The 144,179-nt window shown below is 37.7% G+C and overlaps 7 protein-coding genes and 1 long non-coding RNA gene across 14 annotated transcripts; 4 read left to right on the top strand and 4 right to left on the bottom strand.

Moving 5' to 3' along the window:
* Positions 1–52,266: 52,266 nt before the first annotated feature.
* On the top strand, positions 52,267–56,203 carry LOC126409813 (uncharacterized). Of its 2 annotated transcripts, XR_007572594.1 has the most exons (4): positions 52,267–52,959; positions 54,494–54,661; positions 55,836–55,909; positions 55,986–56,203. It is a non-coding gene; the product is annotated as an uncharacterized LOC126409813 (long non-coding RNA). The 2 variants fall into 2 exon arrangements; XR_007572593.1 differs by lacking the exons at positions 52,267–52,959; positions 54,494–54,661 and having other exon boundaries at positions 54,685–55,909.
* Positions 56,204–66,499: 10,296 nt separating this feature from the next.
* On the top strand, positions 66,500–69,679 carry LOC116248703 (very-long-chain 3-oxoacyl-CoA reductase 1-like). 5 transcript variants are annotated; one of them, XM_031621639.2, is made up of 4 exons: positions 66,500–66,659; positions 67,611–68,489; positions 68,572–68,641; positions 69,122–69,679. In XM_031621639.2, exons 2-4 carry the CDS (start codon positions 67,867–67,869, stop codon positions 69,386–69,388), a joined length of 960 nt encoding a protein of 319 aa, XP_031477499.1. In that variant the 5' UTR covers positions 66,500–66,659; positions 67,611–67,866; the 3' UTR covers positions 69,389–69,679. The 5 variants fall into 5 exon arrangements, with proteins under 5 accessions (XP_031477499.1, XP_049932305.1, XP_031477501.1 ...); XM_050076348.1 differs by having other exon boundaries at positions 66,511–66,659; positions 67,528–68,489; XM_031621641.2 differs by having other exon boundaries at positions 66,511–66,659; positions 67,452–68,489.
* A 10,125-nt stretch (positions 69,680–79,804) lies between these two features.
* Positions 79,805–82,908, top strand: LOC116248411 (glyceraldehyde-3-phosphate dehydrogenase, cytosolic). Of its 2 annotated transcripts, XM_031621184.2 has the most exons (11): positions 79,805–79,940; positions 80,100–80,123; positions 80,229–80,329; positions 80,426–80,541; positions 80,669–80,768; positions 81,136–81,282; positions 81,375–81,533; positions 81,803–81,945; positions 82,037–82,120; positions 82,337–82,426; positions 82,560–82,908. In XM_031621184.2, the coding sequence occupies exons 1-11, from the start codon at positions 79,937–79,939 to the stop codon at positions 82,606–82,608; spliced, it is 1,017 nt and encodes a 338-aa protein (XP_031477044.1). In that variant the 5' UTR covers positions 79,805–79,936; the 3' UTR covers positions 82,609–82,908. The 2 variants fall into 2 exon arrangements, with proteins under 2 accessions (XP_031477044.1, XP_031477043.1); XM_031621183.2 differs by lacking the exon at positions 79,805–79,940 and having other exon boundaries at positions 80,072–80,123.
* A 2,831-nt stretch (positions 82,909–85,739) lies between these two features.
* On the top strand, positions 85,740–87,593 carry LOC116248604 (mitotic spindle checkpoint protein MAD2). The gene is made up of 7 exons (XM_031621486.2): positions 85,740–85,975; positions 86,101–86,116; positions 86,213–86,343; positions 86,512–86,632; positions 86,770–86,873; positions 86,957–87,078; positions 87,253–87,593. The coding sequence occupies exons 1-7, from the start codon at positions 85,900–85,902 to the stop codon at positions 87,310–87,312; spliced, it is 630 nt and encodes a 209-aa protein (XP_031477346.1). The 5' UTR covers positions 85,740–85,899; the 3' UTR covers positions 87,313–87,593.
* Positions 87,594–92,507: 4,914 nt separating this feature from the next.
* LOC116247126 (very-long-chain 3-oxoacyl-CoA reductase 1-like) lies at positions 92,508–98,015 on the bottom strand. Its single transcript, XM_031619101.2, has 3 exons — positions 97,381–98,015; positions 93,558–93,627; positions 92,508–92,985 (listed from the first exon to the last, which is right to left on the bottom strand). Exons 1-3 carry the CDS (start codon positions 97,989–97,991, stop codon positions 92,740–92,742), a joined length of 927 nt encoding a protein of 308 aa, XP_031474961.1. The 5' UTR covers positions 97,992–98,015; the 3' UTR covers positions 92,508–92,739.
* An 11,921-nt stretch (positions 98,016–109,936) lies between these two features.
* LOC116247031 (very-long-chain 3-oxoacyl-CoA reductase 1-like) lies at positions 109,937–114,676 on the bottom strand. Its single transcript, XM_031618976.2, has 3 exons — positions 113,990–114,676; positions 111,539–111,608; positions 109,937–110,332 (listed from the first exon to the last, which is right to left on the bottom strand). The coding sequence occupies exons 1-3, from the start codon at positions 114,601–114,603 to the stop codon at positions 110,081–110,083; spliced, it is 936 nt and encodes a 311-aa protein (XP_031474836.1). The 5' UTR covers positions 114,604–114,676; the 3' UTR covers positions 109,937–110,080.
* A 6,457-nt stretch (positions 114,677–121,133) lies between these two features.
* Positions 121,134–121,598, bottom strand: LOC116247398 (very-long-chain 3-oxoacyl-CoA reductase 1-like). Its single transcript, XM_050075796.1, has one exon. The coding sequence runs from the start codon at positions 121,596–121,598 to the stop codon at positions 121,134–121,136; it is 465 nt and encodes a 154-aa protein (XP_049931753.1).
* A 16,167-nt stretch (positions 121,599–137,765) lies between these two features.
* Positions 137,766–143,908, bottom strand: LOC116248417 (very-long-chain 3-oxoacyl-CoA reductase 1-like). The gene is made up of 3 exons (XM_031621190.2): positions 143,194–143,908; positions 138,728–138,797; positions 137,766–138,316 (listed from the first exon to the last, which is right to left on the bottom strand). The coding sequence occupies exons 1-3, from the start codon at positions 143,829–143,831 to the stop codon at positions 138,254–138,256; spliced, it is 771 nt and encodes a 256-aa protein (XP_031477050.1). The 5' UTR covers positions 143,832–143,908; the 3' UTR covers positions 137,766–138,253.
* Positions 143,909–144,179: the final 271 nt, after the last annotated feature.

The raw sequence follows: 144,179 nt of genomic DNA, 5'->3' as shown, positions 1-144,179 counted from the left end.
CTGGCCTACGCCAACCTAATAATGTATCATTATCGGGCCGACTGGGGTCGACTCGATGGGGGCTATATTCGGCCCGATAACAAATAACTTTTTATTAAATATATAATTTTATTGTTAATAATATATTTTGTATTTAAAAAAATTATTTTATATTTAAAATATTTTTTTTATTGTCACTAGGCCGAGGGGGGGGCCAAGCTCGGGTTTAGAGCATAGAGAGAGAGAGAGAGAGAGACTCAAACTTTCTATAATTCAAGTTTCAACAGTAACATCAAAATACAAAATTGTGAACAAAAAAAAAACCTAAACCTCAAACATCTGAGCTTTTTTTCTACTTCAATACTTGCAGGCCTCGACTTTAGGCCATGTTGAACAAAGAGGCCGAAGCCTTTCACTTTCTCTGCAGTCCACACAAATAATTGATCAGAGCTCCTTCCTGATCCTTTGGTTTTGTAAGATGTAACTTGGAACGATAGTCGTGATAGCCCAAATAACTATCGACATAGTAACCACTAATGCAGCCTTTTTACTTCTGAAGAAGCATATCATCCAGGCAGTTGTCACTTACTCCATTAGGATTAGGCCTAGTCGTCCAGTCGGGTACCTGATGAGTACTTTGTACCCAACCCGATCTGGCCCGGATTTGAAAAAACTTGCCTAGGCGAACTTGATAATGTATCATTATCGGGCCGACTGGGGTCGACTCGATGGGGGCTATATTCTGCCCGATAACAAATAACTTTTTATTAAATATATAAATTTTATTGTTAAAAATATATTTTGTATTTAAATAAATTATTTTATATTTTAAATATTTTTTTTATTGTCACTAGGCCGAGGGGGGCCCAAGCTCGGGTTTCAAGCATAGAGAGAGAGAGAGACTCAAACTTTCTATAATTTAAGTTTCAACAGTAACATCAAAATACAAAATTGTGAACAAAAAAAAAAACCTAAACCTCAAAGATGTCAGCCTTTTTTCTACTTCAATACTTGCAGTTCTCGACTTTAGGCCATGTTGACCATAGAGGCCGAAGCCTTTCACTTTCTCTGCAGTCCACACAAATAATTGATTAGAGCTCCCTCCTGATCCTTTGGTTTTGTAAGATGTAACTTGGAACGATAGCCGTGATGGCCTCAATAACTATCGACGGGGGCCCAAGCTCGGGTTTCGAGAATCAAGCCCGAGCCCAAACTCTGATTTCAAATATCCGGCTGGCCCGAACTTCACTCTTATTGAGCCGGCCTGGCCCGATGCCGAGGTTTAATTAGGATGCATGTAGTGGACAAAGTTAATAGTGTTCTCAAGACATCCCACTAATGCATGAGCCTGTCTCTGGTGAAGACCATCGATTTGGACCGAATGGAAACGATTACAAGTGAGGTGAGCAATGCAACGACGTTAAAGGTCAAGAAGGCTGGAAAGAAAGGGTGGGCCGTCAGAATAGCCTTCCACCCGAGGACCATGTTTGTGCACACCGCCTGGCCGTTTCAACAACGTAGTGAAGGCTAGAGTTGCTACGTTGTGGGCCCTCAGAATAGCCTTCCACCCGAGGACCATGTTTGTGCACACCGCCTGGCCGTTTCAACAACCTAGTGAAGGCTAGAGTTGCTACGCTTTTCTAGGACCCCATGAAGTTGCTCGTTTGAAAAGCCTTATGACAACTACTCCACGACCTGTATTCTCATCCTGTGATGTAGTGGGCCTCACGAAGGCTGACAATGTACTTCAATGGCCATATTCGAAGCCGTCTTCCCCACATTGTCCCGAACGTTTTCACCCACTGCCTTCTTCTTGAGTGTTTGCAACGTCCTTAAAAATTAGTGCAACTACTTATTGAAAAAGGTAATGGAGCAATGTTAACAAAATCAGCTTTTAAATAATGCAGCATGTCATCTTATTTCACATGTTTCCCGTCTCGTGCTATCAAGTAATCAAACTAAGAAACTCCATCACACATTCAGCAAAATTGAAAGGGGTACCAGATTTCCCAATCCATTTTTCCTGGAAACATATTTCCAAAAGCTTATTTTCATTCCAACATTTCCAAAATATCATAGTATACATTAGAGAGACTGATATTACCTTAATTGATCTGCTCATTACATTGTGATGCAGGATTAATTGATCTGCTCATTACATTGTGATGCAGGATTGTTCTTCCTGCATGATCCGATTCTTTCCAAGTCTCTGCAGGTCATACACCAGGAAAATACAAATAAATGCTTCTGCTTGACCGGCAGCACATGCGTTGACTACTACCTCCATCTCCATCACTGGAAAGACCTTACGTCAATGCAGTTAGCAGATGAAGGAGTTGGTCTGCGACTTCACAATCTTAGTACGAGCATGTGCCAATATATATGCACAACAAGCATAGACAGCTATGACATCCAAAAAGCAAGTTAACAAGCCTAAGATTGTGTTAGTTAGGCATTTGCTTATATGGTAACCGAAATTTTCCATGAACGGCAAGCGACTGCATGCACACCCCACTACCAATCTTCTATAACTAATGTCATTATCATTACAAGGGCCATGCCCCCTCTCAAGGTTTAAAAAAAAAAATTTTTTTACATATAAGTTTAAAAAAAAAATTGTTTTTGCTTATGTTATGACCTGACCTACTCACATATCCCAACTTGCTCCTTAGCAGCTTATGCTTTGGGTTGTTACGGCCCATATATAAAAATTTTAAAAATTTATGTTTTTTTTCAGTTAAGATTTTGAAGCTGAAACTCCACCCTCGGTCAAGTGGAAGCCATTATTTGTATGTTCTTGACATATGACCTACAACAACTTGGTAAAAAAATGGATCAGGTAGGAAGAACAATTCTACACCATAATGAAATATCAAAGAAGGCAGTGTTGGTCTCTAAAAGACCACATTCGTGATGTTAGAAACATTATGCCCATTCTAGCCAATTCCTTAAAAGGCCGATTCTGCATATTCATTTATTCCCATACGATGAAAGACATGATATTGAAAATATGTAGACCCTATTTTTTTAGTTCCTAAAATATGCATTGAATTCCTTTATTCATCACTGATATGACAATGTTTTCTGTATTCATTATTATATAACAATTTTTTGGTAATACATCTGAAGCAAAATATTCCATCTGAAATACATTCCCATGAAAGATACGAGATTGAACATGAAATGCCTTCATCGTCTGCATACTATTATACTATTAAAGTTCCTACACAAAAACTTTGTGGTTTCCAAATGGAGAAATTAATATATTGACAATAATAATGTTTTATTAGACATGATTCCAAATAGTCGTTATATTCTTAAATAGTTAATTTTTCAAAACCTTGTTCCATTACAGAGTTAGAGAGCATTGGTTTCCAACAATGGGCTGCCTCCAGTGACCACAACATGTTCATAGTAGCTGTTGCATGTAGTGGCAAACTAGAGCTGGGGTTTGTATTTTCTAAATATTTTGTTTTTTCTTTTCTTTTCTTTTGCTGATATAACAACAGTCAAATCTTTCTTTGTGATCGCTCTCATCCATTTTATATAGTTCTACTGAAGAGAGTCGTTTCCAACAATCAGCTCTCATCCTCGAACCGGATGACTCGTTTATGATAGTTTGGATGGCCATCTTATTTTGGGTTATTTCGATTTATTTTATCTCATTATCATATTTCACCGGCTCTGTATAAGAGCTAGAGGCCAACCGAGTAAGAGTTCCTGCTGCCAACCTAGTCGCCAAGAATCTTTGATTTCTGAATTAAAGCAAATTACAAGTAAGATAATTCATACTTCTAAAGTGAAAATATTGGTAGAATCCAAAAAATAACATCGTTATACTATGGATTATAGTGTTGAGTATACCTTTGGTTGTCTCCACGAAGATGGTAAAGATGGAGAGGTCGTTCTTTTTTGCCCCCTCACCGGAAGAATACGCGAAGTCGAGCATCCGATGGATGGAGTATGAAGGGTGTCGCAGCCCGTTCTGGGCTGACGCGGTGCAGTGTTGGATGGCAAGCCTTCTTCCTCAGCGTCTGCTAGATTGGATCCTTGTTCTTTCCGTCTTTTCCCATAAAGGGGAAGAACAGCTCCTCCTTGCAGAGGAATCCTCTGCTTCAAGCAGCACTTGATCAGTTTGTTACTCATGATGGAGTTACAGACTTCCTTCTCTCCGACTCACTTTTGGTTGATGAGTATGGTTGTTTTATCTGATATCAAGAATATCAATGGAATCTGTTTCTAACTAGTTCAAGATCTCTTTTGCTTTCTTAACTATAATAAAACAACTCGGACTCTTTTTGGACCCAAAAAAACTATAATCATTTAAAATGAAGGATTTCAATCAGGAATTCTGAAAGCCCTTGCCCATAGTAGTTGAAGACATTCATGGAAGAAGGCTGACTTGATCAGCCAGATCTCCCTGAGTAGGCCGAAATAAGAACTTTCCACAAGTTGAACTTTTTTGAGGTCTTGTTAATAAGGCTAACATAGTGCTCCTTCTTTATGGGCTCATGCACAAGGCGAGACCAAGATGTTTTTGAGGACACAAGTTTGTTGCTCGAATAGTCCATTTCCATCTCTAATTCCAAGCATAAGTGGTCTGCCCATGTCTTCATTAGTGTTTCCCTTGTCATTGACTTCAGTTTATAGAATGGCATGTGGGTTTCCAACCTCTGGGATGATAGAGTCATGACCAGCTAGGAACCGATGCCTAAGCACTTTTGTCACTCAAACATGGAGACTGCAGAGAAATATTAGCAGAGCGGGTTCTCTTCATCTACAAAAAAAAAAAAGTGAAGGTCTTCAAATCAACAAAAATTGAGAAGTTAACTTGATGTGACTACAAGGAAGGCATTTGTGGATTGAAGGAAATTTTAAAACAAAAACTGTGGGATGTGTGTATATGTAGATTGAACGAAATTAAAAAAAAAACTATGGGATTTGTGTGTGCATGTGTGTGTGTGTATATATATATATATATATATATATATATATATATATATATATATATATATATATATATATATATATATATATATATATATATATATATATATAGAGAGAGAGAGAGAGAGAGAGAGAGAGAGAGAGAGAGAGAATTTATAGATTTCTTCGTCTATGTTTAAATGGAAAAATCCTCCTAAATGGTGTGTTTAATCACATCCGCTGATGAACTGCATCGGGCAGCAGTCTTAAGATGGCCGTCGGATTTCAACTCCCATTTGTTACGTGTGACGTGTGTGTGCATATACATAAGAGTATTGTTTGGCCTTTCTCTTGGTCAGCTTCCCATATTTAATTGATTGAAATTCTTGTACATTGGACCAAAAGATTCTTTCTCGTGTTGAAGCCATAACAACGAATCGAAATTACTGATTAGAGGGTGGGCGCATCGCAAATCAGGTGGCGGAAGTAAGCATGTATTGATTAGCGTCATTTGTTTTCAAATGAAAGGCCGCGCAGCCTTTCCTTTTGCGTTTGGTCGTTTCCAATTGGTAAAGCTATGGGGTAAGAAGATGCTTGAAAATCCGTATGTCGATTTAGTAAGGATTTGACAAGAATATAATTTCATCAACGAAATTATTGTTAGCTACGTCATGCTGGCCGGTTTATGCATAACTCACATGTCACTTTAGAAAATTAGCACAATATTTAAAAAATAAAGAATATAAATATGATTTGTACGTCAACAAACTGGATGTATGTAAATCTTAGGGTTTTTAAACCACACAATTGGAAATTGGCCTATTCCAAATCATTCGACTCATTGACCGATAAAGGGTGTTTTGATATTTTAAAAAATATGTTTAATCTTTTCCTATTTAATTTTTTTATAAGTTTTCTTTTACTTTTAAAAGAAAATAGTGTGTAATAATATTGCTTCCTGATCCATTCATTTGAATCGGTACCCAGGCCTATTTACCAGTAGGTCTGGCACTGGAACCTCTTTACTCAAATCAAATCTGACTGTTTCCGAATTAAGTTCCGGTGTAAAGCTGCCGAGAGTCGGCCTCCCCACCTTTCTTGATCAAATAATGGAAAGAACAGGAAGAAAAAAGTTCAAAACAAGCTTCCATTGGAAGAGTTCAAAACAATCATCGTGCTTCTGAATTAATTAGCTTCATGGGGCGTACACCCACGTAAATTTTAGGCAAATAAAGGTCAGCTACTCAGGTCCTCGCTCAAATTCTCTGGTTTCCTTTCTGATCGTTATCACCCTTATGCCTCCAAGAGTGGATCCGTTGTAAAAGAATGGAGGCTGAAGGCATTAACAGAGTCCTTTCAACGCTAGGGTTTGCTTGACTCTTTAAGTCCACTGTTATTTTCTTGGTTTGGGTTTGGAATACCTTCTTAAGGCCTGGAAGAGACCTGGAGCATTACGGCTCATGGGCACTGATCACAGGCCCTACTGATGGCATAGGAAAGGCTCTTGCTTTTTCCTTGGGAAAAAGGAGCCTAAACTTGGTGCTGGTGGGGAGGAACCCTGAGAAACTGGCCTCTGTTTCCCATGAAATACGTGAGTAATGCCACTGTCAAGGGCATGGTGGGATAGAGGTGACGAGCGTTGTGGTTGACTTCTCTAGACTCTAAGAGATAAAATTGATGAAGGGATCAAGGCGATTGAGGAGGAGATTAGAGGTCTGGACCTTGGGGTCGTGGTGAACAACGTCTGGGTCTCCTACTCGATGTACATGCATGAGGTTGGGGATGAGCAGTTGCAGGAGTTGATTAGGGTGCACGTGGAGGCAGCCACCAGGGTCACTCACATGGTCCTTCCCCACATGATGAGAGGAAGAAGAAGAAGAAAGGAGCCATTGTGTTAACATTGTTTCAGGCCGCTAATCTGCCCTTCCGGGGCTTCCCACTTATCACAGTCTATTGTGCAACAAAGAGGTATCTCTCTGTTTCTACCTCCCTCTGTCTCTCTTTCCCTCTGTCTGAGATGTGGCTTCATAAATGGACCTTTTCAGGTACTAAGATCAATTTTCTACAAGTTTGCACATGGAGTAGAGGAGGCATGGAATCGACACACAATGCCAGGCTTGGTGTTCCTATCCTCCTTTCCAACATAGTTAGACTGTTGGAACACGGTTTTCTTTGATACGGCGTAATGCAAAAATCTGTCTTGACCTGCTCCTGTCTCACAAATTTCGTTGTTTTCATGTGTAGGTGGCTTACTTATTTATACGTTAAGATGCTTCTTAGGGTCTGTTTGCTAACTATGTCGTGAATCTGCCCTAGGGTTGCTTATCCTCCTTTTATTTTGTAGCCAAACCTTACTTGTGGAACGATCATGAGGTTAAGTTAAATGTACTTTAGAATCAAAACATCAAATGGTGGGCTAGGTACACGCAGCTGGCTACTAACGGGTTGAAACCCCCCAAAAACACACTTCCAATGAGTCAAAACCACACAATAACATATTTGTTGCCTACTACTCAGGCAGTGTAAGTTTTGATAGCCAATAGGCCTTCAGTTCAAGGTTTCACACTGTTGAGAAAGCAACTATGGTTAAGTAGAACACATTAAACAAATGCGATCAGGCCTTCCAGCTCCAATAATAATAGTTTTTCTGCTCATGACAAAGAAAAAGACACTAATTTTCTCGAACAAAAACTACAAAAGTGACACAATGTTTGATGACTCGTAACAAGCTTCCCCTTTATTTCCTTTTTACACTCTCAGTGAATGATCATGTGTCCTAAAGCCATCCCAACAAAATCCATCGTGACAGCTTTCAGCGTTATGAGAATGGCTTGCCTTTCGCTGATGAGACTTTTTTAATAGCCAGTGTGTGCAGAAATGGCCATCTACTGTCTAACGATGGCTGAATCCCCTACCAAAATTGCCCCTTGTTGCGGTGCAAGGCCTCTTGTGATGCCTTCGGCTTGATTAACAAGGGAAAGGCCGCAGCCAAATATGTGACAAAGACCTTCTACTTGTAAATAATGGCTAAATCCGCTGCCAAATTTATCCATTGTTGTAATGCAAGCCCTTTCAACTCTGCCTGTATGACAGAAGGTGTAATGCAAGCTATCTAATGTTATCAACTAGGATATTCCCAAAAAGAAAGGTAATTATCATTAAAGATAATGTTCTAACCCATAAGAAAATGATATATATGGAGGCAAACATGTCATTAAAAATAATGATGACATTGATATCAATAAGTAGGGTTCAACTTGTCATTACAAAAAAAAAAGGAAAATATCTAAAGTTTCTTGCAAAGGGAGAAAGTATATCAATTCTCACATTATCAATCCTTAAGGTGGATGGCAGCCTTCTGTGGCAAAAAATCATGTTAAATTATGTTAAACCTCATACTTATGGTAGTTGTTATGTTTTCTAGCATGGTATTGAAGCAAGATGATCCCTACATGGTCCATGCAAATTGAATTAATCATAATCTTAAAGTGATTATCAATTTAGGGTGAAAAATGAAAGGATGGATAATGATAAACATTTGCTGAAGAAGATTTAGGGTTCAATGATTGCCTCCAAATGGGCAAGAGAAGGCTTGTTCAGCAATGTAATAGCTTGTTCAATCTTCCCTAACTTTTCCAGGACGACTTGGACTTTCAAATATGTTGTCTAGTTTGAGGGAGGATGAGAATATAAGACATTATGCAAAGTAATTAAAGTTACAAAACAAGATTTTCACTACAAAAGTGAGGTTGTTATTAATAATAATAATATTGTGGTCTATAAGGTAATGACATCTATGCAAGTAAAGAAGTCAAGAAAAATAATAATGGCATTGTTATCAGCAAGGAAGGCCATCAATCTCGCATTGCAAAAAAAAAAAAAATCAGTTGAAGTATCTCTTGGACTTTTCAAATATGTTTTAAGTTTGAGGGAGGATGAAATTGGAAAGCGGTACTCAAAATATCTAACATTATCAAATAGGGCCTTCACAACAAAAAGAAAGTCATCGTTGTAACGATCATATTATGATCCATAAGGAAATTATATCTATGGAGGTAAAGACACCAAACAAAATCATAATATTGTTGTTATCAACAAGGAGGGCCGTTGACTTGGAGTTGCAAAAAGAGAGAGAGAGAGAAATCTCTAGAGATTATGAAAAACAGTATAAATATCAAATCTCATCCTATCGGTCCTTAAGGACGATGGTGAAAACTACATTAAATCTCGGGCTTTGTCATTTTTTAAACAGCATTCATGCGTGCAGTAGTTGGGATTTTTTGTTTATGTTTTTGAAGTAGAAAAGAAAACACAAGTCACTAATGAAGATGAAACGCCAACAAAACCGTGCAGATGACCTAGAACATTCTGCTCTCAGAATGATAATTGTTCCAGCTGCCCTCGGCACTAGTCAGTTTATCTAGGTTGACCGGGCTTTGGTTTAGTTGTTGTTGTTTTGGGGTTTACACTAGCCTTTTTTTATGGGTGTGTAGAAAGAAGATCTAATGGAGGCTGATAGGGGGGTGTATTGAAGTTTTCTTTATTATTTTCAATTAAATAAATATATTATTTAGGATATCCTGCTTAGTTGATGCTTTACCTATAATAGTTTGCTTGATTACATAAAAACTTTCAATTAAACACAATATTTATTTATTAATTAAATAAAATAATATTGTATGATATAATTGTAAATATTTTTAGTCAAATAATGTATAGGCAAACTTAGGGATGGGCATCGGGCTGAGCTGGGCCGGGCGGGCCCTGTAAAACCAGGTCCGGATCGGCCTGTCAGGCCCAAAAAAATGGGCCCGGGCCCAGCTCGGTAATATGATACAATAATATTTTTTGGCGGCATTTTCCGCGGCGTTTCTGTTTTGGAGGAGGAAGCGACTGCCCATGGCCAAGAGGGCTTGGCGGAAGCGGGAGATGATGTGGTTTGCGTTGATTCGGGGATATGAGTTGGAGAGTCGGATCTAAGCGTATGTTGTTACAGAGGGCTAGCCTTTTTTCTCTTCCATTTTTCCTTTGTTGGCCTTTGTGTCTGTGCACGGCGGCCTTCTCGTGTTTTTCTTCCATTGATCTGGAGGTCATCTGAGCGAGAAAGATGGACTTTCGATGGGCTTCTTCCCTCGACGAATATGACAAGCTCATGATTCGGATGAACACACCCAGGTTTGTTGCTTTGTATCTATCTTCAATTTGTTTTCTCCTGCTCAAGCTTCAATCTGAAGGAGAGCCCTGTGTTTCGACTCTGCAAATTCGTGGATTCGTTGATTTTTTTTTCTGGCGGGCTGTGCCCGGGCTGACCCAGGCCAGTCCATCAGACCCGGCCTGGGTTTTTTTTTGGCCCGGGGCCAGCCCTGGGCCCAGCCCTAGGCAACTATAGGGGAAACTGAATTTCAAGTGGTAATCCCTGGAGATGTTTGCTGGGCACCTCTAGATGAGGGTAGAGCTTGTTTGAGTGGTGAACTGGCTAAGAAAACATGGTCAGAGTCATAATCATCTCGGCAAATTAATTTGAAATGGGAATATTTTGAATGGCACAACGAAAAAGTAGTTACCCTGAAAAATAGGGGGCCATTGTTTTCATCGACACATTAGTGTGTGTAGCTTTCGTTTAAGAAACTTGTTGGCTTCTTTCTTGAGAGGAAAAAGTAGAGAAAGTTGCTTCCATTATTATTTGTCATTTACTATTGGACAAGACCTTCTGATTTAGGAGACGGACTGAACGATGGGTAGCTTCAAATAAAAATATGGGCAGATTTTTCATTAGAAAACTAAAGCTGACCTTTAAGTGTGGACCTGGGTCCGATGAGTCCAGTCTTACTGTGGAGCGCATCAACCTGCACTCCATTCTTGGTTGTTAAAAATTTACCTTCAGGTCCCCCGTTTACTTGTTTCGGGGGCCTTTTGTACTATAGTCCTTTGCCTAACTCCTGTTCGACCCATAATATTAAAAGCGAAACAAAGGAAAGAAAGCCAGTAAGTAGTTCACTGCGGAGCCATGATGATTTGACTCATATAAGTGTGGGTTCTCTACAATTTCTGGTCAAATTATTTCTAACTTATTTAAGTAAGAAGAAGAGTCCGAAAGCGTTACCCTGAAATACCACATAATCCTTTTCAGTTGCACTCTCCTAAATCAGAAGGTCTTGTCCAGTACTAAATGACAAATAATAATGGAAGCAACTTTCTCTACTTTTTCCTCTCAAAAAAGAAGCCAACAAGTTTCTTCAAACGAAAGCTACACTGATGTGTTGAGATGAAAACAATGGCCCCCTCTTTTTCAGGGTAACTACTTTCTCATCGTGTCATTCAAATGATTCTCATATTAATTTGCCGAGATAATTATGACTCTGACCATGTTTTCTTAGATAATTCACCACTCAAACAAGCTCCACTCCCATCTAGAGGTGCCCAACTATCAAGTTTGCAATATGCTTACAAGTGGATAGCTTGACTGCTTCTTTCACCAATGTCAATGTGGACAGCAAACATCTCATGGGATTACCACTTGAAATTCAATTGTCCCTATAGTTGCCTAGGGCTGGGCCACCAGTGGGGGCCAGGGTCCAATGGACTGGCCAGGGTTAGTCCGGGCCTGGCCCGATCTGGCCCGTCAGAAAAAAATCAACGAATCCATGGATTTGCATAGCCGAAACATAGGGCTCTCCTTTGCATTGAAGCTTGAGCGGGAGAAAACAAATTGAAGAAAGAAACAAAGCAACAAACCTGGGCATGTTCATCCGAATCACGAACTTGTCATATTCGTCGAGGGAAGAAGCCCGTCGAAAGTCCATCCTTCTCGCTCCAGATCAACAGAAGAAAAACACGAGAAGGCCGCCGCGCACAGATGCAAAAGCCAAGAAAGGAAAAACGGAAGAGAAAAAAGGCTAAACCTCTGTAACCACAGACGCTTAGATCCGACTCTCCAACTCATATCCTCGAATCAAGGCAAACCACATCGTCTCCCGTTTCTGCCAAGGCCTCCCGACCAAGGGCAGCTGCTTCCTCCTCCTCCAAAACAGAAACACGGCCGGAAAATGCCAGCAAAAAATATTATTTTATTATATTACTGGGCTGGGCTCGGGTTTCGAGTAACTGCCACATTTTTTGGGCCCGACGGGCCAATCCAGACCCAGTTTAACCCGGCCGGCCCAGCCCGATGCCTAAGTTGCCTATACACTATTTGACTATACACTATTTGACTAAGAATATTTACAATTATATCATATATTGTGTTTAATTGAATGTTTTTATGTAATCAAGTAGAAAGTTCTAGGTCATCTGCACGGTTTTGTTGGCATCTCACCTTCATTAATGATTTATGTTTCCTTTTCTAATTTAAAAACATAAAAAAAAAAAATCCCAACTTCTGCACGCATGAATGCTTTTTAAAAAATGACAAAATCGACAGGATGAGATTTGATATTTATACCCTTTGTTTTTCATAATCTCTAGATACTCCTCTTTCTTTAACGGCCCTCCCTGTTGATAACAACACTATTATTATTTTGTTTGGTGTCTTTACCTCCATAGATATAATTTCCTTATGGATCATAATACGATTGTTCACAATAATGACTTTCCTTTTGTTGGGAAGGTTCTATTTGATAATGTTAGATATTTTGCATACCGCTTTCCATTTTCATCCTCCCTCAAACTTAAAGACATGTTTGAAAAGTTCAAGAGATACTTGAACTGAATTTTTTATTTGTGCTATGCCAGATTGATGATCCTCCTTGTTGATAAAAATGTCATTACTATTTTTCATGACTTCTTTACCTACATTGATGTCATTCCCTTATAGAACTCAATATTATTTTTAATAATAACAACCTTTGCAATGAAATCTTGTTTTGTAACTTTAATTACTTTGCATGATGCCTTATATTCTCATCCTCCCTCAAACTAGACAACATATTTGAAAGTCCAAGTTGTCCTGGAAAAGTTTGGGGAAGATTGGTCAAGCTATTACATTGCTGAACAAGCCATCTCTTGCCCATTTGGAGGCCATCATTGAACACTAAATCTTCTTCAGCAAATGTTTATCATTGTCCATCCTTTCATTTTTTATCCTAACTTGATAATCACTTTAAGATTAAGATTAATTCATTTTTCATGCACCATGTAGGGATCATCCTGCTTCGATACCATGCTAGAAAACATAACAAATATCACAAGTGTGAGGTTTAACATAATTTAACATAATTTTTTGCTACAGAAGGCTACCATTGACCTTAAGGATCGAGAATGTGAGAATTGATACACTTTCTCCCTTTACAAGAAACTTTAGATATTTTTGTTTTTTTTTTTTTTTGTAATGATAAGTTGATGGCCCTACTTATTGATATCAATGTCATCATTATTCTTAATGATGCCTCCATGTATATCATTTCCTTATGGGTTACAACATTATCTTTAATGATAATTACCTTCCTTTTGTGTGAATATCCTAGTTGATAACATTAGATAGCTTGCATAACACCTTCTGTCTTACAGGCAGATTTATAAGTCTTTGGTTAGAGCATCATGAAAGGGATTACAACAAGGGATAATTTTGGCAGCCGATTTAACCATTGGTTACAAGTAGAAGGTCTTTGTCACATATTTTGGCTGCGGCCTTTCCCTTGTTAATCAAGCCGAAGGCATCACAATATGCCTTGCACTACAACAAGGGACAATTTTAGGAGGAGATCTAGCCATCGTTAGACAGTAGATGGCCATTTCTGCACACTCTGGCTATTGAACAAGTCTCATCAGCGAAAGGCAAGCCATTCTCATAACGATGAAAGCTGTCATGATGGATTTTGTCACGACGGCTTTAGGACACATCATCATTCACTGATAGTGTAGAAAAGAAATAAAGGGGAAGCTTGTTACGAGTCATCAAACATACAGTCACTTTTGTAGTTTTTGGTCGAGAAATTTAGTGTCTTTTTCTTTGTCATGAGCAGAGAAACTATTGTTATTGGAGCTGAAAGGCCTGTTGGCATTTGTTTAATGTGTTCTACTTTACCATAGTTGCTTTGTCGACAGTATGAAAGCTTGAACTGGAGGCCTATTGGCTATCAAAACTTACACTGCCTGAGTACTATGCAACAAATATGTTATTGTGTGGTTTTTACTCATTAGAAGTGTGTTTTTGGGAGGTTTCAACTCATTAGTAGCCAGCTGCGTTTACCTAGCCTACCATTGGATGTTTTCATTCTAAAGTACATTTAACTTAACCTCTTGATCTTTTCCACAAGTGGTCACAAAAAAGGTTTGGCTATAAAATAAAAGGAGGATAAGCAACCCTAGGGCTCATCTGCCTAGGCCGTTTGGACACATGTTGAAACTGCATTGCCGCTGTTGGCAAGGAATAACTTCATTGAAATAAAAAAGAGTATGAATGTCACATTATAAACTATCTTAGCTATTGAAAGTATCTTAGCTATTGAAAGTATCTATATTGATATGGAGATTAGAAAGAAAAGAAAAACCATGCTAATTTATTGCCAAAATGTCATGCCTTCCTTTTACTTTATATTTTTCTCAGTACTGATACTCCCAATAGTAGTTGTCACTTTTTTCCTACAAAAAACAACATGGGGTCTCACACCTCCCCATTTCTCTCTTTTCCACCAATTTTAATGTAAATAAAATGTGAGAGAGAAGACCATATGAATGGAAGCCCTTCCTACCTGATCCAACTCATTTCGACCCCGAAGGGCTCTTCCCTTTGACGAAATAACAAGTTATACTTACTTGGCATGATATTATTAGTGGGTATTTAAGGGACTACTCTCAGTAACAACATTATATAGTGTATTTTTCTCATTTAGAAACATCTTTTGCATTACATGGCAATTTGTTGCTAATATCTTTTCAGTAGACTTCAAACATTTTATTTTTTTCAAAAGTACTCCATGTTAAGATTAATAATAATGTCGCTGATGAGCCTGGTGATTATTCTGCTCTCAACAAGTGGTAGAAGAAATTCAAGATTATATGTTACCTAACTTACATACAAGTAGAGATGTGCAATCGTTCTTGCCAACCTCCCTTATCTAAGAATGGTTTGTGCTAATAAACGAGTTGATCTCGAGGTTGCGATTAAAACTTGATTTACAAATGAGTCGAATCCGAGTTACACGAGCTTGATTAGTTTAAACTAAACTCAACTTGACTTGTGTTTTTTATGTTTATTATTTTTCAGGAGATATGTCAGTAATTTTAATGAATTTTAACACCCTTTTCATGGTTAAAAAGGTGACATCGATTTCATCCTCAATTTAACGGGTCCAGATCAAGGTCGGACTCAGTATACCTTGTTGAGCTTAAGTTTGCCTCAACTGGACTCAAGCTTGAGCTAAGCATTATGTGACTCAAGCTGAGCTCGAGCTTACCTTGCTCATTGTATATTCCTATATACAAATTCAAAAGGATGTGCCTAACCTTGCTTTTTAAAAAAAGTAGAATGGAGCTCAAACTCATTGGTAGAATCCCAAACATTAAAGCAGCTAACTGTAGACGGATGAGATGTTGACAGAACAGCCAGAACCTCTTCAAGTGAAAAAAAAATAACAGACCACTTGAAACGAGAAGCAAGCTGATGGTCCTCCCAGTTTAGTCATCCGATCAATGGGGTCACCAGGTTCATGTTTACTGAATAAAGCTCCAAAATGGCCATTTATTTCTTCAACCACAAATCTAAACTAAAATATTGATGCCTATGGTATTGGAGAACCATGCTTCAATTATCTGCCAAGGGAAGCATTAGCCAACAGAACAACTGAATACAGAAAGGATCATGCAATGCTCTCCATTTCTTTTGCTTCAGCCAATACTAGTTGTTGACGATCCCTTTTTATCTCCATCTCCCTCTCCAGTCTCTCTTGCTGCACATTGAGTAACCAAGAAATGCCTCTAGTTTCCAAAAGCTAAGAAGAATGTAATAACTTGAATCAGAAGGATCGAACTGGAAGTGTCTCTTTTCTTTTGTGGTTGGCATACCTTGGTTTCAATCGATCAACATCCAGTCAAAGGAAAAAAATACATATGTTTCAAGTTCAAGCCAGTCATATGTCTTTGTCAAAAATTGAAGAAAGATGACAATCACACATAAACATGAGTTAACGTGGTTCGGCTATTGCTGCCTACATCCATGGACGAACAAAACCAGACTTTTTCTTTTTCATTCTTTCTTGTTTTTTTTGGTGGTTCACCTTACAGACATATAATAGAGGGAACCAATGGGAACAACAAATGAAATAAACAACGAAAGGGAAAAACTTTTGCACAACGAAATAAACAACGAAAGTTAAATAAACTTTCCTCTTGCTGCAGACTAGTCGTTGCCTCAACAGTCTCCCCCTCAAGTTGGAGAGTTGATGTCGATCTGCCCCAAGTTGCTAGTAATTCATTGATGGCGCTCCTTTCATAGGGTTTTAGTAAATATATCTACCAATTGATACTAAGTACCAACATGAGGAGTACATATGGTTTTGTTTTGAATTTTTTCATGAATGAAATGACAAAAAAATACACCTTATATCCCATCTCCCCTAAAAGGGGAGATGGGATATAAGGTGTATTTTTTCAACCTCGATATGCTTTGTGCGTTCATGGAACACTGGATATGCACCAATATAAATGGCTGCCATGTTGTTACACATGAGACTCATGGGTTTTTCAATTTTGATTCCCATATCAAGAAGAAGCGCTTTGACCCATACAAGTTCACTGGCACATGTGGCCATAGCTCTGTATTCGGCTTCTGCACTGGACCTAGCCACCACATTCTGTTTTTTGTTTTTCCATGTGACAAGGTTACCTCCCACCATAGTACAAAAACCAGTGGTAGACTTTCTATCACTCCGATCTCCAGCCCAGCCTGCATCTATGTATCCAATCACTTCAAGGTTGTTGTTCTGTTTCATTAAAATTCCTTTTCCTGGATTCTCCTTTAAATATTTGAGAATACGATGAACAGTTTCCAAATGTATAGACCGAGGACTTTGCATGACTTGGCTTATCATGTTCACTACAAACGTGTTATCTGGCCGAGTTACGATTAAATAAATTAGCTTTCCAATAAGTCGTTGAAAGCCTTGAACATCTTGAATTGTTTCCCATCGTCTTTTCTGATTCTGTAGTTGAGGCCAAGAGGAGTTGAACTCGGCTTAGTTCCCAGGAATCCAGTTTCTTTAAGAAGATCCAATGTATATTTCCTTTGACATAAGAAAATGCCTTCTTCCGAATGAGCGACTTCAATACCCAAAAAATATCTCAATTTTTCTAAATCCTTAATTTCAAACTTATTGTACAGTATGGCTTTGACTTTCTTCATTTTTTCTACATTGTCTCCTATAACAATAATGTCGTCGACATACACCAGTAAGATAACAACACCTTGCCAGGAGTGAGAGACAAACATAGTGTAGTCTACAGTGTTGTGCTTAAATTCGATCTCAATGAGTACACTACTGAGTTTTGAGAACCATGCTCGTGGAAACTGCATTAGCCCATAGATAGATTTTTTGAGTCTGCATACATAACCAGGTTGATGTTTGATGTCCTGCGGTGGATCCATATAAACTTCTTCTTTTAGATTCCCATACAAAAAAGCGTTCTTGACATCAAGTTGAAATGTATCCCAGTTCTTATTTGTTGCGACTGACATAAGGATACGAATAGAGTTCATCTTAGCAACAGAGGCGAAGGACTCTGTGAAGTCAATACCTTCTTGTTGGGTGTAACCTTTTGCGACTAATCTGGCTTTGTATCTGTCCACACTGTCATCACTGTTGTATTTTATTTTGTATATCTACCGACATCCCACTGGTTTCTTTCCTTCTGGCAAAGGAACTGTAGTCCAAGTTAGATTTTTCTCTAAGGTTGTTAACTCTTCATTCATGGTTTGCTGCAGAGTCAAGACTGGCTTCCTGAAAGATTGAAGGTTCAGTGAGAGAATACAAATTGAAGAAATAGTGTTGGCACTTGGTTGACAGTTTGCTAAAGTCTTATGTATTTTTCAATGGGATATTTGGAGCTGGAGTAAGCAGGATTGGAAGAGAACGGATAGAAATCACTAAACCTAGAGGGTGGTCGTGTCACTCTAGATGGTCTTCTTCCTTCAGGTGTGCTATTGTCAATAGTTTGGTTTTGTGGGCTCAAGGAAGTTGACTAACAATTTTGAGGTTCAGAACTACTCATTTCAAGGTAAGTTGACTCACGGTTTTGAGGTTCAAAACTACTCACTTCAGGGTAAGAAACCGGTGGAAAGGTGCTGGAATTGAAGCAATCAAAAACTGGAAAAAAGGTCTTGGGAGTAGACTGTTGGCTAGACTATACATTGTGGTTGTGGTTACTATGACTCTGCTTCTCCCCCTCACAATGAACTGGTGTAGAAAAAAAGACTCATCTTCAAAGAATTTGACGTCCCTGGATATGTACAACTTCTTAGTGGTAGGATCAAAACACTTAAAACCTTTCTTGAAAGTGGAATAACCAATAAAGACACACTTGATGGCACATTTTTGTAACTTATTTCGAAACTGCTGTTGAAGATGAACAAAACACTTGCACTGAAACACTTTCAAATGATTGACAGAGACATATCATTGGGTCAAAATGGCCATTGGGGCCATATTGTCAAGTCTCTCACTAGGAAGACGATTAATTATGTAGCATGATGTAGCTATGGATTCTGCCCAATATTCATCTGGCATGTTCATGTGAAACATCAAAGCACGCGTGACATTCAGAAGATGATGATTCTTCCTTTCAGCGATACCATTTTGTTGTGGTGTGCCCGTACAAGTCGTTTGAGACAATATTCCTTTTTATGATAAAAAATCCTGCAACACTTCATTAATATACTCGCCACCATTGTCAGAACAAATAAGTTTGATCTTTATCCCAAATTGAGTCAAAATCATTTGATAAAAATTTTGAAAAATTTTTGAAACCTCATGCTTGTGTTTCAAAAAATATATCCATGTTACCCTTGACTTATCATCAATAAATGTCACATAGTATCGAAATTCAGATATAGAATCAAGTGGAGCGGGACCCCACACGTCTAAATGAACAAAATCAAATAATATGGAGCTACGTTCGAAAACATTGTTAAAAGGCAAGCGAGTAGACTTTGCAAATTCACTCGCATCATAAGATTTTGCATAAATAGATAATTGAGGGAATAATGTGCGAACAATTTTATGAGAAACATGACCTAATCTAAAATGCCACAAACCAAATTGTTCAGTAAAGGAAGCATGATTAAATAAAGCAAAGGTCTTAGAATCTAAAAAGTATAAGCCACCCTATTGGACGCCTCTACCAATCACCTTCTTCGATTCCTTGTCCTGAAAAACAACATCCTTAGCCGAAAAAATTGCAATGCAGTTATGTGTAAGAGTAAGCTTGCTTCCAGATAAAAGACTAGTAGAAATATGAGGGACATGAAAAACTTCAGAGTCTTTACCATCACAAAGTAAGTTCATGCGACTTGAGCCAGCAACCCACATTGCCGAGCCATCAGCAGGAAAAACAGGCTTGAAATTTTTAAAATTTTTTGAGATGGCCGGTTGGTTGGTCATGTGTGTGCTAGCGCCAGAGTCGACTACCCAATTTATGATAGGAGAAAACAAAGAAAAAGCAAAGGATGTACTTGAATCGTCAGCATTGACTGCATCAGAGATGGGTTGAGATGATACCAAATTTGTCTTTGTCATTTGAGAAAAAAAATTCATCATCTCTTCTTTAGTGACAAAGTGGGTTGTCGTGTCCCCTTTGTTTGGCTTTTGACAGACTTCTTTGTCACATGGTGGCTTTCCAACAAGGTCCCAGCATTTGCCTCGAGTGTGACCAAGTTTTTGACAATACGTACATTTGAAGCGATATCTATTTTTAAGCTGATTATGAGATGTAGACCGAGACAACCGATCATGAGAAGAAGACCTAGACATCGATTTGTTTCTTGATGGATTTTTCCCTTGAGAAAGAAATGCAAACTTGTCTAGATGCTCAGTAGGTTGGGCATTGGATATAATAGGACTGGAAATCATCAATTTTCTGCGAGTTTCTTCATGTTGAATCATAGCACAAACAGAATTGAAAGATGGAAGGGGGGTCGTCATATGAACTTGGCTGCGAAGATGCTTGTAATCTTGACTAAGCCCACCAAGAAGTTTAAAAATTTTGTCTTCTTCAAGACGTTGTCGTTGGATCTTGAGATCAATAGTGGGTGGTCAATACATAAGCATTTCATCAAACATCCCATGAAGAGTACCCACATACACGTTAAATGGTTTATCTTGATGCATAAACCTTGTAATTTCATTTTGCAATTCATAGATACAGGTAGTGTTGATTTGCTCACCGTAGACTTCTTTAATGGCATCCCACATTTCTTTGGTTGTTTCCATGAACATAAGCCCCTTACTGATTTGAGGCTCCATGGAATTGTATAACCAAGACATAACCATGTCATTTTCAGACTCTCATTGTGCATACTTAGGATCAGTAGGTTCAAGTTTAGGAGTCGCACGTGTAATGTAGTCGACTTTTCCTTTACCACTTAGAAAGAGCTTTGCTGCCTTGGACCAGCTGATGTAGTCGGTGCCAGAAAAAGGAGTCGTTGTGATCTTGAGAGGGTGACTTTCTTGAGTCACTACTCTGGAACTACTGGATCCACCATCATAATAATTTGGTAGGAATAAAGACGGTTGTGCTCCTCCTGTGTTGAAATCCATGGCAATACAAAGAAGGAATGCCCGTTGTTGTAGCTTCTTCGTGTGAATTTCAAATAAGCTGAACTGAGGGACCCCAAGCAACTTAGGATCCCTTTCCAAATCTACTCGATGTGAGAGAACACAGGGAACGAAAGACCTGCCGCCTGTACTTCAAACTTCGCATGAAACAGTCTAGCGACAATAGTCACTCAAAAATGCATAACTCTTCAACCACTGCTCCAAAAAGTCTGCAATTTGGCTGGTAGAATCCCCGGAAGCAGATGATTCCAACAAGCATATACTCGATGAATTCCAATGCCGGAACTGACAGTGCTGGCCACTGGAATCCGGCGCAGTTTTTGGTTTCAAAGAAAAACACAGAAACAGAACACCTGATGCCTTCTATGTTTGATTTCTCCCTCACTTCAGCACGAAAACTCCTCAAACATGGTAGGAATCCTCCTGAGATGCAGGCAAATCAAACGAGCCCTCGCTCATCAAATTCCGTCACCGGAGCTGGCTACGCCGGTCGCCGGAAGTCTGATACAAATTCAGCTTTGCAGGAGCAGTTTACGCAGGAACAGAAAATAGTGAATTCCGAATCTATAATGATTCTGCGCCGGCAGCAGTGAGGAGGTTGAAGAATCCAACGACTAAAAAAAAACGATGATTCAAGGCGGAAGCAAAAGAAAAACGGATTCCAGAAGTTCTTTCCTCCTTTCACCGCTCTGGTCTTCTTGCCTGAGCCGTTGAACAGGAATGGAGGAATTCACCAATGCCGCTGCTCTGATACCATGTCAAAAATTGAAGAAAGATGACAATCATAGATAAACAAGAGTTAACGTGGTTCGGCTATTGCTGCCTACATCCACGGACGAACAAAACCAAACTTTTTCTTTTTCATTCTTTCTTGTTTTTTTTGGTGGTTCACCTTACAGACATATAATAGAGGGAACCGATGGGAACAACAAAGGAAATAAACAATGAAAGGGAAAAACTTCTGCACAAGAGGAAAGTTTATTAACTTTCCTCTTGCTGCAGACTAGCCATTGCCTCAACAGTCTTGAACTCAAAGTGAAGCCCATTTTAAACTTGAGCAAACATGATTGCCAGCAGAGCTCAAGTTGTGATCATAGTTACTGGAATAACTTAGAAGAAGATAGCCATTCCAATTCCTAGATACCAAAGCAATATTGTTTCGGAATCTCAATCCTGAGACTGCCATTTGGAAGTTGCCCATGTCCATGGGTTCCTTTTTCAGAAAAAAGGCCTTGAAAATCATTTTCTACATTATGGTCTTCACTTCTAAAGGCTATTGTTTGTTATTACCTATTTATTAGTGTTTTAATTGATCTATTAAGTTCTTGCTGTTTTATTTTGACAGCAGATGGGTTCTGATATGAAAGTCCTCAATTTTGTTCACTGTCTGTTCTGCCGTCAAACTCTGCTTTTCCTTGAATGGGTGAAAAAGAGAGAAAGACCACAGGCTGCATGTGACCGGTAAACTTTCTTTCACAGACCTCGCAAATGGGGGTTTGTTTGATTGGGCTTGGACTGTGATCTATTTCAAACTCTTTATAATGATTAACGTCATAATTATTACAAATAAATCAATCTTGCCATCTGGTGCATTGATACCAACAACCAAGCGATAAGTGCTCTCCCTTCGCAGTAAAGTGTTATTTTTTGGAATTTTCAGAAGAAAGTTTAAAAATGTTGTGATCCGATTGGTAAGAAAATGTGACTTCAAAACATGTGGTTTTTCATCAATGTAGCCTTGTTTCATGCAAATGAAGCAGATTTAAAATGATATATGTGATTTATCCTTCTTTATCTCATATGCTATTGGGAAAACTTAACATGGTGAGTCCAATACTTGCGATCTTGGAGAACCTATTATTCAGGGAAGATTTGAGAGCAAAATGCATCCTCTGGTATGTCATAGTCCTTAAAGTTTTTTTATTGCTCCTACCTTTTTTTCCCTCACAAGATCTCTCCAAAACATTGAGCATATCTTGCTTTAGTTTGCTTCTGTATTGAATCATGAATCTTACGAAGAATAGTATCCAAAGAAGAGTGACAATGTGCAATGGCTGAAAGAGTTCAATTCTTTAAAAAGAATAAGGACATGCCGTTTAGTGAAATTTCTCGCTGGGGAAAATGTTGTTGGTTGAAAATAGGTCTACAAGTTTAAGACAAAGCCATATGGAACAATTGAACAACACAATCTAATCAACAATTTGGGGTTGATTTGAAACTTGCTCTTCTAGCCCGTTCGAATGTTATAAAGACAATGGTAGCTGTGGCAACCTCAAAAGGTTGGAACTCATGGCAGCATAATTAAAGAATGACATTTTAAGTGGAGATCTTTATAATGAGGTGTGCCTAGAGCTTCCACGCATAATCTTTGACCCTAAGGGCATAGTATGCAGATTAAAATGGCCCTATGTTGCCTGAAACCTCTTTGATCATGGTGGTTCCAAAAGTTATGCTGTAAAATAATTAGGTTTAGGCAGAGGTATTATGATCTAACTTTGTTTCTCATCAACTAAACAAGGATTCTATGCTCCTACATGTGCATGACGCGATCATTACTAGAGATGATTTAGAAAAAATTGGTTATACAAAAAGAAGATTGACACAAATTTTCTAGGTGACAGATGTTTCTTTTCAAAGTATTTCCTTGGTCTTGAAGTTTCCGACTCAAGAAGAGGACTATATGTCACAACATAAGTATGAGACATATCAAGTGGGCAAGGCCATATTATCTAGTGACATGCTGAAGCTGAAATGTCCAACGGAGCCAAATGCGGAACTAAGATCCCCTGATAGGGAGGAGCTTAGGAACCTATGTCACAATGGTAAGTGGGGGAGACCCGCGTACCCATACCTGTACAGAGGTATGACTGGGTATGTTTGGTTCGGTTCTGGGTCAGATCCGATCATAAAAAAAAAAACTTACCTGCGGCACCCAACGCTTCTCCCTGCCTATGACGCCTTTCCGCTTCACCCTCTGGTCACAGGATCTTCGGCAGCGATGACTTACAACGAACGCCGGCAGCTTTTGGCATAGTAATATTTCGTTTTTTTTTTCATTTGGCTGTTTTTACTTTTTTTTTTCATTTATTTAGCATTGCCAACAACTTCATCATATGGGGTTTTCTGTTTTTTAGCATATAATTTACTGCCGCTGCTGCCATTCTCTATCTTTTCTATTTTCACTTTCTTAGCTGCTTATGCTGGTTGCTAATGCTGTTATATGCAGCTTGTTGCTAATTTTGTTATATGCTGCTAATAACTAATAATGTGATATGAATTTTGGTTTTTTAACTTTAATTTATTTTTTGAAATTAAATATATATAATTATCACTGTACCACCATACCAAACTTGGTGAAAATTGTCGTACTCGTGCCCACTTACTCGTACCCATACCTATATGACATAGTTAGGAACCTTACTGTCTTTAGACAACTAGTATTGAGCTTGAAATATTTAACTATAGCTAACATATGCTGTCTATGTAATAAGTCAGTACTGAGCTCACCTTTTTACTATAGTATTTGATGAGTGAGAAATATTATGCACTTAGATTGTTCTTTTCTTCAACAAATTGACAAGAACTTAGGGGTTATTATGATGCAGTTCATATTACCAAGAATCCACAATTCCATGCTGATAAAATTAGGCCTGGCCATCGGGCGGACCGACACCCAAAAATCGAGTCCGGGCTCGGCATGATACCCGACAGTCGAGCCGAAGCCAGGGCCCGACCCGCCTCAGACTGGTTAAAATAAAAATATATAAAATAAAAAATTTTAATATAAAATATATTTTTAATAATAATAAATATATTATAAAATAATATTGAAAAATAAAATCAAGCCCCATCAGGCTGATCCGATTTTTTTTTTTTGGGCCGAACCCGTGTCCAATCTGGTCGGGTAACGGGGCCCAATGCCTAGGCTTAAATAAAATACATTAGAAATTGGAATAGATGGTCAATACTGAGGTCTAATTGGACTTGAACATGTGAGCTGAGAGGGGCAAATATGTTCACCAAGAGTCCAGCAGCCTCAAAGTCTAAAATATTTCTCCCCCAAACTTCCTCTCACCATGCAACATTTGAGGGGAGTACTACCAAATGCAATTTAGTGTACATAGTACAAAATCCAAACATTCTATCAACCAGATAGCTAACAATTTTGTGTATCTTATATTGTCTAAAAAAATGCAAGTAATAAAAAGAATAGCAAAAGCAATAAAAAAAAAAAACAATCTATTATGCTATCAACCTCACAAATTATCTTGGCCACATGTCTTAGACAGTCATACATCACTCTCCGTCGAGGTTGAGCGTGAGATATTTAGTCGACTGACTTTTTTTACTATTCTATCAAACTGATAGCTAACATGTAATGATGGAAAGGATCAGCCTTCCCATATTTTTTGGTACCATGAGTGACCATCTTTCCTCACCGACAAGCTGCTTTAAGACATCTACCCTGCAACATCCTACTGTCACCTGCAAAGATAGATAAAACTTTTATGAAGATGAAATAAAGAAAACTTGGATGAAATAATCAAATATGCACTATAAATGGTAAGACAAAATGTAAAACAAACATGCACAATGTTACGAAGAACAATGCATTTCTATAGATTCAAGTAAAACAGTCATTCTTAGTTTGTAAGTATATTAGAAGGTGCATGCGAAAGTTGCTTACAAGACTAAAACATAAAAGAGTTGTAAAGAATACACACATAGAATTCGTATGACCATTCAGCAAGATTTTTATGTCCAAATCCTTGTCAAATAAGCCATCAATAGATTCAAGCCCCGACCAAGATGTAAATTCACTAAAAAACTTTTTTTTTTTGTTTCCACAATCTTGCACTTGGCATTAAATGGGCAGAAGCATTACAAACTTCAATGGGTAGGCCTTTAAATAGTTTTTTAAATAAGAACAAATCATTCATTCAACAATCTGTCAATGATTTGCATTGTGTGTAAATGGAACAATAATAACACGAGCAAAAGAACCCTTATCCTCATGTTTGCAGCTGCCATTAGATGGGTAATGAGAGAGAGAGAGGAGCAGGGATAAAGCTAGAAATTTTTCATGACAGGGGCTGAATTAAAGTTTCTATTTTTTTTTCATGCGCCGAAATATCAATTTTCAAAAATTTTATATATGACAAGTAATTTTTTTTAAATTTATATGTAAATTAAAAAAAATTGAGGTGTAGTCAGGGCCATGCGTCCCCCCTTTGCCTCTGCCCCTGAAGAGGAAGAGTTTTCAATAGTGAGAGAATGAAAGCCCATGATTATGAGAGAGGTCGGGGTTAAGTCCCAATGGCACAGGTCGTTTGATTATATGTTAAGGACGGCTTTGGGAAAGTGCTAGGTTTTGTTGTAGTGATATGGAGAGAGAGAGAGAAGCAAACTTTCAATCGTTTAAGTTTCACCAGCAATATGAAAATACAAAATTGTGACCCAAAAAAAAAACCTAAACGTCTACCAAGTCAACCTTTTTTCTGCTTTAATACTTGCAGGCCTCCACTTTACGCCATGTCCATCATAGAAGCCGGAGCCTTTCACTTGCTCTACAATCCACACAAATAATTGATCATGTTGAGCTCCCTCCTGATCCTCTTTTGTAAAAGGAACTTGGAACGATCGCTGTGATGACCCCAATAACCATCGACAGAGTAACCACTAATGCAGCCTTTTTACTTTCAGAGAAGCATATCATACAAGTAGCTGTCACATAGTTCATTAAGATTAGACCTGGGCATCGGGCATAGGCCCAGCCTGAAAAAGTTGGTGGGTTGGAGGTTGTGTGGGCCCGATGGGGCCATATTTGACCCGATAATAAGTAAAAAATTTATTTTATTAAAAATATGTATATTAATATTAAAAATATATTTTATATTAATTTTTTTATTGTAACTGGGCTGAGTTGAGTCTGGGCCTTAGCTCGGGTTTCGAACATCAAGCTGGCCCAGACGAACCGGGCCAACCCGATGCCCAGGTCTAATTAGTATGGTGTTCTGCCAGATAGCTGAGTGAAGACCACCGATGTGGACCATATGAAAACAATTACAAGTGAGGTGGGCAATGCAACTATTAAAGGTCAAAAAGGCTGGAAAGAAAGGGTGGGTCCTGAGGATAACCTTCCTTGCCAGAGGACCATCTTCTTGCACACCACCTGGTGGGTTCAACAACATCGAGAACGCCAGAGTTGCTATGAGGACTCTAGTCACTACGGCTGTGTTTAGGACCCTGTGAAGTTGCTCGTCTGAAGCCTCATGACCACTACTCCACAACGATGATGCAGTGGGCCTCAGGAAGGCAGACAACCATTTAATCAAATTTAGGATGACGATGTTCTTTGCAATCTTCCCTGCATTGTCCCAAATGTTTACATGCTATGCCTTTTCCCTGAGTATGAAGTTTATCAGTTGTAACGTCCTTAAAAGTTAGTGCAACTACGTATTGAAAGAGATAATGGGGCAATGTTTTCAAAATCAGCTTTTAAATGATGCAGTATGTTAAAGGAAACAAAAGGACAAGGTTAGGTTCATCGCCACCTTTCCATCTACTGCCAATTGCCACCTGCCCATACCCATTTCCTCGTACCTGTACCAAAACTTATACTCATACCTATGTGACATAGTTGAGAACCTTACTATTTTTAGACAACTAGTATTGAGCTTGAAATATTTAACTATGGCTAGAACTAACATAACATATGCAGTCTATGTAATAAGTCAGTACTAAGCTCACCTGGCCTGTTGTTTTACTACAGTATTTGATGTGCGAGAAATATTATGCACAAAGATTGTTCTTTTCTTTAACAAATTTCCAAGGATTAGAGCTTATTATGATGCAGTTCATATTACATTTAGTAAGATTTTTATGTTCAAATCCTTGTCAATAAACCATCAATAGATTCACATAAAAAACTTTTTTTTTTGTTCCCACAATCTTGCAGTTGGCATTAGATGGGCAGAAGCATTACAAACATGAATGGCCACCCCGTATGAAAACATTTACAAGTGAGGTGAGCAATGCAACTATGTTAAAGGTCAAGAAGGCTGAAAAATAAGGGTGGGTCCTCGGGAGAGCCTTCCTTGCGAGAGTACCATCTTCGTGCACACCACTTGGCGGGTTCAACAACGTCGAGAACGCCAGAGTTGCTATGAGGACTCTAATCACGACGGTCATGTTTAGGACCCCATGAAGTTGCTCGTCTGAAGCCTCATGACGACTACTCCTCGACCTGTATTCTTGTCCAGCGATGCAGTGGGCCACACGAAGGCAGACATCCATTTAATTAGATGCAGAATGACAATGTTCTTCAATGGAGATATCCAAAGCCGTCTTCCCTGCTTGTCCCGAACGTTTACACACAGAGTATGAAGTTTCTCAGTTGTGACGACCTTAAAAATTAGTGCAAGTACTTATTGAAAGAGATAATGGGGCAATGTTATCAAAATCAGCTTTTAAATGATGCAGCATATCGTCTTATTTCACATGTTTCGCATTTCATGTTATCAAGTAATCAAAATAAGAAACCCCATCACACGTTCAGCAAAAATGAAATTGGCACCAGCATTTCCAAAAGCTTATTTCCATTCCAACATTTCCAAAATATCAAAGTATACCTTAGAGAGACCGATATTACCTTAACTGATCTGCTCATTACATTGTGATGCAAGATTGTTCTTCCTGCATGATTCGATTTTTTACCAAGTCTCCAAAGGTCATACACCAGGCAATACAAATAAATGCTTCCGCTTGACCGCTCTTGGCCATCAAATGAAGGATCGTCTCTCCTAGATTGGTATGTTGCCCCATGGCTTCAGGTGCCTAATCAATCTCATCATGTTAACCGTGCCACTTGTTGCCGCCAAATGCAATGGGGTCAGTCGTTGCGCCCCACAAGCTCTATGAACAGGCACCGGGTTCTTGGCTAGAAGAAAGCCAACGATGTCCACCTGCTGTGATTTGGTGGCCCCGTGCATCAAACTGCTGCCAGTTGTGGGCTCCACCTCTGTTGAGGAGAGCCATATGCCAAAGTTGCCGGTAGGACATGCGTTCACTACTACCTCCATCTCGACTACTGGACTGACCTTACCTCGATGCAATTGGCAGATAGAGTCAGTTTGCAACTTCACAATCGTAAGCACAAGAGGCATACACCGCTATGATTAAGCCTGAGCATTGAATCAGTTCGACCTTGCCCAGGTCAATAATAGCCGGGTTTGGTCAGGTCTGATGTCCAAAACCTGGGCCTGGGATCAAGTTCGGCCCAGCCTAGCCCAGTTACAGTAAAAAAAATATTTTTATATAAAATAGTTTTTATTACAATATATAAAAAAAATATTTTTATATAAAGTAGTTTTTTAAAATCTATCAAGCTGAACCGAGTACTTGTCGGGCCGACTCCAGCCAGCCAGATACATTATCAGGCCGATTCTCATTAGTTTTTTCGGTTTCAGGCCATTTTTTTTGGGTCTTAGATCTGATCAGGTCGGATACCGGGTGTCTGTTGAGTACCTGTTCCAATGCCCACCTCCAGATGTCCTAAAGTAAGTTAACATGCTTAAGATTGCCTTAGTTAGGCATTTGCTTATATGGTAACCGAAATTTGCCAAGAACGGCAAGCGATTACATGCGCAGCCCACTACTTCTAACAATTAATGTTATCATTACTCAGTTCATCACCAGGCTCTGCATCAGAGGCCCATTGCGCAAGAGACAAATATAGGTGAGACTATCTTGCATTTGATGGTGAAGAACAGTCAACCACAGGGGCGGAGTTGGAGGACTAAGAAGGGCCATGAACCCTCTCAAGGTTTTAAAAAAAAAAAATACATGTAAATTTAAAAAAAAAATTATTTTGCTTATGTTTCGACCCGACTCACTCTTAAGCTTGGGCCCCTAGTTTGGCATATCCTAACCTATCTGTTAGCAGTTTTGATTCTATATGATACTAAACTTTTGAAGTGTTATGGCTAAACTTTTGTCAACAAATTTGATATCCGTCTGAATTGTCTTTAAAAGATCGGATATGGTAAGCAATTTAACATCCGAATAAAAAAATCAGATTGGATTTAGATTTAAGAAATAACATCCGATCAGATACGGATTTGGTTTTAAACAATTATCCGATCGGATACTTAACCACCTTAACAAGTATATCTGAATCCTGAGTTGATATCTGAATCTGAACCATGACATCTGAATCCGAACCTGAAAGTTTGAATCGGTGTCCCTAGGTTTTGAAGTTACAACCTATGAATGGTTGGGCAAAAGGTATGCAAACACACTAACTTAAAGTTACGACATAAAGAGAATATACATTGCATATGAAGGTATAATCTGATTAAGAGCTAATAGCTTTTACAAAGTAGCATAGAATTACCATGTACACCAATTAACTTAAAGTATTTAAACTATATCATATAAAACTAATTAATCAATAATTAATATTGTATTTAATTAAACATTTTTGTGCAAAAAAAAACAAACTATTATAGTTAAGGCATCAACTAAAAAGGATATCTTAAATAATGCATTTAGTTAATTAAAAATAATAAAGAAAACTTCAATCAAGAAATTTCGAAAAATGGGCATTTTTAAAAATAGAAAAATTAATCACAAATATACATATTTAATATGATAAAAAAACTACTGAACTCATAAAAAGGATTTATTCATCAAATTATCAACTATTTATTTAATTAATCAAGTAAATTATTTTGTATAATCGTATAAAATGTCCACATGTTTCATGTATTTGATATATAACAGATAATTCACAAATTGTAAACAAAATCTTTAACTAGTAGAAAAACAACAAATTTTTTGATTTAATAAATTGTACGATTTGATTAAAAAATACATATTTATATAAAAAAACACTTATTGCAATAAAGCTAAAAGGATTAACTCCTAGAGTTAGTGAGAATATGGAACGAATGAAGATTTGACATCATTAAACAATCTTTTTACGGATGTAAAGTAAATTCTTTTAATTAACTCAATGAAATTAGAAAAAAATATTAAATAATGTCTTTCTTAAATGTGAAATAATATAGGTCACCTGATTTAATAATTTTCAACAAGTGATCATTATGAAATAATAGATTATTCCATCAAAGTATGTTATTATTTAAAAATAGACAAATTAATGTCCAATATGTACAGTTAATATGAAAAAAATATCAAAGTTATATGAATAACTTGTGGAAAAAATGTACAAACTATATGAATAACTTATGAAAAAAGTATGAAAACTAGATGATAAACTTGTTTATTGAGAACACTATTTGTGTAACAACTCAAACATATCATTTCCTGGAACATACAACCTTATAAAAATTTTATTTAGTTGATAAACTAGTTGTTTTAGATAAGTACTTAAAAAAGGAAAATTGGTCAGGGAATGTACGCGAAAATAATACAACACATCCTTAAATTATTTAAGACATGGAAATAAAATATGACAAATTATGACCATAAAGAATTTATTGAAAAAAATGATAAGCTAATAGTTAAAACATCTTAACCAACTACGTCAAAATTAGGTAAAAAATGATAACCCCACTTGCCCGCCTCCCAAGCACATCGTCGTTGTGCAGAGACTTGCCCAAAATGCAGGTACGGTGAGAGCCCGGAAAGCCCTTTTGGTTTCATGGGATTATTCTGGTCGGTCGATTAGGTCAAGAACCCGTTCTTGCTACCCATCAGCATTTCCAATGCCGCTTGTTCCCCTGGTTCTCACCACTGCATTTCAGGAACCTCTGCACCTCTTCTGAGCGAAAAGTGCATTAGCAGCATGTACAAGAGACGAGATAAGCAGGCCACCAGAAGAGAATGTTGAACTACCGGCGTCCTACCTGAGAACGTCCGCCATTAAGCGGTCCCAGTTTATATCAGCAGGAGGTTCCATCTCCCATTTACAGGTGGGCGGATTCAACGATGCGAACTCGACGAGATACTCGGGTAGCAGCTTGTGTTACCATACCATAATCAAAAGGTACAACGGCCCAAGCGACCAGACTTAACATAAATGTATCTTCCTTCTGAGAGTTTTGGCGTCCACCTCATGCACCGCGGTGCCGTCGGCCAGCCTTTGGCAGATGGCATCCTTCCATTTCCGAACATCACGCAAGGGCGAGAAGTCCGTGAGGGAGGCATCCTCCTCATAGGTTTGCCCGTCTCGCTTTTTACTCTCACGCTAATAGTGCATTTTGCTGTTGTGCGACACCATACACTTATTATTTAGATTTTTTTTTTATTCGAACCCAAAAATATGTATGTCCAAAAATTCAGATAAGATAAATAGTACATTTGATCCAAATTAGATCCGTTGACATTCCTAGTTCCTGCCTATATATAAAAATTTAAAAAAAAATCGTACTTTTTTCCCACTTAAGATTTTGAAGCTGAAAAAATTTTAGCTCCACCGTCGGTCTGGGGAAGCCTTTATTATTTGTATGTCAGCAACTTGGGAAAAAAAATGGATCAGGTATGAAAACAATTCTATACCACATCGTAATGAGCATATCAATGAAGGTACTCTTGGTCTCTCTAAAATACCGCATTTGTGATGTTAGAAACGTTATGCCCATTCCAGCCGATTCAAAATATTCATTCTCATATGTTAAAAGACATGATATTAAAAATATGTAGACCCTATTTTATAGTTCCTAGAACATGCATTGAACTCCCTTGTTCATTACCGATATGACAACGGTTTTTGTGTTCATTATTATATGATAATTTTTTGGTGCTACATCTGGAGCAAAATATTCCATCTAAAATACATCCCCATGAAAGATACGAGATTGAAGATGAAATGTCTTCATCGTCTGCATACTACTATACTATAGAAGCTCCTACACTAAAACTTTGTGCTTTTCCAATGGAGAAATTAATAGATTGACAATAATCATGTTTTATTAGCCATGATTCCAAATAGTCGTTATATTCTTAAGTAGTTAATTTTTCAAAACCATGTTCCATTGCAGAGTTAGAGAACGTTGGTTTCCAACAATGGGCTGCCTCCAGTGACCATAACATTCTCATAGTAGCTGGCTTGCATGCAGTGGCAAACCAGTGTGCATATTTTGTTTTTCTTTTCTTTTCTTTTGCTGATCTAACAAAAGTCAAATCTTTCTTTGTGATCGCTCTCATCCTTTTTATACAGCTCTACAGAAGAGAGTCGTTTCCAACAATCGGCTCTCATCCTCGAACCGAATGACTTGTTTATGATAGTTTGGATGGCCATCTTATTTTGGGTTATTTTAATTTATTTTATCTCATAATCATATTACACCGGCTTTGTATAAGAGCTAGAGGCCAACCGAGTAAGAGTTCCTGCTACAAACCTAGCCGCTGAGAACCTTTTATTTCTGAATTAAAGCAAATTACAAGTAACATAATTCATACTTCTAAAGTGAAAATATTGGTAGAGTCCAAAAAATAATAAGGTTATACTATGGATTATAATGTTGAGTATAATACTAGTTACTGTTGCATTGAGACACCTTTGGTCGTCTCCACGAAGATGGTAAAGATAGAGAAGTCGTTCTTCTTTGCCACCTCACCGGAAGAATTTGTGAAATCGAGCATCCGATGGATGGAGTGTAAAGGGTGTTGCAACCCGTTCCGGGCTCACGCGGTGCAGGGTTGGATGGCAACACTTCTTTCTCAGCGTCTGCTATATTCTTTCCGTCCTTGCGCATAGAGAGAAAGAACAGCTCCTCCTTGCAGAGGAATCCTCGGCTTCAAGCAGCACTTGATCAATTTATTACTCATGATGGAACTGCAGATTTCCTCCTCGCAGACTCACTTTTGGTTGATGAGTATGGTTGCTTTATCTTATATCAAGAATATCAATGAACTCTGTGTCTAACTAGATCAAGGTCTCTTTTGCTTTCTTAACTATAATAAAACATCTTAGACTCTTTTTGGACCCAAAAAACTATAATCATTTAGAATGAAGGATTTCAACTAGGAATTCTGAAAGCCCTTGCATATATTAGTTGAAGACATTCATGGAAGAAGACTGACTTGATCAGGCAGATCTCCCTGAGTATGCCAACAGAAGAACTTTCCGCAAGTTGAACTCTTTTGAGGTCTTGTTAATAAGACTAACATAGTGCTCCTTCTTTATGGGCTCATGCACAGGGCGAGACCAAGATGTTTTTGGGGGCACAAGTTTGTTGCTCGAATTGTCCATTTCCACCTCTAATTCCAAGCACAAGTGGTCGGCCCATGCCTTCATTAGTGTTGGTGGCTTCCCTGGAAGCCCTTATCATTGACTTCAGTTTATAGAAGGCGATGCCTAAGCACTTTTGTCATTCAAACAAGGAGACTGGAGAGAAATCATAGCAGAGCGGTTCTCTTCATCTACAAAAAAAAAAAAGTTAGGTTTTGGAAGTCTGCCGACTATACAACGAGTCAAGTCAACTCGAGCTCGGCTCAAACTCGATCACTCAGCTTGGCTCTTTTGTTAAATGAGTTGAGCTCAAGTTTAACTGAAAATTTTACTCTACAAATGAGTTAAGTTTGATTTAAGCTTAAATGGTTCAAGTTGAACCGAGAGTTGTAACTCAGTCTATCAACTCCAGCTCGAGCTGAGCTTATCCAGCTGAAACCGAACTTGAGCTGAACCAGATATGAATCGAGTGGGGCTCATTTCTGTAGAATCACAGTACCCTGCATTATTTAATTAGTTAATTTTTGTCTGCTACACGATCAACATTCATACTTTGGATCTAAATGGTCCGGATATATGGTTTTTTTTCTCTCTCTTTGAATCAATTTGGAACTAATCCAATGCTTGTTTGAGTCTGTGCCCTTTAAAGCCTCTTGGCCTCCGCGGTATGCTCCCCATCAATGTTGTAAGATGCGAGCGGATGCACATAATCCCCATGAGCGCATCGCATCATGTGGATGATGCGTTAGTTAACCAGACCAGTGCGCCTCACAATGGTGATGAGCATGCGTCATAGCTTGTGATTGATGCGTGCGCATCAGCACGATACAAATAATTTTTTATAAAGTTTTGATATTGTTTAATGCTTTTAACGTTATTTTTAACATTTGGATAGTTTATGTCTTTGATATTGCTACCAAATGATCAGGTTGCTTAATGATATGGCATATCAGTTGAGATATATGCATGACCTCTCGCATAGGTTTTTATTTTTTTTATTTTTTAGATTTTTAACTGAAAAGCAACATAAATATTTTAAATTAATTCTGAAAATAGAAGTAATAAATTCATATCACCAGTGCCTCGTATTGACAAAGGGGCGACAAAATGTTAAATAAACCTTAAAAAAAGTTAAAGTGAAAAAACAAGACAAAAATGTTTAAGTATTCATAAAAAAATTAAAAAAAAAAGTTTTAAAAAATTGAGTTGAGCTCAACATAAACATAGACATGAATACAAACATGGTTGAGCTGAGCCCCTACATGCACTAACTTATTAAAAAGGGTTTTGTGAAGAAAATGTTAATAACCGCTGTTAAACTTTTTTGAAATTAATTTCTAAATAATAATTTTATATGTCAATTATACATCTTAAAAAATCATATGCACAAGGCAAAAGCCTTTTAAATGTTCTTTTCGTAATGAAAGGAGTATACCCTATGAGTAGGAGCCAAAGCCTGCATCCTCCTCCTTTATTTGAGAAGGGCCTAAGGCTGCATCATTACCTACTTTAGAATCTTAAATCTTTAACGCATTGCACTTAATATATTGATTCCATCCCGTTAGTACATGGGGGTGACAACTATATTCTTGATATTTTTATTTTCTGATGTTTTTTTTACTTTTTGACATTATTTTTGTAGACATTATATACTTAACATTTTTTTCTTCTGACGTTTATGCATTATTACGCATCGTTGCATTACCTGTCGCTTCATGAGTTTAACCCATCAATGAACTTAACAACATTGCTCTCCATTACAGACATAATAGACTGACAGAAAAGAGGAATGCTCAAATCGTTGGTCAAGTACTGGATGTAGCTTTTCTCCGGGGGAAAATGTTTAAAGTAATCTCGAGGTGAGGAGACTCTGAGAGGCAATGGCCCCAATAAGTGAAGGTCTTCAAGTCAACAAAATTTGGGAAGTTAACTTGATGTGACTACAAGGAAGACATTTCTAGATTGAAGGAAATTTCTGGTGTGCATAACTGCATCCTTTCATTTTAAATGGCTGGAAGCATGTCATGCCCGTTAAGTTGTATGTACGTTGAGCTTACTCTACTTTTTCTGCAGCTTGGATGCCTTCATTCATTTTGCCGGATTGAAGTTGTCCAGTTGATAGATTTTTTTTTATTTTCAGATTAAAGGTTACATTAATATCAATCTAGTTTTGTTCTTGTATTAGAATGTCCAATATATCAACTGAACGTGCAAGTTGTCGAGTAATTCTGAGTCAGTTATCCATAGTCTAGCAACTTTCTTTGTTTAGAACAGGCTATCATACCATACCATTTGGATATTTGAGGCAACTCTTTGCGCCATAATTAGCTTGATAATATTTTATTGCCAAGGCTGATATCAGCAATTGTTTTATTTCCTGAATCTGTTTTTAGTTAGCTCTCTGCTCTATTTTATCTGAAAGATGGGACTCCTGTCACTTTTAGTGAATATGCAATTCCTTTATTAGAAGAGTATTCGGGCTGCTACATAATATGAATTCACCAGAAAGGCAAAGGAATCGATCTCTATAAAAGTGAAGAACTCATCTATCTAATCATTGTTTCCGTGCAATAAACTTATTTGGAGCTTTGGATTTCGTAAATGAAGTCCCTAGATTGTTGAAATGTTGAACAAGTAACTATCTAAAGAAAAAGTAATTGAATTTTTTTAGATTATATTGGCGTACAAAGTCTTATACTTTGACACAGAATTAGTTCATTTTCTGTTTAGGTTAGTGGGATGAGCTTGAATGTTGGTTCCTGCAAGAAAAAGAAAACTGTGGTGCTGCTATGGTGCTATCTTTCTCTCTCTTTCTAGCAGATCTGGTAGTCATAATCTTAGAACGTTTTCTTTGCTTTTCATCCAATTAATAATGACCCTACTTTTGGTACAGGGAGAATTCTTCAATCAACAGTTCCCCTTTGCAATCAGAGGGCAGAGACAAAATGCTGCAGCTTCCAAAAATATTTGCAAGGGCTACTCTCGTTGTCAAAAATATAGTCAGCTATGTCCAAAAACAGACTCAGCTCTTGCCCAATGGTTTTTGGGCACAAGATCTATGGCAAGGGTGGCCCTTAGCAATCCGCTGGGGTCAGGCCGTTGCCACAAATATTCAACGGTAAACTAATTTATTGGCCACCGCAAGAGCCCCAGCCAATAGCCATATTTGTTGTTATTGTGTAAGAGAGGCCATTCTCCAATAAGTGAAGGTCTTCAAGTCAACAAAATTTGAGAAGTTAACCTGATGTCACTACAAGGAAGTCATTTCTAGATTGAAGGAAATTTTAAAACCTGTGGGATCTGTGTGTATGTGTAGATTGAACGAAATTTAAAAAAAAAAAAACTGTGGGATTTGTGCGTACATGTATGTCTATGTGTGTCTATATATATATATATATATATAATGAGAGGATCTATAGATTTCTCCGTTTATGTTCAAATGGAAAAATCCTCCTGGATAGTGTAATCACATCCGCTGATAGATTGCATCGCAGTCTGTGTGTGTATATACATAAAGAGTATTGTTTGGCCTTTCTCTTAGTCAGCTTCCCGTATTTAATTGATTGGAATTCTTGAACATTGGACCAAAAGATTCTTTCTTGTGTTGAAGCCATATTAATTAAATGAAATTACTGATTAGAGGGTGGGCGTATCACAAGTCTGTTGGCGGAAGTAAGCTTGGATTGATTAGCGTCATTTGTTTTCAAATCAAAGGCCGCCCTGCCTTCCTTTTTGCTTTTTGTCGTTCCCAATTGGTAAAGCTAGCCGCTAAGAAATGCTTGAGTATGTCGCTTTAATCAGGATTTGACATGAATATAATTTCATCTACAAAATTATTGTTAGCTACGTCATGCTGGCCGGTTTATGCACATGTCACTTTAGAAAATTAGCACAATGTTTAAAAAATAAAAAAATATAATATGATTTGAAACCACCCAATGTTGAAATTGGCCTATTCTAAATCCGTTCGGCTCATTGACCGGTAAAAGGGTGTTTTTATATTTTTAAAAATATGTTTAATCTTTTCCTATTTAATTTTTTTTTATAGGTTTTTTTGTACTTTTAAAAGGAAAAAGCGTGTAATAACATTTCTTCGTGATTCATTCATTTGAATCGGAACCCAGGCCTATTTACCAGTATGTCTGGCATTGCAACCTCTTTACTCAAATCAAATCTGACTGTTTCCGAATTCCGGTGTCGAGGTGCGGGGAGTCGGCCTTCCCACCTTTATTGATCAAATAATTTAGAGAACTAGAAGAAAAGAGTTCAAAACAAGCTTCCATTGGAAGAGTTCAAAACAGTCATCGTGTTTTTTAATTATTAGCATCATGGGGCCTACACCCACTTAAAAATTTTAGGCAAATAAAGGTCTGTTGTTTTGTTTTGACTTGGTCATATACAAGTCAAACAGTGGCCATTTGTGTCATTATACAAACTGTTCTTTTTACTTTATGAAAGGGCTCAAGTTGGTTCCCTTTCTTTTTTTGGTTTTGCCTTTTTTTTGTTGTGGGCTGCGTTTTTGGTGGAGCGACCTCAAGTCATGGCTGAAAAAATGGAGCCTCCATCTACTACAGTTTTCTCCATACAATCAAATGGTTGAGAGAGAAAAAGATGTGATCTTCATCTTTTTAGAAGAACGATAGGTTGGTAACAAGTTTGGGCAGTCATCATTTTTGCTGATTTTCAGTATCTTTGTGAAGAGAGAAGACAGAGACAGATTTGGGGCAAAAAGTCACGACGTAACAGCATTGTTTGTAAGGGGATTTGTTAGTTTCAGTTCATTTGATCTCACTGTACTTGATGTTCCCTATAATAGAGAATCCTGCTGAGTTCTCCCCGTTGATGTAGGAAGGCAAACAGCCTATCCAGACCACCTAAATTAGTATGCTTTCTTTGTGACTGATTTCTCTGTTTTTCTATCTGCCGGCTTATTTCTTTGTTCACTGTCTTGATATCACATACACATATCTGTTTACAGAGTGGTTGTTTTTCGCCTTACCCTGTATTTTGCTTGCAATCTGGTCCTCTCTTTTTCAACATCAGGTATCAGAGCCAGGTTACAATATTTGTGTTTGTGGTAGTTGGTTTTTAATGGTTGTGACGTCAAATATGTCAATGACTAAGTTTGAGGTGGAAAAGTTTGATGGCAAGATTGATTTTGGTCTATGGCAAAAGTGTGTAAAAGCCATTTTGGTTCATAATAACCTGCATAAAGTCTTGCTTGGAAAAGAGAAATCAGGGATGAAAGATGATGATTGGGATGAGTTAGACCTGAAGGCGATAATGTTGCAGATATAGATACTACGATTGATTTGTGGGTTAAATTAGAAAAATTGTATATGTCGAAGTCTCTCACAAATAAGTTGTATTTGAAAAAGCAGTTCTATAGTTTACGTATGACTGATGGGACAAATCTGCTTGAGCATCTGAATGTCTTCAATAGGTTAATTACTCAACTTCGCAGTATTGGTGTTAAGGTAGATGAAGAAGACCAAGCCCTTCTTCTTCTTTCATCTATGCCTAAAGTGTATGACCATCTTGTGACTACTATTCTCTATGAAAAAGACACTTTAAAACTCGAAGAAGTCAAAACTATTTTGCTTTCAAATGAAGCCAGACATAAGCCAAATCATGGAGAAATGTGATGGTGAAAGAACATGGTCACGAGAGAGGTCGTCAAAAGCATAAATTCAACAAGAAATTCAGATCTCGATCCAAGTCAAAAGGTAGAGACAACAGATGCAGGTATTGCAAAGAAGAGGGTCATTGAAAATTTGATTGTCCAAAGCTTAAGGAAAAATATAAACAGAAAAAAAAAAGCAGCTGAAGATACAAGTGTAGTATTAGACGTCTATGGAGATGTGCTGGTCATTTCTTCAAGTAATAATATCCAACCTGATGTATGCATTTTAGATTCTGGATGTTCATACCATATGTGTCCTCATAAGCCATTGTTTGATTCTTATACATCATGTGATACTGGAAAAGTGTTTATGGGAAATAATACAAAATGTAAATCAGTTGGAATTGGAACCATAAAAATAAAAATGTTTGATGGTGTCATTAGAACTTTAATAGAAGTTAGACACGTTCCAGATTTAAGAAGCTAATGACATATTGAAAGTGAAGTGAGGAGCTTTAGTTGTCTTGAAAGGAAAGAAAGTTGGATCACTATACAGGTTGATTGGAGAAACTATAACAAGGACAGTTGTCATCTCATCTTTTTCATCTCCTTCTGATGATGATACTGCATATTTATGGCACTCTAGATTAGGCCACATGAGTGAAAGAAGGATTCAAGAGTTGCATAATAGAAAGCTTCTCAAGGGCATCAAATCATGTAAACTTGAATTCTGTGAATGTTGTGTTTTTGGTAAACAGTGCAGAGTTAAATTCTCAACCTCTACAAAAAGGAGTAAAGACATTCTTGAATATATCCATTCAGATGTATGGGGGCCTGCACCAGCTACATCTAAATGTGGAGCTAAATTTTTTGTTATGTTCATTGATGGCTACTCTCAAAAAGTTTGGGCATATTTTCTCAAGTATAAATCTGAAGTATTTGAGACATTTAAAAATGAAAAACGAGAGTAGAAAATCAAATAGGTAAAAAGTTAAAGGTGTTAAGAAGTGACAATAGTGGTGAGTATATGTCATCTCAATTAAAAATTTTTTGCAAAGCTGAAGGGATTACTCGACATTTCACTATTTCAGGTACACCACAGCAGAATGGCATGGCAGAGAAAATGAACAGAACTTTGATTGAGATGGCTCATTGCATGAGGTTGTTTGCAGGTTTACCAAAACAATTTTGGGCAGAAGCTATTAATACAACATGCTTTTTAGTAAATAGATCTCCTTCTACAACATTAAATCTAAAAGTGCCAGAAGAAGTATGGTATGGTAAGTCAGTTGATTACTCTGACATACATATTTTTGGTTGTCCTATTTATGTATTATTGCAGGAAGGAGAAAGAAACAAACTTAATGCTAAATCAAAGAAATGTATCTTTCTTAGATACAAAGCAGACGTGAAAGGATATAAAGTATGGAACCCTGACACACAGAAAGTGGAGATCAGCAAAAACGTAGTCTTTAACGAAGCTTCATTGTTAAAGAAAATTCAAGATTGTGATAAAGACATTGAAAAGACAAGCAATCCAATTCAGCTAGAGTGGAGTAATGACAAGATCAATCAAAGTTTAGAAGAACCATCACAAGTTAATGAGGAAGGTGAACAACCACTTGAACCATCAAAATAGTGTTTTAATCTATATTTTAATAAGAAAATATATATTATTAATTAAAAATAATATTTAAAATCTATCAGGCTGAACCGAGTACTTGTCGGGCCAACTCCGGCCAGCCCAATACATTAGCAGGCCGATTCGCGTTAGTTTCTTTGGTCTCAGGCCGGTTTTTTGGGGCTTAGGCCTGATTAGGTCAGATACCAGGTACCTGTTGAGTACCCATTCCAATGCCCACCTCCAGATGTCCTAAAGCAAGTTAACATGCTTAAGTTTGCCTTAGTTAGGCATTTGCTTATATGGTAATCGAAATTTGCCACGAACGGCAAGCGATTACATGTGCAGCCCACTAACAGATGTAGGTGAGACTATCTTGCATTTTATGTAGGCCTGGTTTATGTAGGCCTGGGCGTCGGGCCCAATACGGCGGCCTAGGTCAGCCCGGCCCGACCCGTTTAGATTTGAAAAATAATTTTTTTATTTTTTTGTTTTAATAATATATATTTATTATTATTAAATATATTTTATATTTAAAAAATTATGTTATAATTAAAAAATATTTTTTAATTTTAAATGGGCCGGCCCAGACCCGGGCTGAGACCCGGGCTATTGGGCGAGGCCCTCCGGCCCAACCGATGGCCACCCATAATTTGATGGTGAAGAACAGTCAACCATGGAGACGGAGTTAAAGGACTAAGAAGGGCCATGAACCCTCTCAAGGTTTCAAAAAAAAAAATTTACATGTAAATTTTAAAAAAAATTATTTTGCTCATGTTTCGGCCCGACTCACTCTTAAGCTTAGGCCCCTAGTCTGGCATATCCTAACCTATCTGTCAGCACTTTCAATTCTATATAATACTAAACTTTTGAAGTGTTCCATTTAGTGTTGTCAACAGATCGGAAAACCGTCTGAATTGTCTTTAGAAGATTGGATATGGTAAGCAATTTAACATCCAAATAAGAAAATCGGATCGGATTCAGATTTAACAAATAACATCCGACCATATACGAATTCGGTTTTAAACAATTATGCGATCGGATACTTCACCATTTTAACAAGTATATCTGAATCTTGAGTTGATATCTGAATCCGAACTTGAAAGTTTGAATTGGAGCTAGTTGGGCAAAAAGTTTAGGTAAAAACACTAACTTAAAGTTATGGCATAAAGAGAATATAAATTGCATATCAAGGTATAATCTGATTAAAAGCTAATAGCTTTATAAAGTAGCATATAATTACCATGTACGCCATTTAACTTAAAGTATTTAAAACTATATCATATAAAACTAATTAATTAATAATTAATATTGTATTTAATTAAACGTTTTTGTGAAAAAAAACAAACTATTATAGTTAAGGCATCAACTACACCCGATATCTTAAATAATGTATTTAGGTAATTAAAAATAATAAAAAAACTTCAATCAAGAAATTTCAACAAAATGTGCATTTTTAAAAATATAAAAATTAATCACAAATAAATATATTCAATATGAAAAAAATACTATTGAACTCATAAAAAAAAAATTATGTATCGAATTATCAACTATTTATTTAATCAATCAAGTAAATTATTTTGTATAATCATATAATATGTCCAAAATTCTTATGTATTTGATATATAACAGATAATTCACAAATTGTAAAAAAAAAATCTTTAACTAGTAGGAAAACGACAAATTTTTTGATTTAATAAATTATATGATTTGATTAAAAGATACAAAGTTATATAAAAAAAACACCTATTGCAATATAGCTATGAGGATTAACTAATAGAGTTAGTGAGGATATAGAACGAATGAAGATTTGACATCATTAAACACTTTTTTTACGGATGTAAAGTAAAACTCTTTTAATTAACTCAATGAAATTAGAAAAAAAAATTGAATAATGTCTTTCTTAAATGAAATATAATATGGGTCACTTGATTTAATAATTCTCAACAAGTGATCATTATGAAATAATAGTTTATTCTATCAAAATATGTTATTATTTAAAAATAGACAAATCAATGTTCAATATGTATAGTTGATATAAAAATAATATTAAAGTCATATGAATAATTTGTGGAAAAAATGTATAAACCATACAAAAAACTTATGAAAAAGTATGAAAACCAAATGATAAACTTGTTTATTGAAAAAACTATTTGTGTAACTACTCAAACATATCATTTCCTCAAACATGCAACCTTATAAAAATTTTATTTAGTTGATAAACTAATTGGTTTTTATAAGTATTTAAAAAAAAAATTGGTCAACGAATGTACGCGAAAATAATACAACACACCCTTAAATTATTTAAGACAAAGAAATGAAATATGACAAATTATGGGCATGAAGAATTTATTAAAGAAAATGATAAGCTAATAGTTAAAACTTCTTAACCAACTACATCAAGATTAGGTAATAAATAAAGCAAGTTAACACGCTTAAGATTGCCTTAGTTAGGCATTTGCTTATATGATAACCCAAATTTTCAGTGAACGGCGTCCAACTACATGCACAGCCCACTACCTATCTTCTAACAACTATTGTCATTACCATTACATGTAAATTTTAAAAAAAAAATTGTTTTGCCTATGCTATGACCCAACCCACTCTTGCCATGGGCCCCTAATCTGGCAAATCCCAACCTATCTCGTAGCAATGTTTATTCTAACCCAAAAAGAAATAAAAGCCACGACAACAAACCACCCCTTTATAAACCCTTGAAGATTTCTCAACATCTTCAATATGATAATTGAGTTATTGCAGCACATATATTAAAATTTTAAAAATTTATATTTAAAAAAATATTTTATATTTAAAAAAAATTATTATAATGGAGCCAGGCCCGGGCTCGGGTTTCATGCTTCGAGCCCGAGCCTGGGCTCGGGTTTCGAACATCGGGTCAGCTCAAACTCGACTCCTATCGGGTTGGGCCAGGCTAGGTAGGCCCAATGCTCAGGTCCAATTAAGATGGGACGAAGTTAATAGTATTGTAAAAGACATCCCACCGATGGATGAGTCTGTCGTTGGTGAAAACCACCCTGTATGAAAACAATTACAAGCGAGGTGAGCAATGCAACTACGTTAAAGGTCAAGAAGGCTGAAAAAAAAGGGTTGGTCCTCAGGAGAGCCTTCCCTGCCAGAGTACCATCTTCGTGCACACCACCTGATGGGTTCAACAACATCGAGAACGCCAGAGTTGCTATGAGGACTACAGTCACGACGGTCGTGTTTAGGACCTCATGAAGTTGCCCGTCTGAAGCCTCATGACGACTACTCCACGACCTGTACTCTTGGTCCTGTGATGCAGTGGGCCTCACGAAGGCAGACAACCCTTTAATCAGATGCAGGATGACATTGTTCTTCAATGGTGATATCCAAAGCCGTCTTCCCCGCTTGTCCCGAATCTTTACACCCAGAGTATGAAGTTTATCAGTTGTGACAACCTTAGAAATTAGTGCAAGTGTGTATTGAAAGAGATAATGGGGCAATGTTATCAAAATCACCTTTTAAATGATGCAGCATATCGTCTTATTTCACATGTTTCCCATCCCATGTTATCAAGTAATCGAAATAAGAAACCCCATCACACGTTTAGCAAAAATGAAATGGCCACTAGATTTCGCAATCCATTTTTCCTGGAAACATATTTCCAAAAGCTTATTTCCATTCCAACATTTCCAAAATATCAAAGTATATATTAGAGAGACCGATATTACCTTAATTGATCTGCTCATTACACTGTGATGCAAGAGTGTTCTTCCTGCATGAACCGATTTTTTACCAAGTCTTCGTAGGTTATACACCTGGAAAATACAAATAAATGCTTCTGCTTGACCGCTCTTGGCGGTCAAATGAAGGATCGTCTCGCCCAGATTGGTATCTTGCCCCATGGCTTTAGGTGCCCGATCAATCTTATCATGTTAACCATGCCACTTGTTGCTGCCAAATGCAATGGGGTCAGTCGTTGCACCCCACAAGCTCTGTGAACATGCTCCGGTTTCTTGGCTAGAAGAAAGCCAATGATGTCCAACTGCTGTGATTTGGTGGCCACGTGCATCAAACTGCTACCTCCATCTCGACGACTGGACTGACCTTACCTCAATGCACTTGGCAGATGGAGTCGGTTTGCAGTTTTCACAATCCTAAGTACAACAGGCATAGGCAGTTATGGTTAGGCCTGAGCATCTAGTCAGTTTGACCTTTCCCAGCTCAATAATAGCCGGGTTTGGTCAGGTCTGATGTCCAAAACCTGGGCTTGGGCTCAAATTCGGGCTGGCTTAGCTCAGTTAGAGTAAAAAAATATTTTTTATATAAAATAGTTTTTTATTATAATATATTTTTTAATAATAACATATATGTTATTAATTAAAATTAATATTTAAAATTTATCAGGCTGAACGGAGTACTTGTCGGGTCAACTCCGGCCAGCCCGATACATTATCAGGCTGATTCTCGTTAGTTTTTTTGTCTCAGACCGGTTTTTTGGGTCTTAGGCCTGCTTAGGTAGGATACCGGGTACCTCTTGGGTACCCTTTCCAATGCCCACCTCCAAATGTTTTGAAGCAAGTTAACATGCTTAAGTTTGCCTTAGTTAAGCATTTGCTTATATGGTAATTGAAATTTGCCATGAATGGCAAGCGATTACATGCGCAGCCCACTAACAGATATAGGTGAGACTATCTTGCATTTGATGTAGGCCTCGGCGTCGGGCCCGATAGGCCGGGCAATTTAAAAAATATTTTTTTAAATTTTTTTGTTTATATAAATATGTTTTATATTTAAAAAATTATCTTATAATTAAAAATTATTTTTTAATTTTAAATGGGCGGGCCGAGACGAACCCGGGCTATCGGGCCAGGCTCACCGGCCTGGACCAGATGCCCACCCATAATTTTATGGTGAAGAACAGTCAACCATGGGGACGGAGTTAGAGGACTAAGAAGAGCCATGAACCCTATCAAGGTTTCAAAAATATATATATACATGTAAATTTTAAAAAAAAATTATTTTGCTTATGTTTCGACCCGACTCACTTTTAAACTTGGGCCCCTAGTCTGGCATATCCTAACCTATCTATTAGCACTTTCGATTTGTATATGATACTAAACTTTTAAAATGTTCCGACTAGTGTTGTCAACAGATCAGATATCCGTCCGAATTGTCTTTAAAAGATCGGATATGGTAATAAATTTAACATCCAAATAAGAAAATCGGATTGGATTCGGATACATCTGATCAAATACAAATTCGGTTTTAAACAATTATGCGGTCGGATACTTCACCGTCTTAACAAGTATATCTGAATCTTGAGTTGATATCTGAATCCGAACCTGAAAGTTTGAATTGGTGCCAACATCGAAGTTGCAAAAAGTGAATGGTTGGGCAAAAAGTCTAGGCAAAAACACTAACTTAAAGTTATGACAATAAATAGAATATAAATTATATATGAATGTATAATCTGTTTAAGAGATAATAGCTTTTATAAAGTAGCATATAATTACCATGTACACCATTTAACTTAAAGTATTTAAAACTATATCATATAAAACTAATTAATAAAAATTAATAGTGTATTTAATTAAACATTTTTGTACAAAAAAACAAACTATTATAGTTAAGGCATCAATTATATGCAATATTATCAAGCCGGCCTGGCCCGATGCCCAAGTCTAATTAGGATGCATGTAGTGGACAAAGTTAGCAGTGTTCTGAAGACATCCCAGCGATAGATGAGCATGTCTTGGACAGTATGAAAACAATTACCAGTGAGGTGAAAAATGCCAGAGTTGCTATGCTTTTCTAGGACCTCATGAAGCTGCTCGTCTAAAGCCTTATGACGACCACTTCACGGCCTGCAGTGGGCGTCACGAAGGCAAACAACCATTGGTGGGATGTCAAAGTATACATTAGAGAGACCGATGTTACCTTAATTGATCTGCTTGTTACAGTGTGATGCGGTTCTTCCTGCATGATTCGATTTTTTATGAAGTCTCCGCAGGTCATACACCAAGAAAATATAAATAAATTCCTCCTGACCAGCACATGAATTGACAGACCTTATGTCAATGCTGTTAGTAGTTGAAGGAGTCGGTTGGCAACTTCACAGTCTTACACGAGCCAGTGCCAATATATATGCAAAACATGTGTGGACAGCTATGACGTCCCTAAAACAAGTTAACACACTTAAGATTGGCTTAGTTAAGCATTTGCTTATATGGTAGCCCAAATTTTCCACGAATGGCAACCAACTACATGCACAACCCACTACATGTAAATTTAAAAAAAAAAAATTTTGCCTATGTTACGACCCAATCCGCTCTTGCCTTGGGCCCCTAACCTGGCAGATCCTAACCTACCTCGTAGCAATTTTGATTCTAATCCAAAAACAACTGAAAACCAGGACAACAAACCACCCCCTTGATAAACCCTTGAAGATTTATCAAGATCTTCAATATGATACTTGGGTTATTACAGCACATATATAAAAATTTAAAAATTTCATATTAAAAAAATTATTTTATATTAAAAAATATATTTTATATTGAAAAAATATTTTTTATTATAATGGGGCCAGTCGGGCCAGGCCCAGGCTCCGGTTTCATGCTTCGAGACCGAGCCTGGGCTCGGGTTTCGGACATCGGGTCAGCTCAAACTAAACTCTTATCAGGCTGGGCCAGGCTGGGTTGGCCCGATGCTCAGGTCTAATTAAGATGAGACAAAGTTAATAGTGTTCTAAAAGACATCCCACCGATGGATGAGCCTATCATTGGTGAAGACCACCCCTATGAAAACAACTACAAGCGATGTTAGCAATGCAACTACATTAAAGGTCAAGAAGGCTGGAAAGAAAGGGTGGGTCCTCGGGAGAGCCTTCCCTGCCAGAGTACCTTCTTCGTGCACACCACTTGTGGGTTCAACAACGTCGAGAACACCAGAGTTGCTATGAGGACTCCAGTCATGACGGTCATGTTTAGGATCCCATGAAGTTGATCATCTAAAGCCTCATGACGACTACTCCACGACCTGTATTCTTCTCCTGTGATGCAGTGGGCCTCACGAAGGCAGACAACCATTTAATCATATGCAGGATGACAATGTTCTTCAATGGCAATATCCAAAGTCATCTTCCCTGCTTGTCCCCAACGTTTACACCCAGAGTATGAAGTTTATCAGTTGTGACGACCTTAAAAATTAGTGCAAGTGCGTATTGAAAGAGATAATGGGGCAATGTTATCAAAACCAGCTTTTAAATGATGCAACATACCCTCTTATTTCACATGTATCCCGTCCCATGTTATCAAGTAATCAAAATAAGAAACCCCATCACACGTTCAGCAAAAATGATATGGGCACCAGATTTTGCAATCCATTTTTCGTGGAAACATATTTCCAAAAGCTTATTTCCATTCCAACATTTCCAAAATATCAAAGTATACATTAGAGAGACCGATATTACCTTAATTGATCTGCTCATTACACTGTGATGCGAGATTGTTCTTCTGCATGCTCTGATTTTTTACCGAGTCTCCGCAGGTCATACACTAGGAAAATACAAATAAATGCTTCCGCTTGACCGCTCTTGGCCATCAAATGAAGGATCGTCTCGCCAAGATTGGTATCTGGCCCTATGGCTTGAAGTGCCTCATCAATCTCGTCATGTTAACCGCCCCACTTGTTGCCGCCAAATGCAATGGGGTCAGTCATTGCGCCCCACAAGCTCTGTGAACAGGCTCCGGTTTCTTGGCTAGAAGAAAGCCAACGATGTCCACCTACTGTGATTTGGTGGCCACGTGCATCAAACTGCTGCCAGTTGTGGGCTCCACCTCTGTTGAGGAGAGTCATCTGCCAAAGTTGCTGGCAGCACATGCATTGACTACTACCTCCATCTCGACGACTAGACTGACCTTACCTCAATGCAGTTGGCAGATGGAGTCAGTTTGCAACTTCACAATCCCAAGCACAATAGGCGTAGGCAATTATGATTAGGCCTGAGCATCGAGTCAGTTGGACCTTGCACAGCAAAATAATAGCTGGGTTTGGTCAGGTTTGATGTCCAAAACCTGGGCTTGAGCTCAAGTTCGGCCCAGCCAAGCCGAGGTACAGTAAAAAATACTTTTTATATAAAATAGCTTTTATTATAGTATATATTTTAATAATAAAATATATATTATTAATTATGAATAATATTTAAAATCTTTCAGGCTGAACCGAGTACTTGTCGGAACGACTCCGGCAAGCCTGATAAGTTATCAGGCCGATTCTCGTTAGTTTTTTTGGTATGAGGCCGGGTTTTTTGGGGCTTAGGCCTAATCAGGTCGGATACCGGGTACCTGTTTAGAACCCATTCCGACGCCCACCTCCAGATGTCCTAAGGCAAGTTAACATGCTTAAGTTTGCCTTAGGTAGGCGTTTGCTTCTATGGTAACCAAAATTTGCCATGAACGGCAAGCGATTACATGCGCAGCCCACTACTTCAAACAACTAATGTCATTGTCATTACTCAGTTCATCGCCAGGCTCTGCATCAGAGGCTCATTGCACAAGAGACAAATATAGGTGATTGCAACCACGGGGGCGGAGTTACAGGACTAAGAAGGGCAATGAACCCTCTCAAGGTTTCAAAAAAAATAAATTTACATGTAAAAAAAAATTATTTTGCTTATGTTTCGATCAGACTCACTCTTAAGCTTGGACCCCCAGTCTGGCATAACCTAACCTATCTGTTAGCACTTTCGATTTTATACGATACTAAACTTTTGAAGTGTTTCGGCTAGTGTTGTCAACAAAACGGATATCCGTCTGAATTGTCTTTAAAAGATCGGATATGGTAAGCAATTTAACATCCGAATAAGAAAATCAAATTGGATTCGGATTTAGGAAATAACATCCGATCATATACGGATTCGGTTTTAAACAACTATCTGATCGGATACTTAACCATCTTAACAAGTATATCTGATTCTTAAGTTGATATCTGAATCCGAACTTGAAAGTTTGAGTTGGTGTCCCCAAGTTTTGAAGTTGCAACTAATGAATGGTTGAGCAAAAGGTTTAGGGAAACACACTAACTTAAAGTAATGACATAAATAGAATATAAATTATATATGAATGTATAATCTGATTATAACTAATAGCTTTTATCTACTAGCATATAATTACCATGTACACCATTTAACTTAAAGTATTTAAAACTATATCATATAAAACTATTTAATTAATAATTAATATTGTATTTGATTAAACATTTTTGTGCAAAAAAAAATTATTATAGTTAAGGCATCAACTAAATAGGATATCTTAAATAATGTATTTATTTAATTAAAAATAAAAAAAACTTCATTCAAGAAATTTCAACAAAATGGGTAATTTTAAAAATATAAAAATTAATCACAAATAAATATATTTAATATGAAAAAAACTATTCAACTCATAAAAAAAGTTTTATTTATCAAATTATCAACTATTTATTTAATCAATCAAGTAAATTATTTTGTATAATCATATAATATGTAAAAAAGTCTTATGTATTTGATATATAACAGATTATTCACAAATTATAAAAAAATCTTTAACTAGTAGGAAAACAACAAATTTTTTGTTTTAATAAATTATAATATTTGATTAAAAAAATACAAAGTTATATAAAAAAATACCTATTGCAATAAAGCTAAGAGAATTAACTCATAGTAAGGATATGGAACCAATAAAGACTTGACATCATTAAACACTCTTTTTACGGATGTAAAGTAAAATCCTTTTAATTAACTCAATGAAATTAGAAAAAAAATATTAAATAATGTCTTTCTTAAATGAGGAATAATATGGGTCACCTGATTTAATAATTCTCAACAAGTGATCATTATGAAATAATAGTTCATTTCATCAAAATATGTTATTATTTAAAAATAGACAAATCAATGTTCAATATGTACAGTTAACTTGTGGAAAAAATGTACAAACCATACGAAGAACTTACGAAAAAATTATGAAAACCAAATGATAAACTTGTTTATTTAGAAAACTATTTGGATAACTACTCAATCATATCATTTCCTCAAACACGCAACCTTATAAAAATTTTATTTAGTTGATGAACTACTTGTTTTAGATAAGTCTTTAAAAAAAAGAAAACTGGTCAAGGAATGTACACGAAAATAATACAACATATCCTTAAATGATTTAAGACATAGAAATGAAATATAACAAAATATGAGCATGAAGAATTTATTGAAAAAAAAATGATAAGTTAATACTTAAAACATCTTAACCAACTACATCAAAATTAGGTAATAATTATTTGTTGATAAAAAGAAAATATGAAAATCTAAAAGATCACAATAAAATTATTTATCCAATGGAGTTAGGAATAAAACTCGACAATATTTTACAACTTGTAAAATTATAATATCAATTAAAAAGTTCAAAATAAATAAATACCAACTAAGAAATTTATTTGGACACAAAAAATAATATCAGATTGAAAACCTCGTTGAAGATGAATACGATGTCACTAGATCATAAATCAATTCCTTAATAAAAATTTCTGTACAAAACTATTAAATCAATTCCTTAATAAAAATTTCTGTACAAAACTATATGAAATCAGTAGTAATCCAACTTTTACTAAAGTATTTATAGAAGAAGAAAAAAATATGGCTATCCTACAAGACAACAATATTGTTAAATAAAAGATAGGTTTTAGATAAGTACTTCAAAAAAAAAAAGAATTGATAAGAAAAAGTATGTGAAAATAATACAAAATGTCTGAATCAAGAATTAAACCAAAGTTTTATTTGATGAGTTTATTTATTTTATTGATTAATAAATCAACGCAACATTTTTAAATTAATTTAATAAATAAAAGGTGGTCATTGCATTGTTGTGAATAGTCTTGCTGGTATTGGTTTGTTCTAGTTGGGTGTTCTTTTGGTTATTCATATAATTAGGGGCAGAGCAGAGGGGTTGACCGTGGTTCCACCTTAGCTAATTAAAAAAAATAAATAAATTAAAAAAATTTAGTTTAACCATATAGTATTTGGACTCAAATTTAGTTTGATCCCTAATCCAACCCACCAAACCCAAAATATTTTGAAGTTTCGAGAAGGGCAAAAACGCAGCGTCAGTGCGAAGGAGAGACCCAGAGACAAAAGAGAGGGAGATGGAGAAATAGAATGAAAGAGTGAGAAAGGGAGCACGAGAGACGGGGCACTGAGCAGGGCTGCAGGCTGAGAACCTGTGGATGCATCATCTTCAGAAACTAGCCCGCCTCCCAACCACATCGTCGTTGTGCAGAGACTTGCCCAAAATGCAGGTACGGTGAGAGCCCGAAAAGCCCTTTTGGTTTCATGGAATTATTCTGGTCAGTCGATTAGTTCTTCAGTCTACTAGTCAAGAAACCGTTCTTGCTACCCATCAGCATTTCCAATGCCGCTTGTTCCCCTGGTTCGCACCACTCCTGAGCGAAAAGTGCATTAGCAGCATATACAAGAGACGAGATAAGCAGGCCACCAGAAGAGAATGTTGAACTACCGGCGTCCTACCTGAGAACGTCCGCCATTAAGCGGTCCCAGTTTATATCAGCAGGAGGTTCCATCTCCCATTTACAGGTGGGCGGATTCAACGAAGCGAACTCGACGAGATACTCGGGTAGCAGCTTGTGTATCTTGCTTCTGAGAGTTTTGGCACTGTACTCTAGCTTCTGTGACGCCACCCAAACTGGAACCACGTAATGGGCGTCCACCTCATGCACCGCGGTGCCGTCGGCCAGTCTTTGGCAGATCTCATCCTTCCATTTCCGAACATCACGCAAGGGCGAGAAGACCGTGACCGGGAGGGAGGCATCCTCCTCATAGGTTTGCCCGTGTCTCTCTTTTTACTCTCACGCTAGTAGTGCATTGCTGTTGGGCGACACCATACTTGTTGATCAAATTGAGTGTTAGCACCTTTTCTCACTTGAAGAAAAACAAGCTTTAGGACTTTTCTCATTGTATTTCTTTCTTGTTTTGGAGTTTGATAGGGAACGAGTGGAGTCTATGGGAGCTGTTGAGTTCTGTGTTCAAAGTTGATGCATTATTATTTCCGTAAACTTTGTTTTGTTTTGAGAATTAAGGTTTTTGCTCCTTTTTCAGCAATTACATTCATTTGTATGTTGTAACAGTTCAAATGTATATCAGTCTCTTGAGTTCTTCCAAAGAGATTCCGGTGGACTCAATAAATTTTGTGATTATGAACTTAACAACATTGCTCTCCATTACAGACATAATAGACTGACAGAAAAGAGGAATGCTCAAATCGTTGGTCAAGTACTGGATGTAGCTTTTCTCCGGGGGAAAATGTTTAAAGTAATCTCGAGGTGAGGAGACTCTGAGAGGCAATGGCCCCAATAAGTGAAGGTCTTCAAGTCAACAAAATTTGGGAAGTTAACTTGATGTGACTACAAGGAAGACATTTCTAGATTGAAGGAAATTTCTGGTGTGCATAACTGCATCCTTTCATTTTAAATGGCTGGAAGCATGTCATGCCCGTTAAGTTGTATGTACGTTGAGCTTACTCTACTTTTTCTGCAGCTTGGATGCCTTCATTCATTTTGCCGGATTGAAGTTGTCCAGTTGATAGATTTTTTTTTATTTTCAGATTAAAGGTTACATTAATATCAATCTAGTTTTGTTCTTGTATTAGAATGTCCAATATATCAACTGAACGTGCAAGTTGTCGAGTAATTCTGAGTCAGTTATCCATAGTCTAGCAACTTTCTTTGTTTAGAACAGGCTATCATACCATACCATTTGGATATTTGAGGCAACTCTTTGCGCCATAATTAGCTTGATAATATTTTATTGCCAAGGCTGATATCAGCAATTGTTTTATTTCCTGAATCTGTTTTTAGTTAGCTCTCTGCTCTATTTTATCTGAAAGATGGGACTCCTGTCACTTTTAGTGAATATGCAATTCCTTTATTAGAAGAGTATTCGGGCTGCTACATAATATGAATTCACCAGAAAGGCAAAGGAATCGATCTCTATAAAAGTGAAGAACTCATCTATCTAATCATTGTTTCCGTGCAATAAACTTATTTGGAGCTTTGGATTTCGTAAATGAAGTCCCTAGATTGTTGAAATGTTGAACAAGTAACTATCTAAAGAAAAAGTAATTGAATTTTTTTAGATTATATTGGCGTACAAAGTCTTATACTTTGACACAGAATTAGTTCATTTTCTGTTTAGGTTAGTGGGATGAGCTTGAATGTTGGTTCCTGCAAGAAAAAGAAAACTGTGGTGCTGCTATGGTGCTATCTTTCTCTCTCTTTCTAGCAGATCTGGTAGTCATAATCTTAGAACGTTTTCTTTGCTTTTCATCCAATTAATAATGACCCTACTTTTGGTACAGGGAGAATTCTTCAATCAACAGTTCCCCTTTGCAATCAGAGGGCAGAGACAAAATGCTGCAGCTTCCAAAAATATTTGCAAGGGCTACTCTCGTTGTCAAAAATATAGTCAGCTATGTCCAAAAACAGACTCAGCTCTTGCCCAATGGTTTTTGGGCACAAGATCTATGGTATGTGTAGATTGAACGAAATTTAAAAAAAAAAAAAAACTGTGGGATTTGTGTGTACGTGTGTGTCTATATATATATATATATATATATAAAGAGAGAATGGCGTAATCACATCCGCTGCTAGATTGCATCGCATATACATAAACAGTATTGTTTGGCCTTTCTCTTGGGCGGGTTCCCATATTTAATTGATTGGAATTCTTGTACATTGGACCAAAAGATTCTTTCTTGGGTGGAAGCCATATTAAGGAATTGAAATTACTGATTAGAGGGTGGGCGCATCACAAGTCTGTTGGCGGTAGTAAGCATGGATTGATTAGCGTCATTTGTTTTCAAATCAAAGGCCGCCCTGCCTTCCTTTTTGCTTTTTGTCGTTCCCAATTGGTAAAGCTACGGCTAAGAAATGCTTGAGTATGTCGCTTTAATAAGTATTTGACATGAATATAATTTCATCTACGAAATTATTGTTAGCTACGTCATGCTGGCCGGTTTTTGCACATGTCACTTTAGAAAATTAGCACAATGTTTAAAAAATAAAAGAATATAATATGATTTGAAACCACCCAATGTTGAAATTGGCCTATTCCAAATCCATTCGGCTCATTGACCGGTAAAAGGGTGTTTTTATATTTTTAAAAATGTTTTTAATCTTTTCCTATTTAATTTTTTTTATAGGTTTTTTTGTACTTTTAAAAGGAAATAGCGTGTAATAACATTTCTTCCTGATTCATTCATTTGAATCGGAACCCAGGCCTATTTACCTGTATGTCTGGCACTGCAACCTCTTTACTCAAAACAAATCTGACTGTTTCCGAATTTATTTCCGGTGTCGAGGTGCGGGGAGTCGGCCTTCCCACCTTTATTGATCAAATAATTTAGAGAACTTGAAGAAAAGAGTTCAAAACAAGCTTCCATTAGAAGAGTTCAAAACAGTCATCGTGTTTTTGAATTATTAGCATCATGGGGCCTACACCCACTTAAAAATTTTAGGCAAATAAAGGTTTGTTGTTTTGTTTTGACTTGGTCATATACAAGTCAAACATTGGGCATTTGTGTCATTATACAAACTGTTATTTTTACTTTATGAAAGGGTTCGAGTTGGTTCCCTTTCTTTTTCTGGTTTTCATCTTTTTTTTTTTGTTGTGGGCTGCGTTTTTGGTGGAGCTTCCTCAAGTCGTGGCTGAAAAAATGGAGCCTCCAAGCTGCTGCAGTTTTCTCCATACAATCAAATGGTGGAGAGAGAAAAAGGTGCGATCTTCATCTTTCAGAAGTTGGTAACAAGTTTGGGCAGTCATTTTTGCTGATTTTCAGTATTTTTGTGAAGTGAGAAGACAGAGACAGATTTGGGGCAGAAGGTCACGGCTAACAGCGTTGTTTGTAAGGGGATTTCTTAGTTTCAGTTTATTTGATCTCACTGTACTTGATGTTCCTTATAATAGAGAATCCTGTTGAGTTCTCCCCGTGGATGTAGGAAGGCAAACAGCCTATCCGAACAACATAAATTAGTGTGGTTTATGTGAGACTGATTTCTCTGTTTTTCTATCTGCCGGCTCATTTCTTTGTTCATTGTCTTGATATCACATATACATATCTGTTTACAGAGTGGTTGTTTTTCACCTTACCTTGTATTTTGCTTGCAATCTTGTCCTCTCTTTTTCAACATCTGGTATCAGAGCCAGGTTGCAATATTTGTGTTTGTGGTAGTTGGTTTTAAGGACTGTGACGTCAAATATGTCAATGACTAAGTTTGAGGTGGAGAAGTTTGATGGGAAGATTGATTTTGGTCTATGGCAAAAGTGTGTAAAAGCCATTTTGGTTTAGAATAACCTGCATAAAGTCTTGCTTGGAAAAGAGACATCAGGGATGAAGATGATGATTGGGATGAGTTAGACATGAAGGCGATAATGTTGCAGATGTAGATACTACGACTGATTTGTGAGTTAAATTAGAAAAATTGTATATATCGAAGTCTCTCACAAATAAGTTGTATTTAAAAAAGCAGTTCTATAGTTTACGTATGATTGATGGGACAAATCTGCTTGAGCATCTGAATGCCTTCAATAGGTTAATTACTTAACTTTGTAGTATTGGTGTTAAGGTAGATGAAGAAGACCAGACCCTTCTTCTTCTTTCATCTATGCTTAAAGTGTATGACAATCTTGTGGCTAGTATTCTCTATGAAAAAGACACTTTAAAACTTGAAGAAGTCGAAACTATTTTGATGATGGAACTGCAGAAAACTTCCTTGTTGCCGACTCACTTTTGGTGCCTATCAGTTCAAAACAAGTAGACTCTTTTTGGACAAAAAAATATCATCATTTGGTATGCTCAGACGTTGATCTTGCACATCTACCATCTCCTTTTCCTTCGCAGGTTTGCAAGTGTTGCTCGCATTTGGTTCATTTTGTGAACTAATGTATCTGTTGTCCACCCTGATACAATACATATACTCATGACTGTATTGAAGCACTACCCGTGCATAGCACAACCGAAACATCAAACATGAAATTATTAGATTCAGCTCCATTAACCAACAGCATTTTACTCTTTTTCCCATCAACAAGAATATTACCCGACGTGTGAGAATAACTTGCCTTTGTCGTGCTTGGTAACCAACCCCATGGAACCTTTTATCATTGTTTCATATATCTGCTCCAAAATTTGGGTCGGATTTTTAAAACTCTTTTTAAGTTAGTTTGATGAATCTGTCTGAATCTTCAGGTCATATATTCATGGAATTGCCAAACAGCCCCATGAATTCGAAGCATGAAATACATGAGTGTATAATGACAAAAATTAGCCCCACTAACATAAGGAAAGAAACTATTTGAAGGAAAATGAAAAAAGTGAAAAAGTATAAAATATACATTTCTTTATAAAAGAAATTTGAAGAATACACCCAACCCTCGTTGGTGCATACTTGTTATCTCAATCCCAAAGTAAGATGACTTGCTTTGTTGGGGTCGATGGTTGACCACTTGGACATAGTTCAAAATTTTTTATTACAATAAAACTTAAGTTATGAATTCGGTATGGTCCAAACTCGATCCAAAACATGCCCCTTTGCCTCGACCCATCACAAAACGTTGTGCTATGTGGTTTGTATGAGGTCGCCTAGTTTCCTATCAGAGCTTCTTGCCCCTACTTCATATAGTACAGCCGATATTTGATTCTGTGTTTATATCAGAAGGGCAGGCTCTTCTCCTGATTTGCTCAGTTTTCGTATGTCCCTATCAGTATTGTGAACCAACGGAAGCCCAGATCTACAAAGCTACATGTGTGCAAACACACCCAAAGAGTTGCGAAATATGTATCAATGGAGAAAGAGAGTGACAGTCATATTTCACATGTTTCCCATCCATGCTATCAAGTAATCAAAATAAGAAACCCCATCACACATTCAGTAAAAATGAAATGGGTACAAGATTTCCCAATCCAATTTTCTTGGAAACATATTTCCAAAAGCTTATTTCCATTCTAACATTTCCAAAATACCAAAGTATACATTAGAGAGACCGATATTACCTTAATTGGTTTGTTCATTACAGTGTGATGCGGTTCTTCCTGCATGATCTGATTTTTTACCAAGTCTCTGCAGGTCATACACTAGGAAAATATAAATAAATGCTGCGACCTGACCGGCACATGCGTTAACAACTACCTTTATCTCGATGACTGGACAGACCTTATGTCAATGCAGCTAGCAGTTGAACGAGTCGGTTTGCGACTTCACAATCTTAGTACGAGCCAGTGCCATTATATATGCACAACATGTGTAGACAGCTATGACGTCCCTAAAGCAAGTTAACACGCTTAAGATTGCCTTAGTTAGGCTTTTGCTTATATGATGACCCAAATTTTCCACCAACGGCAACCAACTACGTGCACAGCCCACTACCTACCTTCTAACAGCTAATGTCATTATCATTACAAGGGCCATGGCCTATCTCAAGGTTTCAAAAAAAAAATTTTTTTTACATGTAAATTTTAAAAAAATTTGTTTTGTCTATGCTATGACCCAACCCACTCTTGCCTTGGGCCCCTAATCTGGCAGATCCCAACCTATCTCGTAGCAATTTTTATTTTAACCGGAAAAGAACTAAAAGCCAGGACAACAAACCACCCCCTTTATAAACCCTTGAAAATTTCTCAAGATCTTCATTATGATACTTGGAGTTATTGCAGCACATATATAAAAATTTAAAAAATTTATTTTAAATTTGAAAAATATTTTTTATTATAATGGGGCCAGGCCCGGGCTCAGGTTTCATGCTTCGAGCCTGAGCCTAGGCTCGGGTTTCGGACATCGGGACAGCTCAAACTCGACTCTTGTCAGGTTGGGCCAGGCTGGGTTGGCCCGAGGCTCAGGTCTAATTAAGATGGGATAAAGTTAATTGTGTTCTAAAAGACATCCCAGCGATGGATGAGCCTATCGTTGGTGAAAACCACCCCGTATGAAAACAGTTACAAGCGAGGTGAATGCAACTACGTTAAACATCAAGAAGGCTGGATAGAAAGGGTGGGTCCTCAAGAGAGCCTTCCCTGCCAGAGTACCATCTTCGTGCACACCACCTAACGGGTTCAACAATGTCGAGAACGCCAGAGTTGCTATGAGGACTCCAGTCACGACGGTCGTGTTTAGGGCTCCATGAAATTGCTTGTCTGAAGCCTCATGACGACTACTCCACGACCTGTATTCTTGTCCTTTGATGCAGTGGGCCTTACGAAGGCAGACAACCATTTAATCAGATGCAGGATGACAATGCTCTTGAATGGCGATATCCAAAGCTGTCTTCCCCGCTTGTCCAGAACGTTTACACCTAGAGTGTGAAGTTTATCAGTTGTGACGACCTTAAAAATTAGTGCAAGTGCGTATTGAAAGAGATAATGGGGCAATGTTATCAAAATCAGCTTTTAAATGATGCAGCATATCGTCTTATTTCACATGTTTTCCTTCCCATGTTATCGAGTAATCAAAATAAGAAACCCCATCACAACATATTTCCAAAAGCTTATTTCCATTCCAACATTTCCAAAATATCAAAGCATACATTAGAGAGACCGATATTACCTTAATTGATCTGCTCATTACACGGTGAAGCGAGATTGTTCATCCTACATGATCTGATTTTTTACCAAGTCTCCGCAGGTCATACACCATGACAATACAAATAAATGCCTCCACTTGACCGCTCTTGGCCATCAAATGAAGGATCGTCTCGCCTAGATTGGTATCTTGCCCCATGGCTTCAGGTGCCTGATCAATCTCATCATGTTAACTGCGCCACTTGTTGCCGCCAAATGTAATGGGGTCAGTCGTTGCACCCCACAAGCTCTGTGAACAAGCTCCAGTCTCTAGGCTAGAAGAAAGCCAGCTATGTCCACCTGCTGTGATTTGGTGGCCACGTGCATCAAACTGCTGCCAGTTGTGGGCTCCACCTCTGTTGAGGAGAGCCATCTGCCAAAGTTGTCGGCAGCACATGCGTTGACCACTACCTCCATCTCAACGACTGGACTAACCTTACCTCAATGCTGTTGGCAGATGGAGTCAGTTTGCAATTTCACAATCCTAAGCACAACAAGCGTAGACAGTTATGATTAGGCCTGAGCATCGAGTCAGATCGACCTTACCCAGCTCAATAATAACCGGGTTTGGTCAGGTCTGATGTCCAAAACTTCGGCTTGGGCTCAAGTTCAGGCCGGCTTATCCCGGTTACAATAAAAAAATATTTTTTTTAAAATAGTTTTTTATTATAATATATATTTTAATAATAATATATATTTAAAATATATATTATTAATTAAAAATAATATTTAAAATCTATCAAGCTGAACCGAGTACTTGTCGGGCCAACTCCGGCCAGCCCAATACATTAGCAGGCCGATTCTCGTTAGTTTTTCCGGTCTCAGGCCGGTTTTTTTGGGCTTAGGCATGATCAGGTCGGATACCAGGTACCTGTTGAGTACCCATTCCAATGCCCACCTCCGTATGTCCTAAAGCAAGTTAACATGCTTAAGTTTGCCTTAGTTAGGCATTTGCTTATATGGTAATCGAAATTTGCCACGAACGGCAAGCGATTACATGCGCAGCCCTCTAACAGATATAGGTGAGACTATCTTGCATTTTATGTTGGCCTGGGCGTCGGGCCCGGCCCGACCCGTTTAGATTTAAAAAATAATTTTTTTTAAACTTTTTTGTTTTAATAATATATATTTATTATTAATAAATATATTTTATATTTAAAAAATAATTTTGTAGTTAAAAATTATTTTTAAATTTTAAATTGGGCGGGCCAGCCCGATCCCAGGCCGAGACCCGGTTTATCGGGCCAGGCTCTCCGGCCCAGCCCGATGCCCACCCATAATTTGATGGTGAAGAACAGTCAACCATGGGGACGGAGTTAGAGGACTAAGAAGGGCCATGAACCCTCTCAAGGTTTCAAAAAAAAAAAAATTACATGTAAATTTTTTAAAAAAAAATTTGTTTATGTTTCGACCAGACTCACTTTTAAACTTGGGCCCCTAGTCTGGCATATCCTAACCTATTGTTAGCACTTTCGATTCTAGTGTTGTCAACAGATCGGATAACCATCTGAATTGTCTTTAAAAGATCAGATATTATAAGCAATTTAACATCCAAATAAGAAAATCGAATCGGATTCGAATTTAAGAAATAACATCCGATCAGATACTAATTCGGTTTTAAACAATTATGCGATCGGATACTTCACCATTTTAACAAGTATATCTGAATCTTGAGTTCATATCTGAATCCGAACTTGAAAGTTTGAATTGGTGCCACCAGGTTTTGAAGTTGCAACCAGTGAATGGTTGGGCAAAAAGTTTAGGTAAAAACGCTAATTTAAAGTTATGGCATAAAGAGAATATAAATTGCATATGAATGTATAATCTGATTAAGAGCTAATAGCTTTTATAAAGTGCCATATAATTACCATGTACACCATTTAATTTAAAGTATTTAAAACTATATCATATAAAACTAATTAATTAATAATTAATATTGTATTTAATTAAACGTTTCTCTGCAAAAAGACAAACTATTATAGTTAAGGCATCAACTAAACAGGATATCCTAAATAATGTATTTAGGTAATTAAAAATAATAAAAAAAACTTCAATCAAGAAATGTCAATATGAAAAAAATACTATTGAACTCATAAAAAAAGTTTTATTTATCAAATTATCAACTATTTATTTAATTAATAGTAAACTATTTTGTATAATCATATAATATGTCCAAAATTCTTATGTATTTGATATATAACAGATAATTCAGAAATTGTAAAAAAAAATCTTTAACTAGTAGGAAAACAACAAATTTTTTTATTTAATAAATTATATAATTTTATTGAAAGATACAAAGTTATATAAAGAAAACACCTATTGCAATAAAGCTAAGAGGATTAACTCATAGGGTTAGTGAGGATATAGAACGAATGAAGATTTGACATCATTAAACACTTTTTTTTACGGATGTAAAGTAAAACTCCTTTAATTAACTCAATGAAATTAGAAAAAAATATTAAATAATATCTTTCTTAAATAAAAAATAATATGGGTCACTTGATTTAATAATTCTCAACAAGTGATCATTATGAAATAATAGTTTATTCTATCAAAATATGTTATTAGTTAAAAATAGACAAATCAATGTTCAATATGTACAGTTAATATAAAAAAATATTAAAGTCATGTGAATAATTTGTTGGAAAAATGTATAAACCATATGAAGAACTTATGAAAAAAAGTATGAAAACCAAATGATAAACTTCTTTATTGAAAAAACTATTTGTATAACTACTCAAACATATCATTTCCTCAAAAATGCAACCTTATAAAAATTTTATTTAGTTGATAAACTAGTTGTTTTAGATAAGTAATTAAAAAAAAAATTGGTCAAGGAATGTACGCGAAAACAATACAACACATCCTTAAATGATTTAAGACATGGGCATGAAGAATTTATTGAAAAAAATGATAAGCTAATAGTTAAAACATCTTAACCAACTACATCAAGATTAGGTAATAAATATTTGTTGATAAAAAAAAAATATGAAAATCTAAAGGATCACAATAAAATTATTTATCCAAAAGAGTTAGGAATAAAACTCGACAATATTTTACAACTTGTAAAATTAGAATATCAATTAAAAAGATCAAAATAAATAAATACCAACTAATAAATTTATTTGGACACAAAAAATAATATTAGAGTGAAAACCTCATAGAAGATGAATACGATGCCACAAGATCATAAGTCAATTTCTTAATAAAAATTTCAGTACAAAACTATATGAAATCAATAGTAGTCCAACTTTTACTAATCAAGACAACAATATTCTTAAATAAAAGATAAGTTTTAGATAAGTAGTTCAAAAAAAAAGAATTGATAAGAAAAAGTATGTGAAAATAATACAAAATGACTGAATCAAGAATTAAACATATTTTTTATTCAATGAGTTTATTTATTTTATTGATTGATAAATCAATGCAACTTTTTTAATTAATTTAATAAAATAAGCAATTATTTAACAGGTAAATAAAAGGTGGTCATTGCATTGTTGTGAATAATCTAGCAGTGTTCTTTTGGTTATTCATAATCAGGGGCAGCCGAGGGATTCTTGATCGTGGCCCCACCTTAGCTAATTCAAAAAATTATATAAATTTAAAAAAAAATAGTTTAATCGTATAGTATTTGCATCTAAATTTAATTTGATCTAAAATCCGACCCACAAAACCCAACATATTTTTTCAAGTTTCGAGAAGGGCAAAAACGCAGCGTCAATGCAGCAGAAGAGAGTGCGAGGGAGAGAACCAGAGACAAAGAGAGGGAGATGGAGAAATAGAATGAAAGAGTGAAAAAGGGAGCATGAGAGACGGGGCACTGAGCAGGCCTGTAGGCAAAGAACCTGTGGCTTTGGATGCATCATCTTTCGAAACTTGCCCGCCTTCCAAGCACATAGTCGTTGTGCAGAGACTTACCCAAAATGCAGGTACGGTGAGAGCCGGGAAAGCCCTTTTGGTTTCATAGGATTATTTTGGTGGGTCGATTAGTTCTTCAGTCTACTAGTCAAGAACCCATTCTTGCTACCCATCAGCATTTCCAATGCCGCTTGTTCCCCTGGTTCGCACCACTGCATTTCAGGAACCTCTGCACCTCTCCTGAGCGAAAAGTGCATTCGCAGCATATACAAGAGACGAGATAAGCAGGCCACCAGAAGAGAATGTTGAACTACCGGCGTTCTACCTGAGAACGTCAGCCATTAAGCGGTCCCAGTTTCCATCTCCCATTTACAGGTGGGCGGATTCAACGAAGCGAACTCGACGAGATACTCGGGTAGCAGCTTGTGTATCTTCCTTCTGAGAGTTTTGGCACTGTACTCTAGCTTCTACAACACCACCCAAACAGGAACCACGTAATGGGCGTCCACCTCATGCACCGCGGTGCCGTCTGCCAGTCTTCGGCAGATCTCATCCTTCAATTTCCGAACATCACGCAAGGGCGAGAAGTCCGTGACCAGGAGGGAGGCATCCTCCTCATAGGTTTGCCCGTGTCTCTCTTTTTACTCTCACGCTAGTAGTGCATTTTGCTGTTGGGCGACACCATACTTGGTTGATCAAATTGAGTGTTAGTCACCTTTTCTCACTTGAAGAAAAACATGTTTTACGACTTTTCTCATTGTATTTCTTTCTTGTTTTGGAGTTTGATAGGGAACGAGTGGAGTCTATGGGAGCTGTTGAGTTCTATGTTCAAAGTCGATGCATTATTATTTAGGTAGACTTTGTTTTGTTTTGAGAATTAAGGTTTTTGCTCCTTTTTCACCAATTAGATTCATTTGTATGTTGTAACCGTTCAAGTGTATATCAGTCTCTTGAGTTCTTCCAAAGAGATTCCGGAGGATTCAATAAATTTTGTGATTATGAACTTAAACATTGCTCTCCATTACAGACATAATAGGCTGACAGAAAAGAGGAGCGCTCAAATCGTTGGTCAAGTACTGGATGTAGCTTTTCTCCGGGGAAAATGTTTAGAGTAATCTCGAGGTGAGGAGACTCAGAGAGGCAATGGCCCAATAAGTGAAGGTCTTCAAGTCAACAAAATTTGGGAAGTTAACTTGATGTGACTACAAGGAAGACATTTCTAGATTGAAGGAAATTTCTGGTCTGCATAACTGCATCCTTTCATTTTAAATGGCTGGAAGCATGTCATGCCCGTTAAGTTGTATGTGCGTTAAGCTTACTCTACTTTTTCTGCAGCTTGGATGCTGCCATTCATTTTGCCGGATTGAAGTTGTCGAGTTGTTAGATTATTTTTTATTTTCAGATTAAAGGTTACATTAATATCAATCTAGTTTTGTTCCTGTATTAGAATGTCCAAATGTCCAATATATCAACTGAACGTGCAAGTTGTCGAGTAAGTCTCAGTCAGTTATCCATAGTCTAGCTAACTTTCTTTGTTTAGAACAGGCTATCATACCATACCGTTTGGATATTTGAGGCAACTCTTGGGGCCATAATTAGCTTGATAATATTTTATTGCCAAGGCTGATATCAGCAATTGTTTTATTTCCTGAATCTGTTTTTAGTTAGCTCTCTGCTCTATTCTATCTGAAAGATGGGACTCCTGACACTTTTAGTGAATATGCAACTCCTTTATTAGAAGAGTATTCGAGCTGCTACATAACATGAATTCACCAGAAAGGCAAATGAATTGATCTCTATAAAAGTGAAGAACTCATCCATCTAATCATTGTTTCCGTGCAATAAACTTATTTGGAGCTTTGGATTTCGTAAACGAAGTCCCTACATTGTTGAAATGTTGAGCAAGTAACTATCTGAAGAAAAAGTAATTGAATTTTTTTAGATTATATTGGCGTACAAAGTCTTATACTTGACACAGAATTAGTTCATTTTCTGTTTAGGTTAGTGGGATGAGCTCGAATGTTGGCTACTGCAAGAAAAAGAAAACTGTGGTGCTGCTATGGTGCTATCTGTCTCTCTCTTTCTAGCAGATCTGGTAGTCATAATCTTAGAACGTTTTCTTTGCGTTTCATCCAATTAATAATGACCCTACTTTTGGTACAGGGAGAATTCTTCAATCAACAGTTCCCCTTTGCAATCAATCAGGGGGCAGAGACAAAATGCTGCAGCTTCCAAAAATATTTGCAAGGGCTACTCTTGTTGTCAAAAATATAGTCAGCTATGTCCAAAAACTTTTTTGCAACGACTCAGCTCTTGCCCAATGGTTTTTGGGCACAAGATCTATGGCAACGGTGGCCCTTAGCAATCCGCTGGGGTCACAAATATTCAACGGTAAACTAATTGATTGTCCTGGATGGTGGAATCACATCCGCTGATAGATTGCATCGCAGTCTGTGTGTGTGTATATACATAAAGAGTATTGTTTGGTCTTTCTCTTGGTCAGCTTCCCATATTTAATTGATTGAAATTCTTGTACATTGGACCAAAAGATTCTTTCTTGTGTTGAAGCCATAACAACGAATCGAAATTACTGATTAGAGGGTGGGCGCATCGCATAAGCATGTATTGATTAGCTAGCGTCATTTGTTTTCAAATGAAAGGCCGCCCTGCTTTTTTTTTTTTTTTTTGCTTTTGCTCGTTTCCAATTGGTTAAACCCCATTTCATTTCAAGAATTATACACATAGCATTATCGAAATTGCCAAGCAAAATGCATAAAACCTTTTTCTGTAAAACAAAATCTTAGAATATGTCGCTAGATTAAACGACTAAAAGATTTAAACCTATTTATAAAAATTTCAACACATTAGTGAGTCAATTTTGAAAATTATGTAAGCCCTAATGTGTCACGGTAAGCTCATTCTTCCCCAACTTTTTCTCTGCTCTCCATTATTTCTCCAACCGTGAAGTTACTTGACCACCATCACCGGTCGACAGCGTCCCGTGGCGTCCGGCGGTTTTCAGCCACCGTGAGTCCGTCCATCCAAAAAATCAAAGGTAAGTTATTTGGTTTTTTCTATTTATTTCCAGTTTCTTCTTCTCCTTCTTCTTCAAGGACACATTTGTTGGACGTAGCCATGGATGACGCAGAAACAAAAAATGAAAAGAAAGAAAAAAAGAAGAAGAGGCAGAACGGAGAAAAGATTAGGGTTATCCTCCTTCCCCTTCTTTCTTCCTCTGGCATCAGACGTAGCTGCTACGGGTGATAGCGTCCCCTCTTTCCCCCTCCCTTCTTCATCCACTTCCATGCTTCCTCCTCCCTCATTCCATTTTTCCTCCCTCCTTCCCTTTTTCCTCCCCCTCCTTTCTTCCTCCTCCTTGCTTCCCTTCTTTCTCCTCCTCCCTCTTTCCTCCGCGTCCCTCTTTTCTCCCGGTCAAAAAAAAAATTCCTGAAAAACGTTTCCACTCGGAGACCCCTCCGAGTAGAAACATGTTTCCGGAAATAAGTTTCTGTTTCCCATCTCAACCACAAAAAAAAATCCATGTTTGATAAAACTAAAAATATTTTAAAAATTTAACATAAATTTCTCCTACTATAGAGTAAAATTTCAGCCCATCAAACGGGACCCTACGAAATTATTGTTAGCTACGTCATGCTGGCCGGTTTATGCACATGTCACTTTAGAAAATTTGCACAATGTTTAAAGAATAAAAGAATATAATATGATTTTAAACCACCCAATGTTGAAATTGGCCTATTCCAAATCCCTTCGGCTCATTGACCGGTAAAAGGGTGTTTTTTTGAAAAATATGTTTAATCTTTTCCTATTTATTTTTTTTTTTTTGCAGGTTTCCTTGTACTTTTAAAAGGAAATAACGTGTAATAACATTTCTTCCTAATTCATTCATTTGAATCGGAACCCAGGCCTATTTACCAGTATGTCTGGCACTGCAACCTCTTTACTCAAATCAAATCTGACTGTTTCCGAATTTATTTCCGGTGTCAAGCTGCGGGGAGTCGGCCTTCCCACCTTTATTGATCAAATAATGGAGATAACTGGAAGAAGAGAGTTCAAAACAGGCTTCCATTGGAAGAGTTCAAAACAGTCATCGTGTTTTTGAATTATTAGCATCATGGGGCGTACACCCACTTAAACATTTTTGGCAAATAAAGGTCAACTACTCAGGTCCTTGCTCAAATTCTCTGGTTTCCTTTCTGATCGTTATCACCCTTGGCCTCCAAGAGTGGATCCGTTGTAAAAGAATGGAGGCTGAAGCCATAGCCAGAGTCCTTGCAGCTTTAGGGTTTGCTTGGCTCTTTAAGTCCACTGTTGTTTTCTTTATTTGGATTTGGAAGACCTTCCTAAGGCCTGGAAGAGAGCTGAAGGAGCATTACGGCTCATGGGCACTGATCACAGGCCCTACGGATGGCATAGGAAAAGCTCTTGCTTTTTCCCTCGGGAAAAAGGGCCTAAACTTGGTGTTGGTGGGAAGGAATCCTGAGAAACTGGCCTCTGTTTCCCATGAAATACGTGAGAGTGATGAGAAGATAGAGGTGAAGAGCGTTGTGGTGGACTTCTCTAGAGATAAAATTGATGAAGGGATCAAGGCGATTGAGGAGGAGATTCAAGATCTGGACCTTGGGGTGGTGGTGAACAACGTCGGGGTGTGCTACGCGATGTACATGCATGAGGTTGGGGAAGAGCAGTTGCAGGAGTTTATTAGGGTGAACGTGGAGGCAGCCACCAGGGTCACTCACATGGTCCTTCCCCACATGATGAAGAGGAAGAAGAAGAAGAAGAAAGGAGCCATTGTTAACATTGGTTCAGCTGCTGCTCTGCCCTTCTGGGGTTTCCCATTTGTCACAGTCTATTGTGCAACAAAGAGGTCTCTCTCTTTCTTTCTCCCTCACAACTCTGTCTCTCTTTCCCTCTGTCAGAGGTGTGGCTTCATAAATGAAACTTTTCAGGTTCTTAGATAAATTTTCTACAAGTTTGCACATGGAATACAAGAGACATGGAATCGACATACAATGCCAGGTTTGGTGTTCCTATCTTCCTCCTTTCCAACATAGTTACCTGCTCCAGTCTCACAAATTTCGTTGTATGTCAGTTACCTGCTCCAGTCTTACAAAGTTAGTTGTTTTCATGTAGGTGGCTTACTTATTTATACGTTATGATGCTCCTTAAGCTAACTATGCCATGAATCTGGCCTAGAAGTTGAAGCATATTCATAAAATAGCTTTTAAGATGTTTCATGAATCTGTCCCAATCTTTGAGTTGTATTTATAAAACAGTGCCCTGTTTACAGGTAAACAGACCCTTTAAGATAATAGAATTTTTGAAATAATCTTTTCTAACTCAAGATTGTTGACTTCACTGCTTTGTTGAGAGCCTTAATTACGGCAAACCAAGCAAGGAAATTCATCTCTCATGTGAGAATATTGTCAAGAGTCCAAAAAAAGTAATAAGAATGTTGGTGGATTCTACTGTTGAGAATACTAATTATGCTTCTTGTAGACACCTCTGTTTGTCGCGACAAAGATGACAGGGATGGAGAGGTCGTTCTTTTTAGTCGCCTCATCGGCAGAATATGCGGAGTCTAGCATCCGATGGATGGGGTATGAGGGGAGCTGCAACCCATTCTGGGGTCACGCGGTGCAGTGTTGGATAGCAAGCCTTCTTCCTCAACGTCTGCTAGATTGTTTCCTTCTTCGCTTTTTCCATGACCAAACGGAGAAAGCACTGCCCCGACTTGCAGATGAATCATCTGCTTCAAGCACTTGAACAGTTTCATGTTGATGATGGAACTGCAGAGAACTTCCTTGTCGCCGACTCACTTTTGGCGCCCATCAGTTCAAAACAAGTGGACTCTTTTTGGACAAAAAATATCATCATTTGGTATGCTCAGACGTTGATCTTGCACATCTACCATCTCCTTTTCCTTCGCAGGTTTGTAAGTGTTGCTCGCAGTTGGTTCATTTTGTGAACTATTGTATCTGTTGTCCACCCTGATACACTGTATTGAAGCACTTACCCGTGCATAGCACAACCGAAACATCAAACATGAAATTATTAGATTCAGCTCCATTAATCAACAGCATTTTACTCTTTTTCCCATCAACAAGAATATTACCCGACGTGTGAGAATGTCTTGCTTGGTAACGGACCCCATGGAACCTTTTGTCATTGTTTTATATATCTGCTCCAAAATTTGGGTCAGATTCATAAAAACTCTTTTTAAGTTAGTTTGATGAATTTGTCTGAATCTTTAGGTCATATATTCATGGAATTGCCAAACACCCGCAAGAGTGCAAAGCATGAAATACACGAGTGTATAATGACAAAAATTACCCCCACTAACATAAAGGAAAGAAACTATTTGAAAGGGGTAAAACGAGAAAGTGAAAAAGGTGAAAAGGTATAAAATATACATTTCTTTATAAAAAAAATTGAAGAATACACTCAACCCTGTGCATACTTGTTATCTCAATCCCAAAGTAAATGACTTGCTTTGTTGGGGTCAATGGTTGACCACTTGGGCATAGTTCAAATTTTTTTTTTATTACAATAAAACTTAAAGTTATGAATTGGGTATGGTTCAAACTCGATCCAAAACATGCCCCTTTGCCTCGACCAACTCTGTGCTGTGTGGTTCGTATGAGGTCGCCTAGTTTTCTATCAGAGATTCTTGCCCCCCTTTTATATAGTACAGCGGATATTTGATTCTGTGTTTATATCAGAAGGGCAATCTCTTCTCCTGATTTGCTCAGTTTTCCTATGTCCATATCGGTATTGTGAACCAACGGAGGCTATATATATATATATATATATATATATAGCTAGCTACATGTGTGCAAACACACTCAAAAGAGTCACAAAATATGTATCAACGGAAGAGAGTGACAGTTGGACTGTATGCAACTCCTTTTTTTTTTTTTTTAACATAAGCTACAAGTGAGTTGGTAAAATACGTCCATGTCTTTTGGTCACGCTTTTGATTAATTACATATGATATAAATTTTACAAAAATTTAACAAAAAAGTGCCTACAGTTTGACACGTAACAAATTACTGTTACAACTTTGACAGATGACAAATAAGCGCTCAACTTTTATGTAATGTTTTCAAAGAGCCATTTACTGAGAGAAATTAATTTAGTTTTTGACGTATTGAAAGTGGCAAAGCACGTCTTATAAAGAACCAGTTTTTTCTCTTCGCCGATGAAATATACTTTTGTTATTTTATATCAAAATTAATATTATTCTGTGTCCGCAGATGGCTCCTCGATGATGTTCCTCGAAAGTCGACTGTAAATTTTTAAGGAGTGATGAGTGAATGGTTAGATAATCAAACGTTATATATCCTTTTATAATGTTTTCTCAAAAGAAGCTTGACCCGTCATAAAGTTCGAGATCAACGTCAGGCATTTTTCGCAAATTATGTGTGTCACATCAAGTTATGAATCTCCTGATTTATTGATCATAATTAAAAGTAATCATTAATCATTAAATCAATAAGATTAGCACATTTATGAGTTAAATTAAATACATGCAGATTAGTTCTCACATCAAAATTATTTTTAAATCAAGGACTGCTTACCATTAATATTGGTTTTTCGAAACAATTAATAATTCCGACGATATGCAATACTTAAATAGTTGAGCAAACTGTTGATGAACTGAAGAGTTTTAATGTTTCATACATGTTTTAAGTACTTTTAACCTCCTAGGTATAGCGGTCGGAGCACTCATAACAAGAATGAGTTTTATAAGCTGTTTCGTGTATATAACGAGTATAAACCAAGGTGGATCATACTATCAATAAACATTTACTTTAATGTGCTAATATTGCATGTGCACAACGAATATGCTTAGTTAGTCATGTTGTTATCTCATGTCTTTGTCATCATCTCATATTCTTGTGATTATCTTATACCTTTGTCATTATTATATATTTGTCATTATTTCATACTTATTATCTCATACTCACAGTTTATTATATTCATGTTGTTATCTCATCCACATTATCTCATACCTATGTCATTTTCATTATCACACATTTGTAGCATCTGAGATAATGACAAGAGGTGGTATGAGATAATAATTGAGATATGAGATAATGATGAGTTTGAGACAATGACAGAGATATAAGATAATGAGTATGAGATAAAAGTATGAGGTAATGAATGAAATATGAGATAACAACACGAGCACAACAAAAATATTGAAAACGCTTCTTTACCATTCAAAGGAAAATATTGGCCATAATGATATGTATATAGGGCCTGACACGCTGACACGTTTCAGTTTTATGGAATTCCAAAACCTTCCTCTTTCGTTTTTTTTTTTTTTGTTCCTACAAACTTTTTTTTATTAATTAGGAACATTTTTCATCATGATTAAATTGGTGCATGAAAATTTCATACATGTTAGGACGTATATAACCAGCTTCCGCTCATAACAAGTGTCCATGTGTTATGGATAGAAAATAACCAAAATGTACTTGCTGAATAAATGTCTGTCCTCTCTAAGGGTAAAAATAGTATGAGTCAAAAATTATCCATGTAAAATGATTGAAATACTCCATAGATTTAGAATGTGGGACCATGGTTTTCTTCAATATGGCATAATACAAAAATCGTTCTTGTATGTCGGTCTTCACCGGTCTCACAAATTTTCGTTACATGGGTTGCTTATTTATATATTATTAGGGTCTATTTGCTGACTGTTAATCTGCCCTAGAAATTGAGGAGATTTATATAATACCTTTTAAAATATTTTATGAATCTACCTTAATTTTTAAGTCATATTCGTGAAACTATATTCGTGAAACTGTTACTCTGTTTACCAAATAAACCCCTTAAGTTATAAAAATATTTTAAATAGTGTCTTTTAACTCAAGAGTTTTGGAGTTTTAAACTACGATGCTTTTCTATAATACAATGTGATTGAAAAGAACGGGAATGAAAGTTTCCACCCCATTCTAGTTTTCTTTTTTGTTCGACAACTTGGAATTTTGATTCCAGGGTTGAAAATGACCTGTTTGATTTAAACGGAATCAAAAATCTGGAATTAGAAGCATGTGACCGTTGAATTCACTCGATAAACTCTCCAGCCTTACAACATAAACCAACTCCACTCAGCAACTTGAAGATCCAGCAACAGAAAAAAAAAAAAAAAAAAAAAACAGCTAGGATAAAAAATTAATTAATTGAAACAACATCATTCTAGGTTGATGTTGAGAATCTATTACATGCTACAACCTGAAAAGGACCTAAAAAAATATATAAGCATGACACAACTAAGGAAAAAAAGACTGATCATGAACGTCCAGTTCTGTGCAGTTGTTATTAGCCCTCGACAGGATCATGTCAGCAACCATTTTCATCGACTCGCACTTCTGTAAATAAGGTTGTGAAACACATTCGTCAACTGGCCGACTAAAGATCAGACCCATCAGACATAAGGACCATCAGATAATATGCTTGCAGTTGGAAGCAAAGTCTCACGATAATACAATAAGCATCCAAGATCATGTAAAAAGCACAGAAAGCAACTATGATTGTATCAAAAATATAAAGATGGGTCAACCTTTTCATTATGACATCTGAATCAGCCAATTTGAATCCAGCATATAGCATCTGCAGATAAAGCATTACATTTTCTTTTAATTGTGTCTGTTCTCGTATACTTTGTGGGTGTGTGTATACATATAGATATATATTCAATTTTTGATTCTTTTACAACATTGCATCATACCATTTATGAAGATATGTTGGTTTCTTATATAAGAAAAACTCATTCGAACCGTGGCACCTAACGGCCCATCAGAGATTTAGTTAACACTTCCAACTATGAAACTAGCACCATGCATATGCTTTGGCATATTGATTGTTGTGTAGTGCATTAAAAATAAAAGAACCATAATTAGCATCTACCCAATAAAGAAGGAAAAGGAGGAGCTGTGTACAGAACTAATATGTGGAAAAAGAAAATCAATAATAAATGGCTCAATGTGAAGCCCTCCTGGTTAGGCTAATTATGTAGAGAATCAAAGCAATAAGGTTTTTTCAATTTCATTTGATATGTTCTTTGCAAAACAATTTCTGTTTTAATGAATAGGTTCTAAGGTGGACAACAAGTGAAGAGAAAAATTAGCGGATAAAAATCACACAAGGCAGCAACTAGTACTTCTGCAAAACTTACCATTAATGCAGGAGTTGTCGTGGAGAGAAAGCCCTTTCTGATCATTGCCAAAACAAAAAACAGAGATAAGATTATAGGACCCAACCTAAGTCAGAGATCCTGCACATCGATGAAATGGTTGCTGAAATCAAATGGTTGCCTAAATCGTGCAAGTCACCCACCATCCAGAAAACTAGAAAACCATGACGTATCTGGCCATGATCGGTCAAAAAAAAAAAAAAAAAGAGGGGATACTCCACCCTCTGTGGGTCGGTCATGGCCAGGACACAGGGCACACACCTCCCGTCGGAGGACATCTATGCTGAAGCAATGGTATACCAGGGAGGGTCCAAAAAATGGAAACAAATAAGAAGAATAAATGGGCTGCTCTGGCAGTCACTTTGTGCGTTGGCCATGGCCGCTGCCGATGCACACCTCAGGTCTAGAGAGAGAGTGAGTGAGTGGCATACCTATTGTTGGAGAGGGAGAGAGTTGAATCAGGGCTGCAATGGTGACTACCTGCACTGCTAATGGGTGGACGAAGGAGAAGAATGCGACTTCGTGGGGAGGTGGGTTTCTTCGCACGAGCAAGAAAGCTTCGCAGGCGCGGGGGAAGAAAGCTTCGGACCACCCAGGGTCGGATTTTGTTCCCGGAATTTTCATTCCAGGATTGGCCCTCGATTCTGGAATCAAAATTTCATGTTTGATTAAGCAATTCTCATTTCTTTAAAAATTAGAATTTTGATTCCACAATTCCATGAATTCCTGCTAATCAAACGCCCTTCACACATACTAGAATCTACAGCGAATGGGAAAAAGTCCATGCAAAATTTATGTCAAATCTTCTTTCATTCATGTCTCTAAATTGATGCAATGTTGTTTTGTATCTACTTCTTAACATATATTCATTGTGAGCCCCACTAGAGAATCTTTTATTTTGCGATCTACGTAGCCTCTAATAAGCAAGTAGGTGTTCTAGATGATAACATGATAAGACATTATATATGTGTGTGTAGATATTCAGGGTAGCCATGATCAGGAATATTCCTCCTTATAATATGTTGCTCATAAGCTCTCACAAGATGCTGGTCCTGGAAGTTTCCTTGTCACGAAAAAAAGAAGATGATAAACTTGATTGGATCAGCTTTCTTTATGGATTCACGGTTCCTGTTTCATTCTTTTTCACCACCCACTTTTTATATATGTTCCTTCCTTTTTACGGTTTTAGACCTTTTCAGGGCATGATTGATCTGATCTTTTTCATGTATATATTTCGCATCCCTTGGGATTTAAAATCCAGCGATTTTTAAATTCATCGACGATCTTAAAAAGCTCTCGTACAGAAAAGTGGCGTAAGAAAATCCAGAGGAAGTAGGGCTGCAGACGAGACGAGCCGAGCTAGCTTGACTCAATAATATGACTAGTTTGAGTTCGACTTGTTTAACTTGTTTCTTTCTGTTAAATCGCTTGACTTTTGCGCTTACAAAGAAAGCCTTTTGATTTACCTTTGAGGCTATCTTTGTCATTTATGAGAGCCTCTAACTCTTCGCATATAACCTATTCATGTTACGAAGTGGTTTTTAAAAAAATCAGAGAAATGTCAGGCTGGTTTCTGAAATTAACCGAATGGTGATAGCTAAATGAAATATTTTTCCCCAATCACCTATGCTGCAGTGTTATGATGTCATGCCTGATGATAGTAGAACCGAGGCCGATTAACAATCATTTTATAAAAATGTAAAAAATGAAAGCAAGTGCAGTAGGCATTAGAATAGAAACTTGTTGGTTGATCATGATGATGCCATGCGCGATGGTTAAACAAATGCCATTCGTTTCTGACTCGAACGATAGCACGCACACCATGACGACATGATGATGTTATTGTGAGAGAATCTGCGAACATGAGAGGGCGTGAACAACTTTTATTTTGTTTTTTCTTTTTTCTCCGATCTATTACAGACTTTTTAGATCTTCTTCTACCTTTTAAATTCAGACGTTCTTATCTTATATTCATGTCATCTAGTGTTGCATGAGCCCTTATAAGGACCACCACCCATCAACATGTTGCTATTTATGATCGGTAGACTTATATATCTATATGTCTTTACGTCGCTTCTCAGTATGCTGCTGATATAAATATAATTATCAATCAAGTGTCACATATTTAACATTGTTTATTAAGTTTCATAAATGTTCGGACCATGCGAGTGAAAGCCGAATCCTTTTTCTTCCTGTTTGATCTATTCATAGCATACTTTTATCATTAATATTTTGGATTTTTTTTATTTTTTGAATTTTATTGATTTGATTTTCGTTTCAGTGGACTCACTTCGATTCGATTCGATTCAAAAACCACTTGTATCAAATAAATCACTTTTTTGAAGTCTGACCGGACTGGTAGAAGTAGAACACAACTACACACGATAAGGAAAAGAGATGTGGCGGAGAAGAAACCCAGGTGTTTGCTCCGTCCACCAGAGACAAACAAGGCCAGTTGGTGAGCTGCTCCACCTCATGTGCCCATTAATTGCCTTTGTGGACTGTGCCTCCGCCTTTTTCTCTTTTTGCTGCGATTGGCTGTCCGCTTCCAACGCCTACTTCTTTTTGGATCCTGCTTTGAGAAGGCATATCTCGGCTGGTCAGGCTGACCCAAATCCCGGCCAAAGCCAAAAATCCAGCCGTCCAGGACAAAATGTCCGGACTGGAAAACAGTGACGGGTTTGTTTCTCTAAAGAGGTATTTCTGAATAGAAATGTCAACAATATATCTTGTCAATATGTTTGATTGGGATTGGATATTTGATTGAATTGCATTGAAAAAATCCAAAAAAAAAAAAAAAGTATGTGAATAAGAATTTGGATCAGGTTCGGTTTAAGAAATGACTTTTGATTGGATTAGGAATCGGGCATACAAAATTCAGATTTATATCCACATTGTGAAATCACATTCAGATTTTGAATTTAGATTCAGATTTATATCCACATTAGTGTATAATCGAATGGATTTGTTTATTACCTATTTCAATGATGATGACAGATGAATTCGTCTGACTCTAATTATGCCAATAGATGGTTCATTTTGCAGTTGAGGAAAAGGACAAAGTTAGACCCCATGGTTTTGATCAAGCACTCCATTCACATCGTTTAGGAAGATTGCTTGCTTGATTTTATAGAATGAAGTTCTCAATTCGCTTACGGAAGTAAAATTTGGCCGCCGTCGCCGCTCTACTTCTAGCTCACGGTTTTCCGGCCATAGATCAGCAGTTAAAATTTAAAAGGAAAAACTGCAAATGGCGACCCCCAAGAATCGGGACCTTCTCGACGACACGGACGGGTTCAGGCCAAGTGGCGGCCCGTCTGCCGGTCATTCCGGCGACCTTGATGTAATTGAAGAACCTGCCTGCGGCTCTTCTTCTCTCTCCCGAAAGGATGACGACTCAGGGAGACGGAAAGACCACCACACTATTATGCTGACTGCTAAATCCATGAACAATTTTTTTTTTTTAGGGTAAAATGGAGAAAAAAACCATGAACCTTTTTTTTAAGACAGAAAGATGTAGATTGTGATCCTAAACCCATGGTTTTCAAATCCTAAGGATCTCAAATCCAAGACTATTAAAATCTCTCAAACTAACGTGGTTTCCATATGCAACAATTACACAAAAATCAAAACAGGTTATCAAGTTTGACACGTCCAAAAAGCTTTGCGTTTTTGCCCTCCGGTGATGAATTTGTGGATTATAGAAGTGGAATTTTTTTTTCTTGACTTGAACGGTGGAGAACATTAGATTCATAATCTAAATCACCGTTTGGTGCAAGATGAGATACTTCAACTGCGATTTTCAATCGGAGAAAAGAAAATCCCTCACAACATGTCCTCTTGTTGATGGCTACGTACGTATAGACTCTGCTCGCCTGTGATTGCACATGTCATGTGTGACTGCAGCAGAGGCGTGCTCTCTCAACAAGTCGTGAGAGCAAGTCCCCTATTGTAAATAAAAGGGGAAAAAAAAAATCAAGTCAACAGGTGGGTGCGAACCCAAGATCATTCAATTTGGGATATATTCATAGATCCAATGAATATTTTAGTGGGGCTCATTTCAGAATCACAATACCCTGCATTTAATATATATTTTTTTATTTGTATCTTTTGATATTTTTTTTTTATAAAGTACATCACAAGAGCGCACCTTTGTTAATTACAAAAACATTGCTATGGTTAGGTAGAGGTTCATTTATGTTGAATGACTCTTATTTATTTTATTTGCCTTGATCTTAAGTTTGGATCTTATTTCTGAAATAAAGTCGATCTGATCATGAATTGCGTCCACATCTCTTTACCGGATCCGAATGAACAAATTCATGTTCGATTGGGTTTGTGTGGTATATGGTTTATGCCGTATCGGTAGGGTCACAAAATCGGAGAACCCAGTTGGAGGGCTTGTCATTTTTTTATTGTATTGGAATAAGATATTTAGCTGTCTAATAAATCTATCACCAAGTGGATTCGTTTTCAGAAGAGTTTTGTGTTGTAATCAATGGAAAACTACGAACCAACTCTCAATCTTTCACATCTTACTTAATGTAAAGCCTAGCAGAAGCCTAGAAAGAAAAAATCGCCTAAAAGTTGCGTTAAAACAACATTTTAACGTGTTTTTCTTTCCAATGCAAATGCAAAGATAATCATTCTAGATGTATGACTAGTAACCATTTTAAATTTTGGTCATCCATGTTCAAATCTCATAAGGTAGCATAGTTGGTCGAGTAGCAGCAGCCGAGCTACTTGTTTGCTGGGGTGAGCCATTGCCTATGTTAGCCCATGAAAAATTTTATTACAATGATGGCTCTAAATTTATATAGAATGCTCACACCAAATTTGTGTCTGCTCTACGGATGAAAGTTCTTGGCTCCGCCACTGTCGAGTAGGTGACAGCAACTTATCTTACTTTAACAGACAATAGCAATTTCTTTCATGAAATAGCATAACTGGTCGAACAAGCAGCACTTAAACGCACAGTAGCAGTTCCTTTCATGAAATAGCATAACTGGTCGAACAAGCAGCAATGGTTTCTATGCGTTTTGATTCAATTCGAATGCTATGACTCAAAGTGTGGGAGATTGTTAGGTTTACATTCATAAAAAAAAAAAAAAACATGGGAGTGGAAGCTATAGCTGACTTTGCCCTAAAATGAGAATTTGGCAAAGGATTTGCCGTTTCAAAGCTTACCTGCCGTCCACTCTATCCCGTGGGCCGAGCCGGCAGCTGTCCCGCCGAGAGAAAAAGGGGGAGGAATTCGGTGGGCTCGAACACAGACGGACTGCGTTCTTGATGCGGCGACTGGACTCGGACCCACCAACTCTCTCTCCCAACCTTCGAATATTCCTTCAGCACTCGCAAAATATCTTCCCCGCTCCCATTTTAATTGACATAATCACCCCTATATATTTCCCTTAATCCCTTGGACGGCCCAGCCAGACTTCTACGGTATTGGCTTAGACGTAGACATGTTGTGAATGGATTTCAATTTGGACTCGACTTTAAGACCAAACGCAGACTCAACTTTGTATTAAACTTAAATCAAATATTAAATTCAAATCCATATTCGCTTTTCAAAGCTCATTCTGGAATCAAATCCAATAACAACTGAGTCAATTTTTGCTAAATCTGACTCACTAAATTAAAAATTAAAAATGGTAATTGGTCGTGTCTGATTCAGGAACTGGGATTGACCCGAATCGGAACCGATTTAGGGCACCGAATGGTGATTGGGAGACAGTGGCGCCCTAAATGGAAGCGCTGCTCACGTGCTTTGGGCCGGTAAGAGGGAGGCACGTCACAAGCGGGCCGAGCCCCACGCAGAGATTCGTTCTTCCTCTCTCTAGCTTTCTCTCTCTAAACCTTCTAGTGTCTTCCATTGAAAACCGCCTGTGGACTCGGGAGACCGCTGGCCACCACATCTCCCATGCGGAAAACCGTGGTTTTCTTCAGAACCCGCCGATGCCCTAAACCGCTTTCTGCTCCCTCCGTCTTGTTACCCACGCGACCCCTGCTTTAAATACCACTCTCCGCCCACTCTTCTGCCTTGCTTTCCCCTCTATCTATTCACTTTACTATCTCTCGCTCTCTCTCGCGCTCTCAGATCCGTCAGCATGGGTGAGTCCGTTTGTCCATTTGATGATTTTTTTCTGTTGTTTACCTGTCGATGGTCTTCCTCATTCTCCGATTTTCGGCCTTGTTCTCTTGAGCTTGAGATCTGATTCGGTTCTTTTGTTCTTTTGCTTTTTGTTGTGTTTCTGTTGATGGCTGCAACAGGCAAGATCAAGATCGGAATCAACGGTAACGAACTAACGATCCGCTCTGTGTTTTGTTCATCATTTTCGATTTATGTGGTTTTCTGCGGAGACTGATGGATCCGTGGGTGCATTGGTTTTGAAAACTCAGGGTTCGGAAGGATCGGCCGTCTCGTCGCCCGTGTGGCCCTTCAATGCGAGGATGTTGAGCTTGTCGCTGTCAACGATCCCTTCATCAACACCGATTACATGGTGCGTGCGGGCTTCTGGGAGATTTAAGAAGAAATTTTGTCTTTAGTTGGTTGATGTAGGTGGTTTTTGATCGATTTTGGTTGGCTCTGTGTGTAGATCTACATGTTCAAGTACGACAGTGTCCACGGACGGTGGAAGCACCACGACCTCAAGATCAAGGACGAGAAGACCCTTCTCTTTGGTGAGAAGCCAGTGACTGTCTTCGGTATCAGGTACATGCCTTTTTCCTGAGTCTGGTTATGTGCTTTCCTTCGACCTGATGGTTCTCCAGATTCTTCTTTTCCCTTGTTTGCTTGATGACTTTGACGAGCTTACTCCGTGTTGATGTGGTATGTGAAGGAACCCGGAGGAGATCCCATGGGGTGAGGCTGGTGCCGAGTATGTCATCGAGTCAACTGGAGTGTTCACTGACAAGGACAAGGCCGCTGCCCATTTGAAGGTGAGCCAAAAAATCTTCTCCATCATCTTTTGATTTTCTGGCGTGTTTATCCTTCTTGAGGGATTGTTTTTTCTTCCTCCCATACTCTTATTTTATCGGGTTGTGTTAGTTTGGAGTGAGTTAAAGTTGTAATTTTACGATCTTGTTGTTTCAATTTCATTTATCATACTTTACCATGTATTGGATGTTCCATGGATTTTGGTGATTTTGTTCGTCACTGGAAGAGGATTTTCTTTAATTTTGAGCAAGTTTTGTTTCTATTCCATTGATTGGAATTTGAGTTGCTTTTGCTATAAAAAGTATTTCATTTCTGTGTTTTTAGTCAGTTTCCAAGGAAATGGTTATATTTATGTTGGATGATGAACAGGGTGGTGCCAAGAAGGTTGTCATCTCTGCACCAAGCAAGGATGCTCCTATGTTCGTTATGGGTGTCAATGAGCATGAATACAAGCCTGAGCTTAACATCGTTTCTAACGCCAGTTGCACAACCAACTGCCTTGCACCTTTGGCCAAGGTATGGATCTACACATCTTTCTCCATCGCGGCCTCTTTTCTTTCTGTTCTCATTAGTTCATGACTTATGGAGCCCGTGTGTTGGATCTGCAGGTGATCCACGAGAGGTTTGGTATCGTGGAGGGACTCATGACCACTGTCCACGCCATGACAGCCACTCAGAAGACTGTGGATGGACCCTCTAACAAGGACTGGAGGGGCGGAAGGGCTGCTGGATTTAACATCATCCCAAGCAGCACTGGAGCTGCCAAGGTATGACTAGACTGGGGGCTGGCTAAACTAAATAAATAAGAAACCTCCTTTCGGATTAAATTTCACCGCAAACGTGTGAAAAACAGTCTCGCCCTTACATGGGAGAAACCTTTTAACTCAAGTTTCAGCTGCCTGAAGCATTTTCTTGTTCACTTGTAATGCAACGAATAATCTGATTGTTGTGATTATTTTTGAGTTTTTTGATATTCTTTTCCATGTGCAAACGTGTTACATGATGAATATTATCTCTGATCTACGCTGGACTTCAGGCTGTGGGCAAGGTGCTCCCTGCTCTCAACGGAAAGCTGACCGGCATGGCCTTCCGAGTACCCACCGTAGATGTCTCCGTCGTGGATCTCACCGTCAGACTTGCAAAGGGTGCTTCGTACGGGGAGATCAAGGCAGCTATTAAGTATGCAACCATTACTTAAGTGAACAAATAATAGTTTTTGACTGGCCCTTTGATTTTGAGATTTTAATGGGTCCCTGATTTTGCGATGCAGGGAAGAGGCAGAGGGGAAGTTGAAGGGCATCCTCGGTTACACAGAGGACGACGTGGTTTCCTCGGACTTTGTTGGCGACAGCAGGTGCGCCTTGTGCATCGTTTTGTTTATTCCTTATCATGAAGGAAAAAGATTCGCATGATTTATAGGTGGCGAGTTCACGAGTAGAAAGCCGTGCCACTCTATTTTTATTGAAGGAGATTGATTGTCTCCCCAGAGAGCGAGAGAGAGATTTTCCTAGAAGGACGTTGGCCAATAAATTGTCCTTAGCCACTGACTGTTTGTCCAATGTTCACACAGGTCGAGTATCTTCGATGCCAAGGCTGGCATTGCTTTGAGCCCGGAATTCGTGAAGCTGGTCTCCTGGTACGACAACGAGTGGGGCTACAGGTATTATGATCATACCATAATTCCAGTATTTGGTGGCTACCTTATATTTTAAATAAGTTGGACATGTATCTAGTCCTTCCCTATCATTCTATCACTTCCTCATTTTGTATATTTTTGCTCCTCTTCCTTGCAGCACTCGCGTCATCGACTTGATCCGTCACATCCACAAAGTCTCCCTGTAAGCGAAAGAAAACAAAATACCAGAGGAACAGAGAGTGGCGCTTCCTCTCTGAAATGTCATTCGAGTGTTTAATGTTTGCCTAATTTTTGTCTCTTTTTTTGTTTTGGGATTTTCGCCTATTATGTGCCTCCTCCGCTTGCTTGCCGGTGGTGGTGAGGCTGCGTCGAGTCTCAGAGTGGTGTTCCACACATAAAATGCTATGTAGGAGAGGCAAACATGCTTTAGTTTTTTGCTTCTTGTGCTCGGATGTTTTGCTTATTTCCCATAAATAAATTATCTCGAGGAAACTTTTTAACCTTAAGATATCCTTCTTCAATGATATCTTTATTTTCTTTCCCTGTTTCGTTTGTGTTTGCATATGGATAGACTATGAGGACACAGAGTTCGTTGCACCTCAATGTGCAAAGTTTCCTGCCGTTGGGTTTGATTCCCCTTTTATATTTTTGGTGGGAGATCAAAGAAGGGTGAGGAAGGGTAGGAACGGGGTTTGCTGCTGTGCTTCTTGTTCATTATATTTGTGGTCCCGTGTAGTATCGGTTGCACTTGGTATCATCTCAATCGTGATGCGTTCTAGAAAATTTGGATTTTGATTTACCCTTTCTTTTGTGGTAGACCATTGCTTATGTGGTTTGATGTAGACTCTCGCCTACCCGACTCGTTTGATGTTCTTCTCTGATTCTTTCTGTGTATGGTATTAGTAAGAGTCTTGGGTGGGGAAGTCGGGAATGACCAGGTTCCTTTGAAGCTCATGGATGTACTACAATATGGCTAGGCCTTTTTTTTTTTGTTCCCTGCAAACGAAAACAAGGTAGAACAAATAGAGTAGCTGGTTGGGGCCATGCCTACAAAGGCCATGGTTGGTCGTCCAGCCACCTTTTATTCTCACTGTTTCGACCGACTTTCCTCACCTGATTTTAAGGTGAAACAACTTTCGCCCACGCTGAACAGCAGGAAACAATCAATAAAAATGTCTGGAAGGGTGTGGTTTCTCCCTGCTGGCAAACGGTTGTTCCGACAATGGAGTCTATGCCAACAAATTCTGCTGCGGGAAGAGACATTGTATTTATTGAGCGTTTATATGTCATGGTCAGATGACTTGCTTCTTCGCCATTAGGGCAGCATATCGAATACGGATTTACTAATTCCCTGCAGATGAGGAAAGCTTTATTGATTTGGTAATTCATGATACTTTGGCTATCTCACATGATTCGACGCAGGCTTTCTCCTACATTTTTTTTTAGGTGAAACTTCTTCAAATAACCGCCAATATTTACTGGGAGAATTTTTATCAAATCAAACACTGGACGTAGCTATGGGGCTGTACCCAACTGATGATGTGTTTCTCTTGATATAACTTGTGAAAAATTAAAAAAAATTATACAAGAGGACTAAAGTTTGTGAACCATATGTGTAAGAGTGGACTCTCTTGTTTCCAGTTTTGGTATATGGTCAAGGTGACTCTTCCACCTAATTAAAAGGGTTTTCCTTTGTTTATACTAAAACTCCAATTGAGGAGTGATACATAGTTCTCAGTTCGAGAAGAGAATCGTACTTTTGTTTTCTTTGTCCCTTCCCAAACTCCAAGTTGGAGAATATGCCAAGTGAGATTCGGATGCGACGACTCCTTTGGTTCGGTGAAACTTTAATTTCCATGTTCCATGCAGGGAGAGACGATTTCATATTCCAACATGCGTCGGTCCTGTCACTGCAGCGCACATGAAAGTTACGGCTGAAGAATTTTGCTTAATACCAAGAAAAAGAAGAGATAGAGAGAGTGAGTTTAGGAAATGAGTCCTTAGGAGCTGGCGAGTTATTTATTTATTTTAAATTGATTGCTGACTTTGGCCGAATTCATCGTTGCATTATTTACGTTTTCCAACATCAAGTATTACAAATTGACTCTTGAAGTTAAATTTGTTAACCAAGATCGGGAAAATAATTCAAGCATGCCAAAAAAACAATGATAAGGCCGATGTCTTGAAGAAATATATGCAGGTTTCATTGGCTACTTACTTGACAGTGGTAAGCTGCTAAGACAGCTATGAGAAAAGGAAGATTCACAATGAGGCATCTATAGATGTGCCAGTTGCCTACAAGGCAGGACCGAATTTTTATAAAGAAAACATTTCTTGTTAAAAAATAAGAATTATTTGCTCCCGTAGATAACCATAGTCGCTCTTCACACAAGGATTCAAAGTTTTACTGATAGTGAATACATATTTAAACATGAAAAAGCTTCGGTTGCATTTGGATGATAAAAATGGTCTGTGTGTTTGAGTGACAAGACCAAACTGGGCCTTTTAGAAGGAGGAGGGAGAGTATCCACACTCCTTTCATCAAATTAGAATAAAGAAAAGTTATATCCAATCCAAATCTGAAATCTGATTTTACAATTTGAATCTGATTTTTGTATTTATATCCGAATCCTAACTTTGAACCAGATTTTGTCAATTTTTAAAATTTAATAGCATTAGATATAAGATATTTGTTTAAAAATAAATCCGTTCCGAATCCATATCAAAAATCCTATCAAATATTTATATATATCGGAACCTAATCGAACGCCATTTATTAAATTTCTAATTGATTCAATTTTTTAATCAAATATTACTGTTTTTTTCATATCTGTTTTTTTTTTTATTGAATCGGATTGATCGAATATCCGATTCAAATAGACATCCCTAAACACACCCTTCTAATCTCTTCCTTTTTCTATCAATCAAACATGACGTTCGGTCTTGAAAAAACTTTTCCTTGCAAAATTCAGGGAACTTTAATCAAATGGCCAAAAGAGTCTCTGTTCCTTCCGTTTCAAAATTCAGGGCACTTTAATCAAATGGCCAAAGGTCTCTGTTCCTTCCGTTTCAACCATTTGGAGCCGCATTTTTTGGGGGAATGATTGTCAAGATCCTGACGTTTATGTTCATGATGAACGGTGTCGAATGCATTCTGGAGTTTTTCTTTCCACTTTTTCCCAAATGCGGCAAAAGTCGGTGGTTCGGGAAACGGGGAGGGTTGATTGACAGGGGGCTGGGCCCATCGCTACTTACCGTTGAAGGCGCACAAGTTCGAACGAGAACACCAAAAAAACTAGCCGTTGGAAAGCATCCCTCTTTTCTTCTTCTTTCCCTTTCAGCACAACAGAAGAAGCCTCCGCGCCCGTTTCTGCATTACTCTCTTCTTTGTTTCCGCACTCTCTCTGTCTCTCTTTGTGACCCCATCATTCATTTCTCGTCTGCAAAAGGGAAAACCAGAAGGTGGTGAAAGAACAATCCTGTTACAGAGGCACGCAATGGCGGCGTCCAGGACGATCTCAAAGGACATCATCACGTTGAAAGGATCCGCTGCCATCGTCAGCGAATTCTTTGGTGCGTCATTCTTTAAGAACACGACTTTATGTTTCCATTTTTCTCTTTTCTTTGTTCTTGAATCGCAATCTCTTAAGTGCATTTCTGTCTTAACGGAGAAATCTTTTCTTCCGTGCTTGAAACAGGCTATGCGGCAAATAGGTATGATCTACTTCTTTTCAAGAAAAATGGAAAAGAAAAAGAAATGGTTTCAGGAAGAAAGAGAGGGTTTTGAACATTGAATGTGTGGGTTTGCAGCATACTTTACAATCGAGGCGTTTATCCAGAAGAAAGCTTCGTTAAGGTGAAGAAATATGGCCTGCCCATTCTGTTAACAGAAGACGAGGGGGTGAAGACCTTCATCGCCAACATAACCACCCAACTATCTGGTAATTATTATCTGTTTGTGAAGAATCTTTTCTGGAGAAGGTTCTCCATTTTTTAGGAGTCGTTTCTGTAAAATGGAAATATCTGAACAAGAAGGCCAACGAAGAAAAGAGCATTTATTTATTTTTTCTTTTAATCTCGAGCACTATTGTCATCATAATATGTTGCAGAATGGCTTGAATCTGGAAAGCTCCAGAGAGTAGTTCTCGTGATCATGAGCAAAGCCACCTCCGAGGTGTTGGAGAGATGGAATTTCAAAATTGAAACGGATGGCGAAGTTGTCGAAAAGGGGTAAACTTTTTCACCTAGTTTCTATGCATCCCCTGTATGTTCACTCAAATGAAGACCAAAGCCATTTTCGTATGAATTTTCTCTGTTGTGCTCCCTTTGCCGGTAGTTGACATTGCCTTTGACTCTTTGTTGTCCAGTGTTTCTAGAGCCAAGAGTGATAAAGAGATAATGAGGGAAATCCAAGCCATTATGCGGCAGATTGCTTCTAGCATCACTTATTTGCCCTGTCTTGATGAGCCTTGTATGGATTCATCCGTTACATCTAATTTAGCAATCCTTCTTCTTCTTATCTTCCATGAAAATGAAATTGGGGGTGTTATGCAGGTATCTTTGATGTGTTGGCGTACACTGACAAGGATTTGACAGTGCCAGTAACTTGGATGGAGAGTGACGCCAAACTGATTAAGAACGCTCAAATGGTCAAGCTTCATTCTTTTGATACAAAGGTGATTGGGATCCCATCTTGGAAGAATTGTTTCATAATCTGAAATAGAAAATCACAGACAAGTTCCTTTTCTCACCATCCCCCATTTGCGTCTTGAACCATCATTCTGAATTACTCCACGTCTGATTCCTCGCCGGCATGCCTTCTCATTCTTCTCGTGCTTTGGTTCTTGCAGATCCACAAGGTTGACACGCTTGTTTCGTACAAGACCGACGAATGGGACGAAGAACAGTAAAACTGGAAAGTTACTTGGGGAATTTTCTAGTGCTGATGAAGAAGGGCTTCACTTGTGAATTGTTTATTCACAAGGTTTTCTCCATGTTGTTTTGGATTCAACTGCTGTTGGAGTGTGTAGTGGTGGAAAATGAGCTGAGCTCCAAGTAATAGACTATACGTATCATTAAGTTGGGTCATGCAGAGCGTCCTCTTTCTCATTGTGATGGTCTTTCTGCTCTTCCTGCATTTCTTTGATTCATTTTCTTTCATGAAAATTAATAGCAGCAGCTATTATTGCCACTCTCTCAGCTCCTTCAAAAGTGCGTGTATATGGGCTTTCAATATTGACAGTAAAAGAACCAGCAAATTGAAACGACCATAGAACTATGGAAAAAATCGGTACACATTCAAGTTGGGTCATGCAGAGCGTCCTCTTTCTCATTGTGATGGTCTTTCTGCTCTTCCTGCATTTCTTTGATTCATTTTCTTTCATGAAAATTAATAGCAGCAGCTATTATTGCCACTCTCTCAGCTCCTTCAAAAGTGCGTGTATATGGGCTTTCAATATTGACAGTAAAAGAACCAGCAGATTGAAACGACCATAGAACTATGAACAAAATCGGTACACATTCAGATATTTAGGCGGAACAAAAAAATTCCAAGTATCATTGGATACTGGAAATATGTATGGGGTGTAAAATATACAGGCACATGAAAATGAATCTCATAAATTTAGAACAAATAAGACCTAAAAGCATAATCGATGGCATTTCGGTCATACTGCTTTGTTCCTTATTCTAATCGCCACGGCCATCCCATCAATCTAAAAGTTCAAAAATGGACGGAGCCTCAGAGAGGTTGGTGGCACTTTGAATGTAGTCATTATGCTAAAGTTTCTTTGAATGTAATCAGTATGTTAAAGTTCCAATTTCATGGTTGCACACCACCTTTATATAACCCTGAGTAAAGCCCATGAAATTAAGTTAAACATACTTTGGAATCAGTTGGTTACTGATAAGTTGAAGCCCCGCAATAATTGTTGCATTCTCCTCTAGCAAGTGTATGTTTTGGATATCAAAGAAACCTTCAGTTCAGAGTTTTACCTTGTTGACAACTAAAGAAACTATAATTAAATAGAACATAATATTATTAAACTGAGAAATGGCAGCATCTTCGTTTCCAGTGGATAAATTAAACACTGATATAGATGTCACAGATCAGGAGCGCTTCATTTTCATGTTGTTTCGATTCCATGAAATAGGCATGAAGTTCCCTTTTCATATCTTTGGGGTTGCATTAAGTGACAGTGTTTTGGTTTCTAATTTCGAGTTTGTGGATGCAGTTGAGTAGATATAGATTGACTGGTCATAGATACTTGGTAATATGGGGGCTCTTATGCCCAACTGGTTTGGTAACTAGGGTGTCCACCAGTAGAAGATTAGAAAAAAAAGAGATTTCTTCCCTCAATGAGATGGACTTGAATTTTGTTGTCTTCCCCTTGCTAGTCTTGCATGTGTTTCATCTTAATAAAAAAATATTTTACTTGGTGGATTGAAATAATAAGTAGAAAAGGAAATATGAGCTTCCCATACTTTTCCTTCGTAAGTAAAATTATTTTTAAATCTGGCATTAGATTGACGCCACTCATTAAAATTTATGAACCACATTACCTTATTACGTTAAATGGATGAAGATAACAAAATTGAATTCACCAAATAAGTCAATTTCCCTCCCAAGTAAAAATCTTTCCCACCAAATTTTATCAAATTACCTGTCAATTAAATTTCTTTCCCTAAGAATATTATATACAATGTATTATAAATTACCAATGTCTTCATTTTGATGGGCATCTGAACCTAAAGTTTTCAGTTTTATTTCTAATAGGCTTGACGCTGACGCACCTAGACATGATTCCGATGGCTCAATGATATGTGCCTCTCCTTGTGTGTGTCCTTTTCTTCTTCAATCATGGCTTCCTAAGTCAAGGATTGAGGAGAAAATATTACCTTGTGAGTCACCTCCTTCTATCTATGTGATCAATCTGGTTGCGCATTCACTGGGTGTGGCTTTGATTGGCACAGCACTTGGGGGGTTATAAAAGATGCTATAGGTCTTTTTCCTCTTTTCATATTTTATTAATTTAAATACTTAGTAGTTGTTCTAAAAGAAAAAAAAATTGAAAATGGTCCCATTGAGAACAGCTTGGTATGAATACGTGCGTTTATGCATAGCAGCAAAAGCACTATTCTTGGGGATCCTAAAATGATTCTGATTCTCATAATGGGAAAATTGAAAAATTCAGAAAGAAATGGTCACCTGGTCAGGAATACCTTACAAGATTCTTCATTGATGCAATACTCAATGTGCATTCACGAGTAGTAATATTTTGATGCAGATCACATGTTTGAAGTCATCATATATCTAATTAGAGAGCAATATTTTTTTTTTTGTTATATTGGAGCACAAGTTTTGCGAAGAGCATACATGCATGCATTTCGAAAAATGGCATGCTTTCGACACCTGTAAATGGAAAAGGTAGCCATATGTAGATCAAAGAATCTATGCATGCAAATAGTGGGGATTTCATATGATCAAACATGAAGAGTTGCTAGAAAATTGGGACAGGAATCTACAGTGTCATTACAAAGAGAATTGCTTCCATCAGTGGAGATTACTTAAACCTATTGAATGTAAGCGCACTTTCCCTTCCCTTTCCTTTGGTTCTCTTCCCCATCCTGTCTTTTCCGAGAGGCAAGAACCGTTTCTCTCCCCCTGTTCCGTTCATATTCTATGTTGCGCATTTCTGTGCTGAGTTGCTGCCTTCTGAACCTTGTTCCTGTTCGATTTTCCGCCGTTGATATATGTTGCCAACTGAAGCATCGTTTGTATTGCTTCTAATGGAGATGTTCATTACGTGACTTTGTAATCATCACTTTAGGATTCTGATAAAATCTGTCACTAGGTCTTTTGTTTCCACGTATCTGTTGGGTGCTGGTAGGGCATTGCCAAACCAGGTACATGGAAACAAGACCTATCAGATTTTATACCAGAACCCTAGCATTCACCACGAAGTCTTATTCACACAATTCCAAAATCCTAAGCACTTAGCGAACATCTCCATTCTTCCTTTAGAAACAATACCAACGATGCTTCAGTTAGTAACATATATCAATGGGGGGAAAAAGCAACAGGAAGCACGTACCATTAGGAACGGAACAAAGGAGAGAAACGATTCTTTCCCCACGGAAAAGAAAAGAAAGGATGGGGAAGAGAACCAAAAGAAAGGGAAGGGAAAGTGCGCTTACATTCAACAGAGTAAAGCAAACGTCCCACTGATGGAAGCAATTCGTAATGAGAATGTAGATCAACTTCATCGTCCCTGCGTTTCAAGGACCTGCAAGTGGAACCAAGCATGATGACATCACTATCGATCTTTCTTAGAAGATGAGGTCATTGCTGTTCATAATGGTCGTCATCATTGTGTATCTTTTCCATTGACAAAACATGAGCTCATGACATCTCATGACTACCATTAGATCACAATTAAGGTAATTAAGTTGTATGTAACAGTTCAAATCACTTTCTTAAAGGAATTTAAAATCCTTACCTTCCATTTTGAAGGTTGATCTCACTTTTGAGAGCATTGCTTGTCCAAAATTTTGTCCGTCCCACCATTTTTTTTCGTTTTTTCAGAATTAATTAAGTTTAATAGTAAGTTGCTAATTTTTTTATTTTTTAAACTTAGATTCTCTTCTCTTGGCCGCTTTCAACTTGATGAATTTAACTCGAACTGGCTTATAAGATAGATGGATGAAGTTCTTACTATCATATAATGATGTGTTATTTAGATTTTGGTTCATCATATCCCTTTGATGAATGTTGTTTTTCTTAACTTTTCTTATTCCAAAAACTAGGAGGAAACTAAATCTTTGTCACCACATATTGCTTATTCCCAGCTGCGGCATAGAGATGTCATGAGCCCATGTGTTGACAATGGAAAAGATGCTCAGTGATGACGACCTTAATGAAAATCAATGGCCTCAAATTGTGGAGAAAGATCGCTAGTGATGTTATCATGCTTGGTTTCACTTGCACCTTAATAGATACAAAGATGTACAGTGTCCCCTTCCATTAACCGGTAGCTCCTAGAGATTTGATTAGAAGTGATGTTTCTTTCTAATCAAGTGGTCTCAATCAAGCTATGAGAATTTAGACATATGGGTGCAGATACAGTGCTCTTATATGCAGAAGAACAAAGATGAAACACAATCATTTAAGGATGTGATAAATGGAAAGATTGTTTGTTTGATGAACCTTAATTTATTAGATGTTCATGAATTGTGATTCTGTGATACGAATATGAATGAAGAAAAGTCTAATACCACATCCAAATCCAATTTTAAATTTGCAATCAAAATCTGATCCAAATATGAATTTGATTTTTAAATACACAACCGAATCCAAAGCACATGATAGATATGTTAAGGGCGAACTTTCTAAATGAATAGACATTGGATATAAGATATTTTTTTTGAATCAGAATCCAAACCCAAACTTAAATTACCGTACTGGATATTTAAAACCAATCCAAGGCTTGAATCCTAACTTCATCATATGTCATTTCTTAACTCCGAATCAAAGTGAATTTTAATATATATATATATATATATATCAGAGAGAAAGAGAGAGAGAGAGAGAGAGTTCAAATCTGCCCGATGCGAGAAGCCTAAAAATTGAAAACTGTCCATAAGAGACATTCTTCACATGAGCATGCATTAGTAAGGGTTTACGATACAGCAACGGTTCATGGCACTTGTAGACTAATATCACAGATATCGTGAGATTTTCGACAATCTCATGATATTTAAACGAAAATCAAATAAAACGAAAAATCGGGGAAAAGTCTGGAGATTTTCTTGGGAATTGTTTCTTTAGAGGAACAACTTGGTCAAAAAATACTCAAGAAAAACTATTTTCCTGAAAACGATATTTTTGACGATACTTCGAAGTTTGAACTATGTTGACGATACTCTTAGAGGTACCTCTATACCTCTAATATTGTGTACAGAGATACATATGCCGGGGATTGAATCAGGCTTTGCTCACTCTACTTAAAGGCCCAAGTTGGCGCCTGAAACAGTATTGACATAGGAGTAGTTTTTGATGCTATCGGTTAAGTATCTGATCGAGGTCAGCAGAATACATTTCAGGTCAGATAGGAATCGGATTCCATATGCTTAGAAATTGACAAAATCCATAAACCAGATTTGGACAACTTGCAACTCCTAATCAGGAAACACCTGACCATATAAGGGACATTCATTGGGATAACACAGCACCACAGGAAAATATATAACATAATATCAAAGGGAAGTATTGAAGGCGAGCAATCTGTGCCATTTTGGAAGCATAATTCAGCACACTCCCTCACTTCTTGTACGTATGATCACTTGGTTTGGTCCTTCATCTGTGCCTTCTTCCTGAGGCCAAGGAAGAGGTGAAACAACCACCAGTTGAGCAGAGCATCAGGAAGCTGGCTGAGGGCAAGCGAATGCAAGAAGTGAGGCCAATAAGGGACACACAGAGACTCGTAGCCGATCCAAGCTATGCAACTCTTAGCGAACTCATCGGCCCTCGGCACTAAGAAGGACGGTTTCTTGGCGACCATTTTTGTTGCGACAAACATTGGAACCTGAGGCCAAGAAGTGAACCGAAAACATTAATGGTGCGTTGGGGACCCTGTGTTGCATATCTACAATCTATTATGAGGGATTTCCTGGACATTTTAAATGTAAAACAGTCGCTAATGCTCACTTGGCAGAATTTTCAAGTGAGTTTTTTAGCGACAGATTTTTAATTTTAAACTATCTAGCAATATCTGACACATGCAGCGTAAAACTCTCCACATACATATATATTATATTATATATATATATATATATGGCTAAAAATTAAAGTTTATCACTAAAAAATAGTTGTTACAGCAGCATTGAGGAAAGTTTACTGTACTGCCTTTATCAACAATTTATGGTGCTTTCAAGATTTTTAATTGTTAGACATTGAACAGATTTTAGTCTACGAACAGGTTTCCCTTGGAAAATGAGAGAGAGAGAGAGAGAGAGAGGGAAGGGAAGAAAGGAGAGAAAGAGAAGAGAGATTTGGGACATCTAAATTTTAGATGGATGACCCAGGTTTGATGTTGCTAGATCTCAAGATAAACTGAATGTATATATATATATATACAAAATTCATAGTTGAACATACCTGACACTGTACATCAATGCCAAATTGTTTGTATTCGACGTGAAGACTTTTGGAAAAATGAGCAATATATCTGCAAGAGCAAATTCACTATTGTTAGCATAAGAAAAAGGTTATCCTTTCCTTTCTTTGAGCTTTTCTCTCTCCCCCTTCAGAATAGTAAGCAAATCCATATATGCATCTGTGTTAAAAATTTGCAGCATGTAGAGTTGTAATCGAATCGTTATATTCCAATCCGGTGGTGCGTTGTATCCGGCCTTCCATTAAAGAGCACCAATTTTAAGGCAAACAGGTTACCACTTTTCAGAATTTTTAATTGTGCAAGTTTTTAAATCTTTGCATGCAGTGCTAGTACATGGATGACATTGATATTTTAGGTGAGCAAAAGTATCTATCCAACCCCTTGGGACATAACTTTCAATGCTTCGAGATGTCCTTCCCACTATGCTTCAATTTGTGCATCAATTAATCTTCCAAAAAGAATAGAATATGCACATGGCCTCATGCCCTGTTTTATATGCAACTTATGCAATCTACCATACATGTGGTTGCTTGCATGTCATCATCACATCAATTTCATTTCCATTCTTTTCAGGGTAAGTGGTTATTTTTCCACGTCCCCCATGGCCCTCACTTTTGGAATCCATACAACATGTTTCAGGACCTTTTTACGGTCCAAGTGAATGACACGCTGGGTGGCAACGGTGATCATGATTTTTATAATAAAGACCCCCTTGAAATACACCACCTTGGCCCCAGGCAATATACCTCTTGTGGTTGTATACATCTTGCCAAAAGAAAAATTACAATTTTTTTAATAATTGATCATTCCTGAAAACTCTAATTTTTCTTGTTATTTTATGAAGTTAGAAGTTTAAACTATAAAATATTTTCTTTTCAGAATAGATCAATCTTAAGATGGAGAACATCTAGAACAAATTATATATATATATAAAGAAAGGGAGAGAAAGAAAGAGAGAGTGTGTATAAGCCTGAGCATTGGGCCGGATACCCGATTGGTACTTGGTACTCAGCCCGGCTCAGGCCTAGGGTCGCGCTTGAAAAATAAGCTCTGGGTGGCCCGGTAAGTTGTCAGGCCTGCCTGGGTTGGCCCAATTAAGCTTGATTCAGCTTGATAAAGTATTTTTAATATTATTTTAATTAATATATATATAATTATATGTATTTTATTATGAATAATTATATTAATATATTATTATATATTAAAAAGTATATTTTTAAATTTTAACCAGACCAAGCCACAATTACTGGCTGCAGCCTGACCGGCACCCAACTGCTTATCGGTCCGGGCCAAGCCTGAGTGTTTTATTATGGCTTTTGTCTTTTTTTAGAAACGGAGGTTGGGCGCATGCTTTTGAACTTTTATACTCTCCCGAGTGTCAAAGTTAGCTACATGCATTAGCTAAACTCATCATCTTGAATTTCTTCCTCCACATGCTCAAAGCAGAATGACACGGCGACGTCCCAATCCTTCTTAACTGGTGCATTTTTTGAAAAATTAAAATGTTTGAGGGCTGCTACAAAAATATTAAAGACGGATGGCTCTCAACGAGAAAATAAACTATTTAGAGTAGTCCCTTAAATGGCCACTGACAAGGTCAGGCCGAATAAATGCAAGCTGTTTATTGTGTCCAAGTGAAGGTCAGGTAGGAGGGGCTTCCATTCATATCGTCTTCTCACTCACATTTAATTGACATTTAAATTGATGGGAGAGAGAGAAATGGGCAGATCTGAGGCCCTATGATGTTATGTTTGTAGGGAAGGAGTGATATCAAGTATTGAGAAAAACAGAAAGACAAAAGGAACGCATAACACTTTGGCTTTGTTGTTTCCTTCCTCTCCATTTCAATACAAATGCTTTCAATAGCCGACACAATTTATAATGCATGTACCTAGCACCTAAGAGTCGTTTTATTTCAATGAAGTTCTTCCTTGACAAGGGCTGCAATCAGGGTCGGAGGGAGGTGTGGGCAGTTGCCCACGCAGAACCTAAAATTTTTCTTAATTTTGTATTGATATTTTTGAGAATTTGTTTTACTTACATGTTGGTGCCCCTTAAAATTTAAAATTTTATATTTGGCGCCCTTTAACCGTAATTTTCTGACTCCACCCCTAGCTGTAATGAAGCTTCAACATGTGTCCAACTGACCTAGCTATGCAACTAAGTAGACATGCCTTAGGGTTGCTTGTACTTTTTTTATTTTTATAGCTAAGCCCTGAACATTTGTGGAAAAGGTCATGAGGTTAAGTTAAATATGTCAGGATATAGGACATTTATTTGAAACAGAAATCAAATATGAAATTGAATCCTAGTAGATATTTTCCAATGGAACCTAAATCAGATCATATGTTATTTTTCTTAAATCCAAATCCCAACTGATATTTTGATCGGATGTTAATTTTTTTTAAATATCCCAATTTTTTAAACATTATGGTTGGATATCGGGTTCAAATGTTGTATCCATTTATTGACATCCCTAGTCATTTCATTTAATCGAGCAACAAGCATTTTCATGGGCAGCCAACTATGTTACCCCATTAAATTTGCTGGAGCTGGACCTAACACCAGTGCTCTCCCCACTACGCACCCCATGCGGCATGATCCCAAAACCATGGTGGAGGTAGCAGCTTAAATGCAGGAGTAAATGCACATAGTGGCACACATTATTGCCATGAGCATGCGCGCCCATAAAATGAGTGTTCTGGGTATAAATATTGTTCCTCCACATTTGCCCACACACATATATATATATATATATATATATATATATATATATATATATATATATATATATATATTGATTGTCTTGATTAAGAGTGGGGCTTTACTGCATTTCAGACACAACGGAGCCGCATATGAGCCAGCCGGCAGATACTGTTTGGAGTGCAGAATCTTTCAGGGGGAAGTTTGTGTGTTAGGGTGAAAAAATATGAAGAGGCTCCTACTCCCTTTCTCAACCATTTATCACCAATTCAAGAAAGAAAAAGGGGAAGCAGGACAATTTACCCAAATTTAGATTTGAATGCTCTACATGTTCAACCTTTTGAAGCAATTATAGAGCTTGATCATGTTTGATTATTTTACTTTTTGTCGCTCGGATTACACAAAAAAGAAAACAATCAAATGAGTACTTTTAAAATCTTGGAAAGTTGATGCTTCATCAATAAAAGAAAATAACTTTTTTCGCAAAGAAATGTTGTTGTGAAATAGAATAGATGAGCATTGACGTGGAGAAAAGGAATGATAAAAAAAGAGGAAGAAAGAAACCGCAGGAGGGACATATTTAGATGATATCTCTGAAAATAGAGTCCAGTGGCTATTAAAAGTCTCTGTCAGGTACTGATAAGAAAAATTAGTAGTTGGTTAGTTGCCTCTTCTCATCCTGGACCTTCCCACGATATTTTTCAAAGCCTCTGATGGGTATGCATGTAAGAACTTGGAGAAGTTAATTCCAAAACCACAGCTAAATAATCCTCTACAAAAAAAAAAAAAAAAAATACAAATATCACAAATATATTTTCGTATTTGGGCTTCAGATCTTCACCTCACATTTTATTAGTTATTTTTTCTTCCGAGAATGGATGATTTCTTCTTTCCAATGAGTTGTTAGAGAAAGCTCAGACCTGAACTCTTTGAGCATATATATTTTCCCAAACCTACCATTCCACGCCTACAGAGTTTATGCATTTGAGGATCTGCGAGTTACCAAATTCTAAATTTGGTAGCTAAAAAGGAGAGGCAAATTCAACAGCTTCCTGCATGAAACCATTTAAGAGTGTAAAACAAAAAGATAGAGAGGCTTACGCTTTTGTAGATGCGTAGACGGTGTTGAGAGGATAGGAAGGCACAAGAGATCCAGCACCAGAGCCAATGTTGACAATCGCTCCCTTCTTCTTCTTCAGCATCTCAGGCAGCACAAGGTGGGTGAGCTTAGTAGTGGACTCCACATTCACTCTGATGATCCTCTCGACCAACTCTTCATCTGCTTCATGCAAGAACCTGGCATAAGGATAGCCAGTGCCTGCGTTGTTGATCAATATACCAATATCCAGGCCACTGATCCCTTCCTTGATCTTCTTCATCCCTTTGTCGACCTCAGTCCCAAGATCAACCACAATGCTCTTTGTTTCTATAGAGCTGTGTAGTTTGAGTATGTCATTAGAGACTGAGCTCAGCTTAGATGGGTTGCGACCAACTAGGACCAAGTTGAGGCCGCGTCGAGCCAAGAGGAAGGCAAGCTGCTTCCCGATGCCATCAGTCGGTCCTGTAACTATGGCCCATGACCCGTACTCTTTGAGATCCTTCACTGGACGCAGGAAGGAAGCCCAAACCCATTTTGCCAAAACCAAGAACGCTTTAGAAATATGGAAGAGGGCAAGAGCTGCAGAAAGAATGAGAAGAGTTTGAAGCACCATCGGTGGTTTCTTTGAAGAACGTGAGTTTTGTGGACAGCATATATAGAAGAAATAAAGAATCAAATTAGCATCTTTGGTGGTCGGAGACGAGAAATAAATTCTAAAATAAATGCTTTGGCAGCACTGCACCGCAAATTGTACAGAGAAACAGCCCAACTCTTCAACTATCCACAAGTTGTTACTATTTGTGCCCAGGCACTAATAAAGAGACCCCAGTGATCATCAAGCAGGTACTATTTTTGCATGTGACCTCGATTCAGAAATCCAACAGATGGCGTTTCCTTTGGAGGGTTTGGCTATGTTGCTTCTGGTGGCATATTTGGATGACGAGGAGCAATGTTTTCGTTAGAGCTGCAGGTGTATGACTTTGAAGTTTTACTTTTCAATCTTTGGGCAGACATCACATCCATTGTTAAGGTTTTTTGGCACCCTGATCTATTCTCTAATTTTACTTATCATTTTAGCATCTGATTTATTGTGTGTTTTACGTCCATTTCTCTTGGATGTGTTTCGTTTAAATGAATTCGTTTTCATCTCTCTCTCTCTCTCTCTGGGACCTCAGAAATAACGCTTACTAATTCAGTAGGTTTTTTATAGTAAGCAGGTCTGGGCTGCTTCTTGCGAGTTGTTTCTTTGGCCGTTTATTTTCGGTACAGTTTCATTAATGACCCATCCTGCCTGCTGGTCTGAAAATTAAATTCTGAGTTGCCCAACCACCAGGAGTACGATGCTCCTCCTCCACCGACGAACCGCATTGCTTGCTACAAAATTTTTTACTGCAGTAATCTGAAACAATCAATTCGTTTCCCTCCTCAAAACTGAAGCCATTATGCCAAATTAACAAGCAAATTAAGCTCAATGATATGGTTGAAAAGGACTGCAGTAATTTCCTTTGACATTATCCTTCTGAGCCAAGCTCGATGGCCTTCCTCTTAGGAGGCAGGACCATCAAAGCAGACTGGTTCTTGAAGGGTTCGTGATCATGACAGAAAAGAAATGATTAAGCTAATTTTAAGCCCATTGTAAACCAAAAACATATTTATGTATTTATGAATTCATTATGGTTACATAATAATAAGCTGCGTGTAAACAGCAGAAATATTGTTTAAAATGAATACATGATTAATTAACCTTGCTTGCATGTCAAAAGAGTCAGACAGCAACGTAAAAGGACAGAATGGAGAGATTTGGTAAAGTTGCAATTTTATACAGTAAATGAATACAAACAGAAGATAGCCAACGAGGAGAAATGTAAGATCATCTCGACTGCAATTCAGATCAATTGATTCTTCCCAGATACTGGCAACCAGACGGTTGTGTTATTATTTAGATAGCAGGTTGAGGTGTTCCGGCAATTGCTATGCGTTCTGAGGGTAGAAGAATTTTGCAGGTCCAAATTTATGAACTTATAAGATCTTCTTACTTGGTCAACAAGTTGATTCAGCTATAAAAATAACAGATATCCTATATGTGTTAAAGTATAATAATACAGGAAAAAACTAGCTGCCAGTGCCAGAAATCTGATGATCAAATTAATGGAAGCGGCACAAATAGGTGAAGTAGCTCGAGATGATAAGTGCAAATATTATTCAAACAAGTAGGCCACATTCACTCACATGAGCAACAGTACGTAAATTGACTTGGTGGGGTTTGTTGAGCATGTAGAGCCTCTTGAGCAAATGGGCCTTGTTCATACAAAAATTTTGTGAATTAGCGACTGGCATTAGAGTGTAATGAAAGCTGGCAATCAAATCTTGAGGGAGATATTGGTTACATCCTTCCCATTAATAAGGAACATATATAATTAATGTTCGTAATGGTGAGTTGTTGACTGTCCCAATCACATCAAAAGAAGAGTAGGAATGTGACGAGAATGGGTTATGTGTGCCACCCTGTGTACACAGCCAGTGTACATCAAGGGTGAATCAGACTACCAATCTATCAACTTTTTATATTGACTTTTACGACGGATGTACATGTTTACTTCAATGTTTAACATGCAGACATTCTTAACTTACATCTTGTAGCTTCTGAGATAACAAAATGAACAAGACCAAATAACGTGTCATACAAAGTCTGAGATAACAAAATGGGCGAGACTAAATAATGTGTCTATAGTATTTGAGATAACGATAGTGGTATGAAATAGTAAAATAGGTAGGACATTCCCATAACGTATGAGATAACGACAGAAGTACAAAATAACGGCAGGGTCCTATAGCATTTGAGATAATGACTTAAGTATGAGATAACGAAGCAAATCTTATAGCATATGAAATAACAACAAAAGTATGAGTAACGAAACAGGTCTTATAGTGTTTTTATAGTGTTTAAAATAACGACAATGGTATGAGATAATAAAATGAGTCTTTATAACATATGAGATAACAACAGGCTGTATGAGATAACAAACAGGTCTTGTAATGTCCAAATTAACGCAAATGTGTGAGATAAAGAAACAAGTCTTATAACGTTTGAGATAATGAAAGAGATCTAAGATAACCAACATAATATGAGATAACAAAAGGAGCGACGCTTTTTTTTGCCGCTCAGACGGATACATGGTCATAGTGACTTACACATATAGTTAACACTATCATTCCCACCTTCGTCATTAGGGCATTTTTGACTAAGTAAATTCGTTGGCTGCCGACTTTGCTTCTATTATCGAATCCCAAAACTTTCGGTCGTCACGTAGTAGCATCACAAGCGTGTCACGTAGTAGCATCACAAGCGTGTGCATGAAATTGACAGGGGGCCGTATATAACCCACTTCGGTCAAGGACCCCATCCCAAAAGTTGACAGCCCTACATGATTTTCACTAAATACGAAGCTTCATTGTGCCATAAATCTTGGTCGACTCTGCCTGCAGTAAGTCACATCTGACTGCCATTTTTGCATTTGGATTATATGGAAATGAAAGATTGAATCATAATATAATTCTGGTTGTTAATACCTCAGATTAAACCTGCTTTGGTCAAGGATCCCATCCCCCAAGTTGACAGCCCTACATGGTTTTCATTAAACATGAAGATTCATTGCACCATATATCTTCATCGACTTTGTCTGCAATAAGTCATAAATGACTTCCTTTATTGCATTTGGATTATATGGAAATGAAAGATTAAATCATAATTCCGGTTGTTAATATCCCATGTTTTCTCGTCAAGTCTTCGAGGCATGGTGATCACTATATAGTATTGGACACTTCATAAAAGATCAATCACATTGCCATAACGCCAAACATGATAACATTACTAAGACAACTAAAACTCTCTTCCAATGCAAGCTTGCGGGGGTGTCCCGTCCCTTTTTATTAACAAAAAATTAATCAACAAATGATACAATAATTTGCATATGACAATCGACCCTTTTAAAGAAATAATCAACTTTAACAAAAAGAAAAATGAACTTCTCAAACTTTCCTTCTCAAGTAGCTAATGTAATTTAAATTTGAGATTAGATTGACATCACTACTCATTAGAATCTATCAAACTAAAAATGGACAGTATCCATTACTATGAAAATTAATGAATGATCAATTTTGCCTATCCCCCTGAATCCTCTTTTTCTATTTCATTAATTTAGATAGTGGTTGTTTTAAATCAAAACTTTGAAGCCGGTTATATGTTATGGCGCTAACAAGGAACCACATGTTATATGTTTAAAATGATCAAAGTACTCGTATTCGTGAAATGGAAAAACCCCTCCCCTATGAGGTAAAAAATGGAACTTAAAAAAAGTTCACAAAATAAAAACACCAAATATCCCTCTGTTAAAAAACTGGGAACATGCTTTCCCATATAATTATATCTCATATCTTATATCTTATATCATGCCGAGTGCCTTCCAATCTCGTATGGGGAAAATTGAAAGATAAAAAAGAAGAAGAAGAAAGAATATCCCTTTATTTGTATCTGATGCTTCCTAGGTGCAACACTCGATGTCCAATAATCAATAGTGATACTTTGATCCAAATCAGTCATTTGAAATCATATTTGTAGTTGGAGGACCGCACGCATAAGTGCATGCGTGCATGTTTCACACACGAAGAAATCTTTTCCCCTTATTCACTTCCTTTCACAAAAATGACATGTTTTTAGCACTCGGTACTGAAAAAGGTCGTCATATGTGTAAGGAATCTGTGCATCTAAATATGCAATGAAATTGCATATGATCAATATCGAGAGCGTTGTTACAAAATTCTGACACGAAGAGCCACTATAGCTTTATAAAAAATCCAAATCCACTGCATACGTGTGTATGTGGGTATAAAATTGAAATTTGCCGACTGCCCCATGTTGCAGCTGCTGGATGGATTTTTTTTTTTAAACCCACTGCCGAAAAACTCAAAAACCACTGCGAAAGCCTTGAAAAACCACTGTATAACAAAAAATCGTTGTTAATACACTTATTGTGATGGTTTTCAGCTATAGATTTCTTAAAAGGATCTATCTGAAAAACCCATCAGCAAGCATATTTCAATATAAATTGAATGGTGACTCTGGTTTTCTAAACATCTAATAAAAGATGGTTAAGAGAAAAAAGAAAAAGAAAAAGTCATGGGTATTGTAGTAATTTAACATTAGTTTCCACTTTTTTTTTTCCTATGTATTCTCTCAACCATCCATCTGCATGCATCAGATAGACCATCTGATAAACCGCCCTAATTAAATGGTTAGGTGACTCCACTAGATATTCAAGTCACTCTTGTGTATATATACTCACTCATAAAAATATATATGCTCACTCATGTATTGAGGTAGAGCTGTATTTCCTTGCTTTCCTAACTACGTGTAGAGTCATCACCGACTCTCCCACCGACTCTCTTGAGATGAGTCGAGAAGACTCATGAGGCTTTGAGCCTCTCTTTTAAGTCGGTGGTTATAATGTCGGTACTGATTAAAAAGAAAGAAAAATAATTAAAAAAGAAACAATGTGGAAATCGGTGGAAGCTTCATCCACCGACCTCCTCTCCTATAAATAGGAGATGATGGTTGAGGGGTACGTGTGAAAAAGAGTGAGTGTGTGTGAAAAAATTGTGAGTGTGGTTGAGTCATTTATGTGCTCACTTTGTGAGCGTGTGAGGTGTGTGAGCTTGTGAGGTGTGTGAGAGTTGTGCTCAGTGCAAGAGCGTCGGGCTTGGAGGTATTTAGGTGTGGAAGTTCACTACGTGAGCGAGGTGAGTTTTCTTGAGCCTCCTTGTAATGTTTATTTTGATGAATAAATAGTTGATATTTTAAAGTATACTCTTTCAAAGTTATTATTGAGTATCATTTTGGACGTCGAGACTCTGCTAGATTTTCTCCACATAAATTTGAGTTTGTAGCTGAGTTATATTTAGGGCACGCATTACGTTTTCCAACAAGTGGTATCAGAGCGAGGTTCTGTCCGAGGGCCGATTTATTGGAATAATTATATCTTGAAATTATGGCGGCATTAGCAGTTGCATTAAACAATATTGAGAAACTTAACAATAGCAATTATGGCTATTGGAAATCCTGTATGGAGTCGTATTTTCTAGGACAGGAATTATGAGAGATAGTATTGGGATCAGACACTAATGTTCCTGTCGACGAGGAAGCGAAGAAGAAATGGATGATCAAAGCAGGAAAAGCTTTATTTGCAATTAAGGTATCAATCGAGAAACACTTATTAGAGCATATACGAGATGCTACGACTCCTAAAGAAGCATGGGATGCTTTTGCAACCCTATTTTCTCGAGCTAATGATGCCCGCCTACAATTGTTAGAAAATGATCTAGCTACATTAACTCAGAGAAGCATGTCAATAGCAGAATATTTTATGAAGGTTAAAAATATCTGTAGAGAGATATCTCAAATTGATCCTGAGTCAAAGATCAGTGAGGCCCGTATGCGGAGAATTCTTATTCGTGGACTTCGTCCAGAATTTGGTAGTTTTATAATTGGTGTTCAAGGCTGGCCAGTTCAACCAACTTTGTTGGAGTTAGAAAATCTATTGATCAATCAAGAAACATTAGCAAAGCAGATGGCTGGGCTTTCTCTCAAGGGAAATAATGAGGAAGTTTTGTTTAGTAAGGGTCAGAGATCACGTTGGCCAGCTAAGCCAGTCATTAGGTCTTCAAGTAGAAACATTGATGACAAGAAAGAGAAAAATGTACAAAAGAAAACAACTACACAGCAGTGGAGACCAAAGGTGAAATGTTTTAGATGTGGGAAGTTGGGTCATATTGCTCGTGACTGCAGAGTCAGAATAAATGAAGGAAATGCAGTCATGACGAGTAAACAAAATGGGGGAGCTAATGAGACTGTACAGAAAAATTCGTTTTTGTACTCAATGGAGGTAAAAGAAAATATTATGCAAGAAAGATGCAATTCCGCTCATACAAAACCCGTAAAAGAAAAAGAAGAGAAGATCAATTATCAAACTGATTGGATAATTGATTTTGGATGCTCAAATCATATGACCGGTGATGAGAGCAAGTTCGTAAGTCTGAAAGAATATGATGGAAATCGAGTTGTTGTTACTGCTAACAACACAAAGCTCCCAGTGGCACATATTGGAGAAGCAGAGATTATAGCCAACTTCGGCAAAGACCGGATTTTACGAAACGTTTACCATGTTCCAGGAATGACAAAAAATTTGTTGTCTGTGCCACAACTAATAGCTTTAGGGCACTATGTTTTGTTCGGCCCAAATGATGTAAAAGTTTATAAGGATGCAGATGTTCAAAGAACTCCCATGTTTGAAGGAAGGAAAGTTGAGTCAATATATGTCTTGTCCGCAGAAACAGCATATATTGACAAAGCAAAGAAGCATGACACTGCAGATATCTGGCATGAGAGACTCGCTCATGTTGGATACAACAAACTTCGAGAGATGTCTAACAAGGGGCAGTTGATTGGCCTGCCCAAGCTTGAGGTACGAACTGACAAAGTATGCCCAGGATGTCAGTATGGAAAGGCGCACAGGAGGCCATACAAAGAATCAAAATATAGAGCTAAAGCGCCATTCGAACTTTGCATTCAGACGTATTCGGCAAAGTACCAGACCCATCAGTTGGAGGTAAGTGGTATTTTATCACTTTTATTGATGATTTTTCGAGATATACTTGGGTCTATTTTATGAAAGAAAAGTCTGAAGCACTTGAAAAATTTAAGGAGTTTCACCAGATGGTGAAAAATGAACTTGGGCATAGAATTCGGTGTCTACGAACCGATAATGGTGGCGAATATACATCCAATATGTTTATGGCATACACGAGGCAACATGGTATTCAAAGACAATTCACATGTGCCAATACACCACAGCAAAATGGAGTGGCAGAAAGGAAAAACCGCCACATAGCAGAAACATGTCGAAGTATGATGCATGCAAAGAACATGCCAGCAAGATTTTGGGCTGAGTGTATCTGCACCGCTGTACACGTAATTAATCGACTACCAATGCCAAGATTTAATTTCAAGTCTCCATATGAAATGCTTTATAAAAATAAGCCATCTGTGAGCTATTTTAGAGTTTTTGGTTGTGTATGTTATGTTTTTATATCTGAGCAGCACAGGACTAAATTCGACAAGAAGGCATAGAGGTGTGTCTTTGTTGGATATGATCCATATCGAAAGGGATGGAGATGTGCTAATCCTAGCACAGGACGAGTTTATGTTTCTCGCGACGTCATCTTCGATGAAGCATCATCGTGGTGGTCAGAAGAAAAGCAAGCGCTTCCAGACTCTCCAGTTTTTGAGAAAGATGTTCGAAACAAAATACAATTCGAGATGAATCAAGGCGAACCTGAGTCGGAAGTTCTAGAAGCAAGACGACCTGATAAACAGGTCCAAATGTCTGAACATAGTTCAAGACAAGAAGGACGAGCAGATCCATGGAGAACAGGAGCAAGTCCTGTCCAACAAAGAAGTGCAGAAGAAGAAAGGCCATCACAACTTGAAGAGCTAGAAGAAGCACCAATAGCACTAAGAAGATCAACGAGAATACGAAAACCAAATCCAAAGTATGTAGATGCAGACTGTGTCATCATGGAGGAGATCGAGCCAGCTTCTTTTGAAGAAGCAAAAGATGTTGAAAAGTGGCAATCAGCAATGAAAGATGAAATAAAGGCATTGAAGCATAACGAAACCTGGGAGCTCGTACCAAAGCCTGCAGGAGTAAAGTCCATTACTTGTAAATGGGTTTACAAAATAAAAAGAAAGACAGATGGCTCAGTTGATAGATATAAGGCTCGACTAGTCGCGAGAGGATTTTCTCAGCAGTATAATATTGATTTTGAAGAAACTTTTAGTCCTGTTGCGAAAATCACATCCGTACGTGTTCTGATAGCCATTGCTGCAAGCAAATCCTGGAAACTATGGCAAATGGATGTAAAAAATGCTTTCTTATATAGAGATCTTGACCATGAAATCTATATGGAGCAGCCTCAAGGATTCAAATCTCCAAACAAACCAGACTACGTCTGCAAGTTAAGAAAAGCACTCTATGGACTGAAGCAAGCACCCAGAGCATGGTATGGAAAAATAGCTGAGTTTTTGGTGTTTAGTGGATTTCAAGTCTCTTCAGCAGATTCAAGTCTCTTCGTCAAGGCAAGAGGTACGAAACTTACTATCTTGTTAATTTATGTTGATGATTTAATTATCACTGGAGATGACAATGAAGAAATTAATCTTATTCGAGAACATCTCACGGTGAGATTTGAAATGAAAGAGCTGGGAGAGTTGCGACACTTCCTTGGATTGGAAATTGATTATGAATCTAAAGGACTATTTTTAAGTCAAAAGAAGTATGCTCATGACTTACTACGTAAGTATGGTATGCTCGAATGCAAACCTATCTCAACACCAATTGAGATAAATGCAAAGCTTAGAACTGACGAAGGAGACAAGCTAGAAGACGTTACTATGTATCGGCAACTAGTTGGAAGCCTAATCTACTTAACATTGACAAGACCAGACATTGCCTATGCAGTTGGTGTCGTGAGCAGGTTTATGCAAACTCCAAGAAAAACACATTTAGAAGCAGTAAAAAGAATATTAAGGTATATCAAAGGAACTCTTGACTTTGGTATACTTTATGAAAGAGGGACAACTTGTCAAGTTGTTGGTCATTGTGATGCGGATTATGCTGGAGACTTGTCAACTCGAAGATCGACCACTGGATATACATTCAGTCTTGGAAGTGGTGCAATTTCATGGTGCAGCAAGAGACAGCCGACAGTTTCACTGTCTACAACAGAAGCTGAATATAGAGCAGCATCTCAAGCAGCACAAGAATGTGTGTGGTTGATGCGACTGCTGAAAGACATTAAACAAGACGTGGATTATGCAGTGAGACTCTACTGCGATAATCAAAGTGCAGTCAGACTTGCAGAAAATCCTGTCTTCCATGCTCGAACAAAACACATAGAAGTAGAACATCATTTTATCAGAGAAAAGGTACTCAGAAGAGAAATTCAATTGCAGCCAATCGCTTCAGAAGATCAAGTTGCTGACATCTTTACCAAAGGCCTGCCAGTGCAAACGTTCACCAAGTTTCGAAGAATGTTAGGAGTCATAAATAGAGAGTCGGTAATGAGGGGGAGATTGTAGAGTCATCACCGACTCTCTTGAGATGAGTCGAGAAGACTCATGAGGCTTTGAGCCTCTCTTTTAAGTCGGTGGTTATAATGTCGGTACTGATTAAAAAGAAAGAAAAATAATTAAAAAAGAAACAATGTGGAAATCGGTGGAAGCTTCATCCACCGACCTCCTCTCCTATAAATAGGGGATGATGGTTGAGGGGTACGTGTGAAAAAGAGTGAGTGTGTGTGAAAAAATTGTGAGTGTGGTTGAGTCATTTATGTGCTCACTTTGTGAGCGTGTGAGGTGTGTGAGCTTGTGAGGTGTGTGAGAGTTGTGCTCAGTGCAAGAGCGTCGGGCTTGGAGGTATTTAGGTGTGGAAGTTCACTACGTGAGCGAGGTGAGTTTTCTTGAGCCTCCTTGTAATGTTTATTTTGATGAATAAATAGTTGATATTTTAAAGTATACTCTTTCAAAGTTATTATTGAGTATCATTTTGGACGTCGAGACTCTGCTAGATTTTCTCCGCATAAATTTGAGTTTGTAGCTGAGTTATATTTAGGGCCCGCATTACATTTTCCAACACTACGTCCCTGTATCTAATGGCTTCTCCTAATTTTCAGTTGGATAATGGGGACATTATCGATTGTGTGGACTTTTACAGTCAGCCTGCCATGAGAGACACTCTCATTAGAAAAAATGCACTGGTATGCTTTCTTTCTTTCCTTTTTCTATTTTAAATTTCTGACTAAGAAACATTTAATATTATTCTAATAGGGATTTGAGAAAGAAAAACTTTACTGCCTTAGTTTCAAAAGATTGCTTTTCTCCTTCTATCCTTTGATTGGGTCATCAATATTCTCTTCTGTTTCAGTTTTTGTCACCAAGTTTTGAAATGCTTGCAGAGAAAGAAACCCAGTTCAACTTTGATCTGATACACTAATTCAATTACACATGTACCTTGTTATATGTATGTCGAGTATAATTTTACCTTTAAAATGCACCTTTTTTTAGAAAGTCTCTCACCTGCACCCTGCACCTTGATTTATGTAAAATAAAAGCAGTTTTATCATGAAAATATGCCACAACAACATCTAAGACTGCCCATCTTTATGAAACAAAAGCGTCTAAAAGTATCTCTATGTCTGTGTGTTAAATGTGGCTGCAGTCAAGAGCAAAATTCTTGCCCCGAGGGACAATAGCAGCAAAAAACGAATCCCATGAATTGGGTAGTGACAAGTTGGGAAGGATCGACCTGTGTCCACCGGGAACTGTTCCATTTTTCAAGGCGACCAAAGCAGGGCCGCTTAATCATAGTGCTATTGCTGATTTTGCAAGATCACGTGCCAACTTCTTTCTCAGATCCACGACTATAAAGCCAATGGCTTCTATTAAGGACTATGAGGTCTGCAATCTTCTTTCAAATATATATATATACACACACACACACACCCTTTCCTCTCTCCCCAGCGTCTTCTTCTTCTTCTGTTCTTCCTTTGTAGCTATTGGACTTGATTTTTTGCGCATTTTAGCTACACCTTTACATTGATCTTAGATTTCTTGCCTAACCACAGCATGACCAATGTATCCTTACTAACGTAATTCTTCAATTGCAATGCACGGATCATAGATTGCAATAGCAGGTTCAAGCAAGGGAAAATATGCAGGAGGTGAAGGATCTCTTAATGTTTGGGAACCCACTGTTGAGACATCTGATGAGATGAGCTGTGTACATGACTGTCAAATTCATTACTCGTGACCATTACTCGTGACCGGAAAGTTTTGACAATGGAAGCCGGTTGGATGGTATCTTTGGTTCCTTTTTCAGCATCAAGGAAAAAATACTTCCTTCGATGCCAAGAGTTCTTTGATTTTTTATTTTATTTTATTTTATATGAATCGATTTAACCATTTTTTTGGGTTAATGGTGAAGGTGAATCCTGCTTTTTTTGGAGATGCTAGAACGCGGTTTTAGTTCGTCACTGCGGTAATTTCTTTCTTGTGCCAGTACTAGTGCTAGAAATGTTGTTGTAATAAACAAATAAGTGGGAGATGTCCCTCTTCTGGGGTTGACTTCTCTCTCTCTCTCTCTCTCTGAGTGTTCAAGACCACCTCTTTGTGCTGCAAATATATGAGGGTCAAAAACACTTGCAACACATGACCTTAAGAGACTTATCTTAGGAGGGGCTTTTGGTGTCATGACCATCACATTGGTAAAGTCTATTTTGTGAAAAGACTACTTACATGTTTTTGCTAGGGAGTGATAAATTGAAACCACATTTGAAAATTGGTGAACTGCAGATGCAAGGTTATTATTGTATTCATTTTAATATTTTTCACATGTGAGTGAAACCATATATATTTTTTTGGTGTTACCTCAAAAGTTTAGTCTCATATCTAAAACTGTAAGAACATTGAAAGACTTATAAATTGTTCAGTCTTTTTGATGCTAGAATCAAAACTACAAGATGGCTGTTGGGATCTGATGGACCAAGAACCCGAGCCCAGTACGAGAGTGGGTCAAATCATGATGCTCTCTCTTATAAGTGCTTTGAGTGCTCATACATGATGCCCTTCTGTCTCTTAAGAAGGAAATGGCGAAGAGCCAACCATTCTAGCAGTACATCCGGCAGTAGCCGTACGGCAAACCAGCGTATGGAATGGGTCCAATAGGGCGTGCACACTGCCTCCTGCCCTATCCAACTCATGCACCAATCTGCGTAGCCGTCTGCTGAAGGAGTGAAGAAGGAAGGCTCCATCTTTGTCAGGTTGGTTGCCACGTAAAAGGGAGCCTACAACCAAATTGATTGAACACAAAATAATCCTCCTCTTCATGACAATCAGATCTTATATACACAAAATTAATTAAGCAGCCGACCGACATTTTGGACACATATAACTAGCTTTCATCAGACTCACTGCAAAACCTACGTACCTTAGATTCATGGTTCTGCCAATCAGCAAAATTTTAAGAACCGTAAATTTAAGATCCAGACCATTTTCTTAGATCATGTGGAGAAAAATGAACAAACCCAAAGTTTCCCCCACGATTAGAACTCTGTTAGTTATAAGATCTAGATTGCTTCAGATCTCGCAAGTGTAAGATCTAGATTGCTTCAGACCATGCTTTGTGCCGGATACTTTTGTCGACTCACCTAAGGACAACGTTATATATATATATATATATATATAATATATATATATATATATATATATATATATATATATATATATATATATATAGTCTCGTCAAAAACCATCACAAAAGGTGCATTTGCATCTGCGGCCAATTTTTTAGCAATGAGATACACATTCGCAATGGGTCCTACTGGCACACAATTTAAAAGAAAAAACCATCAGGTGACCAAAGTAACACACACACATATATATATATATATATATATATATATATATATATATATATATATATATATATATATATATATATATATATATATATATATAGAGAGAGAGAGAGAGAGAGAGAGAGAGAGAGAGAGAAATCGGTAGAAACCAAATACTTAGGTCAGAGATAAAAACTTGACCCTTTAATTTTTGGTTAAAAAATTATTTTAAACAGAATATAAACATCTTAATATATTTATATACACTATTTTGACATAAAACATGTTTTGTTCTTTTTATGAGAAATATATATATTTTTTATTATCAATATCTTCATGCCATGTGGGCCATTCATTTCCTTCTTATTGTAAAAACACTATTACAGTTTAACAAATGATCAACTTTAATATAGGTTTTCCATCAACATGTTCTAAAGTTCAAATAAATAAGGTTAGATTGCCAAAAGAACATTTTAAATATCCCAAATTAAAGCGTCTAGTTTTAATCCCTGACCTCTAACTGTCTGGTTTCTACCAATTTCTCTCTCTCTCACTCTTTATATATATATCAACTGGCTACCCCAGCAAATGCATAGGCAGTACTAATTAATCTAAAAGCTGAAGCTACTGTGTGTCTGTCTGCGTAGAGGTTACCTGACATTGAACGTCAATCCCATGTTGTTTGTATTCCACATGCAGACTCCTTGAGAACTTTCCAACGTATCTGCACCAACAACATTTCATCAATTACAATTCGTCATACAAACGAAGAATATTAATGCACACCCAACACATACACAGCATCGAATTTTTAAACAAACAACATCTTTGTAAGAATGGGCTTTAGAGGTGATGTGTTAGTAGGAAGCTGGACAGATGAACTTCAGCGTGTGCTTCAGCAAACTTGTAACCGGTAAGGTAAATTTGCAAGCCAAACCCCAACAAGAAAACAGAAAAAAAATCGGTGGGTGGCCATGTGTATGGGATATTCAGAAATTGGAGGTCCGATTTGGACATCAGGGACAAAATTTGAGCACGAATGAAATGGTCTCCGAACTCAATTAAAGGACAAGGAGTCTCTTACCCAAAAGAAAAACACAGAAAACCTTTGATTTAATTTTCTTATTCTTTTGGAGCGCATTTAACTAGAAAAGGAGAAATTTTGCCGACTCTTGTATGTTGGTTGCCCCTAAGAGCATCTCTCTCTTCTTTTCCGTTGAAAAAAAAGCCTTTCTACTATATGCAGAGAGATTTTTCATCAAAACTTTTTGATACCATCAAACATCCCCTTTAAGGTCTGTTTGGATGGAGGGAAAGAATGGATGAAAAGGAATTGAATGGAAAAGAAAGAATTTGAGTTTATAGTCACAAATCAATTCTTTATCTTAGTTGATGCTCACTATCTTAACTAATGGGGCACTGGATTAAGATTCAAGGTGATTTAATATATAGGAGTCTTATATTCCAAAGTTTCAGTTTTTTTTATTTCTAAAGGCTGCAACAATTTACATTGTAAATTTGCAATTCTTACCTTCGGAGTTGAGAGATATTGAGAATTTTAAGTTCGTAATTCCCAAATTTGTTATTTTGCTAGAACCATGGATATAACGTGGATTCCGTATAACGTTGGACCCTCCAGCCTCAAATCTGGCCCTCATAAATTTCAAAGAGAGAGAAATATATAATCAATTTTGTTTTGCTATAAAATGAGTTCTCCAAATGCAAGGAAGACAAACAATCCAACCAAGTACTACATATATAGGAAGTATCGTTAAATTTCCCTATCACAAATTTAAGCAATCTTAAAAGCATTCTCTCCCCCTCTTTGTTTATGTCTCTCATTAATTCTAATGGATTCCTGTGTCAGACTGTCTTTTTTTTACCTTCCTCGTTATTTGCGTTCTATCCACTCACTTTAAACATTTCTTGTCAAGGGTGTATACCCTCTGTAATATAAAAGAGGATCATTAATATACAAATACAATAGGCGAGACACCAAAAGTAGACCCAATGTCTTAAAAGGGAAAATACTTGTGTGTGAGTTTAAACTCTCTCGCTAAGTGGTGGTTGTCCCCCACTCACCCAAAGCAACACCACTCTTCCTCATAAATGATTTCATGGGACAATAGCGGAGCTACCATAGAGCTGGTGTGGGCAAGTGCCTACCTTAGCCTATGCAAATCTTTGTAAAAGTTTTATTATAATGATGCTGGACTCACGCCTAACCATATGCAGTGCACACCAAACCCAGACCCAAGCCAATGTCCTATAGCTCTACATGTGGCTACTCCGTTACAATAATAGGATGAATCAATACGATCAATAACCCTCCCCTAGAACTTTATGGATCTGCCACTGTCACGAGATTCCTGAAAACAAGATCAATATAGATATACACACACTTATTTTGTGGCTTTACACATGGTGTGAATGGATTTGCCTCTACCGATTTAAATCCCCATAGTTTTGGTGCCTAGGGCTTATTGCTTTAAAGCATTACTTGGTGGATACAGTGATAAGGGGGAAAAATTGTCGAAGTAATTGCTCCACAGAAATGAAGCTTCAATTATATGGATATGAGCCTACGTATGCACATGCTTGATTTGATAAGCATAAAGAACAATAACAAACATTCAAAATAATTAATTACATAATTAGCAACAGGATTCAGTGAGATTAATTTGGTGTGCCAAAAAATATAAAAACCTAGCTAAAACCATATATATATCCCTGCAAATCAAATCTCTAAGAAGGTGCTTAATAAGAAAAATATTACTTTTTTTGGAATACATGTTCATATAATTACTGTGTTTCAAAAATATTAGGTACTTGTTCCATGAACCATGTATGGTGTAAAGTGTAATTATACATGGATGTCTTTCCAAAATCCAAAGACTGTTTCGTAGCTATATATATATATGTCCAAGAACACTGTTTTTTCTTATCAAACGCCATTTACAAGATTTACAGTTTATGCCAAATGGTCCTGGGCCCCTGATACCTTTCAAAGTGATACAAACAAAACATCTTTGGCATAGTATAACCGTGAGCGGCAGTGAATCTTAATGGAATTTGAAGTGAAGGAAGAAGAAGAATTAGGCTTACGCTTTTGTCGCTGAGTAGATGGTAGCGAGAGGACTGGCAGGCAGAAAAGATCCTGAAGCAGAGCCTATGTTTACAATGGCTCCCTTCTTCTTCTTCACCATCGCAGGGAGCACGAGGTGGGTGAGCATAGTGGTGAACTCCACATTTACTCTGATGATTCTCGCTACCAACTCTTCATCCGCCTCATGCAGAAACCTCGAATATGGATAACCAGTGCCTGCGTTGTTGATCAAAATTCCAATATCCAAGCCACCGATCCCTTCCCTGATCTTCTCCATTCCCTTGTTAATGTCGCCTGCTAGATCGACCTCGATGCTCCTTACTTCTATGGATTTGTTCATCTTGAGTATCTCACTGGAAACCGAGCGTAGCTTGGACGGGTCGCGACCCACAAGAACCAAGTTGAGGCCATGGTGGCGAGCCAAGCGAAAGGCGATTGCCTTCCCTATTCCATCAGTAGGACCCGTCACAATCGCCCACGGCCCATACTCCTTCAGATTTTTCATTGGCCTTAGAAATGAGGCCCAAACCCACCATGCAATTTCCATGAGAGCTCTGCAAATGTGCAGAAGGCCGAGAACTGTGGAAAGGAGGAGAAACGTTTGGAACACCATGTTGGCTTCGAAGGAAATCGAGAAAGCACCGAAGGAAACCAGGAAAGAGCTCTCTCTTACATAAGCTGTATCTCTGTCAAGCTATATAGTACTGCCACTTTAATTAGCTAGCTTTAAATTGCGTTGACCAGCAGTTCTGAATATTTCCGGCGCTTGATGAAGTAGGTGGCAAGATTTAGAAAGCCAACATTCCATGTGACCTGCAGCTTCTTTTAAAAAATAAGCAGTAATTGGTAGTTGGATTTCATTTTCATTCATTAATAAGCAAGAGCATCCAAATTTGTTAATAAATGGGATGGGAAACGAAACCGATGAAAGGCACATCTCCTGGTTCTACTTGCATAATTGGAGCCCATGAAGGCTAGCTACTAGATGCGCGTGTAAATCTTAGCCACAAATGGCAGGATGTTATCGAAAGTTTCACATAATACAGGAAAAAATTGCTGCTGGCTGAGCTTGAAATTAGTAATTCATCGTGAATTTGGAAGATGTTACTCTAAGGTAAGGATATAGATACTATCACTATGCTTTGTATTCATTTGTTATTTTACAACCTTTTTGACCGATTCTTTATCTTCTTCTCTAAATAAACTGTCAATGACCAATTTCTATCGCTTTGCCTTGGACTTCCACTTTCATCTCCACTTCCATCTCCCAAATCCGGGACACTCAAATATAACGTCACAATTCAAAGGGGCCAAACTAAGCTCGTGTTCAGATCAACTCCAAGTGCAAGCCATAGATGTCTTAACAAAATTCTTTTTTAATACAAGCCCCACCCTCCACGTCCTGGCCAGAAATTTTTATTAATGCTTTTTGGGTGAGCAAGAGGATTATGACCCACTTCTTGGAAAAGAGAGCCGAAGACCCTCCCCTTGTTTCTGCATCTTCCCATGTGTTATGGATTCAAGGTTAAGTTGTGGCCATGGTCCATTCTATACGGTCAAGGGACCCAATGCCCATGAAAACAAAATATGAAGATGTGTCTTTTACCATGCTTCCACCCGACTAGCTATGCTAAACCCTTAGAGACAAACATGCTTTTTTCTTGCACTTCTCAAAAAAAAATTGGAGGCTATTATGAGATATTTGAACAAAGTTTGGATCCAAATTAAACCCCAGAAGATTGCCATTAGATTCCCCTTGTTAATATTTCAATTTCAAAATAAAATTTGTTTAGGAATGGATTTTTATGGATCGAAGTTCTCATTAAAGAGCAACCACCACCCATAACTAATTAGAAAGCTTCCTCATCCCCGGCATCCTGTGAGTCTCACAGCTACGTTCCTTTCTCATTAATTGGGTCATGAGAACTCCTGACAGTTGACAGTTGAGTACCATTGAGTTGATGAATGTATTAAAACCCCTCTGCCGAATAGTCACTGTTACACGAATTGCGTGCCATCTTTTTTTTCTACGGAGCAGTTAACAAATTTTCAATTTGACCATGAGAGAATTGATTGGGATTTTGTGGGGCTGCCCCCATATAACTAAACTCAAGTTCACCTAAGTTTGCAATAAGGTTTGAAAGAGTAAGCTCGCCCTAGGGAGACCCGACCTATCTCCGCCCTTGCTCCACCCAGATGAATCGCAATCAGACCCAGATCACGTAACACGGGTTCCTGGTCAGCACCAGAAATTTGATTAGGTTTTATACATAGGACAGGACAGGATATTTCTTTGTTCTGCAGAGAATCTTACATACTCGACCTCATTTCTGTGGATCTGATGCCGGAAGTGGTCGGATCATGTTCGAGCCCACAATTTTGGTAGAATTTTGAGTTGGATCTGGATTATAATATGGTTCTACTCATGAATATCTGTACTCAAGAAGAAGCAAATGAACCTGCCTGGACCATGGTTGTTCAATGTCTTGGATTGCATCAAGCAACTCCTCCAGCCTAGCAGACAAAAACTGGAAAAAGCAGAGGGAAAAAGGAAATGAAACATTAATGGATGAATTACCATACAAAAAAAGGAAAATTTGATAAGAAAAGGTAATTCCTTTTCCTTCTTTTTTGCTATTGGAGAAACTAACCACTTTGCACATGGGAGAGCAGTGTCATTCGGAAACAACTTCAAGTTTTTAATGTGAAAGTTAACAATAGGGTGTGCCAAGTGCATGATCAGTAACTGACACCATTAAAGCAGTCAGGATACAGCACATCCTTGATGCTACCCAAAATAAGAAATTATTAAAAATTGTTTGCTTAACATTATATTTCACTAATTGGGCCTCTTTGATTGCTTGGATAATCAATCTGGGAAGAAAAAATGTCTGCACCATGCAATGCCCATTCAAACACAACTATATAGAAATCCACAATAACTTATCTATGGTTTAACAGATACGATTGTCTCTAATCCCTTAGGCCCAGAAAACGAGATACATAAGCATGACAAACGGTATATATATATGTATATATATATATAAATCTTTACAGATCGATCTCCGTAACTGCCTGGGAGTTGAAATTTTGGATCACGTCAGGTTCTGACCCTAAATTATTTAAGTCCCACCTACCATGGGCTGTCAGGCTACAAGTAATCGCCGATCAACGACGGCAGATCTGGCAAGCTTTCATGGTGGAAATGATGGCAATTAAGGCGAAAAGGTGCCCATGTGACCTTGTAAATGCTCCACTACTCCTGCTCAATTTTCTGGATCCTCCTGATAAGTAGATCCAGTACTGTTATTTACTTGGAAAAACAAATCATTGAGGAAGGAGACCTCGGTTTTATGAGGAAACTACAAATGCTTTTTCATGAAAATGCTCTCTCTCTCTCTCTCTCTCTCTCTCTCTCTATATATATATATATATATATATATATATATATATATATATATATATATATATATATATATATATATATATATATATATATATATATATATATATATATATATATATATATATATATATATATATATATATATATATATATAGATCCCCTTTTCGACCGGGCTTATGGCCAAATGGTGGGTTGATATTCCTTGGAAATTAAAAGGCCTCACTCTTTTCTCATGTACACCAACTGCTGATTTTCTAGCAATTTTATAAAGTGTCTGGTGAAATTCTGTCTAAAAAAGATACATAATTGGTCACAACTATCATTTAATATCATTATGAACCGATCTTATTTAAAAAAAAAAACTAAAAATGTTAAAGTAAGTGTAAACATCAGGGCCCCTCCTGACATTTATTTAAAACATACTAATTGGCCTCTTCTGATCTGAAGAAAAACTCAACCATACCTGGTAGCTGTCAGAAAATTTTGCCATCTTTTTTTTAATATAGAAGTGAGATCCTCTCTTTAATGGGTTGCCTCCTCCTCCTTCTTTTTCTTCTTCAATGGCCTTTTCATTCTCCCCAGTGACAAGAAGCATACTTGTGAATGCCGTCTCTTGACAGGCTCTCTTAACCAGTAAGAACCTCTCGACAGTCTCCCACCTTATTATGTTCATTTTTTGAATCTAGAAATGAGATTCTTCCTTTAATGGGTTCCTTTCTTCTTCTTCTCCTTCTTTTCTAGAATTGAACCCAAAATTGATATAAAAATGAACCTAAGTTGTTCAGTTTAGTTTAAATAAGAGGATGATAAAAGTAGGACCCATATTTGTGACGCTTGCATCTAATAAGAAAAATAAAAGGTCGTCGTACTCATTATTTACCTGAATCGGATTTACGATCAGTTTAAATATGATATTAGTAAAAGTAAGCCTTCAATGAGTAATTGTCAAGTGGCGCCTTTAATGAGAAATAAAGGGTATTAATATTATTATTTATTTCATAACGATTATGATCTTGAATATGACACAAAGCTCAACTTAATTTTACGATTCTAGAAACGAGATTCTCTCTTTAATAGGTTCCTTAGTTTTTTCTTATTTTCTTTCTTTCTCCGAAGATATTTTAATTATGTGAGAATTATAACACACCTCGATTCTGCCATCTTTTATATGTTGAATTTCTTTCACGCATTTTGGAATTTGGAATTTGGAAATATTAATATTTAATCATTAAAAAAAAGGCTGCCACTATCATTTAATAAAATTATGCCTAAATTGAGATAAAGAAATGTTCACTAGTCTTCGTAATTACATACCTAGAATGTCAAGAATATGCATGACTTTTAAACAAGTATCGTAAAAATTAGTTTGTTTGGCAGTGCTGCCATTTTACTGAATTGGTTGTTTCATGGATTCAGCTAAACTTGTTGTGAATTGGCCAGAAAACGTTAAAAAGTTACGACCTAAAAAAAAAAATTAAAATGTTAAATATTTCGATATGTGAAACTTTTAAATCAGCTCTAGAGCTAACAAATAGGGTAATTTTGATCATACTAGTTCAGTATAATCTCTTATATATATATATATATATATATATATCAACTGGCTACCCCAGCAAATGCATAGGCAGTACTATTTAATCTAAAAGCTGAAGCTACTGTGTGTCTGTCTGCGTAGAGGTTACCTGACATTGAACGTCAATCCCATGTTGTTTGTATTCCACATGCAGACTCCTTGAGAACTTTCCAACGTATCTGCACCAACAACATTTCATCAATTACAATTTGTCATACAAACGGAGAATATTAATGCACACCCAACACATACACAGCATCAATTTTTTAAACAAACTACTTCTTTGTAAGAATGGGCTTTTAGAGGTGATGTGTTGGTAGGAAGCTGGACAGGTGAACCTCAGCGTGTGCTTCAGCAAACATGTAGCCCGTAAGGTAAATTTGCAAGCCAAACCCTGTTACACCAACAAGGAAAAGAGAAAAAATTCGGTGGATGACCATGTGTATGGGATATTCAGACATTGAAGGTCCAATTTGTACATTAGGGACAAAAAGTTGAGCATGAATGAAATGGTCTCCGAACGCAATTAAAGGACCAAGAGTCCCGTACCCAACAGAAAATCACAAAACCTTTGTTTATTTTTTCTTATTCTTTCGGAGAGCATTTAAAAGGAGAAATTTTGCCCACTCTTCTATGTTGGTTGCCCCTAAGAGCATCTCTCTCTTTTTTCAGTTGAAAAAAAAACTTTCTACTATATGCAGAGAGATTTTTCATCAAAACTTTTTGATACCATGAAACTCCCCTTTTAAGCTCTGTTCGGATGGCTCTATCCACTCACTTTCAACCTTTCTTGTCAAGGACGTCTACCTTCTATGCTATAAAAGAGGATCACTAATATGCAAGTTCAAATACAATAGGAGCGACACCAGAGACACCAAAAGTAGACCCAATGTCTTAAAAGGGAAAAGGTTTGGGTGTAAGCTTAAACTCTCTTGCTAGGTGGTGGTTGTCCCCCACACACACGAGCAACACCACTCTTCTACATAAATGATTTCATCTGACAATAGTGGAGCTACCATGGGGCTGGTGTGGGCAAGTGCCTACCTTAGCCTACGTAAATCTTTGTAAAAGTTTTATTATAATGATGCTGGACTCCCGCCTAACCATATGCAATGCGCACCAAAACCAGACCCAAGCCAATGTCGTGTAGCTCTACATGTGGCTAATCCATTACAATAATAAGATGAATCAATACGATCAATACCCCTCCACGAGAACGTTCTGGATCTGCCACTATCATGAGATTCCTGAAAAGAAGATCAATATAGATATACACACACTTATTTTGTGGCTTTACCCATGGTGTGAATGGATTTGCCCCTACCGATTTAAATCCCCATAGTTTTGGTGCATAGGGGCTTATTGCTTTAAAGCATTACTTGGTGGATACGGTGATTAGGGGGCAAAGTTGTCGAAGTAATTGCTCTACAGCAATGAAGCTTCAATTATATGGATATGAGCCTACGTATGCACATGCTTGATTTGTTAAGCATAAAGAACAATGACAAATACTCAACTACCATGAAGAGACCAAAATAATTAAATACATAATTAGGAACAGGATTCAGTCAGATTAATTTGGTGTGCCAAAAAATATAGAAACCTAGCTAAAACCATATATATCCCTGCAAATCAAATCTCTAAGAAGGTGCTTAGTAAGAAAAATATTACTTTTTTTGGAATACATGTTCATATAATTACTGTGTTTCAAAAATATTAGGTACTTGTTCCATTAAACATGTATGGTGTAAAGTGTAATTATACATGGATGTCTTTCCAAAATCCAAAAACAGTTTCGTAGCTATATATATATATATATATATATATATATATATCCAAGAACACTGTTTTTTCTTATCAAACGCCATTTACAAGATTTGCACTTTATGCCAAATGGTCCTGGGCCCCTGATACCTTTCAAAGTTATACAAAGCAAAACATCTTTGGCATAATATAACCGTGAGTGGCAGTGAATCTTAATGGAATTTGAAGTGAAGGAAAAAGAAGAATTAGGCTTACGCTTTTGTCGCTGAGTGGATGGTAGCGAGAGGACTGGCAGGCAGAAGAGATCCTGCAGCAGAGCCTATGTTTACAATGGCTCCCTTATTCTTCTTCACCATCGCAGGGAGCACGAGGTGGGTGAGCCTAGTGGTGAACTCCACATTCACTCTGATATTCTCGCTACCAACTCTTCATCCGCCTCATGCAGGAACGTTGCATATGGATAACCAGTGCCTGCGTTGTTAATCCAAATACCAATATCCAAGCCCTCGATCCCTTCCCTGATCTTCTCCATTCCCTCGTTGATGTCGCCTTCTAGATCGACCTCGATTCTCCTTACTTCTATGGATCTGTTCATCTTTAGTATCTCAGTGGAAACCAAGCTTAGCTTTGAGGGGTTGCGACCCACAAGAACCAAGTTGAGGCCGTGGTAGCGAGCCAAGCGATTGCTTTCCTTCCCTATTCCATCAGTAGGACCCGTCACAATGGCCCACGGGCCATACTCCTTCAGATTTCTCATTGGCCTTAGAAACGAGTCCCAAACCCACCATGCAAGCTCCATGAGAGCTCTGCAAATGTACAGAAGGTCGAGAACTGTGGAAAGGAGGACAAACGTTTGGAACACCATGTTGGCTTGGAAGGAAATTCAGAAAGCACTGAAGGATACCAGGAAAGAGCTCTCTCTTACATAAGCTGTATCTCTGTCAAGCTACGTAGCACTGCCACTTTAATTGACTAGCTTTTCAATTTAGTTCACTGAAAGTTGTGAATATTTGTGGCACTTGATGAAGCAGGTGGCCAGATTTAGAAAGCCGGCGTTCCATGTGACCTACGACTTCTTTTAAAAAATAAGAAGTAATTGATAGTTGGATTTCAATTTCTTTCATTAATAAGCAACAGCATCCAAATCTATTATTAATTGAGATGGAAAACGAAACCGATGAAAGGTACGTCTCGTGGTTCTACTTCCATGCATGGAACCCATGAAGGCTAGCTGTTAGCGCATCTTGAAGGAAGCCTGTCATCGTCTCTACCATGAAAAGAAATCTTCAGCAAATTCTTTGGAAAGAAATCCTCAACGGTTAATGTTGACATCAAAACGAGATTGACATCATTCTTATTCTTTGGAAAGAAATCCTCAACGGTTAATGTTGATATCAAAACGAGATTGGCATCAATCTTATTCTGCCAATCTCGTCTTTCCTTTCTTGATAAATGTTGTTGCCTTGTTTTATGTAATTCTCTGATTTCCAGGGATCTTTTGGTCGTTGGGTTCTGTTTTGATAGAAGGGGCTGTAATCCATATAAGGAGATGAATCCCACGTTATCTGTGGGTGAGAATTTATGAAAGAGAGACAAAAAACAGAGCTTCCTCTGTTTTCGTGGATGTAGGCTTTGATGCCGAACCACGTTAAAATTTGAGTCTTGATTTTATTTTCTATTATTCTTCCATGATTCTTAACATGGTATCAGAGCGATGAATGTTTGGCGATCTGTCCAGAACGTCGGTATTTCTCAAGTCGTGCAGTTGCTGTCACAAGGGAGCAAGACTCGCTAGACAAGCCTTTCAAGGTGTGATCTTCTCTTTTTCCATTGCTTCAATATCATGGCTAACGCTGCTAGAGACGAAGCATCCAATGGAGCTAAGTCCACCGAACATAACACTCTGAAAATTACCTCCACCCCACTCAATGGTGCTAACTACTTGAGTTGGGCGAAGGCTGCTCGCTTGTTCCTTAGTGGAAGATCAAAGGCTGGATACATTAATGGAAAAATCCAAGTTCCAGCCACTACTGATCCCAAATATGATGAGTGGGAGGCTGAGAACGACATGGTTATGGCGTGGCTGCTCAACTCTATGGAACCAGCCATAGCAAATCTTTTCACATACCAAGATACCGCGCACGGAATATGGGAGGCTCTGAATGAACTGTATAGTGAGCAAAATAATCTTGCTCGTGTATATCAAATACAATGCGAAATTGCCACTCTCACCCTCCATGATCAAGATGTGCAACGGTACATTGGAAAACTGAGAAGCTTATATGATGAGCTCCTCCAATATCGGCCTGCTACTTCTGATCCAGCCATTTATAAGCAGCGATTCGAAGAAGATCAAATTTTCAAGATTCTCGCCGGGTTAAGTGAGGACTATGATTCCTTAAGGACCCAAATCCTCAACACTATGCCGCTGCCCAAATTTAATGCAGTCTGCCAAATGATTCAAAGAGAGGTGTCAAGGCGACGTGTAATGAGCATCCCTCCTAAAGTGGATTCCATGGGAGACAGCCAAGAAAAAATGGCATGCCTCTCACAATCGGGCACCATTCAAGGCGTGCAAAGGTACCATTCGAACACACAAAAAACTCGCAGCAAACTTAAGTGTACTCACTGCAGGAAATTGGGCCACACGCGTGACCGCTGCTGGGAACTCGTGGGACGGCCAGGGAAGGAAAAGGGGTCTTCTTCAATTCTAGACAAAGACGTTAACCTTGCAAACTTTGTCACCAAAGAGGACCTGGAAACGTTCTTTCAGAAATTCGCAAAAACAAATTTAGTATCCTCCCAACCAGTGGGTGATGCCTCTGAAGGTAAGCCTTATGCCCTGTTGACTGCCACTGATAATAAGTCTTGGATAGTTGATTCTGGCGCTACTGATCACATGACTAATGATCCCACAAGACTTGCCAATCTAAATAAGGATTTTTATCGCACTGTTTTTTCTACTGATGGGTCATCTATAGAAGTTGTCGGCATTGGGAAAACAGCATTTTTTGAGAAGCATAGTGGCTCTACTTTACTAGTTCCCAAGCTCGCTGTTAATCTTATGTCTGTTAGCAAAATCACACAAGATTATGATTGTCTTGTTATTTTCTCCAAGAAGGACGTAACATTTCAGGACCCGAGCACGAAGAAAGTGATTGGTAAAGGCCGACGCCATGGCGATCTCTACATTGTGGACACCAACAGTTTGAGTCTCTTCACAAAATCAAGATCAACTCAAAGGATGGAATATCAAATTTGGCATGCTCGATTAGGACACATATGCGATCGGAATCTCAGTCGTCTTATTCCTTCCCTCATTATTGAAGATAATAAAGCGTGTGATGCATGCGAATTTGCAAAGTTTACACGCCTTCCTTTTCAGCCCACTCATGAAAGGTCTGGAAAACCTTTTGATCTAATCCACTCGGATGTTTGGGGACCTGCTCCAGAAGACTCTCATGCAGGTTTTAAGTATTATGTCTCTTTCGTCGATGATATGACTCGTTTAACTTGGATTTATTTTCTCAAAAATAAAAGTGAGGTGTCAAATATCTTTGAAGAATTCTATGTCTTCATTCTTACTCAATATGGTGCTAAGATTAAAATGCTTCGCTCTGACAATGGTGGTGAATATGTTAATGATACATTGAATAACTTTATGAGGAAACATGGGATACAACCTCAATATACATGCGCCGGGACACCTCAGCAAAACGGCACAGCAGAAAGGAAAAATCGGCAACTTCTAAATATAGCTCGGGCTCTTATGATGCACATGAATGTCCCCCCTATATTTTGGAGCGAAGCCATAGGGACAGCGTGTTATATATCCAATCGTGTCCCAAATTCCAGCATCAATGGAAAAATTCCTCTTGAATGTCTTCTCAGCAAACCTCCCTCACTCAAACACCTCAGGATATTTGGGTGCAAATGTTACGTACATGTACAAGAGAAATTTAGAAATAAACTTCAGAGTCGTGCCATCAAGTGTATCTTCTTGGGATACTCTAGCAATAAGAGAGGGTATCGTTGTTTTGATCCGCTCTCTAAACGCATGATTGTTTCCAGGGACGTAAAGTTCTATGAAAATGAACACTTCTTTGACAGTTGCATACAGGGGGGGGGGGAAATAATAAAAATTCTGCTGAAAACAGTGCTGAAGATGTTCCTCGACCCCTGGCAGACATTTTCGAGAATCAAACATCTCCTAGTCAAACAGGGACGACCCACTTTCCCAATGACAACAACAGCCCTGAAAGTACTACTTTGGAAGAAGGCGAAGCCACCACCATCGTCGAACCTCAAACAGATCTAAGACGTTCTTCTAGAGTAACTCGGCCTCCATCCAAGTTAAGTGATTACTATACTTACTTATCTGCTGATAATATTCATTCAATACAAAGTTATCTCTCATTTGAAGCTCTCTCTCACAACTACAAGTCATATATCTTTGCAACTTATGGGCATCAAGAGCCAAGAAACTTTAATGAAGCGAATGCAGATTTACGATGGAGGGCAGCCATGGGAGAAGAAATCAAGGCACTTGAAAAGAATCATACTTGGGATCTTGTTCCTCTACCAGATGGAAAAAAATTGGTAGGATGCCAATGGATCTACAAAATAAAGTTCAAGAGCAATGGAGAAGTGGAGCGATATAAGGCGCGCCTCGTTGCAAAGGGCTTTACTCAGACAGAAGGAATCGATTACAATGAAACTTTTGCACCAGTCGCAAAGATGAACACGGTTAGGACGCTTCTTGCAGTCGCCTCTACAAAAAGATGGAAACTCCTTCAACTTGACGTAAAAAATGCTTTTCTCCATGGCGAATTAGAAGAAGAAGTCTACATGAAAGCCCCCCATGGAATTAACTGCCAACCTGGACAGGTTTGCAAACTAAGGAAAGCTCCCTATGGATTAAAGCAATCATCTCGTACCTGGTTCGCTCGTTTAAGGACAGCACTCATCAAGTATGGATTTCAGCAAAGTTCGGTCGATTACACCATGTTCACATTCACTAGAAAAACCAAGGTAACCATCTTCCTAGTGTACGTGGATGATATTATTATTACTGGAGATGATTATGAGATCATGCAGTCTATAAAGAAATTTTTAAATAGTGAGTTTGAAATCAAAGACCTTGGTCTCTTGCGGTACTTCCTTGGAATAGAAGTGGCTCACTCAGACAAAGGAGTTTTTATATGTCAACGCAAATACATAATTGATCTACTGAAAGACACCGGATATCTTGGAGCCAAGCCTGCAAATACCCCTCTTGAGATGAACTGCAAACTAAGGAAAGAAGATGGTGATATTGTCAAAAACAAAGAAAGTTTTCAAAAACTAGTTGGAAAACTTATATATTTGACTGTCACACGGCCTGACATCATGTATGCTGTTAGTGTAATTAGCCAATTCATGCACCAGCCAAGATCCCATCATGTTGAAGCAGCTCATCGGATCCTTAGGTATCTAAAGGGGACACCAGGAAAGGGAATTCTAATGCGACGAGATCAACCTCATCATCTTCTTGGCTATTGTGATGCAGATTGGGCTGGAGACCCAAATGACAGACGATCAACATCAGGCTTCTGTACATTTATTGGAAGAAACTTGATCACTTGGCGAAGTAAAAAGCAAGCCGTTGTAGCTCGATCCAGTGCTGAGGCTGAATACCGCGCCATGGCTATATGTACATGTGAATTAATTTGGCTTAAGTCCCTTCTTAAGGACATGAAGGTTGAAATTGACTCTCCCATGGAACTTAAGTGTGACAACATGGCTGCTATTCATATTGGCGCGAACCCCGTATTTCATGAACGAACCAAACATATCGAAGTTGACTGCCATTTTGTTCGAAAAAAAATCCAAGATGGCACCATCACAACTTCTCACGTCAAAAGTGAATACCAACTAGCTGACATCTTCACAAAAAGTTTGGGGAAAGAAAGGCATATGACGATTATGGACAAGTTGGGGCAGACTGATGTCTGCCTACCAACTTGAGGGGGAGTTTGTTAGCGCATCTTGAAGGAAGCCTGTCATCGTCTCTACCATGAAAAGAAATCTTCAGCAAATTCTTTGGAAAGAAATCCTCAACGGTTAATGTTGACATCAAAACGAGATTGACATCATTCTTATTCTTTGGAAAGAAATCCTCAACGGTTAATGTTGATATCAAAACGAGATTGGCATCAATCTTATTCTGCCAATCTCGTCTTTCCTTTCTTGATAAATGTTGTTGCCTTGTTTTATGTAATTCCCTGATTTCCAGGGATCTTTTGGTCGTTGGGTTCTGTTTTGATAGAAGGGGCTGTAATCCATATAAGGAGATGAATCCCACGTTATATGTTTGTGAGAATTTATGAAAGAGAGACAAAAAACAGAGCTTCCTCTGTTTTCGTGGACGTAGGCTTTGATGCCGTACCACGTTAAAATTTGAGTCTTGATTTTATTTTCTATTATTCTTCCATGATTCTTAACACTAGCTACTGATGCGCGTCTTAATCTTAGCCACAAATTAGCAAATGAAGAAGATGTTTGACCCCGAATTGTTGTTTTACAACCTTTTTAACCGATTCTTTTTCTTTTCTTTAAATAAACTGTTAGTGACCAATTTCTATCACTTTGCCTTGGACTTCCACTTTCATCTGTGGCCCAAATCCGGAACTCTCAAACATAACGCCACAATTCATAGGGCCAAACTAAGCTCGTGTTCAGATCAACACCAAGTGCAAACCATAGATGTCTTAAGTCTTAACTGAGATGAAAATGTTGAAGTAAAAACCTTTATTAATACAAGCCCCGCCCCTCACGTCCTGGTCCACGCACTTGCTGTTCGCCTGGATGATGACGTCATTGCCTTCGTACCAATAATGTATATAATTGATGTTCATAATGGTGATTTGGTGACTGTGCATGTCTCATGCAAGGGAATAGTTGATATCCACTGCGTTGGTCAACGGACTTGCTACAAGGATTTGAATTCGTATTATGCATCATTGGGCCTTATATCTCCATCTGTTCCATCTGCTTTAATTTGCTTTCCTGTATGATAGATGACTAAATTAGTCTTGTTGCAATTAGTGCCCCACATTGGGTTGTCGATTGGATCCATGATAGTTTGTGTTACATGATAGTTTGTGTTAGGGAAGTCAAACAGATCAGATTTGAACCAAATATACTTTTAACAATATATGTATTTTTAGATATTCAGAGCTTCCAATCAAATATAATTTTAACTATATCTATTTTTTTGGATATTCAAATACTATGATTCGAATACGAATGAAGAAAAATTATACCTGAATCTGAATTTGAAATCTGATTTCATAATCTGAATTTGATCTCAATCATATCTTTACATTCATGTCTGAATCCGAATCTACATTTTGAACTGAATCTAGCCAATTTTCAAAATATAAGAGCATTCAAAATATGTTTTTTATTTAAAACTAAATTCAATTTGAATCCAATTAGATATTTATGCATATTTGAATTGACTGGATGTCATTCCTTAAATCTTAATCCAATCTAATTTTTTAATAAATATTAATTTTGTTCTAGATCCGATTTTTTCGGAGTGATTCGGTTGAATATCTGATTCAAATAGGATATAATGAAGTCCTTAACTTGCATTGAACTTCTCTAAACATGAGTTGAGCCACCATAAGACTAATCAAATGGTTTTGTTTGGGGAAGATCCCAAAGTTGATAAGATTAGAAAGACATCAATAGGTTTTTCTCTCTACTCATGGCGCTTCACTCAACACACAAGGAAATTGCGTCATAGTTGGGCATAGCTTTCTCTCTATACGACAACATTTCCTACATTGTCGAAGTATTGACTTGGTCATGTTTTTATGGCACAACAAGCGCCCCATGTTATAAAAGTGTTCCCGTGGCTATGTATCCGTAACGCAATCTGTTTTCTAACGTTGCTGAAATCTTTTTGTAATTCACGAGACTGGTTGTGATTAGACAGATTTCATGTATATTGTAGATCTCATTGTGTTACAGAAATCTCTTATCAAATTCCCGTTAACCCCCCACTTTTTCATGTTCTTCCTATGAAAGATTTTCCAAATTTCTCAAACGTGTCGTTTCCTTCTTTGATGCTTCTATTTGCTCTAGTCATTTTCGTCTTGTTTTATGGCCAATTATCAAGCCTGAGCTCCCCACTGATTGCAGATAACGACACCATCGATCAAAGGGTAGCGCTGGATATGAGTCCTATTTTTCAACACGTTCTTAATTTGATTTTTGTGGGCATTATTCTTTTATATTGTAAATAGTGACATGAATAATAATCGAGTTAAAAGATGTATCATAAAATCATCACTGAAATCTCGAAGCAGCCCTAAATATTAAAAGATAAGCATAAAAGGGTGACTTCGCATCTAAAAGACTCCCAAGCCCACCTTGCAAACTCCATAAGAGCCCAGCAAATGTGCAGAAGGCCAAGAATAGTGGAAAGAATGAGCAACTTGGTTTCTAAGGAAATTGATGAGCAATACAACGCAACCAAAAGAAATGACGAACTCTCTGTTACATAACCAATATCGGACCACCACCACTTTAGTGCGCTTTGAATTTATTTAATTTTCTTTGTGCTTTGACAGCTATGAACATTTAAGGGACTAGGTGATGTAGCTAGTCCTGCAGTAGTCATTAAAAGAAATGGCGCGAAAACCTGAAACGTACAGTAGGTAGAGAGAGGGATTTCCTTTCCTACATTAAGAATTAACATGTAGTTCTTCCTCACCAACCTTTCCACCACGTTTTTGAGATGGAAAAAGAAACTGAAAAAAAAGCACGTCTCAAGAATATATTAGATTTGGTTATTAAGACTACCAAAATCCCGAAGCAGCATTACCCTAAGGGCAAAGTAGAAAGGAGTGGCTTCGCCTGCCTTACAAACTCCATAAGAGCTCAGCAAATGTGCAGAAGGCCGAGAATAGTGCAAAAAATGAGCAATATTTGCAACACCATTCTGGTTTCTAAGGAAATTGATGTGCAACAGAAGGCAACTTGAACTAATGACGAAGTCTCTGTTATATAACCAGTATTTCGCTCAAGCTTATGCTCCGCCACTTTAGTTCGCTTTAAATTTATTTAATTTTCTATGTACTTTGACAACTCTGAACATTTAGAGGATCGACTAGGTGATGTAGTTAGATATACAGTGGTTTCCTTACAAAAGAAACCGTGTGAAAGGTACAGTTGGTAGAGGAATTTTAAATGCCGTCATTAATAATTAGCCAAGGATTCTGCCTCCAAGGCCAAGGCGATTTCAACCACGTTACTGCGAAGGGAAATTGATGAAAGCGCGTCACAAATAGCGCCACAAATAGCAGGAACATAAGGCAACCGGAAATAACGATGAACTCTCTGTTACATAACCAGTATCTTGCTCTTAGTTCTGAAGCCTGGTTACATGCACCCTTGGAGTTGTGCACTAGGGTATAAAATGACCAAAATATCCTTGGTCAATAAACAAAGAAAATCTTTTTAGAAAGATAAAAAATTGATACTAAAAAGTTACAAAAAATCTAATTAAATTTTCTTTGTACTTTGTCAGCACTGAACATTTAAGGGACCAGGTGATGTAGCTAGATAAAGAAATGGCTTCTTTAAAAGAAGTCGCCTGAGAGGAACAATTGGTATAGTGGGATTTTTTTTCCTTTCAATAATAATTAGCCAGCGGTTCCGCCTCAACTATCAAAGCCGTCTTCAACACGACAGGGTTGTGTGCTTAGAAAGGAAAAAGGGTGACATTTTTTTAAATTATTGAAAAAGAAATATCATTTTCATTATTTTCACATTTTTGGATTTTTTTGTCCTTATAAAAAGTTTTTTTTTTTTAATTTTAAATAAGGGTATTTTTGTCATTAATCATGCTGGTATATAAAATTTAATGCAATTTGCAATGGAAAAGGAAGTTGAAAGTAGAGCGAAGCAAATTGTTTGTCAAGGCATTGCAACTGTAACGGTGGAAATACAAACTAACGCACGGAATCAAGTGATTGGAAAATTACATTGTCTCATGTAGAATGCCTTTAACCAACAAGTCACCCCAGCAATGGAGATAAGGATGAAGACGGAACTAATTAAACAATGTGGATTTGCCACTATAGCTAAAATCGTGAGGATCCCGAACGACATTGTTTACTTGGACTTCCACTTTCTTCTCTACTTCCACCTGCCAAAGTCTCAGATCACATGATTCGTAAGAGATTGAACTAATCCAATCTGTATATCCAACCCAACTACAAATCGTAAACATCCTCGAAAAAGCAACCTCAAACTATTGACCCACAATTTATGAAAAAAAAAATTCCGATTGAGTTAGTTCTAAATTAATGTACAAGAATTTTGATTAACGTACATGTTCCCCTTAAATGCTTCTATGGTATTTTGTCATAAAATGATTAAAGTAGCATATATATATATGTGGCATACTTCATCCAGGAATGACACAATTTATTGAATATGTACTTGATGTGCGGTTGGTCTATCTTCATACAGAAAGGATACCATGCCCGAGAGAAATTTCTCACCTTAAATTGAACACATAGAGGGTACAAGGACAGAGCGAAAGTAGGGCCTGCTTGGGTCCTGGCCCTACCTCAAAAAAAAAAAATTTTTTTAAAAAAATTTACATATAAATTTTTAAAAAATTCACTTGTTTTATATAAAAATTTTGAAAAATGATATTTCCTCCATAGTCAAAATTTAGAAAGTTTAATTCAATCCGCATCATGAAAAATTTATGGCTCCACCCGTGAAAGCATAGATCTCTCAACCCAACTTGAATATGCCTTGAAAAGATTAACCAGGTGGCCACATTTCTCAGTAGAAAATGATGTTGGGAGCAACAATATTACCTAATTAAGATAAAAGTGGAAAAAGTGAAGAAATGTCAAAACTTTTCTTATCCTTCCAAACAAGAGAAAATTTTTACAAGCTACATCTTAAAAATTGTCTCAAACCACCTCTCTTCTGATCTCTAAGAACATATTTGGCAAATGAAACGGTATGTAACTGTTCAATGAATATGGTTTGAAAGTTAGGACAGATTCATGCAACACATTCATTAGTGCTTTATGAATCTACACAAAATTTTAAGTTAGATTCATGGAACATCTATAAACTTTTTCATATGGCAAACAAGTTATAAACTTCCATGATTGATAAACGTGTTTTTCCCATATCTGTACTATTTGTCTTTGTGTTGTCTTACTTGATCCCTTTGTTTTCTCCTATACATTAATCTAATTTTTTTAATTAAAAAAAATAAAAATGATGCCTAGCAGCCGAGAAATTTGCTAGGTAAAAGTCACTCAACTCACTTATGAGTGTCATATGGTCCATTCTAATAGATGGTTGAAAGAAAACTTGACAAGTATTTTTGTCATCCCATATTAGTTCATACTTTTTTTTCCTCTCAACTATATATATATATATATATATATATATATATATATATATATATATATATATATATATATATATATATATATATATATATATATATATATATATATATATATATATATATATATATATATATATATAATGTGGTGGGTATTAGTTGGCATCAATGGCAGTTTGGTTCAATCAAGTTGTGGCCACTGAATCAAATATAATGAGCCTGGCTGCCAGCCCTCTTGTCATAGATCTGCCATTTTGCCACGGCTCTGACACCTTTAATTTCTAGAGACCCTTCTTAAAGAGATGATTGATGCATCTAGCCAGGTACTCCAAAAATAATCTGCGTCAAGGAACAAGGCATGGGGCGTCCTACTCTTTGAAATTATGACTTCAGTGCCGAAACTTGAGTGAAGTTAGGTGTAGTTATGTGGGTTAGGGAATCGAGTTCCTGTCCTATGGTCAATTTAGATTTTTTTTAACTATATATTCAATGCTCTATGAAAAAAAAAAAAAATTCTGGGACCACCCTTGCTCTAGGTATACATTCTTCTTCTTGTATCTAATTTGAAATAATTTACCTTGTTCTTGAATTTTCAGCAAGTTTGAATATGATATATAACGGGGCACTTTTGAATCAAGTTTGAATTTTATCAAGGGGTTCAGATAATAAATTGGTCAATATACTATAATTTGGATCCTGTTTACAGAGAGACCGGACTAGGAATATTCAGATAGATATGAGTAGGAAGTACCAGCCCTTGTTGGACTATTAATATATTTTTACTATTTTCTATAAATATATGATTCTGTAGATGCGATATCCATGTTCAGAAATATTTAAAATTACAAGCAGATTATGTTTTTATGTCGCATAAGAAAATATTTTACGATATAAAACATTTCCTGGGTTTGATTCTTAATCTTTTTAGATTCTCATTTTCGTAATGGAAAAATATGCTTTTTTATAAAAATAATCATTGTGAAGGTTTTGGCACGTACAAAATATTGAAAAATGAAATTGGTTTTTCTCTCTTTCTCTCTCTCTCCCTCTCTCTTTATTTGGCACATACAAAATAAAAAATGTTCAAGGTTGTTTTCGGACTTTAGTGAAGTTATGGTTATTCCCTGATGACCGAGTTTTCATTGACCTATCGGCCCCACCAACTATACTACGTCCCTCATGATATAAAAAACACATGTTTTTGATGCACACATGTATTGGTTAAAAATGTTTTTGGAAACCAATCACGATTAAAAATGGCTTATAATGTAATTTATGATATGGATCCAACAACCTGTGTTTCATTGTTAGTCATTCTACAACCGGTACATATATATAAAAAATGAATTGTGACTTTAGCTTTTTAAAGTCATCCTGCTATTTAATGAGAGTCGCCTGATCCATGATTATGAATGACTAAGAAAAAAACAAAGAGGAAAAAGTGACGAGTATTTTTATCATCTAGTATTCTTTCTCACTTTTTTCTCCATGTTAACCATTTATCTAATTAAGATGAACTCAAATGAATGGCCCTCATTAGATGGCAAGGTTATTGCACTTTTTTTTGATGTGGTTATCATGTTTAAAACTGTCAAAATTAACAAAAAAAATCACAAGCAAAAAGGGAAAAAGTTATGACAGTTTGTTAAGAGAGGAATTTGTCTAAGGCCCAGTCAAGATAACGATACTACTGTCGCTAATAACAATAATAATACTAACGTTAATAGTAATAACCAAATAGTATTGCTTAGACCACCTCTCTCGAACTGATTGGAGAATAGTGTCAGGATTCCTTGGAGGAGAGCCGCTTCTTCATGGCCTTCTCTCGTACGACAAGAAAGTAGCGAAGGAACCACCAATCTAGAAAGGCATCAGGCAGAAAGCGAGCAGCAAGCGATTGGACGGAGTGAGTCCAGTAAGGAACACAGACGGCGTCGTGCCCCACCCAGCGCAGGCACCACCCTGCGTACTTCTCTGCTGTGGGAGCGAAGAGGGAAGGCTTTATGTGTAGGAAAACGTAATGCGGACCCTAAATATAACTCAGCTACAAACTCGAATTTATACGGAGAAAATCCAACAGAGTCTCGACGTCCAAACTGATACTCAATAATAACTTGGCAAAGTATACTTGAACAAGCAAACTATTTATTCATCAAACTGGATATTACAAAAGAGGACTTAAGAAAACTCACATCGACTCACGCAGTGAGCTAACACACCCAACGCTCTTGCAGCGCACACTTGAAACTGCAACACTTGAGCTCACGAAGTGAACACACGAGGTAACACTCACAAGCTCACAAATAGAGCACACCCAACTCACACACCTCACAAGCTCACAAAGTGAGCACATAGACTAAGACTCACACACACTTTTTCACACACTACGCTCAAGCTCACCAAGTGAGCAACTCACTTTTCATGCACACACGCTATGCCCTCCATCCCTATTTATAGGGAGAGGAGGTCGGTGGATGAAGCTTCCACTGTTTTCCATTTTTTCTTTTTTAATTATTTTTCTTTTCACCGACTATACAAGCACCGACTTAAGAGAGGAGACTTCCACCGACTTACAAAAAAAACGGAAGAGGCTTGTAGCCTCTTGGGTCTTCTCGACCCTTCTCAAGAGTCGGTGATGACTCTTTTCAATCTCCCCCTCATTACCGACTCTCGACTCATGACTCTTAACATTCTTCAAGCTTGGTAAATGTTTGCACTGGTAAGCTTTTCGTATGAGTTCTCGAGTCTCGTTACGCTCCAATGCTGCATGCCATTTTTCAACATCTTTTGCTTCTTCAAAAGAAGCTGGGTCGATCTCCTCCATGATAGCACAGTCTGCATCTGTATATTTTGGATTTGGTTTTCGTATTCTTGTTGATCTTCTTAGTGCTATTGGTGCTTCTTCTGGCTCTTCAAGTTGTGATGGTCTTTCTTCTTCTGCAGTTTTTTGTTGGATTGGACTTACTCCTGTTCTCCATGGATCTGCTCGTCCTTCTTGTCTTGAACTATGTTCAGACATTTGGACCTGTTTATCAGGTCGTCTTGCTTCTGTATCTTCAAGCTCAGGCTCTCCTTGATTTATCTCAAATTGTATTTTATTTTGAACATCTCTCTCAAGAACTGAAGAGTCTGGAAGCGTCTTCTTCTCTTCTGACCACCACGATGATGCTTCATCGAAAATGATGTTGCGAGAGACATAGACTTGTCCAGTGCTAGGATTAGCGCATCTCCATCCTTTCCGATATGGGTCATATCCAACAAAGACACACCTCTGTGCCTTTTTGTCGAACTTAGTCCTGTGCTGCTCAGATATAAAAACATAACAAACACAACCAAATACTCTAAAATAACTCACAGATGGTTTCTTTTTATGTAGCATTTCATATGGAGACTTAAAATTAAATCTCGGCATTGGTAATCGATTGATTACGTGTACAGCGGTGCTGACACACTCGGCCCAAAATCTTGGTGGCATGTTCTTTGCATGCATCATGCTTCGACATGTTTCTGCTATGTGACGATTTTTTCTTTCTGCCACTCCATTTTGTTGTGGCGTATAGGCACATGTGAATTGCCTACGAATACCATGCTGCCTCAAGTATGTCATAAACATGTCTGATGTATATTCGCCACCATTATCAGTTCGTAGACACCGAATTCTATGCCCAAGTTCTTTTTTCACCATCTGGTGAAACTCCTTAAATTTTTCAAGTGCTTCAGACTTTTCTTTCATAAAATAGACCCAAGTATATCTCGAAAAATCATCAATAAAAGTGATAAAATACCACTTACCTCCAACTAATGGGTCTGGTACTTTGCCGAATACATCTGAATGCACAAGTTCGAATGGCGCTTTAGCTCTATATTTTGATTCTTTGTATGGCCTCCTGTGCGCCTTTCCATACTGACATCCTGGGCATACTTTATCTGTTCGTACCTCAAGCTTGGGCAGACCAATCAACTGTCCCTTATTAGACATCTCCCGAAGTTTGTTGTATCCAACATGAGCGAGTCTCTCATGCCAGATATCTGCAGTGTCATGCTTCTTTGCTTTGTCAATATATGCTGTTTCTGCTGACAAGACATATATTGACTCAACTTTCCTTCCTTCAAACATGGGAGTTCCTTGAACATCTGCATCCTTATAAACTTTTACATCATTTGGGCCGAACACAACATAGTGCCCTAAAGCTGTAAGTTGTGGCACAGACAACAAATTCTTTGTCATTCCTAGAACATGGTAAACGTTCCGTAAAATCCGGTCTTTACCGAAGTTGGCTATAATCTCTGCTTCTCCAATATGTGCCACTGGGAGCTTTGTGTTGTTAGCAGTAACAACAACTCGATTTCCATCATATTCTTTTAGACTTACAAACTTGTTTTCATCACCAGTCATATGATTTGAGCATCCAGAATCAATTATCCAATCAGTTTGATAATTGATCTTCTCTTCTTTTTCTTTTGGAGGTTTTATATGGGCGGAATTGCATCTTTCTTGTTTAACATCCTCTTTAACCTCCATTGAGTACAAAAACGAACTTTTCTGTACAGTCTCATTAGCTCCCCCATCTTGCTTACTTATCATGACTGCATTTCCTTAATTTATTCTCACTCTGTGCAGTCACGAGCAATATGACCCAATTTCCCACATCTAAAACATTTTACCTTTGGTCTCCACTGCTGTGTAGTTTCTCTTGTTTTCTTTTGTACATTTTTCTCTTTCTTGTCATCAATGTTCCTACTTGGAGACCTAATGACTGGCTTAGCTGGCCATCGTGATCTCTGACCCTTACTAAACAAAGCTTCATCATTATTTCCCTTGAGAGAAAGCCCGACCATTTGTTTCGCTAATGTTTCTTGATTGATCAAGAGATTTTCTAACTCCAACAAAGTTGGTTGAACTGGCTAGCCTTGAACACCAATTATGAAACTGCCAAATTCTGGACGAAGTCCGTGAATAAGTATTCTCCGTATACGGGTCTCACTGATCTTTGACTCAGGATCAATTTGAGATATCTCTCTACAGATATTTTTAACTTTCATAAAATATTCTGCTATCGACATGCTTCCCTGAGTTAATGTAGCTAGATCATTTTCTAACAATTGTAGGCGGGCATCATTAGCTCGAGAAAATAGAGTTGCAAAAGCATCTCATGCTTCTTTAGGAGTCGTAGCATCTCGTATATGCTCTAATAAATCTTTCTCGATTGATACCTTAATTGCAAATAAAGCTTTTCCTGCTTTGATCATCCATTTCTTCTTCGCTTCCTCGTCGATAGGAATATTAGTGTCTGATCCCAATACTATCTCCCATAATTCTTGTCCTAGAAAATACGACTCCATACATGATTTCCAATAGCCATAATTGTTATTGTTAAGTTTCTCAATATTGTTTAATGCAACCGCTAATGCCGCCATAACTTCAGGATATATCTATTCCAATAAATCGGCCTTCGGACAGAACCTCGCTCTGATACCACTTGTTGGAAAACGTAATGCGGGCCCTAAATATAACTCAACTACAAACTCGAATTTATACGGAGAAAATCCAACAGAGTCTCGACGTCCAAACTGATACTCAATAATAACTTGGCAAAGTATACTTGAACAAGCAAACTATTTATTCATCAAACTGGATATTACAAAAGAGGACTTAAGAAAACTCACCTCGACTCACGCAGTGAGTTAACACACCCAACGCTCTTGCAGCGCACACTTGAAACTGCAACGCTCGAGCTCACAAAGTGAACACACGAGGTAACACTCACAAGCTCACAAATAGAGCACACCCAACTCACACACCTCACAAGCTCACAAAGTGAGCACATAGACTAAGACTCACACACACTTTTTCACACACTACGCTCAAGCTCACCAAGTGAGCAACTCACTTTTCATGCACACACGCTATGCCCTCCATCCCTATTTATAGGGAGAGGAGGTCGGTGGATGAAGCTTCCATTTTTTCTTTTTTAATTATTTTTCTTTTCACCCACTATACAAGCACGACTTAAGAGAGAAGACTTCCACCGACTTACAAAAAAAACGGAAGAGGCTTGTAGCCTCTTGGGTCTTCTCGACCCTTCTCAAGAGTCGGTGATGACTCTTTTCATTATGTTCGTCATCTTTGTCGACACAAAGAAAGGAACCTGCAACCAAATTAAACACATACATGTAAGTTGTAGCTCAAATTCTCCGGCCCCTTCAACAACACATTACAATAAGAAGAAAAACGAGAAAAGAGTTTGCTAGCTGAACCCCGTTAAAATCTTTCATGGAATGGACTGTTCTCTTTCTGAAAAATGTACTGTCAAGTAAAAAATAATACTGGATTTTGATGGGCAAGTGCATTTTCGAAGGGGTCTAACATGTATAGCTTTTGATTGAGCGGAAAGGCTCCATTCCATATATCTTGTCCCAAAAGGATGATTTAATGAATGATTAATGGAACCTGTTGTGATTTGAGTTTGTTATGAATGAATCATCGAGTCTAGATGAATGGAAACTGATTGAATGATTCATGCAGAATTTTGCAGCTTATAAGATCAGTTGCAACTTACCTGACACTGAACATCAATCCCATAAGGTTTATATTCGACGCTGAGGCTCCTGGAGAATTTCTCTATGTACCTGCGACCAATACGACAATATTTGACCACTGAGAATGGTTTAAATCCTTCCCTATCGAGCTATATGCGTCCCATAGGATATGAGAGAAATCATCAAAGAGAAATCGTCCAGCATGGTTGAATTCGCGCGCTCGCTCGCTCACACACACACACACACACACACAGAGTGAGAGAGAGCTGCCCTGCCATTCCATTCTGTGGTCCTCCGGCCTCTCGTCGTTTCCCCTTCTTCTTGAAACCATGAACAGCAGAGACAGGGAGGATGGTGAGAAGGCTGGTAAAGAAACTAATCCATAGTAATGGCCTCCTTCATGCTGACTTCAGATCTAAAATTCTAACCTATCAAAGGCAACCATAATTTGCTTCACTAACTTGGATCTCCTCATGAAGTTTACGGCGTTCTACTATATATTGCATCACCATCATACATACAAAGCAACGAATACACAGGCAATGCATTCATCTTGACGGTTTCGTTATGAGGCCTTTAACTTTTGGTACTTCCAAAAGCAGTTGGCATTAGGAAAAGAAAAAATTCTGGTTTTGGCAATCCATCTTCTTTCACCATTTTGCTACTGCCAAACCTGTGCTGTAACAACCAAATAGTCAAGCGGCTAAAAGTGGAGAAGAACAGCTGCCGATAAAACTGAAAGGGTGATAGAGGGGATATCCATGCCAAATCCCTTCTCTGTCTGTTTACTGCTGCTTTAACACTAGTTAAAATAAAATTTAATAAACAGAAGCATCTCTGTCTGCATTATCTAGCATATTTTTGATAGATATTGCTGCAATGTTGGTGTTGGGATCACAATCTTGTGCTAGCACTTAAGTGATTTTGATTTTCAACAGTTTTATGCAATCTCTGTTATGAAATCGGCTTGTTAGAATGTTATGTTGATGCTTAAGTCTGTCATTAGCTGCGTAATTATTGGATATATGAATGTTTGAAGTTTGAAACCATTTGAGTTGTTCTTGACTGGTTATTGTTTTTTAAGTATTCTTTTCAGGAAAAACATCTATAACATCTTCAGCAAAATCGCATACTACACTTTTGATCTGGACGCCGGCGAACCGTTGCCGGATTTCGCAAGAGACTGAGCTCAACTTGGCAGGGTTCTGGCGTAGGACCAAGTTGAGGCCCTCACCAGTCAAGCTAAAGGCCATGGCCTTCCCTATTCCGTCGGTAGGGCCTGTAAGTACAACCCATGGACCATACCTCCGGAGGTCCTTCTTGGGCCTGAGAAACGAGGCCCAGAGCCATCTCAGAATCGCCACCAATGCTTTGAATAGAGAGAAAAGGCCTATGAGAGTTAAAAGAGTGAGCAAGAACCTGAACTCCATCTTTCTCTCCTTGAGCAACGGTAGCATTTCAGATGGCATAATGTGGGGAAGAATAGGTTTTAGACCGAGGCAGATATTAAACAGAAGTTTCGCATAGTTGCAGTAGGATTTTGTATCTATAAAAACCGTTGCAAAATTTATGTTCAGTCATTAAAACCATGGTTGAACTATTGACCTTTGAAAATACACATCTTCTAATAGTTTTAGCGACACAAAATAAAAAATAGTCACGTAGATTTCAAATATATATATACATATAAAGTTACTTACTTTCCACAAAAATCTTGTAGCAAATGCTTTCTTAATCAAGTCAGATTTTTTTTTTTTTTACGTTGTGTGCCACATCTCGGTGGGATAGCTTGAAAAGCAATAATGGAGATTATGTGGTCTGGCATGGACAGTTGCCTACAGTAGCCCCACAAAGTTTTTTTATTTTTATTTTCATATGGGTGTCTTCATTAATGTACTAATAAATTTATACTTACTCTAACAATGTTTTTCAGAATTTTTACATGAATAAATTAAAATTTTTAAAATATGTTTTTTTTTTCAAAAATATGACAGAGGCCATGGTCCCTGCCAACCCCCCTTCTTCTGCCCCTGTCTCCCTGCTTAACTTCTCATTAATGTGTCCAATAGACTCGAACAGTGACGTACCATTCAGTTGGTGAGTATCTTAAATCCATCCATGAATTCTTTGTTTTTGGTACCAAGAAAAGTGCACCCCGAGAGACTATCTAAAAGGAAATTTTCTTTTTCTTTCTTCCTTCCTTTCTTTCTGATAATGGAGACGAGTCCCCCACTGGTTGCACCTGCTTTAATTGCAGCACCTTCGGCATCGTTTGTTGTTGGGTACAATTCCAAAACAAGCTCATGCTTTTAATGTGCTAAATATTAAAATAAGTTGCACGTACTGCATGATCCGTAACTTTTAAACATTAATGTAAACCATTTTTAATGGTACCCATTAATGCCTATCCAACATCAAATAATATAGAATTTTTTGCTTGTCACTATGATCTTCCCTAACTGGAGAAGATAGAGATATAGAGTTCGATGTTGGTAAAAGACTTACATGGTAAGTGGTAAGTAGAGGAAAACAGCTAGCGTGTGATTCTGCACGAAGAGACGTGGAAACAGGCGCAAGCTTGAGTGCTTTCTGCACTAAATTTAGAATTTTCAATGCTTTTTTGAGTTTTTACTTGGCTTTGAGAGAGTGTTCAAATATATTATTGACACAATTAGTCCGCATAATATAAGTGTGTCAACATACTAATTAATCTAAGTGCCGGTAAAATTTGCTTCATAATTTAGTCACATATTTTATTTCATATTCATATTTTGCTTGGCTTTTTATCTTGCCCTTAGAGACAAGGACGAAAAAGAATATTCAGCCGACACCTTATCTTTAAACTGGACGAGTTTTTTAGACGCTGACACCTGATAAGAATGATAAATTAACAAGATTTTCTTTTCTTCACTTGGAGATGCGATTGGCCTGAAGAAAGAGGAAGCACTTTGTACAAAAATAGCTTGGTTTCTGATGCTCTATTGCTTCGAGTAGGGCCAGAAATCAGGATCTGCACGAGAAAGGAGATATATTTTATGTTTCTCAAAATTTAAGTTACTCCAAGGCCTTTATGCTTTACTTTAGTCTTCTGTCTTCTTTTACTGGAATCTATGTTTTATCTCATGGCATAAGTCCAGACCCATATCTTACTGGATTTAATTTAATTTGACATCGATCTCCACTACTTGGATTCTAATCTAGATCCCTTTTTTTTTGGTGAGATTTATGATAATACAGGGAAAAGTGAAAATGTCATGTGATCATGTAAAAGCTCCTGCTCGACTTCAGTTTGTGTTGTACTACCTTCCACAGTTAATGGGTTCATGGTGATTTTCTTGGATCCTTGTGCTAAATATATCCAATATGCTGTAAATTTGTGTTTCATTTCCTTGTAGCTAATGTCTAAGGCGACCTACGATCTGATTTCTGAATATCTTATATTTAAAAGCTTCAAGCCTTTGGTTTCTAAAATGCATCCATCGTGTCAAAAGTTTATAGAATCTATCTATGAGACCTACCTAGCTAGTCTTCTTTTATGAAACTCGAAGCACTTTTTCGTTGAAATGCAAACATGAAATCAAACCTGAAAAACCTGTTTGGCAGTATCAAGAATATAGAGAACAAGAGATCCCTGTTCAGGCACATCTCGGCAAGGTGCACCCATAATCAGTAGCGAATCTCGGTCTAGCCACATGTGGTGCCCACACTAAACCTAGGTTGGTGCTCCCCAAGCACCCATCCTATTAAGCTAGAGACCGGTTAATACCCTTCAGCAAAAAATTTTTGGCTATGCCGCTGCCCATAATGGAAGCTTTCCGTATAAAAACGACCTCACATTATTCTCATGTACATACCAGCCGCACATTATTTTCGCATTTATTGTGGGAGCTCTTACTTTTGGCACCAGCAATAATGACATTCTAGGTCTTGGTTCTTTTGTTTCTCTGACTTGACGTAGGCCTAACGAGAAGGCATAGTCACAGAGGTTGGAGTAGGAACTGTTTCCGGAAGGAGAGAAAATTGCAAGGTCAGACAATAGATTTGAGACAAAGAGATCACAGAGTTCTGCCATGAAAATTACAGAAACTTTTGGTGCCTGCAGAAAGCAGTTTGTTTTAGAAAAGCTTCTAACGACCATCTTGTTTTTATTTTCTGGTTTTGGCACAACGAGAAGCCATTTCACTAATGTTGTTCCTAAACTCTTCCTTTCATTTTGCTACTGCAAAACGTCTGTCCTGAAGATCAGACTTAAGACCTTCAAATCAAAAGTAAAGAAGCCAGCCGCAGATGTGCACCTCTTGGCATAACAGAGAGAGGGAGAGGGAGGATACCCAACTCCTTTATCTGTTTTCTGCTGCTTTAAGAGTTGGAAAAGAAAAAATCTAACAACTTGGAAGAGCAAAGGGATATATATATATATATATCTATATAATATGAAGATTAACTGAATCATGCATGACAACAGTGAGAGAAACTGAGGACTTACCCTTTGGTTGCAGAGTATATTGTAACAAGGGGATAAGATGGCAGAACAGAAGAAGCACCAGATCCAATGTTGACAATGGCTCCCCTCTTCCTCTCTACCATTCCTTGAAGAACCACCTGAGTCACCTTTGTTGTTCCCACCACATTAACACCAATCACCCTTTCTATCAACTTCTCATCAACTTCATGTAAGAACATGGCAAAAGGGTAAGTAGTCCCAACATTATTGATCAAGATGCCAACATTCAAATCCTTGATTCCCTGTTCTATTCTCTTAATTCCATTCTCCAAATCTTTTGCAAAATCGCATACAATGCTCCTGACCTTGACGCCGGTGAACCGTTCCTGCACTTCGCTAGAGACCGAGCTCAGCTTGGCAGGGTTCCGGCCTATTAGGACCAAGTTCAGGCCCTCGCGAGCCAGTTGAAAAGTGGTAGCCTTCCCTATACCATCAGTAGGACCTGTGACAACTGCCCAAGAACCATACTTCTTCAGGTCCTTTTTGGGCCTAAGGAATGAGCTCCAGACCCATCTCAGAATCACCACCAATGTTTTGAGTAGAGAGAAAAGGCCTATGATTGTTGAAAGAGTGAGCAAGAACTTGAAGTCCATCTTGATCTCCTTGAGCAATGGGAGCATTTCAGTGGTATGATGTGAGGGAAGGGCAGATTTTTATACTGAAGAAGACAATGGAGCTTTAGTGTCTGATGGGAAGTAAGGGTGAAGGAGCCTCTTATCTTACCTCATAAAGGAGTCAAAGAGCTCATCAATTCCTATATATGACCATCTTTTTAAATTATTGCAGTTATGGTGGAATTAGTTCGGCAGCTATATCACGAGGCGTTATCAAAAGTTTGAAATTATCGCGCCATCAACATCTGTCGTCCATCTGGACCGATAGGCCTCATAAATTCAGAGCAAGGATGCAGCATTCATTTCAAAGAAGGTGTCCGTGATACTTGAGCCTTTGTTATGTGGATTGGACGT

This window comes from Nymphaea colorata, chromosome 2 (genome assembly GCF_008831285.2).
Source record: "Nymphaea colorata isolate Beijing-Zhang1983 chromosome 2, ASM883128v2, whole genome shotgun sequence".
Lineage (NCBI taxonomy): Eukaryota > Viridiplantae > Streptophyta > Magnoliopsida > Nymphaeales > Nymphaeaceae > Nymphaea > Nymphaea colorata.
The sequence above is the reverse complement of the archived record's forward strand: the minus strand, read 5'-3'. Positions and strand labels throughout refer to the sequence as shown.

Coding starts and splice junctions, on each gene's coding strand:
- LOC116248604 (XM_031621486.2), top strand. CDS start 85,900: ATGGCGGCGTCCAGGACGATCTCAAAGGACATCATCACGTTGAAAGGA. Junction 86,633..86,769: donor GGCGAAGTTGTCGAAAAGGG/GTAAACTTTTTC, acceptor TTTGTTGTCCAG/TGTTTCTAGAGCCAAGAGTG. Junction 86,874..86,956: donor GCCCTGTCTTGATGAGCCTT/GTATGGATTCAT, acceptor GGTGTTATGCAG/GTATCTTTGATGTGTTGGCG.
- LOC116247398 (XM_050075796.1), bottom strand. CDS start 121,598: ATGGTGTTCCAAACGTTTGTCCTCCTTTCCACAGTTCTCGACCTTCTG.
- LOC116247031 (XM_031618976.2), bottom strand. CDS start 114,603: ATGGTGTTCCAAACGTTTCTCCTCCTTTCCACAGTTCTCGGCCTTCTG. Junction 111,609..113,989: donor ATCTACTCAGCGACAAAAGC/GTAAGCCTAATT, acceptor TTGTTGGTGCAG/ATACGTTGGAAAGTTCTCAA. Junction 110,333..111,538: donor GGATTGACGTTCAATGTCAG/GTAACCTCTACG, acceptor ATTTGGTTGTAG/GCTCCCTTTTACGTGGCAAC.
- LOC116248411 (XM_031621183.2), top strand. CDS start 80,087: ATGGCTGCAACAGGCAAGATCAAGATCGGAATCAACG. Junction 81,534..81,802: donor GCAGCACTGGAGCTGCCAAG/GTATGACTAGAC, acceptor GCTGGACTTCAG/GCTGTGGGCAAGGTGCTCCC. Junction 82,121..82,336: donor GACTTTGTTGGCGACAGCAG/GTGCGCCTTGTG, acceptor ATGTTCACACAG/GTCGAGTATCTTCGATGCCA.
- LOC116248703 (XM_031621639.2), top strand. CDS start 67,867: ATGGAGGCTGAAGCCATAGCCAGAGTCCTTGCAGCTTTAGGGTTTGCT. Junction 68,490..68,571: donor GTCTATTGTGCAACAAAGAG/GTCTCTCTCTTT, acceptor GAAACTTTTCAG/GTTCTTAGATAAATTTTCTA. Junction 68,642..69,121: donor GAATCGACATACAATGCCAG/GTTTGGTGTTCC, acceptor TGCTTCTTGTAG/ACACCTCTGTTTGTCGCGAC.
- LOC116248417 (XM_031621190.2), bottom strand. CDS start 143,831: ATGCTCCCATTGCTCAAGGAGATCAAGATGGACTTCAAGTTCTTGCTC. Junction 138,798..143,193: donor ATATACTCTGCAACCAAAGG/GTAAGTCCTCAG, acceptor TATTGGTCGCAG/GTACATAGAGAAATTCTCCA. Junction 138,317..138,727: donor GGATTGATGTTCAGTGTCAG/GTAAGTTGCAAC, acceptor ATTTGGTTGCAG/GTTCCTTTCTTTGTGTCGAC.
- LOC116247126 (XM_031619101.2), bottom strand. CDS start 97,991: ATGGTGCTTCAAACTCTTCTCATTCTTTCTGCAGCTCTTGCCCTCTTC. Junction 93,628..97,380: donor GTCTACGCATCTACAAAAGC/GTAAGCCTCTCT, acceptor TTGCTCTTGCAG/ATATATTGCTCATTTTTCCA. Junction 92,986..93,557: donor GCATTGATGTACAGTGTCAG/GTATGTTCAACT, acceptor TCTTGGCCTCAG/GTTCCAATGTTTGTCGCAAC.